The sequence below is a fragment of the Lycorma delicatula genome, chromosome 10, assembly GCF_047948215.1.
Source record: "Lycorma delicatula isolate Av1 chromosome 10, ASM4794821v1, whole genome shotgun sequence".
NCBI lineage: Eukaryota > Metazoa > Arthropoda > Insecta > Hemiptera > Fulgoridae > Lycorma > Lycorma delicatula.
In genome coordinates, this window is record NC_134464.1 from 85518084 (window position 1) to 85662262 (window position 144179).

The following is a 144179-nucleotide window of genomic DNA, read 5'->3' on the forward strand; positions in this document are numbered from 1 at the left end:
AGATACGCGACGTTTTTCTCTCATTGCTGGCTTTACTTTTTTCATCAGCACGTCTGGGTAGTAGACACTGTTTATTGTTTGCTGATTTTCAAAATAATCACAAAAGACGGTCAACCAGTGACCGTCTTTTTCCAGTGATGCTTGCGTTCTAAATTTCTTTCGGACAGGTGAGCTGGTGTGCTTCCAATCCATGTTTTGTCTTTTGTACTCTGGTTCTAAATGGTGAACCCAACTTTCATCACGCGTTAAAATCTTGCTTAGAAAGGGTCATCTTCCTTTTTATAGTGTTATTTCAAGTCTGTGCACATTTTGAGTCTAGAATCCTTGTGTTGTTGCGTTAACTCTTTCGGGACCCACCCTTGTTTTGCTGTACTTGACCTTGTTACTGATAACGTTATGAACTGTGCCAACACTTACTGCAACTGTTTCTGCTATATGTTCAACTGTAATACGTCAGTCTTCACGAATAATGTCGTCAATGCGGGATTCAAGCGAAGGAGCTGACATTCAACTGGCCGGCCAGGACATTGCTCGTCAGTCACTGAGGTTCAACCGTTTTTGAACTGTCTAGCCACTTATAAAAATTTCCGCGGGTCATACAACTTTCACCATACTGCAAAATCATTGGAGAAAATATTTTAGCCGGTTTTTCACCTTCAGAAAGCAAAAAATGTATCACTGAACGTTATTCAATTAACGCGGAAACTTCAAGCGGACACGCCATCGTTAAATTTAATATAGAGGTTATAAACAAAACAATTTTTAACCGTCAGTTGTTCTCAGTTCATCCCAGTGACGCCAACCTAAAGTCATGAAAGTACCAAACTCCTCCTGCAAACTGTTTCATTTCTAAATTAATTTGTCTCTTAATTATTGAATGTCCCTCGTACATGTATTATTCTAAATGTATAAGATTTTTTCGTCTGCTTGACCAATTTTGAGAAAATTTGGTGAGGTAATGTAAATCTACTGAGAATAGAATTCTACTGATTTTAAAGCGAATTGGATCACAAGAAAGAGTTAGAACCAAAAAATCGACTTTTTGTTATAATCATGAAAAATTTGTTATAGTCATGAAAACTACAGCTCCATTAATTTAGACATAAAATATTAAGTTTATTATTTTGAAGTGAATAGTATAATAAACATTATTTTTTAAATTATAACAACAGTAATGACAAAATATTTATTAAAGCTTAGTATTTACAACAAAAAAGTAGCGAAAAATATTTTAGAAAACCTTTGGTAAAATGTATTTTTCAAAAAGTCGATTTTTTTTTGTTCTAAATTCGGTTCCTGTGAACCGATTCGCTTAAAAATCTACACGGCTTTAGTTTAATGCACGATTTAATTCAGGGATGACAGATAACAGAGAGATTCTTTTTTCAACCTTAAATTGAGCATAACGGCAACCAATTATCAGATTTTCACATATACAACCTAAGATACACTACTAGAGCTCGTCTAAATTTTAGTGAAATTGACGTAGTAATTTTGGAGATTTTCGAGCCAAAAAATTTTATACATAGAAATATATATATATTATATATAACTGACTATATAATATATAATTTATATTCAAAATATAAAAGAAAATTCATTTTCACCTCTCCCAACTTCCACCTTGCAACCTAAAGTAATACCATAGTTTTCTAGACAGTACATAGTTTTCTACACAGTACAAACATAATATAAAATGCAAAAAAAAAAAAAACACCAACAGCTAAAAAATACAAAATCATTATTATTTTAAAAAATTATTACAATAGTGCAATATCCTTTCTTTCTTAACGCCAACCACAAATTTACTCTTCTAGTGCACTTACTGTAACAGAGTTAAGGTGCTATCAGCTTCTATGGTACTGTGTTAGGCATCATAACTTCGAGTATATTAGTTGTAGGTAACCTGACCTGTACAACCATCCCAAAGAATAATAAGATGTCCACAACTTACTAAGGTTGTAAAATAAGTAGTTTCACATTGCTTTTACAGAGCCAAATATAATATTGTGTATAAGTAAGTCAAAACCAGCATAGTGCTGCTGATATTCAGCCCTACAAGTGAATCTTCATTCTATGGCCATATAATGAGCATTGAAAGAAAGTATCTGATTAGCGTGACTTAAATCATAGATGCTCTTCATATGTCAATCATAATGAAGATTACTAATAGGTAATATTTTAGCACCAAATTAATTTACCCATTTCTATTGGAAACCATATATTACAGACATTCCAACATTCAGTTAGGAGATATTATTGGCTAATAGCATGCATTGAACTACACCCAGTTTTCTTAACTTTGATGAACTATAGGAACCAGTTTATTAAATGTGGCTTCAGCAATTGATATTTTACTTTACTTCAACTTACACCAAAGTCCAGCATATGCTACTGCCTGAGATACTGCAAGTGTAATTGGGCCATCAGATCATGAAGAATGCAATATATTCAATTTAACAAAGTCAAATAAAGTGTAAAATAATAAAATTTAGTAATAATACTATCAATGGACATAAATAACAATAATACATTATTGCACCAAGAAATGTTATGAAGGTTTTATGAATTAATTAAATGTGAGGTGTAGCAATTTAATTCTCACAATGTACCTGTAAAACATATACATTTGGAACTATATCTAGTACTTAGTACTATTATCATCTTCCAAGTACTTCTCTTGTGGATTACTAGAATATTATATATATAGTATTTTTGTTTCTGGAAATAGGTCTGGAACTGGTTTTCTGGAACATTCTTGAGTTCTTGTATCATATTTATGTTTGTTATCATTAGGGTCAGAAAATCTTCAAACGTTTTTGCATTTTTAATGTTGGAAGTAACAAGAAATCACATTTATTTATCACTGGGAGAATAAAAAAAGTCTTAATTTGATAATTTATTTTTTTGACCAGAAACTCTCTGTCTGTCTCTCTCTCAGTGAGTACATCATAACTTAGGATATTGATAAGATAAATGAACTATTCATTACATCATATTTCAAGTCTTTTCCTGTGAACAGAATCTCATAATCATTTAGTATTATTAATTATTCTGTCTATCATTAATTGTGAAAACGAATCTCAAGTTTTGTTTATATTTGAATCTGTAATTATTGTTTTTGACGCCTACTTCTCATATCTTTACTCACACCATTTTGAAATAACATAATTAAATTTTTATAATTCATCATAATTTATTACATAGATTAAATATTAATCTGAAGTTTGTTACAGTTTCTTTAACTGAATACCTCTGGAATAAGAAATGTAAATAAATGCTTATGAATTTTAAAAGGAAGGAGAAAGAATCGAAAATGGATTAAAAATACTTCAAATTATTTATGAACAACAAAACATTTTAGGACATATGTGTATATCAACTTTTTCCATTATTTTTACGAATAGGATAGGTTATGAAAGTCCGGAAGAACTTCGTGATACATTCTGAATATAATAATATCTGTATTTTAAAAGAAAAATGTTGGCACTTTTCGTATATTTTGAACAATTTTTTAGTTTTTCAGTATAAAGGTTGTACATTTTAAATGACAGTAGTTTTGAAATAGTAGTTCTTGGATTTTTGAAATTCTGAGTTTAAAGGATTAAAATATGAAATTTACTAATTTTTAATTTCTCTGTAGCAACTTGATTTTTTATGTGTATTATCTTCATGTGAATATCTAAAAACTAATCTCTAATTTTTTCAAAATTCAACCTTGAAAGGAGTAAATAAACGCAAAAAAATTTCAAGAATGTTAGTAAATTTTCCACATTTCTGATTATATTACATGAGATATTCAGTATATTTGGGCTAGCAAGTAGATAAATATCTAAAAAGCATTTTCAGTTTTTTTTTTAAATTTTAATCTTTTAATGGGTGCTATAGTGTACAATTTGGTGGCTCAACCAACACAGCCACTGCCACTGTTACTGTGTGTGTGTATACAACTGACTGCATCTGCCTCCAGTTACTTGAATAAATAAAACATAAAATAAAATAAAAATAAATAAATGGTGTTAACCAATAAATAAAGTTATCACAAATTTTTTTGAATTAATTTTTATTTTCATGATTTTTTAATATAGATTACATGAGATAATATAAAAAAAAAAAAAAAAAAAACTAAGACAACGATGTAACTCATACAAAAAATTTTTCAATTTATTTTTAAATCTTTTTTTTTTTTTAAATATTTCTGACGAAGAAATATAATATATGACTGATGCATGTTATCCAATAAAAAGTTTATGTTATCTGTATAACGAAACGTTTTCTTCTAAATTTCACATTGGAATCATATGGCCATATAATTTAGGGTGATTTTAGCATCTCTAAATATCGCTAAACAAAAAGTTACATTGTAAAATACAGTACCAATAATAAATTTCCTGCCAGTTAATGATTTTGTATTTAAAAATTTATGTTTAATTATTTATTTTGACAATTTAAAAAAAAAAAAATCCAATTTACATTGACACAATAATTGAAAAGTTTTTTCAGTAAAAAATAGATTCTTTTGTAAGGCACTTTTATAAATCAAAAAATAAAATTCAGTGTCAAAATAAAAATTGATCTATTTTATAAATTTAATTTACGGGAATTTTTTAATTTATGTCTTATAGAACATGATTATAAATATTATCTATATATTATATTTATGAGTATAAATCATTCTCAGTTTAAACATTACAGCGAACCTGATAATATTGTTTTCTGGATAGATTTACACGTAAAAAAACTTTTGTAAAGTTCAATAAATATATTTAATTAAATTTATATAAAAATTTAATAAATATGTTTATATAAAAAAATAGATTTGTATAAGTTTAAAAATTTTATGATTGTAAGTATCATCAAAATCACACAGACCAGCAATTCTTTGATTTAAGTGAACATTTACAGTAGTATTTTAAAAATATTACAAAAAAAAAAAATGAGTATAAAACAGACATTAATGCAACAAAGAGGAAATATGATGTAATACTGAAATCAAAAGTAAGTTGTTATATAATTATTTATTTTGAAAACAAAAAAAAATAGGTAAATTAGTTTTATCAATATGTCATGTACTCTAACTCTAACAAAAGTAAAAAAAAGTTGATGTATTTTATGACAAGTGAAGGCTGTAATAACTTTAAAAAAATATATTGATAATTCATAAAAATATTCCAGTTTATGTTTGTTTTTAAATATCTTTTATCATTTCTGATTAAAAGGACTTGTGTTACTCACTGCTCATTAGTGTTTAAGAATAGAATATTATTTGATATAAATGATATTGTATGCTAACTCATTATTTAATTTCAGGTAAGCAACAGTTTAAAAATATATTAATTTTTATTATTTTAATATTTTTTTAATGAAAAATATATGCTTGTACTTTTACAGAATCGGTTCACATTTTATTACAATAATGTAATGAAAATGAAAACATTATTTCTTTTTAAAAATATCAAAACAGAAAACTTTTGTTTGTAAATAAACCTAAAACTAGTTGACTCAGAGATTAGTATTCTGACCGCTGTATAAATAAAATGGTTGTTGATTAAATTAAAATCATTCTAAGAAAGTTTTAAAATTAAAAATTTCACCCAGAGGTCCTGGGTTCGAATCCCCCGGTCAGGCATGGCATTTTTCATACACTATAAATTTCCATTTGGCCTAAATGATCACTCAGTCAATGGCTGCACATCTAATAAATAAAAAATAAAAAAAACAATAAAAATTTAAACACCTGGATAGAAAGACTAGAACTAAAAATTTTCAGACTGTGTGAGAAGACTCGGTGAGATGTGTTTTGTTTTGAGTTCATTAAATAGTAGTACACCAATGGGAATGTCACTTGTAGCATCCTGGCTGAGGCGGACTGAAATATGTCAAAAGCCGAGGCTTCGAAGATGACCTCCAGTAAAGCCCAAAAGGACTCGGAACGGTTGGGGTTGAGGTGGTGTCTTCCTCTACGTGGTCAGACTATGTGAGAAAAAATAATTCTTAAAATATTAATATTAATAGATTGAAATATAAACCAATTTTTTACATCAAAACTGAAAGGTATGTATGCAAATCAAATACAAGTGAATTTTTACTATTAAAGAGAATATTGGTAGAATAGTTACAATTAACAAATGTGGAAATCATGTCAAAAGTGGGATGACATGTTTTTTGCAAAATCTTTACATATTGGGGTCCAACGAGTTCATCTAGACAAAAAAAAAAGCATATGTATATATGTATGTTGTACTGCTTTCGGCTTTATATCACACAATTCATAATTTTCTTCAAATTTCGCTGTTTCTATGTATAGGGTATTAATCATATTTATTATTATTTTTTTAAATTTGTTAATGGAGTAAGGTAGGATATCGCAAAAAAAAAAACTAATTCTATTTCTTTCAGAAGCATTTTAGAGAACTCTTTATTAAAGCAAATTTGTACCCAAAAATTCATATTTCATCTTTTCTGAAATATATCTCATTTCGGTTTAAATATCTTTCAAAAATTCTTTGAAGTCTATATATTTCATTTATAGAGCAATCAAAAAATGTGTACAATTTTTTTTTTAAATTACAGACCATAGTGTTCAAGTCCTAGTAAAGCAGATATTTTTACATGGATTTGAATACTAGATCGTGGATACCGGTGTTCTTTGGTGGTTGGGTTTCAATTAACCACACATCTCAGGAATGGTCGAACTGAGAATGTACAAGACTAACACTTCATTTACACTCATACATATCATCCTCATTCATCCTCTGAAGAATTATCTAAACGGTAGTTACCGGAGGCTAAACAGGAAAAAGAAAGGAAAAGACCATAGACTAAAATGCAGAAAAGTTATTTGAAGATTTTCTTTTTCTTATTTTAGCCTTTAAATAATTTAGTTTTTATGTATTTAAATTTAAATAAGCAACAAAGTTTCAACATTATTGTACGACTTGACCAGTGTAGCCAGGAAGTTCATGCAATACTTTGCTACTTTTTTGTCCATGAATTTGGAAAGTCTCTCTGTAATCCGTATCTGACTGTTAATTTAAAAAAAAAATTAATTAATTATTAAACTACATGAAAATAATAGAACATTTTTTTTCAAAGGACTTTGAAAGTAATTGTCCCTGTTAATGGACAGGGACAATTACTTTCCAAGTTCACTCTCCATTGTTCGTCAATGAATAGGGACAATTGTGTTATCAAGTAACATAATTAATGGAAGCTGTGTTAAGGCAATTACTTTTATACAGATTTGAATACTAGATTGTGGATACCAGTGTTCTTTGGTGGTTGGGTTTCAATTAACCACACATCTCAGGAATGGTCGAACTGAAACTGTACAAGACTACACTTCATTTACATTCATACATATAATCCTCATTCATCCTCTGAAAAAATACCTTATGGTGGTTCCAGAGGCTAAACAGAAAAAGAGAGAGCTATCTTAAGAAGGTTAAATATGTATAATCAAATAATTTGTCGAATTTATCTTGTGTTTGTTGATTTAATATGTTGTTAAACATACAGAGTACATGAAATATACAAATTATACTCTAATGATTGTACTAAATACTCTACTGGGAACAGAATGGACATACATTTATACTTAGATACAGGGAACACATACAATTACCACACAACAAAACCAAATTTATATAAAATTTATAAATAAACTAAATTTGATAAAAATAATGCATTAAATGAAAAAAATCTAACATAAATAAGTTACATTATTTAATTAGATACTTAGGGGTTTCCTAACATTTAAAAGATTTTTAAATCCAAATGTGGAAAATCACCAGATTTTCCACAGCCAAAAGAGTGAATAATCAGCTGTAAAATCCTTTGAAAAAATCCCATTATTCTGAAAGTGAGCAGTTAAATAATATACAAAGGTTTCTTTATTTCACCAAAGGTTCAATGAATAATGTTTGTTAAATTAAACTTTAATTATGAGAGCTTTACAGGAATATTAGTAGAATTAATTATGGAGTAAACGAATTGTTTTTTTCTTTATTTCTGTAAACAAACTAAAATTTTTAATTATAAGTATTTGTGGGAGTAAAACTGCCTGCAGGATTTTTTAAGACAACAAAATTTCCTCTCACTAGACCGTGAAATGGATCCAATTAATTAAATGGGATATTAATATGACCATATGAATAAATGAATTTTATTCATACTGTAATATTCTCATCCTCATTGATGTTAGAGTTCTTAAATTCAATGTTAGGTCGCTATGGGTTTTCATATATAATCAACTACACCTACAACCTCTTCCCATTTTGTTTGAGCTATTTAATTACTTATAATTTAATGCCCTATGATATAAATAGACAAATGATTACGTTGCAGGCTAGAGATGAGCTCCTTCAATTTTCTAACTACTTAATTTTACCACAGAATCATTATGTATTGATGAACACTTATGAATAATTAGAAGAAAGTAAGCAAACAGCTTGGGAATTAGGATTGCCTCAACTAAAGCAAACCCAAAATAATTACTTTACTTTACACTAAAGTAAACTCTGTTGAGTTTATTTAAGATAATTGTTCCTGAGAGCATAATTAATTCATAAGATGTTTTATAAATATACAACTAATACAAAATAATTCATCTAGGTTAAAATAAGATTATTTCTATAATTGTATAGTTTGTTTATACACTATATAAAATTCAGATTTGTTGTACTTAATGTATAAAATATGAAAGCAGCAACCTTAGAATTTTAAAGTTTTAAAGGTTGCTGCTAGATGCCTTCACTACTTTAATGCTCTTGATTTATTCAGTCTGTGAGAAAAATATGTGATTGTATTGGTTGAAGCAGACTATAAATAAATCTTAAGAGTTATATTATATTATCCCCCAAGATTTTATGTTATGTGACATTCTTCTTCAACTGAAAAAACATTATGAATGCTACAGTTTCGTCTCCTTTGTCTGCACTTCACACTTACATGACAATGTTAAGAAAAATGCAGATTCATTTTGATATTTACATTGATAAGAAATGAAATGTATCTTTTAATGTTAATTGTTTAACTTACTTCCATGAATTACATTTTTAGTGACTTATTTGCCATTTGCATACGTATATCCAAAAGCAAGGATCATTTTTGTGTGGTCTGAGTTTTATAATTTAGGGTACATTTTTTATTTGCTCATAATTTGTTTAGAACATATCAATGAAAATAAAAATTGAAGTGAAGGGTAGTATTTAAACCAAATAATTTTAATATTCACAAAACATTTAATATATAAAAATTCATTAAATAAATTTTTCACACACCATTTAAGGAAATGATAATATCTTTCATTAAGATATATAATAACAATGAATGTTTAATGTTAAAATAAAACTTAGGCCAGGCTTTAGATTAATCAAATTTTATGCGAAAGGACAATTTTTTATTTCTTTCCAAAAAAAGTACATAAAGGGAAATTTTATGTTCTTTGTTTTTTCGTTCTACTTCTCTTCAGTTTTAATATTTTTCAAAAAATGTTTGAAAGTTTATGTTTCATTCATATAGCTATTAAGAAATGTCTACAACTTTAAAAAAAAATTATAGACAAATTTGTTAAGCCTAACCTATATATGAATATTTTTGAACACTTTTTCTTAAAATGTATTCCCTGTCTTTAAAAAATATGTATTCTGTATTTTTGTTTTTTTCTTTTGGCTCTAACTCTTTTAATTTTTATTATTAATAGTCAGAAAGCCATACAATACTTTGACAGATTGTTTTTTAATTTGATTAAATAAGGGGAAACTTGCACATATCCGTTTTGGTAGATATATTTTTAAGTTGTAATTAATGTTCATGTAAAAGTATTATATCAATATAATGATGATTATATCAATAAATAGTACAGATGATTTTTCCTTGTAATCCTATAAAGATACAGTATACTTAATATTATTAAGGTACAATTTTTTTATATATTCATATATAATAATAATAAGTATGTTTATATTTTATAAAGAAAAAATGTTGGATATTTTAGTACATTTTGAACAATATTTTAATTTTTTAGTTTAGAGGTTGTAAATGGTAGTCATTTACAAATTTACAATTGTAAAGCTGCTATTTCAGAAAGAAATAGCAGTTCTTGCTGATTTTTTACTGAAATTAACTAATTGAGCTCTAAAAAAAATATAAAAATTAATAAAATCAAAATTGTAATGAAGTAAAAAAAAGAAATGTTGATAATAAATATGGAAGGTTTAGTCAAGGCTGAAAATAATCTTACTAAACCAGTATAATAATACTGGTTATGTATTATTTTCAGAGACACCAGTCGTCACTAATTGATGTCTATTGAGAAGGTACAACTACTATATTGCCGAGTTTTTTTTACTTTTGTATTTTTCAGTATTTATTTTTAAATAAAGTAAATGTAAAAAAAAAAGTTAACATTTAAAAATTAATATATACAAGTGCCATGTGCTGACTCATTGATTAAGGGTTAACAGTCAAAGGTCTTCCCAACATCTGTACTATCATTTTGAAATAGAAAATGTGAAAAATCATTAAATCTATGACATTCAGCCTAATAGAAAAGAATTTCATAAAATTTGGAGAATGTATTTGGTAGTAAATTGTTTTGCCAGATCAAATATTATAAGCTTTGATCTTTAAAATTAAATTAATTAGCACTCAGAAGTGACTGGTTTGTTTTGAGAGGGATTGTCAATTCCTTCTTAAAACATTTAAAAAAAATGATTTCTAAAAGATGTACTCTAACAGGGTTTGTATAAGAAAAAGTTCCAGTATTTTGATGGCGGGTAATTTTATATTCAGTAATTTTAAAGTGTTCTCAAATTTCATCATGCCATTTCATGAATATTTCCAAAAAATAATTACCCAAATATATCAGCTCATATTTTTATATATTTTTTTTAGGAAGCACATCCTTGACAAGTAAATAACTGAATAAAAAATTAAAACATCTTTTTCTCATGAGAATAGGATATCCCATAAGTTTTTGAAATTGAGATAATTTTTAATTCAGTATTATAAGGTAAGAAAAAATTATCATTCCAGTTATTGTTTTAAACTGTTTAGATAGATGTAAATCATGATAAACAAGGTATTTTACCCCAATTTTGTGTAAAATGCAAAAATAAGTGTTATAAGGGTATTCTGGTAATCTGTTATTTAAAAATTAAAACTCTAATATAAAGGCAATAGAAATATTACAAATATAATTTAATTATGTTTGAATAAATAAAAATAAATTATAATATTAATTTCATATTTGTTCTGACTGATTCAACTGCCATTTTGTTTATTTTTAATCTTCATAGATGGACAAAATTTGTACGATAATTTCTAACAATGAATAGTTAAAAGATTTATTTTATTATTTATTATTATCTTACAGATTTGTTTCTAGTAATGATGAGGTCAATAAAGTTAAATGTATGTATATACCATGACACATTATGATTTGTATAAATATATATATATATATATATATATATATATATAGTGGTATAAATTTCTACAATAATACAATTTTACTTTTTTTGTGAAATTACGTAATAAATAAAAGTTAGATAATCTTATAAGAGGATTCTTTGAAATTATATCCAAATAAATTCACACTTGTGTATATTTAAAAATGCATGCACAGAAATGTCTTATTCATTTGACCAAACCATTTCAAATGAATAAGATTATCTCAGTAGAATAACTGTAACAATACTAAAAAAAGATTTTACTACAAAATTAATATTGAAATATGTTGTTTTCTCTAAATAATATTGTTAAACAAAACTAAAAGAAAAAAACTATTTATGTAACAATAAGTAATTCAATATATTTTTAAAAATTACTATATTTATTAATCATATTTTATTTTAATCTGAATTAGTAATTCAACAGAGATTTGTAATTTAGTCATAAATAATACAATACTTGAAAAAAAAGCTGGTACTTGTTTTTTATCTTAATCAAATTCATTCTGAGTGTTTTCTATGCAACACACATCATTACAATAGTTGTGTAGCATTTTAAAATAAATAAAAAAATTGTTTATATAATTTTATTGAATCTCAGGAGACCAAAATTTTGCTGTAGTACATAGAATAGTACAAAACATCTCTGAGGACCTATTACGAAAAAATGAATCCAACCAGATAGCTTTCTAAATGGTGTTTGTTGAACAATCCCTTCATGCTTTCTTATACCATTTCACAGATCTCACATAATACATTCAATCTATTAAATTTGAGTCCCAGGTAAATGGTAAATGAAGTTGTATTTTCAACTTGTCATGATTGTAATTCTCCAGAAGTCTTATTATATAATAGCTAGATTCAAAATTATTTTTAATAACTGAAGAAGGATGGTATTGGTCTATAAACATGTACAATGAACACTTGATTTTCTTCTTTTTATATATTACTAAAACTCCACAGCTAAGGTATTCCCTTTTATGTATAATATTAGCATTGAATAAACAGACTTACTTTTTTCTATTTCTATGACAACCCCGTTTCCTGACATCATCTCTTCTCAATGCTGACATGGAAGCAAACCTCACATAACTGCACAATTTAGTCAATTATTCTTCCTTGGATTTCTTTAACTGTCTTTAGCAGAATTCTATTGATGTATAGATTGACGGTCAAGAAATGTATGTAACGTATATTATTATATGAAAGAAATTTGTGACTTCTAACCAGTTACCACTATATAACCTTTCTTTCTTTACAAAATTTCACATTGTATTTTCAAAATGCTGATATATTGAAGTATGATCTCATTCCAGTTTTATCATTACATTTGTGACTTTGGTAAAACTCTTTTTTCTTGGAGAAATGCAGCAGTGCTTAATAACAATATTCATTGTCGTAAAGGATAATGTAATAATCTATCACAAAATGTATGATAAAAATTATCAGTTACTACTTGTGCAGAAAATAAATTAAATGAAAGAGCCTTGTACACTGAAAAACAGGGTGGGAGTTAATACAACAGACAAGCACTAAAAAAAAATCGTTTATTCTAAAAGTCACAAAATCATCTATCTATCTCTGAAAAGTTCACTTGCGTATACCAAAAGTAAAAATGTTTATTTAAAGATTAAAAAAAATTATCAATGAAATACTGCATTCTATACAAATTTCAGAGCTAATTTTTCTTCAACAGTGGAGTTACTTTTATTATTCATGAAACCCATATAGAAGTGGTTTCAAACCACAAAAAAACTAAATGTGTAAAAACTTTGAATGTATAAACTACAGTAAGACAATATTTGATGGCTGAGAACCAGTAGAATATATCTGCAAAATAACATATTGGTTCAAGCGTTTTGTTGTCTTTCAAGAAGCCAAAGATTTTCAGTTATGATTCTCAGGTTGTGGGTGAAAAATTTTACATCATAAATAAAATACGAACTGGATAACATATTATATTATATTTCCTTAACACTTGACTTTATTTTACTTCTTAAGGATCTCAATTTCTTCAACCTGAGAGTAAAAGTATGTGAGTACTACATGATACAGACCTTGAATGCACCAATATACTGCAGAAGGAATTTCACCATAATTAGAGTAATATGACTATTTTAAAAAGTTTATGATAATTTATTTCTATAAAAATTCACATTTTATTCATCAATAAACATAATAATTTATATAGAACTAAATTCTCTCATGACTATTAAATCAATTCTTAATACAACTTTTAACTCATAAATCTTAGGATTTAATCCTAATAATGTGTTTATAACAATTTAGGCAAGTTGAGATGAATAATCATGTCAGTCCTACAAATAAAGGAGCTAATCTCAAAAAATAACTGTATCTCATGCCAGGCTTGCTAGAGAAAGTGAGGAATGAAATGGTTTTTGTTTACTTCTACACTGAGACAAATGTACTGTTGCATATTAGCATGCCAAGTCCAATGAAATGAATGTGATAGTCAGCCCTGTACAAGGCCAGCCCTAGCGTTTTTACTGTCGTAAGCAAACCCAAAAAAATGCTGACCCCAAACTTCAAAAATAACTTAAAAGTTTTCAAAAAATATAAAATTATAAAAGAATCATGTTAACTAGAAAAACGACACATAATTGAATTAAGACAATAATAGCAATACAGATTTACAGAAAATTATTTTATTGAAAAACAAAATTTATATTTTTAACAAGCTAATAACAATGAACTTACAAACTAAAACTAGTACCTACTATTTTCGGAGATAATTTAAATATACTTTTAAAACAATAAACAAAACCAGTACAGTAATAATATTATTGTACTAATAAATAGTAAATAATATTATTTTTTAAATTCAAGTAATTGAAGTTTATTTTTTTTTTTTTTTTTTTGTCTTCAGACATTTGACTGGTTTGATGCAGCTCTTCAAGATTCCCTATCTAGTGCTAGTCGTTTTGTTTCAGTATATCCTCTACATCCTACATCCCTAACAATTTATTTTACATATTCCAAACACGTGGCCTGCCTACACTATATTTTTGTAGGAAATGTTTATTTTATTTTTGCGCTCTAGTTCAGGTGGTTTTGCCATTGCAAAATTTTGTCACCGTAGACAGTTGTCCATCTCAGTTGCCACCTAGGGCCGGTCTTGCCCTGTAACTAATCATTCCACCACTAGATTGGCTGCATTGTGAACTTCATTAATATTAAAGAAAGGAGCTCCGACTGATGCCTTTTTGTACCTCAGGTACTTTAGATGCATCACAGTCATAAAAATAGACTCAGATATATTGCACAAAGCAAAAGATTATTTTTTCTTTTTCTGTTGTGGAACAATGCTTTATATATAAATGTTTTATGAAATCTCTTAAGAGAGAGAATGATTCTTATTTGGTAATCCATGACTTAAATGTCTGAGAATATCTAGATAACATAAAAAAAAAAATTCTTTTCTATGTTTTCCATTAGCCTTCAGTGGATATTTAGTCAAGTGGTTTCTGTTCAATAGGATATTTTACAATAGGACATATTCTTGTGATAAGTGAAAGTGTCCCTTAAGGTTTTTTTTTTTTTATTTTTAGTTGCGAGAAAAAAGATAATTCGTTACAGCAAGTATTTAAACCAGCCAATATAAAATATTTATCAGTACTGTGCTGCTACCATCTTAGATGAAGATACTCTTCACCATTTAAAAGATTTTAAACAGAAAGGGAATTTTTTCCTGTAGGTATATTGAGACATTCTTTGGGTGGGTTTGTTCACTTTTTAGAATACCATGTAGATTTTTATTTTCTATCCCTATCCCTTTCCTATATTCTCTATCTGCTCTTCTCTGAGGTTTTGATAAGCCCCTCTTGATCCAACTCCAGATGCAGTAAACAATAGAATTACTGTATCTATACTTATTATGTAAAGAGGAAGATGGTTTTTGTTTGTTCAGGATAACAAAAAAACTGTTCAATCAATCGCAACCAAATTTTTACCTATGTTTCTTGGTATAACTGAGAAGGTTTTTAAATATATTTCATTTAAAAAAATCTTGAAAAAAAGAATATATATATTTATGTAGGAGTGGAGATTTGTTAGTGGAAGAACAAACCTTAATGAATTGAATTAATGAACTGTGAACTGTGTGAGTCTCTATCACTGTGTGAGCTGTGTCTGAACTGAATGATTTGAATCAATTGAATGAATAATATTACAAAAAATAATAAAATAAAATTTTCTTTAATAAAATAATATTAAATAAATTCAAAAAATTTCTGTTTAATAATAATGGGCTTCCCATCGGGACTGAGTGTGAGACTAGAATGGTGAGGTATCAAGCACAAAGTATATATTTAGGAGATTTGTAGGACAGTCTAGGGAAATATCCAGGGATGGCTGTTTACTATCAGTCATTCTATGAAAAGCCTAAACTAGATCCAGGAGTTTATTGGGTAAAGCCAGACCTTCTGATCTCTTTTATACCAATAGATTTTCTAATTTTCATCATTAGCTAATTAATGGTTAAGAAAAAAATCTGGTGTTACTAACATTTTCTATATTTATTAAAATTAGGTCTCATCTTCACATTAATGAAATTAAACTACAATAAAGAAAATTGAAAATTTTCTTTGTAAAGTTTATTTGAATAAACAGTGTATTTGTGTGTTAGTGTGGTTTGCAATACTTTAACAGGAGGTTGTAAAAGTAATTACAAATATTAACACAAATTCTTTTATCATTAGTGAATTAAAATTATAAAATACACTTAACTAAGTGATATAATTAACTGAACAAAAGTTTTAATATTCTGTTCAGAAACAAAACAGCACTTAATAAAATTAGTAAAATTCAGCAGATTTTAATCTTTAGAAAAGAAAAGTTATGTACTTTAAGAAAAAGTTTCAGTTGTAAATAATTATTGTATTATACTATTAATGCATAGTATGAGCAAATATAATATGAATATCAAATCTATTAAAAATATAGAATACACAAATCTATTTTTAATAAATAGAATCTCTATATGAAAATGGACCAAATGTTTGAGATATGTGGTGAGGTTGCTTATTTAGCTCTAGGATTTGCTTCCAACAAAGTGTTTTAGCGATAAGATATTTAAATTAAATCATCAAAATCGTAATAAAATAATTTCTTTCCCACTACACCCCTGGGTCGGACATACAATGAAGTAAATGAAGTAGTCTGGGCTGAGCTTTACTCAGCCAGGCGAGTGTCCTTCGAATTCAAATAAGCCTCCAGTTCGGCTCATCGGTTGGATCTTTTGTGCCACGACCGACTACGTCGTTCCTGGGCCCAAGGACCGAGACTCGGTCTGTCCATTTTCTCGCCTGCCTTTAACTATTAGGAAGGGGGAACCGGGCCCGTCTATGTCGTTCCCGGGCCCCACTCAGCAGCCAGGATTCGATCTTTCGATTCCCCAGCCTACAGACCCCAGGAGTCCTCGGCTGATCATCAAAACCAATATACCTCAGCATGCCAGTCCTCCCAGCCGGGGCTGTCTGCCCTGCGCTAAACTAGCCGGACCTTTCCGGTGGACCCTCCAAACTCTGTTGAGATTTCGCTGGATGATAATCGTCCTACCCCAGGCCAGCATCGCATACAGAAGAACTGAGGCTACAGCCAACATGATTGTTCTTTGTTTAGCTGAGCCAGGAACAGCCCATGAAGACATAAGTCTATTTAAAGCATACACTGCCTTATTATAGACTTCTGTGATGTGTTCAATGAATTTGCATGTTTTGTATATTATTACGCCAAGGTATTTGACCTTATCCCTCAGTATTTGACCTTATTAACAGTTGGTCACCAATTCTCACTTCTATTGGTCCCATCTTGCATTTCCCAGTTAGGGTTATGAACTCACATTTGTTAACCACAAGTTTCAGCTCATGTGTTTGCATCCATTCATCAATTAAAGATAATGCAGAATTGCCCCTTGCCTGTACTTCCTCATCCATCCTTCCGCTGACAAGGACCGCAAGGTCATCGGTATATGCAATGATCTTTGTCCATGCTGGCAGATGGAGGTTCAACATGCTGTCATAAACCATGTTCCAAAGCAGGGGCCCCAGCACCGACCCCTGCGAAACACCACCAAATACCTGAAACCGATAGCCGCCTTGTTGTGCATCAGCTGTGGCTCACCTATCCTTTAGATAATCTCCAACCTGCCTGCACAGGTAATTACTAATGCCTTTCTCTCTCAATGGCTTCATAATGCATCCCCACGGTATGGAACTGAACGCATTCTTTACCACTAGCAAAATCATCATCTGTATATTCCTCATTCTCCAGGTGCCCTCTCTTTCTCTTGCAGCCCAGTTTATCACTCTTGAGATAGCCTGGGTGGTAGACTTCCCCTTCCAGAAGCCATATTGGTTTGGGTGAATACCTAGCCCAGCTTTTAGTTCATCAATTATTCTTACTGCCAGCATCCTTTCCACTGTTTTAGCCATGTTATTTAACAGGCAAATAGGACGATACTCCGCTGACCAACCAGCTGGTTCACCTAATAAAATAATTGCAATTTAAAAAGTTAACTGAAGCTTATGAACACAAGTAGAGATTTTCATCGCACTTTTCAACCCTGATATATAAGACCAACATGTTTTGGTGAATTAATTTATACAAAATTATTTATTTTAAATTCCATAATATATCTAAAAAAAAGTACACTTTTTTACTTATTATTTTTTGTTTCCCCATACAGTTCAAACATGAATACACACACACACACACACACACACACACACACACACACACACATATATATATATATATATATATATATATATATATATGTGTGTATATTTCATATTATAAATTGAATGGTATATTTTATATACAAGAGCTTATACAGAGATAATTTAATACAACCAAAATGTAAAATTATTAAATTGTTTACCAGTGAAATAGAATAATTGTAAAAATAAAGTTTGTTTCAGAATAGCTATATACATAAAACATAAAAGATTTAATTAAATTTTACTAATTCAACAAAACCCAAACTTTTAATTATTCTCTTCATATTTTTTTTATTAAATATTAGTTTTAATGTACCACAACACTACAACCACCACTATGAGTAGATAACTTTACTGCTGATGCTAGTACTACCATAAGTACTAGTACTTCATTTGAAAACAGTATAATTTAAATAATAGTTTAGTTAATTAACTTAAGTATGTTGTACTTCAACAAAAAATAAAATTATGAAACTACTGGTTAAAAAGTTAGTTATTTTTAATTAACTGTCTATCCGTGTTCAAGAAGTAAACCTTTAATGAAGGAATCAAATTATGAAATTTTTTTTTGTAACAAATATGGATAAAATGATGGTTTTTGTTTTGTTTGAGATAATAGTATCTCTTAATATAACATTAAACTATAATCTTGAATAAGTGGTTAATGTTGTCAATCAACAATAATATATGTTAAATAATATCGTGACATCCTGACCACCTTATGGGAAGACACCCACTTGTGATGATCCCGGTTGCTGCACCATCCCCTCGATTCATAACCCTGATTGGCTTTACTAAGGTTGTCTTTTAGACTCTCTAAACCTGATAACACAACACAGTCAGTTTGGTCTCTGTCAGGATGCTACTGATGCAAATGCCTTGGCAGAAATTTTCATCAGTGTATTTACATAAACTACTATTGCCATTGTATGGCCTCTTCCAACCATGACCACCTACCGTAACTTATAATCCTCAACTATCAAATTAACCGATTTGACTCCTGTGCTTTCCTCTAACACTGAACATTTCACACACTGTCTCTTTCTATATCTAACCTCAATTAGATTATGCACTCAGATCATTACTTTATTTAGTCTCTAAACACCAAAAATATTATTCTTATCAACAACAGCAACAGTTTTATCCTACAATTCAATTTACTCAAAGCCCTCTTGATTTACTTAAAAATCAAGAAACAGGTTCTCAAATTTAATAAGTCTCTAATGAAAATATACCCTGTTTATATCTGCTCTGGTTCTTTTTCAGGAGCAAGGTCATTTCCTAAACCTGCCCACACAGAAGTTGTTAAATAAAATGTTAAATACTTAACTAAAAACAGGTATAAGGGAAAATCTTAAAATTTTTCAAAAAACCAATTTTCTTAGTGTCGGGAAAGTATCCGCAACAATGTTTTTTTGTTTTTTTTTATTCTGCCATAAATATTTTCTAGACCATTTCTATTTATTTTATAATTATTGTTTTTAAAGCAATAATTAATATACAATAATATATTATAAGCTAATAATAATAATAATAATCCAAAAACAAAAAAACAAAAAACAGAATATAAATATTTTTTAAAGGGGAATAAATTAAAAAAAAATAAAAATTCTAAAAATATTCATATATAGGTTAAGCTTAAACAATTTTCTTAAATAAACTTTACATTAAATCTAACACCCCCTCTAATAAAGACTAAAATAAGAAAAATAAAATTAAAAAAAAGGTTTTCTGCATTTTTGGTTCGGGGTCTATGGTTTAAAAAAGTTGTACTCATTTCTTGGTAGGTCTATTTGTGAAGTATAAATTTTCAAAAATCTTTGAAAATATTTTAATGTAAGGGAGATACAGCAAAAGAACAAACAAAATATATTAAAATTTTAATAAGTAGGAGTTGATTTTTTTAACAGTTTTTATTTGAATTATTTATATATGCATTATAGGTAATAAATTTGCTTTAATACACTTTTCTCTAAAATGCCTCCGAAAAAAATCAAAATTAGTTTTTTCACGATATCATTCCTACCCATAATAGATTTTGAAAGAAATTTAATATGATTAATGTCCCATATATAGAAATACATATTAGAGCCAAATTTGAAGAAAATCGGTTCGGTTAATCTTGAGATATAAAGCCAAAAGCAGAGCGACTCACATACATACACACTTTCTTTTTTTTTAGATGAACAAAAATAAATACAATGTGGTTCGGTTTACCCTCAGTAGTGGGTATTTGAGGGAATTTTCAGAGAAACAAAGGAATGTTTTGTGTATGCGATCTCCGATCGAACGAAAGATACGTTATAAAGTAGTGTATCAGACCTGCGACAAACATAATTTCTGATTGTTAGCGAGTGACAATGATGTAGTGTACCTACCTACAATTGTAAAATTTTATATATTAAACTGATAATCACTCTGTTAACTTTCGAAATCCAATTACCGAAGCGCATATAAGAACTGTGGAGAGTTTTCTTGGGAGCAGCGAAAAGACCGAAGCACAAGGAGTGTGGTACATCGAGATCTACACAATATTTCTATTTTTGGCGAGACATGGTGGTTTCAAGGCGTACCTTTTTAGGTTCGCCCTGGACCATTCAGACAGTTGTCCTGTCTATGAAGAGGATGAAACGGCATATCATGTTTTTTCCGATGTCCACGATTTGAGGTTGCACGGAGGCAAATTTTGGACACCTTAGGTCGAGAGGACATGTTTCTGCCCGAAGATGTACAGGAGATTATGTTGCAAGGAGAGGAGCAATGGGCGGCAGTAGCAGGATTTGCTAGGATTTTCATGGAGAAGTTAGGAGTCTTGAAAGAGGAGCTCGAAGAAGACGGAGGGTTCAGAGTCGGGGAACTCGTCGTCGGCGGAGCACCTGAAGGGCTACATACTACAGAGGAGTTTTGCAAGAGAAGGAAACGTCGGAGGGTGCCGGATCGAACAGGCTCGCAGCCGAGCGCCTGGGGGGCCTCCTGAGCATTTAGAGGTCACCTTGGTGCGATGAAACCATGGGCACTCCGTACCGGGGGTCCGATGGCGTTCTCGTGGCTACGGAGGACGGTTGCCGTGGGTAAGTATTGTGTGATAAGTACTGATCGTGAGTTCTGGGTGTTTGTTTGTCTGTGAGTTTGTATGAGTTTTGTCTGTGTGTGATCTGGTTGGCCTGTGTGTTGGTGATTGCCTCTTACGTGTGGTTCTATGGGTGTTCCCAGTCAAGAAAAAAAAAGTTCTATTTATGCAAATTCTGAGGGCTAACGTAACATCGACAGGATCGGTTCTATCAAATTTTGCAGGATGTTGCCTTATTTGGTCTCTACAATACAAAATATACGTAAACCCAATTTTCACTACATTTTTTACATTATAGGAAACCCTATTTTTTACAGTTTAGGAACTGTGATCGCTTTAAAAATAAAATTCTTTTTTAATTTTAATTTTTATGCAATTAAAATTAAGCGCTTATTCAATCAAATCTATTGATTTTTTAAACATTTTTAGCTCTGTATTATATTTCATATGTTTTTTTTTTTAATTTCAGTAAATATATTATAGCATCGACAAAGATATCGTGTTTATTTTCAAAAAATGGCAACATCAAAAAACATAAATCTACCTATGCTGAAAGAATGCTGCTGTGGTTGTACTTTAAGGACTGGAACTATGATTATTGGATTCCTATCTTTGGTAAGTTCATGATTATTTAAATTTAAAAAAAAGAAGAGTTTTATATAATATTAAACCTTGTGTTCTTTTCGGTGTTATTTTTGTGAATTCCAGTTCAATTTAAAGCAACAAAACATCAATAGGAATTAATACAAATTATGAATAAATTATAAATAATTTTTCAAATGATTTTGTGGTGGGTGATTTTACTAATAAATACATTATATAACAATATTAATGTTTAAATACATTTAAGAAAAGAATTTTAACATATAAAAATGTCATTTTAAGTGTTATTTAACATTTTTTTTAAATTGTTCGATTTTTTATAAACTTCAAAATTGCGGTAATTTTACAAAAACTTCTGTTTTGGCTGTCGATGAAAACTGGGCTGTTTTTAACACTCGTTAAGTATTTTAATGATATTTTTAAGTACATTATAACGCCGATCTTCATGATAGAGTGGTAGGTAATATTTCTGCTTTTCTCCTGCAAGTTCTAGGTTCGAATCCAATCAGGCTTGGGAATACATAAGCTATTAAAATTCATCTTTCATCAGCGTCTGATACAAATTAGTCGCATTGAGCTACGTTAATTTGTAGTTAACAGAACTACATTAGTTATCCACAGAGTTGGACTAGTAGTGAACTCTTTATCGCAAATTAGCTGATTTCGGAGTTCAAAACTCGAATGTTCAAGTCCTAGAAAAACTAGTTTTAATGGTTTTATAAAGTACTTTTATATGGATTTGAATGCTAGATAGTGGATACCGGTGGTTTTTCGTGATTGGGGTTCAATTAATACCACTCTCAGGAACGGTCGACTTAAGACTGTATACATATCATCTTCATTCATTCTCTGAAGTAATACCTTACGGTGGTTTCGGAGGCTAAACAGAAACAGAATTACATTTGTTTATGTTAATAAAAAACTTATATTTTTTAAAAAATAAAATGTATTTAGCAAAAGCAGGCAGCCGATAAATTAAAATCTACCAAACTTTATTTGATCCCGTTACAAATACGCGTCTATTTATTTAAAAGAAGAAAAACTTGCAAGAATAGCATCAGCTGATCCTGTTGTGGGAGCAGTAGCACCACCATCCACAATGAAAATGGTGGTAAAGTCGATTGAAAACGTGTTGAAATAAGTTTTTAAAAAGGTTTTATTGCCGGCCTACGTGGCGCGAGTGGTAGCGTCTTGGCCTTTCATCCGAAGGTCTCGGGTTCGAATCCCGGTCAGGCATGGAATTTTCACACACGCTACAAATCATTCATTTTCATCCTCTGAAGAATGCCTAACGGTGGATCCGGAGGTTAAAAAAAAGGTTTTATCATCAAATTTGATTTCATTTGTCATTGTAGATTTGATATTTATAAATTAATATCAACCTTGCCATAATGGTAGAGAATAGCAAAAATTTACTTAATTTGTAAATAGATACTACATTTTATATAACAAGTGGACCCGTGCAAAATTTTCGCGAATTGCCTCTGTTTAGTTTGCATAACATCGAGTCTGATGCGAGAGATAGGTTAAAAATTTTATAAAAGTAAAAATAAATCACGTTAACTGCAGTAATAATTTATTTTTAAACAGAGGAAAAGTAAGTACAATGATTCAAATGTTACAGTAAAAAAATATACAGAACATTATAAAAAATGAAAACTGTAGCTACTGCAAAACAGCTGATTCTGTTCGTAACACAGTGAACGAATGATTGATAGCGCGTCGATGGCGATTGGACGTATCAATGAGCCAGTGAAACAAATTTGTTTTTAACTAATTTTTTTGCACTTTCAACACTTTTTCACTTTGTTTTTCGTCTTAAATCTGATGGCATACCCGGTGGGTAATTCCCAATCTAACACTACCACATTTATGGGAGTTTGTGCTGATGGCGTCTTATAAACGGTGCATAACTGCCGTCTTTAATAAGTTTAATGTATAGAAAGAGATATTACTAAGTTATTTTTTATCTATTTTATATTGTGTAAGCTGTTTAACTAGTGAACAATAAGCAACCCTTCCCGCGGTCCAATGAAATGAAGATGATACGTATGACATGTTAATCAGGTATAGTCTTATACAGACTCAGGCCGACCACCCCTAAGACGTGATTAGTTGAACCCAACCACAAAGTACAATGATATCCACTATCTAGTATTGAAATCTTACAAAAGCAATTAACTTGTATTAGGATTTGAACCTAGATCGTGGATGCCGGTGTTCTTTGGTTGTTGGGTTTCAATTAACCACACATCTCAGGAATGGTCGAACTGAGAATGTACAAGATTACACTTTACTTACACTCATACCTATCATCCTCTGAAGAAATACCTGACGGTGATTCTCGGAGGTTAAACAGGAAAAAGGAAGGATTTGAACCTCAAACCTTTGGCTTGGAAAATCAGCTGTTAACTGATTTGTGACGAAGACTTAACCACTAGACCAGCCAGGTGGGTTAATTATTATTATTAGGCAAAAAACATATTAGACAAAAAAAGATTTATTTTTTTGTAAAATACTCTGTACATAAATTCATAGTGTTTCAGGAAATTTCTACGGTATTTTTATAGAGGTATTTCATTCTGCTCATAAAAATTATGAACAAAGTTCACATAAACATAGATAAAAAAAAACTCTTTGTTTTCGAGGTAAAGTCAGCGAAAGTATCTGCTTTAAAAATTGTTATAAACCCAAAATATTGTAATAAAAAAGCAAGCTCTTTTTAATTTTGAAAAAAAATTACTTTATTAAATATCCAGTAATTAAAAAAAAAAAAATAATAAGTGTAAAAAATTTAATACTAAGAAAATTGATGTAATTAAAGTTATAAAAACTGAATAAAATTTAAAAAGGCCGTTTTGAATGTTAAACAAACATAATTGGTTCCACTTAGCACCTAACATTGTAATATCACTGAATATAAATTAAAATATAAATTAAATAATTTGTTTGATAATTTGGTTTCGCTACAGAATTATTTTGAGAGAAGGACCTTTTAACTAACTGATCATTTGTAGTGAAACAATTTCAGAATTTGTTGTTTGGTTTACAATAAAAATGCAATTTTACAATCATTGCTTTCTAGAGCTATGCTGCAAGAAGGAAGTATGGTTATAAAAAAAGTATGGTCAAGTATGGAAAAGGAAGTATAGTCAAAAAACGGCTTATGGTCCACTGATTTGTTTTACATTTCTGGACTTTTCATGACCCAGGGACTCCTAAAAAATAAAAATGAAGAGTAATGTCCGTACGGTTTGTATGAGCGTTGGCGTGTTTGAAGGTTAATAATTTTTGACTGGATGAACCGATTTGATGAAATTTTATACAAAGAGTCGTATATATGAGGCAATTTGATTAGTAAAATTTTGGAGTTAATATCTTTAGGGGGTGGGTTTTTTTTGGGAGGGTAAATTTTCTCAAAATTTTTAAAATTTAACTCCACTTTATATTAAGCTCAGTACATGCGTGCACGCTAATCTTACCATTTAAAAAATAAATTGGCACAAAATTTCCTCTTCCCAAAAATCGAAAAAGCCACCTTTTTATTAACTGCATATTTTTTAACCAATTTTTAAAAAAATGTCTTCCATGGAACAGTAGTAGTGCAAACAACCAAAAAAAAAAAATTATACTTTGGGCGCAACTACGGAGATGAGCTAGCCAATCAACATTTAAAAATATCCTTTTTTTAACTTTTCAAATCTTTTCTGGTTTATTTAAACTTTTAATGCTAGCAATATAAAAATTTTAAATAAAATTTACTAATATTTTTACAATAAAATTTCATCATCATTCACCCTCTACTCCTAAAAATATTCTTATGAAGGAATGTAGGGTTTTAGATTGATGGATGAAGTAACAATCTGCTATGTACTTCAAGAAAAGAAGAAGAAAAAGATTTTTTTCTTGTACGTGTTTCAATATTTATGATTTACTGATTGTACATATTTTAGTGGATTTTTTTTTTAGTTCCTTCCAATTAACATAGTAAACGTAGAAAAATCAAACACATTTCTTGGAAAGTGAGAACAGAAAAAATAAAAAATACTGATTTTTTTAATTTTCAAAACTTTTTTTTTTGGTTTATTTAAATGTAAAATGATAATTTTACAATAAAACTTCATTATAAATTACCCCTAACCCTAAAAAGAAATTTTAGGAACTTTTCTAATGTACAATTATTTTTCTAGTATATAAGAATAGATAACCAACACCAGAAGGAAAGTATTACAACTTTGTTGTCGGATTTTTAAAAATTTTATTACCTCGGTAATGTTATACCAAGGTGGTATTAAGATGAAAATATGTTCACGTGTTATGAGCCTGCACATATATTCAATATTCTGAATCTTACCAACTTTCTATAATTTAATTTGAAATATTCAACCCTGGACCCTCCTCTCTTAACCAAAAATAAATCTTTATTATTTGTTTGCTCATAAAAAAAATTAACTTATTCTCCTTTTCATAAAAGAAAAATTCAAGGGATGAAAATCAAAAAGATTTTGACAAATTTCATAGAAACTTAAAAAAAAAAAACTTCAAATGTAGGTTCCTTTCCTCATTTTGTGGGGGACTTTTAAAAAGCTTTTTATAAATAATCTGATAAATGATTTTAGGTGAACAAGAATTAATTAGAATAAATATAATTTAAAATAATAATTTTCATAAAAAATATATTTTGTATGTAATTTGGGTAGAGAAATCTGTTCCTGATAATAAATTTGATATCCAGAGGATAATAAGCTAGTTCAGCTTTTAAATGTGACAAATGTAAATCTTTTTATGCTAAATAAAATTATTATTTAAAAAAATTAAACTAAATTAACCTTAATTGGATCAAATATTATCATTTTTCTACGTAATTGAATGCTTAAATTTATATGCTTTGACATACTTGAACAATGAATGACATCATCATTGTATGTGAGTGTGTGATACATCAAAGCTGATGTAAAGGTAGCATTCACTTACGATAGTTTGCTTTGTTTGTTTCCTTTGTGTATTATCATTGTTTATCATGTAAATACTTTAGAATATAATGATGTAGTGGAATCAATAACTCCTCTCTTGTCATAATCACATTGTTGACATGTTTGCTGACAAAGTTAAACTTTCATTAACACCAGTATTAGAGTAATTTCATTATAATTCAGAACATTTCTTGCTTTCACATGTAAATGAGGTAGATAAATGTACACATGATTAATTAATCTACTTCTACCTTTAAATATAAAAAAAAACATATACTTTGAATTAAAGAATATTATCTAGAATATATTTATTTATTATTTTTTTATACTTAAAAATAAGTTAAGACCAGAAATTTTATAAAGTAACATTAGTACCTGGATATTTATTTGGTAATGAAACATGGGCAATGATAGCACTCATAGGTAAAGGCTGGAAACCATAAAGTTTAAGTTTATGAAAGCTGTTGTAGGATGTACAAGCTTGAAGAGAAGGCATAATGAGGATATTAGGTAGGAAGAATTTGAATGTTTTTTTCTCTAAATGCTAAAGTTAATCAATTTTAATAACAACAGCTCAATCATGCTGAAAGAATAAATGCACACTGGATTTCAAAAATTATTAAGAAATATAAAAATAAGAGGGAAGAGAATAATTTAGGTGACCAAAGAAGAGCATTTTAGATTAATAAATCACAAATCATATTTGTGATTTATTATAATAATTATTAAGCAAAATAAATATTTATTAATATTTTAAGAGATACTCTTTAAAACAGGAAACTTACGGGAAAATATTTTTAGGTATCCTTTGTCCCAGTAAATTCCCAATTTCTTATTTATTTTTCAAAAGATGGAGGCTAATAATATAAACTTATAACTACATTTTTATTTAAAATAAAGTAAAAAAAAAATATCTCAAATTTTTTTAGGAGGAAAAAACTGTATAAACCATCTGAATGTAAATACAGGGTTCTATAATGATTTCTATTAAAGAGAAGATGAAAGACGATAGATATAATTGAAAAGATAAAAATCAATAATGTAAGATCAAAAAGGGATTACATATTATTATTTAATTTATGAAAAACTTTTTAAGATCAATCTTATACAGATATTTTGTAGTAATAAATAGTTTAGTGAAAAGGTTTGGTATATTGATTGTAAACAACAAATGGAAAACGTTTTTGAAAAATAAACTGGATTTATACAATTTTCATTCATAATCTTTATAAAATATGTGTGACGGTTTCACAGAACAAACAAACAAACAAACAAATTACAAATTGAAAAATATATCATCCCATTCTGCTCTGATCTAATGAATTTTTAAGTTTGATCAACCCTGTGCCAAACATGAGATGTTTATATAATCATATTTGTGGGGATTTAGAGAATCCTTTCAAAATGTATGATGATAATGCTCTTATAAAATGCTTAAAATGTGATTATTTAAATGCATCACCTTTTAATTATTCACCCTTTTTTTATTCCTTAGTTAAATCCTTAACAGATTTTTGTAAATATCTTATTTATAATAATTTCTTGAAACCTATAAAAAAATTTCATGGTTAGATTTTTCACAGTCGCATTTTTCTAGTTCCAATAACTGAGAAGTTTTTTTTTATTACATTTTCCTACTTCTTCAAAAACTTCTTTAACTTTTTAAAGTTGTTTTTCTTTTACTAAATTTGTGAAACAGTAAAAACATCAAAACTAAAATATATTAATTTTTAGAATTTAAATTACTTGATTGTTTAACATATAAAAAATTTTGGTAATTATTAAAAAAAAAGTCCTTACTGAATACAGGGAATGTGTACTGCATCTTTTTCTGTGTAGAATTTCTCGCATTAACTATCTCTACAATCTGTCTTGTGGCAATTATGTATATAAACCACCTGTTGAACAAAAGAAACTACATGATTGCTTTCTCTAAGAGTAATGATGGCAACTATACATTCATTCCTTGTAGGCAATAAAGTGAAGATATCAATTGAAAACCAAACTTCTGAATTAAACAAAATTGCTACAATATTATATGACAGTATGTACATTTTTTCCATGAAAAAGTTTAAATAAAAATTACATTGTAGGTATCTTAAAATGTGATAATTGTAAATTGATAATTTCTTAAGTACTTATAACATTACTTAAAATTACATTTCTTGAGTAATATAATAACGGAATGAAATAAATAAGCTGATATATAATACTTTGTATAAAAAACTGAGGATAATATCTGATATGTATTAGTCAAAAAAAAGAAAGAAATATGTCAACACTTTGCAACATATAGTAAAAGCAAAATATCGTATAAAAGCTGAATATACATCACTTTTGGTCCAGTCGATTGCAATGAAAAGGGGAGGTGCACAACTAAATGTTACAAGAGTCCTAAATGCAAAATTTCAACATTGTACAGCTAATCGTCTTTGAGTTATGCGAGATACGTACACAGACGACACGCCGAAAATAGTGAAAATGAGATGATCAAAATGGATATTTCCGTTGAAATCTGAAATTTTTCGCTAGTACAATACTTCCTTTACTTCGTACAAGGAAGTAAAAAGTTGCAATGAATTTTTAAAAATAGTGTTACTTATATAGGCTCGATTCGATAGACGTTATTACCGTTGTCGAGGGGCTGGTGTGGTGGCTAAGGCTGCTTCATCAGTACCCTTTTGCTCTTTGCAGTTATGGTTCGAGTCTCGCTACCCTTTTTTTTTCTTCTTTAAACGTTACATTAACCTTTAAATAATATTTTTAGCACAATTATTATACTGAATATTTCTTTGCGCATATATTAATGATGCGATTCTTACAGAAACCGTATATTTATGTCCGTTTCGAATTCTGTACTATTAAAGACTTCTCCTTTCTAATGCTCTTCAAAAAATTGAAAAAAAAAACGACATGAATTTTTATTCGAACCGATGTGCCTTCCAATAGTATGACTCAAATATATTATTAAATAAAATTTCATTTGGCTATAACTGTGGATCCAATGAAAATACGTACAACAGCCTAAATGAAATAGCCTAAATGAAAAAAATTTCAACATCTTACCGAGAATCATTTTTTAGTTATGCGACAATACGCACCTATGTACAGACGTCACGTCGAAACTAGCCAAAATGGATATTTCCGGTGAAATCTGAAAAAAACCGACATTTTTCGCGATCACAATACTTCCTTTACTTAGTACAAGGAAGTGAAAAGGAAATGTATGTAGGTTGAATTCGAAATTTAAGAAGAAAAATAAAAAATACGTTCTATATACAGAATATTATATTAAATGTTAATATCCAAAAAAAATATGTAATTAAAATAAAAAAAATGATTTTTTTAATGAATTTTTATGTTCCTTTGGTCTTAGACCTTTATTCAAAACGATGCCGTTTAAAAAATATCCAAGGGACTGACTGATCCCGATCGGTTGGTAAATATTTATCGTTATTTTTTTTACAAATATTAATACGAAAAATAATTATTTTTGGAAAAATAAATTGAACTCGGATTTTACATCCACGATTGTATATTTATTCAGAAATATGCTAATACGCTCAAATTTTGCACGCCAGAATGTTTTAAGATTTTAATTTGTCGTAACCATCTCTAATAAAAAATTCTAAAAAAATATACGTTCGAAGGAAAGTTTATATGCATGTGTGTTGACCTGTTATTTACTTAATATTTCCACACTGAAAGAACTTTATTTGGATCAAATTTACCACTTGATTTCTGTATACGGGGCATTGATGTCATTTAATTTCGGTCAAGGTGCAGGAAGATCTAGGAGTTATGGGTCTTATAACTCAGAATTTTGCATAAAGAGTAGGTAAACATTTTCACATAATTTAGTGTCACATTATTAGGCGTGATATTTTACTTTCCCGTTCAGATAGCACTATAGCAGAGCTCTTGTTCTAGAAGGGAATATATTACAATCGGTCCAAATTGAGCATATATGCGGTTTTCACCTGAGCTTAAAGTTTTGAAAAGAAACAACCAAAAACACCGGATGGGAATTCTATGCTTCTAAATAATCTTATATTTGCAGAACTACTGCACCGATTTTTCTAACTTGGTCAGATTATTTCTATGTTTGGGGGGGGGGGGGGGCATTGATGCCATTAAATGTTTAACTTAAAAGGTAGAGGTGGCGAGGCTGTAGATCAATGTCACCCACCGTATCTCGAGATTTCACCCAATTAAGGTCATATTTTTCTTAGGCGCATTTGTTAACGATTAAAAGGAAACAATATTAAAAAAAACTGTTTTGCAAATTCGCACCCCTTCATAAAAACTGCTGTTGTAATCGTCTGCTATGTTGTGACATCACAGTGGAACGTTAGTATTAAATAAAAGAAAAATATTTACAGTGTAATAAACTAGATTAGCCCTGGCTCGAACTCGACCGATCGGTCGATTCAGTACCTGATGCGTTAAGCATCGAAGCTACACCGGTCTGCCGACCGTACAGACGAAATTTGTTCTATGTAAGTTGTGAAGTTACATTAGTTTAGTTAGTGCCGATAGTCGCCTTTTGTACCGTCACACTCGCGCGAATTTATTGGTATGCACGCGAGCTTTTTTCAGAACCGTTGAATTAAAGAAACGAAAAAATATTATATTTAAATAAACTGACATATATTTTAAATTAAGTTGTACGTGTATGTGAGTGTAAGCCGTGCATCAGAAACAACACACAATTTTAGCCGTCACGCGGCTAAAGGCGTGTTCCAGGAAAGTCCTACAACCGGGATGTCTGCATTATTTTATGGTGGTTGATCTTAGAGGTAGGAGCAAAATCGTATTTTACGTATTGAAAATATCACTCCTGTATTAATTTCACGGTTCGTTCTGTCGGGTTAATATTTAACTTTAGAAATGAATTCGGGCTATTTAATTCAGATATGCGTTATAACATGCCTACATTTTTTATTAAGTTATCGCTTTACTTAATTTCGTTAAATTGGATTAACCGATTTTATGAAATTTTGTATCATGACTTCTGAATATGGATAATTTTTGTAAGACGTGGAGACAGGGATTTTAAGGTGAGCGATACGGTTACCGTAAATCCCGTACATCAAAATGTTTCTTAAATTGTAGAACTCTCTTCTTTACATTATTCATCGCTTATATCTTAAATTTTCTACCTAATTTTCCTCTTGAGTACCATTCTATCGAAGGCAAAGACGTCGGTAGTCAGCTCTGATTAACCCGCAAAGTTACGCGAGGTCGGCTTTTTTACAATAAAAGTTTCCATCTTTTGATACTTTTACACGACTGTCCTAAAAGAAGTGTAATATGTTTAGGGTGTACGTATGTATTTCTCTTCCACCGTAGCAGCTGAGCGACTGAACCGATTTTTAAATTAGAATCCTTACGTTACCGGGAGTGTCATAGGCTATATATATATATATATATATATATAACTGTTTAAATGTTTAAATAAATATTTAAAAAATGATACTCTATACGAAATTGTCAACCGGACGTCTTTAATTATCCTATATACGAGGGTTATTTTTTTTCAAGGTCCGATCGGTCGCGAAATAAAAACCCGTGGAAAAATCGGATGAACGTTTGCGCATATGTGTTGCGCAGCGTCTCTAGTGTGGCCTTCAATCACGCCGCGTCATTTCGTTTAGTTCTGAACACGCAGCTAGCACGTAAAAATGTCTACAACAATAGCATCTCCCACCAACTGTGAAGTGCGTGCGGTAATTCGATTTCTTCAGGCTGAGGGGTGTAATGCGGTTGAAATTCATCGACGAATAAGTAATGTGTACGGTGAAACTTCAACGAGTGATAGCAAAGTGTGACAATGGTGCAGGAACTTTAAAGCAGGACGCGCAGATGTTCATGATGCAGGCGGTCAGGGAAGGAAGCGAGTGTCAACCGATGATCTCGTTGAGCGAGTGGATGAGGCAATTCGGGAAAATCGTCAGTTCAAAAAAATATCGGTATTGAGTGATTCGTTTCCTGAAATTTGAAGGTCAGCTCTCAACACCATTGTGAGTGAGAGACTTCAGAACCGCACAACTGTGTGCCAGATGGGTTCCCAAGATGCTGTCCGACCGTCACAAAACAATGAGAATGGACGCCTCCCTAACGTTTCTCCGGCGCTACCACAATGAAGTAGAAGATTTTTTGAACAAAATTGTCACAGGGAACGAGACATGGGTCCATTTCGAAACTGAAGAAACAAAACAACAATCCAAACAGTGGATGCATTCTCATTCTCCCAGTAAACCAAAGAAGATCAAGCGAACCTTCTCCAACAGAAAATGTATGGCTACTGTGTTCTGGAACCGGAATGGAGTTCTCTTGGTGGAATTCATGGAACGTGGCACGATTATCACTGCAACCTTATATTGCTTGACTCTTCAACGTTTACGAAGGGCAATTAAGAATAAGCGGAGAGGAATGTTGTCATCAGGCATTGTCTTTCTCCATGATAATGCTCGGTTGCACACCAAAGCTGTAACAAAGAAGCTCCTGCAGCGTTTTCCTTGGGAAGTGTTTGATCAACCACCATATGCCCAGACTTAGCTCCATCCGATTTTCACCTCTTTGCTCACATGAAACGGTGGCTAGGAGGACAACATTTTGGCACAGACATCGAGCTGCAGATCACCGTAGAAACATGGATGAAAACACAGGCGGCTCCGTTCTATGACGGGAGTATTGGAAAGTTGGTACCACGCTACGACAAATAACTAAATCGGAGTGGCGACTATCTAGAGAAGTAGCGTAACTATGTTAGTACTTGTTACAAATAAAAAATGTTTTATTTTCACTGTGGTTTTAATTTCGTGACCGATCGGACCTTGAAAAAAAAATAACTTTCGTATTTCCTTTCGTTCCCCACTATGAATTAGATCTGAAAAATATATCTTCATAAACTTTCAATAGAGATCTTCATTAAAAGATATTTACATATCTGTTTAAAAACAGTGTGTGTGCGCGTGTGCGTGCGTGCGTGTATGTGTGTGTGTGTGTGTGTGTGTGTGTGTGTGTGTGTGTGTGTTGGGGGTGTGTGTGTGTGATATATGAATGTATTACCATCATTATAATCATTAAAATACAGATGAATTCCAAGATAATATAAAAGAAAAAATACTTATCAAGTTCTAGTTGGAGAAGAAAATAACTGGGTCAAGTGCATCTGTCCTAATGACCTTTTTCAGTTTTACATAAAAAAAAAGAAACTACAATGTAATTATAATTACTCTGCTGAAAATGGTAGTATAACATTTCATTACTTCATTCTTTAATGGTTAATTAACAAAAATCAATTATCAGTACCGAGAGTTTACTTGATACTTTTTGATGAAATTTTAAAAATTACTTTTTATTCTCTTCACATCTTATTACCAAATTAACAAAGTTTGAATCCTGTAATATAATTCCTAGCATTTAAAACTTTTTTCAGTTTTAACTATATCTTCTTGTACTTGTGAAAAAAGCTGAATTCAACATTTTTTTCTTTTTTTAATTCAAGGACTGCAATATCAAATGATGTGAAATAAGTAATTTGGCTGAATACCAAATTTAACTTTATATGGTCCAATTAGATTCAGTTTAGACATTCCTGAAATTCTTTTGTTAAATATACAAGCGAACTAGTTTGTTATATTGGTAACTTGAATTAACACATTTTTATGCAGCGACATATTTTAAGAATTCTAAGTTAATAAAAAAATTTTTTTTTAGTATTGATTAGTTTTGCATTAATGACTGACTGCTCTTAGAACTTTTTCCATGAAACTAACATTATGCAAATTTGATTAATTTTGTATAATCTGAATTAGACCATTTTAATCACATATAACTGAAGGATTTTACCTTGTAAAGTATTTTCTTTTATTTTAATTTACAGTTTCTTTTACATTAATTATATTTCTTTTAAATTCTTTAAATATAATTCTTTTAATTTAATTTAAAAGTAATTATAGAAATACTTTTAAAATATTCACAATATAATTAAAAACTGACTGTAGAAAGTTATTCTGAGATTATTCTCAAGTATTTTTCATAAATTTCAATCTTTTAATAGCGATATTCAAAAATGTTTTTTTTTCATATTTTGTGTAGCTCTGTTCTTGCTTATATGTATAATCCACCAAGTTGGTCCAGCGGTGAACAAGTCTATGCAAATCAGCTGATTTTGAAGCCAACAGTTCTAAGGTTCAAATCCTAGTTAAGACAGTTACTTTTATACGGATTTGAATATTAGATTGTGGATACTGGTTTTTTTTGTTGGTTGGGTTTCAATTAACCACACATCTCAGGAATGGTTAACCTATCCCTTTTTTCTGTTTACCCTCTGGAACCACCGTAAGGTAATACTTCAGAGGATGGATGAGGATGATATGTATGAATGTAAATGAAGTGTAGTGTTTTACGTACAATCTCAGGTCGACCATTCCTAAGATGTGTGGTTAATTGAAACCCAACCACCAAAGAACACCGGTATCCATGATCTAGGAATGGTTGACCTGAGACTGTACAAGACTACACTTCATTTACATTCATACATATCATCCTCATTTATCCTCTGAAATAATACCTTATGTTGGTTTCAGAGAAAAACAGAAAAAGAAAGAAAGATGTCCTTACTATGTAATAGAAACTTATTTTTATTTGGTTCTATTATTTATTTAACAGAGTTTGGAATCTGGATACACGGTAGTGAATCACGGATTTGTCCATATTTTGTTTGACATCATTATTAATATGTACATGTATATCACAGTTCCTCTTCAGATAACTGTAAGTTTAATTTACTGGGTTTAGTTGTTAGTAAGCCTTGTCATCTTCTTCTTCCTACTGCTACTGCATATTCACCATCCCTCATGAGACATCTCTTCTCTCAATTTACTCCTTAATAGTATCTCTCCAATTTATTTATAATCTGTTTATTGGTCACCTTTCTTCCATTACATCTCTTACATCAAAGAATCTTACTTCTTCCAACCTAACTCTATCTCTTCTTATTTTGTCTACCATTGATATCAAAACTTCATTTGTCCAACATGTACTCCATTCCTTTGTTGTTAACCTCCCCCCATTTTTTAATGAATGATAAAAATATAACTAATCAGCAATTAACTGTATAATAATACATAAAATTTTAAATAATTATTTTTTTCCAGATTGCAGCAATTATAGTATCCTGCATAACAATTGTATCACTAAATACATTGCAGCATCTAAAACAAGCTCATGTACTTGACATTGGTAAGTATTAATTAAATAATGCTGTCATGACATTAATAGAATCATAACTATATAATTTTTATTCTAAGTTTTTTGAATGTATATAAATTTGAATGTATGATAACTCAATAAATAAGAAACAAATTTTGTAAAACAACTTCCACCAATGAAAATTATCTGTTTGGATTTAAAATATTATAACAACAATTAAAAAATAAAACTTAAAGTACTTAATAAATAAGTATGTCATGAATATTTGTGCACCATTATTAAATTCAGATCCAAAGATAAGTGCATCCTTAATAGCTACATGACAGAGTAGAATAGGTAGTTTAGGAATTAAAATAGGAGGCTAATTGAAAGCCAGCTGGCTTTATGCAGTAAGCACCTTGGTCATTGGTTTGGCTTTGTATGCCATCCTGAAATAGGAATTAAAGTCCTTGAACAATTCCATCGGCACAAAGTTTTACTACTCTATTGAGTTCCAGTATAGAAGTGGTTATCCTGCCGGTTTCCAATAGGTGCCACAAATAAAACCCAGGCTACTTAAATATAATACTTATAAAATAAAGAATGAAGGAAAACTATAAGTCCACAGTGGAGCTATCTCTAATTGATGTTGATTGTGGTAGTTTATCAAAATGATCTAGAACTAATGTAACAGTAAACATGTAGCTGTGTTATCCAAATGGCTCAATATGATTAGGACATGTAAATCAGAATCCAATAAAAAAATAACACGAGGAATACATAACCTAAGAAACAATATTGTTGAAATTTAGATTGAAGTAAATCCTTTATTTTTCAATCTTTCACATAGATATACAGTCACTGTTTGATTCCGGCATTCAATAAAGAAAAAAAAACTTGTTTTTAAATACATGGAAATTGGCTTCCAGGATTTGCTTCTGTTATTACACAGTCCTTAACTTCTGATATGGTTGCAGTTGACTGTAATAATTCAGTTTTTTAAATGAAAGATTAATAATTTCTCTTTGTCTTGATGAATTAATTCACCATAGAAGCTTGTACTTCGTAATATAAGAATGGAAATTTTTTAGTACAGTAAGTATCGTTTATAGTGACATCGGATGTAATGACCAAAAACTTGTCTCTTGGTTGGTTTGGTATGCTGCTATACATAATCATAGTTTGTACATTGTTTATAAAGACATCATTTGTAGTGATATATCGATTATTTATCGACTTATTTTCCCTACTGCAATGCGACATTTATCGCTTATAATGTCGGACCGAAGTGACTCATCAGTAACGTAGTATATCTACATTACAGACAGAAATATTTTGACGGTTAAAATGAGTCACAATTCCTTTTTCCTTATATATATACTATAGTTATAATATACTATATAGTTCATATGTATTATAGTTCTTGTTTTTATATCTTCTTCCTGAACCAGATTATTGTAAACTGAAGAAGCACACATTCAGTTGTTGTTCATCTTTTGCCGTGAGCGTATCATATCATGTACTTTTTAAAATACTTTTCCAGTATTTTATTTACGTATCCTGTGTAATTCATTCATTAGTGATTTAATTATGACTTCGCGAAAAATATTCATGATAGAGGAAAAGGCGCACATTATCTGGCGGTTACAGATTGGCAAAACTAATAAGGAAATTCATTGCCCAAGAATTAGGCGTAGGTAATTTGACAATATCGATGTGGAAGAACCGTGAAAAAGAATAATAAAGTTTTGAAACAATTCTATGAAATCAAAAAAATTACGGGCTAGTCAACATAATGATGTAGATCAAGCACTATTAAAATTGTATAAATACCAGAGGGCTAGTAATATTCCTATTGCAAGCTAAGGGGAAAAGTTTTTCTGAAAAATTCGTTAAATCAGTTGAAATAACTTCAGCTTGGATACAACGGTTCCGTCAGCGTCACGATATTGTGTCGGGGAGAATAAGTGAAAAGGCCGTAGCAGCTCCAGCCGGTGCCAGAAAAATAGCTAGAAACCATTTTAATTTGGTAAAAATTAAAAAAGGACTATTCGGACGAAAAAATTTGTAAAGCTGATAAATCCGTATTTTTTTAAACTGACGCCAGAAAGAACCCTTCAGTTTAAAGGCAAAACGAGTTCTGGTGGAAAATTATCAAAAGAAAGACTAACTATACTAAATGCTACAAATATTTCTGGAATTGAAAAAAAAATTCTGGTTATAGGAAAAAGTGCTAAACCCCCGATATTTAAAAAAAATTAAATCGCTTCCTATTATGTACGAAAGTAACAAGAAAGCTTGGATGACAAGTGATATATCTTCGTCTTGGATACGAAAATGGGACCGTGAATTAAAGATCGTTGACAACTGTCTGGCTCATCCATACGTCGAAAATTTTTCGTGTATAATGTTAAGTGTTCTTAAAATACCCCGGGAATCTACAGCACTGGGTGACTGAACTTCAGCCACAACAGAAGCCACAGAAGACGTTCCAGGCCTTGTGGTACCATTAAGTGAGGTGTCGCCACTTGCTCCAGCACTCGTCACCGCAGACTGAACATCACGACGGCTCCGAAGGGTGTCAGCCCGCAACACCCTACCGCCCCGGTATTTATTCACATCGTTGTACTCCATTAATTTTCAAAACAAATGGGTAACAGGATAAGCTCCTGCGGGCTCCGACACCTCTAGAAACGGCCGTCCCTAACATGGAAAACAGACGCCGCCCAATCTGGAACAGACGCGTTGGATTTAAAGTAGCTGTTATGGTCCGCGGGTGGGCCTTTGAAGAACACCACCTACCCTGTATATCTACAGGGCCTTCCTCTAACCGCCACCTTGAGGACGCGCTCAGTAGGGGGACAGGATCCCCCCTGGGTTATTATTATTATTACTGTATAACAATACCCGTTTAGATGGCATATTAAAGTAGTATCACTAAGCTACCTAAACACAGGTTATTGTGACTATCAGTTATAATGACCTAAAATCGTCGGTCCGCTGGACGTTACTATAAACACTACCTCTATTACACACTACCTCTCTGCCACAGTACAGTTGTAACTTAAAAAAATAAAATTGATGCATCTCACTTTCTAGTTTCCTTTTAAGTTGGGATAATTTTTCAGTTGGAAAATTTTCAGTCCTTATAGAAAAAGAATGCACAAATTCCTTTATTAAATTTGTTTCATTAGGAGGAATAATTTTCATATATATTCATTCTAAAGTATTCAATAATATTAGAAATTACTTTACTTCTGGATTGGAATGGTTTCCCTTTTCCTTTCATAAAGAAAGTTTCAGGTTTGAATTGTGATAAGCTTGACATTTTTCATATGTAACAAAATATTTTGTTCCTTATGAAGAAGCTTTAAGTTTATAAAGTGAATTAATTATTTATTAAAAAAAAAAACAAAGAAAAATATCAAAATGACAAAACATTCACCATTAATCAACTTGATGTTCAAGCTTATATTTAGATTTTTCCGTATAGTGTCTCGCTGATTAATTTTTTCCAGTTTTCTCTAGGAACAAATTTCAGATGCTTCCAACTTATCTTTCAACATTTCTTCATAAGTGTTGGAAGTCATGCTAAATCCATGTGGTGTGGATTTAACATCAGTGTTTCACACCTATACAGAAATATACACAAAATATTACATTTCACAAGACACTTCATCAAGTTTAACATCATTTTATTATCATAAAAGACAGTTTCTTTGGATAAAATCACTTTTAAACCAATTGAAATATAGTTTTCATTTCCTTTTCACTTTTGCAACCTCTGTTAATGTTCAAACTATAAGCAGACTCTATTTATTTGTTCAATTTTATATATATATATATTTTTTTTTGTAGACATTTATCATTATTTTCTATTCTTATTACTTAACACCATTATTTTTATATTTTATTAATATTTTCACAAAACCATATGCCCAAGTAATAGAATATTTTTTTTTTTTAATGTGGATAATCAGATATGAAAAACAAAGTACTCACTGTGAACCAATATCAAATCCAGAGTGAGATTCATAAAAGTATATGGGCTGCATTTCATACGGAAGGATTTATCTTTTAATTTTCGCCATTGAATGAATCTGATATTTTGTACTGATGGTTCTCAGATCAGTCAAAATTGTTAAAACAAACTGTTTGTCACAGAACATGTTACAAATCTCTGATGGTTCACATAAAACATGTAAACAGAAATTTATTATACATATCTGATCTGCACACTACTCTAAAATCTTTAATATCCTATTTAACCTATAACCATACTTTTTTATTTACTTTAATTCTATTGTGATTATTTTGTACGTTTTTATGAATATTATTTTTGTAAGTAAAACAAAAAAAGTTATGAAATGCATAATATAAAATTTTAATGTTTTCAACATTTAAAAAATTTTACTTTAATTAATGTATGGTAAATAAATGTCTATTTAATTGAAATAAAAGTACAAGAAGGGTAAATACTACAACTACTGAAAAAAAAAAACAATTTTATTTCAGTGCAAAGGGATCTTAATTAATTAGCTTCATGTTTTCTAATAATCTACCTTTTTCTTAATTGATGATCGTCAATAAATCACAAATTAGGATAAAACTCAAAGCATTACATTAGTTTACAAAGAAACGATTAATTAATAACGTTATTTTAAGCGATTAATTTTCTCTCATAAATAATTTTCTCTTTTTTCCAGAGTGATCTCTTTTTCATTGACTTGTATAGAATTCATATAATCCTTTACTATTAATTTATAATATTAACAGTTCCTTCTACTTCTATCTAAATGAATCTTTTAAAATGTTTTTCATTCAATCTTTATTTCAAATTTAACACTTTTAAGTTTTTTGAATAATTTAAATTTTTCCACTTCAGCAACATAAGATTAGTTTGTACTAATTATTAGAGGAACTTGAAGATTAAATTATCATAGCACAGCTTACTTAGGAAAAATATTTATTTTTGTCTAGTGAAATATGTAAACGTAAATTTAAATATTAATTGTGCATAGTATTAAAGCAAAGCATGTTATGAAAAATTGAAGAGTGTTCAATATTTAAATATTTTTATTGCAATTTAATAAATTTTTAAATTTAGACAGTTTGTAAATATTAATATATATTTATATATTACCTCTTTGATATTACTTTTATATATATATTTTTACTATTTTTTTTTATGTTTATGTTTATAATGAGATGAAAAAATGGTTTTTGTTTTAAGATTGGAAATTATTGTAAATAAACATAAAAATACAATAATTTTTAATACTGTTTTTCTTTATAGTAAAGATGAAAAACAAAATGTTTTCTTTTGGAAGAAATTAAAAAGATAAAAAAGTAATTTTTTAAAACTTTTCAATGCTTTATAAGAAAAACACTTTTAATGGAAACCACTTTTTTAATATGCTCTCTTTATGAAGCAAAGAAAAACAAATTTTAATAACAATCAAATGAAATCAGCAGCTGGATAAAATGAAAATACTACTGTATTTATAATATTATTCTATTTTCAGTATTCAGTAATTTGTGTGTTTATAGGAAAGCTTAAAATTACTTTAATGTTTGTCCTTTGTATTTATCTGCATTATCATGGACTTGCTAATTAATTTCTGTCCTAAATATATATTTCTGTCTTTCATACCTATACATGTAACAAATATTGTTTTTATTAATAGAAAGTACCCTTTGATATTTTATATATTCATGTGGTAAAATAATTTGTATTTTTCTTGACATATATCATTTGACATTTTCAATTCAGATTTTAATTTATCCTTACACAGGAACATGAATTATTATTAATACAAATTATTATTATTAATTATTATTAAAAATAATTATTATTGTTAATTATTGTTATTATGAGAATAAAACCATACCATTGTCAATATTTTTGAAAATGGTTTATAACAAATGTAGTAGAATATCTTATCAGAGTTAATTTACTTATATGCAGATAACTCAAATAAAATTTTATCAAAGAAATATATAAACAATAGAAATGTAATATAATTTTATAAAGGGGTAAATCCTTTGAAAATCTTTCACAGGGAGATCGGTAAACTTAGTGATTATGAAATGCTTTGTTTGCATATGAATTCATTTAAACAAATAAAATGGGGTATTTTCAAATAAACAGAATGTCGGTAAATCTTCTTTTAGAATTAACAAATAGTACATTATGGATATCAATTTATGTTTGTTTTACTTTGAAAAGTCTGTATCAGTCACTTTGTATCATTATTAAATATACTTGTACGAATATTTATGTAAAAAGTGATATTATATTTTTACGATTTTTAAAAAAGGAAGAATTAGATTCCATGTTAAAAAAAATGGATAATCAGTTAGTTCTTTGTTTGATCTCATTGAATATGAATCATGAAGATTGATTTTTCAATAAATTAAAATCTTTATTTTGTACAGGTTCATGAACATAAGCCGTTCTTAGATAAATAATCATTTACTGATATAACATAAAAATATTCACTTACATTAAACCAGATGTCAAAACTACTTTTACACTATGTAACAAACATGGATTGTGAGAAAGGACCTTATTTTTTATGTCTTTTATAGTTTTAATTAATTACCTAATAATGTAATAGATATTTTTGTTGATTTAAAAAAAATATAAAATCAAAAAAATTATTTTTATAGCAACAATATTACACTATTGATGAGTATTTTTTTGTATTAATTGAACTTACTGCATATATGTTTAACGTGTATTTTAATATTATTAAAATATTTAGCAATTAATTCCTTTTTTAATTGTTATTTTAACCATCACTTCTATTTATTTAATATCTTAACACACTTCCATCACTATTAATTTACATAATTATTTTCATGAATTAATGTCTCATAAATAATTCCTCTATTTTGCTCATTAATTTTCTACTTGTGATACTGCTCTGGATCAAGGTTTTTTCTACTAACAGTTTCCTTGATTATTCTAGATAAATGCTTGAGCAGGTCTTTTTGTTATCCTAGAATATCTCACAGTAATATGATCAATATACTGAGTGGGCCAGAAGTCGCTATCCATTGTAAACATTAAAATTCTCTTGTTTGTGATCTTCCCATTGATTGTAAATTACTATCTTTGTTTTCGCCAAATAGTTATTGGCACAAACACCAGAGTTCACTGCTATTCAATCAAACATCTGTTGTATACAGCAGTTATTATGTTCATTGGACATTGTTGATTCTAACTAGTCGTGAAGATGTTTACTAATGAAGAAAAGGTTTTTTCTTTAAAAACTTGGTACAAAGATAGTTACATTTAATAATAAATGAGTGGAATAATCATTTCAACACTGTTCCACCGACATGGTAGGCTGTCTACAATTTACGAAAATGTTTTGACAGAAGTGCATCTGCAGCAGACTGCCCTAGTTCAGTTAGGCCATCATTAAGTGTTGAAATTAAGCTTAAAGTTTTAAAAACAGTTATCCAGAACCCCTAAAAAGTTTATTCATAGGCTATCCTTGAACAAAATATTTCTAGAACTTCTGTTTGCAGAATTTTACATAAGGCTAAATTCAAACATTACATACCTTGTCTCATACATGGTTTATGGGAAAATGATCCTCACAACATCAATTTTGCAAGACAATGTTAAATGAAGTTAGACAAGGTGATAATGAGTTATTTTCTAAGATGATTTGAAGTGATGAGGAAACTTTCAAATTAACAGGCCAGTCAATGATGGAATAGTAACTGGAGAGAAGTACCTCGAAATGTTGGCAACCTATGCCATTCCAGGGCTACAAATGAACAATGACAACTTCAATTTAGTTTACTTTCAACATGATGGAACCCACCCTATTATTCAACAGCTGTGAAAAATTATATTGATGAGTTATCGGAAGGCGAGGGGCAATAAAAATGCCACTCAGATCTCCAGACCTCACACCCATGGATTTTTTCGTTTTGGGAACTGTTATAAATAAATTCTACGCTACAAAACCACAAATAATTGAGGACTTGAAAAATGCTATTTAGAACATTTTTTGAAGAAATAGATTCCAATACACGACTGTGCAAAGAAGTATGCTTAAGGATCCCAGGTTGTTTTAGAATTGTATTGACAAAGATGGAAAATAATTTGAGAAATAATTTAAGAAATAATCATGTAGCTCAATAAAGTGTTAGTTATGAATTCAATTTGTTTTTGTTTTGTATTTAAATAATGACCTTTAGGAAGGGTAGTGATTTTTTAGTCCTCCCAGTATATATAATTATCTATTACTTAAATAAAATATTTATTGATCTAAGTAAAAATTTATAAGTGGTTTAATAAATTTGCGTCTAATGTACTTTGTCTGGTATACCGTAACAGGGATAAATATTCTACTTTTGATACAAATGCAATCTTGTTATTATGATGAAAGAAAAAGTGAAAATATTTAGTTAATATTTTTATTTTTTTTAGCTCTGGAAATGATTGTTTTAGCAGTACGTTTTGTTCAAATAATTTTAAGTCTACTGCTTATCGTAGGAACTCATAAGGTAAGTAAAATTTACTACTTTATTATTTTTTTTGTCAATTAATATTCTTGTTAAATCCGTTATAATACTTCTTTTCTATTTTAGTATTTTTGTTGTCATCATCATAATATGGTTATTTACCTTTGGGAAGATGCATTCCCACTTAAAATGTTGAGACCTTATAACTTTTTTTTACTTTTAGATTGTCTCTAAGATTTACTCTTTTCAAACCTCTTTTTTCTCCCTCTACTTCCAATTAGATTTTCTATTCTAAATTATTCTAATTAAATTATATTCTTGTTAACTTTCTTAATTACTTTTTTATTTTTCACTTTGTACATTTAATTTTCTACACTCTTCCAAAACCACATTTTCAATAGACTTCTTTCTTTCATTTTTTAGAATCTATTTTACATCCATATGATTATTATACATCCCCATGGTCTATTTTTCCATTTAACAAACTCAATCAAGATTTTGGGTTGTTATATTTTTGAATGAATTTGAAAGTGATTGGTGCAAAATTACGGCAGTCATCATGCCCACAAGAAAGTAAAATATATATATATACATAAACTTTTGAACTGAGGGTGGTTTGGGATGTAAAACGCGAAAACATGTTGAAATTTTCCAGAAGTCGAATCATGGCATCCATTACAATAGGTAGCTTTCTTATGAAATCTACCTAATACAAAAATGTGGGATGCACTTACTTTACTTTACTTTACTTTTTCATGTCCGAGTGACGAGACATTAAAAACTTTGCGACCAGTATTGTGCCACCGAAACACCAGAAACATTTCCTTGCCACAGATCTTCTAGTGTGCATTTGGTTGGGCAGAGGGTGCACTTTAGAAGATGTTCAGAGTCCTGAATCTCACCGCACTTGCAGTTCAAGTCGTTAGGCTCCATTTGACACCATCTAGCATGATTAACTCTGGTTGGTGCAACCTCAGTTCAAAGCCGGTTTAATGTCACCCACGTTTGCCAGTCCAGGAGGTGTTGGGGCTCTTTTTGGGAACCATGGAGGGGGCTCGATAGATGTAGATTTCAAAATTCCCTTTCTGAATTTCAGTCTCAGAGGGAGTGGTCGCTCCATCTGGTACATTGTATGTTGTGTATCGAAAGATTGTCTGAACCGTTCAATGTACTTGGGTTCAGCTTGACATACAGTGGGATGCACTAATTTTCTATGAGAAGCAGTACTTTTAAAACTAAGAAAATAAATATAATTAGGAAACTTACAATCACTCTTAGTTTTGAGAATGATAAAAAAACAGGTTTCTTATGAAACCTGTTGGGTAACCAACCTGTGGGTAAGATTCTATACTAGATAAATGATTAAATGGAATCATAGATCCATAGACAGTTCAAAAAAGACTGCACAAGATGTGAATAGTAAATATTTCTTGTAAATATAAATATTTAAATATGAGATAAATATTTCATACGTGATTTCATTATCTGAAAAAGGAAAAAACTTCTTGCATAGACATACTGAATTATTAATGTAATAAATTCAGAGTAAATACCATTGTCTTGGAACTGTAAAAATTATACTAAACTCAATGTGCTTTTTTTTTAATTTTTTATCAATAAAAATAATTTGTTCCTCATTTAGGATCAAAGACCCCCTCTACAAGGACATAATTTTTATTATGGATTTCTAAGTAATTAAGATGTTACAAATTAAATTTATTATAAATCAAACATAACAAAGTAGTACAATAAAAATAGACTAGTAAAAGGATGCAATAGGAAAATAATTAGGGGTTGTGTGCTATTTGCTTCAAATGTCTAGTTATGGAGAATCCTAAAGAATGTGCTGTCTACAGTGTTTGTGGAACAGGATGAAATGATGTAAAATATACTTTTTTTTTTAAATAAATTCAAAAACCATTTATGTTTAGTAAAAAATTACTAAGATCATTTTTTATACTTCAAGATTCCCAAAATTTTGGTCTTTATAATCTTTAGATGAAATACAAGTATATTCAAATTATGATGGTTATTAAAAATTGCAACATGCAACGTGAGAGAATGTTTTCTATGTCTGTTTTTCGTGATTGATTTGAAAACTAAAGTATGTAAAAAAAAATGCATTATAAAAGTTATTATTAAATAATTAATTTAATCTTTGTTAACTGTGCCTTAAATATAGAGAAATTATGATCAAAATATAGAAGTATCATGTCGTAAAATCGTTTTTGGTTTTTTTTAGAATAAAACAATTATGGTGTTTAATAATAATAGAAATATATTATATATATAACTTTCTTTAATATAGTAATAAAGGAATAAATTGACTTATTCCTTAATTAACTGACTTACTAATAAAAATCATGATTTCTTTTTAATATGTCAAAATTTGACTATTTATAAATTTATAGTTAAAAAAAACACCATGGCAAAAAGAGTACTATAAAAAATATTTGAAAATTTCAACAGAAAATAAAATACTCTAGATACACAGATGAATATACAGTACACTTTAATGCAAATAAAAAAAAAAAAAAAAAACAAGAATATAAATCGTACATAAACAAATACCTTTTTTTATTTCTGTTACCTTTATATACAATTTATATTTGCATAATAATATTTCATCTTTTATTATATTTAAATAGCATCTGAATGATAAATCAAATAAAATCCTCTCTCATGTCTTTGTTTGCATAAAACGAATATGGAAGGAACTGTCTCAAATATCAACACACACAACATAGTAATAGTGTTCAGCTGTTGCAGTATCCGTTTTATTATTTAAATAACATTTAATTTTAATCAACTTTTTTTTATGTTAATATTTTATTATTTACTTAAGGTAAATATATTAAAAATATTATATTAACCAAATATGTATGAATTTAATGAAGAAGCGAATGAATTCTTCAATATTAGAGGATTAGAATAATAGCATTCTTTCATAAAAATGATTTTTATTGACTAGAACAAAGCTGTCATTAATATGATTATATATATATATATATATATATATATATATATATATATATAATCATATTAATATTTGATAGTCTTAGCATGCTGACATGCCAATCCTCTATAGGAATAGAATACCTGGCATGAAATTCTTGTTCTTGAATATGGTTAAACGACTTCCTGGAATTATTTGTGTTTTACATCAGATTAACTATATAATTGTTCTGTTATGATTAAGATGGAATATTTATATTTATAATTATAATTGATTTAGATATTTTAAAAGTAAACAAATTCATTTTTTTAACTACCCACTAAATGTCATTGTTATAATTTATCTTTTATTTTTGACCACTTAAGTTAATTTTTTTTTTTCATTTTTACAGGGGCGAGCCAGTTACATTTGTCCGTGGCTTGTTTTATCATTGTTTTTGGTCCTTATAGAATCATTTTATCTTCTATTAATGGCATGTGAACTAATTGTTGGAACATTAAATAGTCAAATATTTTCACTCTGTACACATATTTGTAAGTATTAAATGAAAAAAAAGAAAACGAGAACTCAATAAACTTTGTAATCAACACTTAATTTGCTTAGGCAGTATTTTTTATGAAGTTTTCACACACACATACACACACACACACACACACACACACACACACACACACACACACACACACACACACACACACACACACACACACACACACACACACACACACACACACAGAGAGAGAGAGAGAGAGAGAGAGAGAGAGAGAGAGAGAGAGAGAGAGAGAGAGAGAGAGAGAGAGAGAGAGAGAGAGAGAGAGAGAGAGAGAGTGAGAGACAGGGAGAAAGAGAGTGGAGAGAAATTTGAAATTGCTCAGTAATCATTAGGGAAATGATTTTACAATCAAAAATAAGAAATATTTATGTAAAAACATAGTTCAGAAAAACTCATCATAAGGTTAAAATTGCGCGGCAATCTCTCGGGAGATGGTTCTACAGTCAATAATAAGAAAAAAGTACATATACGAGGTGCGACAATAAAGTAATGAGACTGATTTTTCTTTGCAAGATGTGGCAACCCTGCAGCTTGCGTAGGCACACCAACTTTGACCTTGGTCTATAAGCTACTTCTAGTCCAAGCGGCACATTGATGCAACTGCTCAGTCGTGATTTGTGCTGTAATAAGTGAACACGTGTTTGTGTCTCTCGTCACAGAAATGAAACCGCAAAATATTGCGCAACGGTATGCCATTTCTTTTTGCGTTAAATCGGGTGAAAACGCGACGACAACTTATGGTAAGCTTCAGAAGCCTTTTGGAGAGGAGGTTATGTCAAGTGCTCAAGTTTTTCGGTGGCGTATAATTTTTAGTGAAGGCAGAACGAATGTTGAAGATGAAGACCGTAGTGGACGACCATCAACCTCACGGACAGATGTCAACTTGACCAGGGTGCGTGAAATCGTACGATCTGATTGAAAATATCCGTGAAAATGATTGCAGAAGAACTCAACATCGATCGAGAAACGGTTCGTCTAATATTAACTGAAGATCTTTGTATGAGAAAGATTTGTGCAAAAATGGTCCCCAAAAATCTCACAACAACAGCGAGAAACACGGAAAAATGTGGCAGCCGATCTGTTAGAGCAAACGGAAATCAATCCAGATTTGTTGAGCCGTGTTATCACTGGTGATGAAGGTTGGTTTTTCAATACGATCCAGAGACAAAACGCCAAAGTTCGTAATGGTGCTCAAAGGGATCCCTCAGACCAAAAAAAGCTCGCATGTCAAAGTCAAAAGTGAAATGCATGCTTGTGTGGTTCTTCGATTCCAAGGGAATTGTTCATAAAGAGCGGGTGCCTCCTGGACAAACAGTTAACCGATATTTCTACAAAGAAATTTTAGAAAGGCTTCGTAAAAGAGTTCTTCGTGTCTGTGCCAAAATTGCTGATAATTGGATTTTGCATCACGATAATGCGCCATCCCATACTGCTCTGTTAGTACAGCAATTTTTAACCTCAAAACAATACTACCACAGCCATCTTATTCACCAGATATCGCTCCGTGCGACTTTTTTCTATTTCCAAGAGTCAAAATGGCGGTCAAGGAACACCATTTTGAAACAACAAAAGATGCCAAAAAAAAACTGTGACGAGGGTCTTGGAGGATATTACAGAAGATGAGTTCCAGAAATGTTACCATCAATGGCAGAAGCGCTAGAATAAGTATGTGCAATCAGAGGGGAACTACTTTGAAGGAGACAACACTAAACATGACTAAAACGGTAAGCAACATTTTTTTTCACATCACTCATTACTTTATTGTCGCACCTCGTAAACCTAGATCATAAAACGGTTCGTTAGCGAGCTTCGGTTAGCGGAACATTTAGCCCTACTTTCTGCTTCTTCTGTGAAATTAAACCGTACTAAAATTCTTGAGGTACAAATCGAGGGGTAAATTTGGTGGTTCCTTATGGTTTTTGATCTAAGAAATCGAATAAACGTGGTTCCAGACCTCAATCTCACTTAGGTTTTAAAAAAACGGGTTATAAAATACAATTTTTTAGGTTTGGAATAAAATATTTTTTGTAAATTTATTAATAAACAAATAAAAATTTCTAGTTACCTTTGAAGAGAATTTAATTCTGAAAAGATTGATGTAAATAAAGCGTATTAAAATTAAACATAAATTTAAAAAGACAACTTTAATTAGAAACAAAACACACAAACTGGATCGGAAAAATGATACGATATTAAACAGAACAATTTACGTACAAATGCTAAAAATTATAAAAATAAATTTGAAAGACATCTTTCTAAAACATATTAAAAAGTTTTATTTTTTCATGCGTTGGTCAACAATTTTTTCAGCTGATCAACAATTAAGTTTAGTGTCTAGGATTTGAGCGGTGTTTGTGCTATTATTGTTCTGTCAGTCGTTTATAAAGGATGATACCACAAATTTGTTTTCATTTGGAGAGTTGACGGATATATTGTTAATTTATGATAAAGTATATAAAAATGTATTTGCTGCTGTGCGTGAACACCGGGAAAATTATCCAGATCGAAGAATATCGGATCGTAAAATATTTGAGACTTTGAAGAGGCGAGTTCAAGAAACAGAATGTTTAAACTACAAGTATTAGATGCTTGTCGTGAACGTTTTGTGAGAGTGCCAAAGCTGAAAAAGGAATATTGAATACGGTAAAATTATCCCACCTAAAGCACCAGAGGTCACATAGTCACATCGCTTTCATGTTTCGCAATCAAGTGTGTGGCGAGCGGCGTTACGGGAGCAACAGTTACACCCATTCATTGCAACATGTGTACAAAGGTTATTACCACCTGATCTTGATAAACGGATGAAATTATGTCGATAGGTAATTAGAAAATGTGAATATAATTCCGATTTCCTAAGTAATATTCTAATTACTGTTAAATCCATTTTTTCATGAAGTGTCATTGTAAATTATCGAAACAATCATACTTAGCAGAAGGAAATCCCCATGAGACTGCTACAAGTCATTTCCAACGCATTTTTTCGTTTACTGTGTGGTACGATCTTGGTGGTAATCTCATAGGCCCTATTTTCTTATCGTTAAGGCTCAATGGAGAACGATACTTGCATTTTTTGTAAACAAATCTGTTGAAAATCTTAGAAGATATTCCACTTACAAATAGATTGCAGGTGTGGTTTTTCAATGATGGCGCACCTTCTCACTACTATCATGATGTGATGAATCGTTTAAATAACAAATTTATCCTTTTATCCTAGATTTGTGTTTGGATAAAAGATGCTTAGGAAGTTTTTCCACGGAATTAGTAAGGAAAAGTTTAAAAAATGAGGAATATCTAATGAGCTTAATGATAGTTGGCAGAGCACCTTTGGCAGAGCGACGTGGAGACTACCAGTAACTCTTCTACAGACATTGACAGTGATTAATTAAAAATAAAATCCCATTTTAAACAGTGTATTGAAATGATAATTTTCAAAATGATACTTTCTTTTCGTTTTACTGGCCTACTGATTCTGAATTAAACTAGTACCTACTGTAATTAATTATTAATGTAATATTAATATTCTAATTTAAATGAACGAATTAAACGCTTTACTTTCTGAATATTTTCGTATTTACGAATTTTTTTATCATATCTCTTGCCCATTAAAATACCGGTATATACTAGATTTTTTTTAAAAATAATTTTCGGCCCGGAAAATCGTGGTGCGGGGCTTATTCGGTGGCGGGGGTACTTGAATAACTACGGTAGGTTTATCTATTTTTCATTATAACATTAAATTAAGCAATAGAGTTAAATACAATTTTATAAATCCATAGTATATTGTTATATTATTTACATAATATAAATCTACGTATATATCTATAAATGTTTATTAAGCTTATCAAAATATTAGGTAATTTATAATCATAACTAATTGAAATTCATTTTCCAAAATGGTAATAAATTATATGCGAAGATATGACGTATAAATTAATTGCAAAGTGAGTTCAAAACTACCCTAGTTTACAATCTAAACAACCCGATTATTACAATCTAAGTTAGTTAAATAAAACTTTTAAGCGTAATAATAATCATAATATTGGTAAAATGTAACAATTTTCATAGTTTAGTCGTTAAAACTTACACATTTCAATAAATTATAAATGTACATAGAATATAATTAATGTAAAAGTAAAACAGTCTTAAAATAAAGGATCGAAACAAAAAATAAAATATGAATATGAGTATAAATAATAAACTAACTTATTTGTTAAAAGTTATAATTTAAAAAAAAAAAGTTGTTCAATTAATTATTGAATAATTATTTTTTTGTACATAGATGCCTGTATAACTTCGTTTTTCAGAGTTGAATGTCGATTGGTAGGGAAGATATTTTTGTTTGTATTTGCCGGACTGAGTATATGTTTAAACAACCGGGTTGGTCTCGTAGTGAACGCGTCTTCCCAAATCAACTGATTTCGAAGTCGAGAGTTCCAGCGTTCAAGTCCTAATAAAGTCAGTTATTTTTATACGGATTTGAATACTAGATCGTGTATACAGGTGTTCTTTGGTGGTTCGGTTTCAATTAATCACACATCTCAGGAATGGTCAGACTGAGACTGTACAAGACTACACTTCATTTACACTCATACATATCATCCTCTGAAGTAATACCTGAACCGTAATTCCCTGCGGCTAAACAGGAAAAAGAAAGGTCTGAGTATATGCAATATTAAATACCGTGAGAGCAACATGTTTTATTTATACTGGCAAGCAATGATGACGCATGCGCGAAGATTTTTCAATGTTACACCCGGTTATGAGATTAAATCAATCAAAAGAGGATTAATAGAAGGTGCAAATAGCTGAGACAATAGAGACTCAAAAAGGCCTTAACCTCGAAAAAATTCAATACAGCAAATAAATTATTGGGATGAGTTCGGGAACATATGTAGAATAAAAGTTTGCCCAGCGGATATGAGCGAAAAATTATTAATTTGTTTATTAAAAAATTAAGAGAAAATCTTTCGTTTTTCGCCAATAGGGCTTTATTATTAATCGCATGTAAAAATAAAGAGCACCAATGATTAGCTGAGGAAATTCTGCATAAAAAAATTTCCGGGTACTTTTTTCTTCGAGCTAAACTAAGGGCGATAGCGAATTTTAGAATAAGCACCAAAATCGAGATATGGTAAAGCAGATTGGAAACTTGGTACCTTCTCGTATACAGTAGGTCTAATTGGATAAATTAATCTATCCATAATTTCTTAATTTTGCTCATAGAAAAAAGCGTGCGAGAGCTTTTTATGCAAAACTGTCTTCGTTTTCTACTGGTGATATTTATTTTTTCATAAGATTAAAAATAAAAATAAAAAATATTGACATAAATTAGATACTTTGTCAAAAAAAGAAGTTTTTTCCCACAAACAGCAAAAAATATGCAAAATCAGTCAAATCTAAAGCTAAATATTGATAAATGACGTCATTTTACATTAATCTACGAAGCTAGATAAAAATATCTGTTTTCGTTAATTTTTTTTATAAAAATTTGTTTATAGCGTCACTTTCATTTGTTTGTTTCCGAAGTATACTAACATTTACTTCCTAAAACTCATTGACAAATTAAAAGTTTTTGAAAAACCACCTCTGCCATCTTAAACTTTACCTTACATGTTTTATCTTACAAATAAGAATTAAAATATTTTCGTATTTGAAAAAACTGAATTAATAATGATTGGTTTTAAGCGTTAACAAAAGTACGAAAAGACGCTTTTTCTAAAAAATGCAATTTTCAAATAAACAATTAAATAAGATGTAGAGATATCTCTTACGGAACGAGTAGGTAGTAAGCTCAAGAACAGAATGCTATATTTTTATATTTTGACATTTTTTTATAAGCGTTTTATTAACAACTTTCAAATTTTCACAGTAGATCCGTATTAACGGGCAATCAGAAATTAAAAATACTTCGAAAATTTAACTAATTTATAACTTTTATTATTATTTTTTGTTTAACTTCCGGGACTACCGGTAGGTATTGCTTCAGAGGATGAGATGAATGATTTGTAGCGACTGTGAAAATACCATGATTAACCGGGATTCTAACCCTGGACCTCCGAATGAAAGGCCGAAACGCTACCACTTGCACCACGGAGGCCGGTAACAAATTTATAGCTTGGATCTTATGAATCCCCACGTTTTTGAATTTTTATTCTACTTACTTTTCCGAACACATTCCAATAATTTATTTGCTGTAGTAAATTTTTTCGAGGTTAAATTCTCTATTGGTTTAGCTTTGAAGAGAGATTGGAAGTGATAAAAGATTATTAAAAACCTAAAGAGAAATGGGAACTGTCAAGATCACAAAAGTTTACCTGGAAATGAAGAAGAAGAAGAATGGATGTGGACATGGTGGAAGCGTTCTGCCTCAGTTAAGATCCTCTCTCTACCTCATCAAAATATATAGTCTTCAACTCTGAAAAATAATACGAGGGTTAGCATTATGTAATGTGTAATAACTGCAACAAGCTAATAATGTGAAGAGAAGAGAATTACGTAGTTGTTACAAACAGTTAATATTTATAATTGTAACCTTGATGGAAAAAATAGTAACTGATATTAAATACAAAATCATGTAAAACTTTTAAATATAGAAAAATAATTAGCTATTCAAATTGGTACACACAACACACATACACACACACACACACACATATATACACTCGGTTGATAGTAAACACATGGAATGAAAATTAGTAAATTCAGCTTTTGCTGTAATGGAAAAGTAAGATATATAAAAACGATTTTTAAATTACAAATTTCTGAATCTAACGTTGTTTGTACTTTAATCAAACCTGTTAATTACAATAAAAATTATACAATCCCCTCCTATATGAAAGGAAATTTGTTAATTTGGGAAATAAAGGTAATATATACTGGCGGTTGTGAACTGAAGGCGTTTTATGAATCTGACGATTCAAGTACAATATTTTTTTAATGATAAATAGACCTCTATTTTCTTTTCGTATGCGATGTCTTACAAGATTTTTCAGTATATTATAATACTCGTATTTAATTTATTGTTCAATAATACATAATATTGATTCTTTCTTTTTACTGACTTTTCTTTGAAAAGTCAGTAAAAAGAATATTCGAGGTCAGTAAAAAAGACTTTCGCTCGATGGTGGGAAGGGATTGAAAATGCAATTTCTTTACGTTTTGAGGTATGAAAAGTAGGAAAATACTGTTAACTTAAAATGGGTTTTCTTTATATATTTAAATATGTTGGCCTCGAACGTAACGTAATGGTTCAACTCTGAAACACTGCGTTTTACTGCGAAATAATGAGGGCATCTGAAACAAAGTCTGTTTTCTAGCGCAGAACTGTGTAAGAATTTTTTTTGACTGGTAAAGTTGGAATTAGTGGCTAATTTCGCTTTTAAGGTTCGTTAATTGATTGGAATGTCAATTTTTTGATTGATATAATTATTTTAATTTTATCGATTTACTTTGTCATTTGATTGTATTCTCCTTACTTTTCTTGTATTAAGTTTATTTTTATGTTATCTTTGCGTTTGTTACAAAACTAAAATAAAATGATTTCAATAAGATTTGTTATTTTCTATTTGTGTTCATTATCTTGATTTTCGAAGCTTGTACGTAGGAATATGGAAATTTAAATTATGCACCGTATGAGAAATATAATGACAGGAAAAATGCCATGTCTCATCGGGATTCAAACTCGGGACCTACGATGAAAGACCGAGAAGCTAACACTCCACTATAGAATCGGCTATTTGTTTACTGTTTATTATGTAGTTCATTCTTGAATGGTTTATTTTAAACAAAGAATAAACTTATTTAAGGCAATTTATACGATTGAAAATTTAACAATGTCTGCTTATTCATCCATTTAAATATTTACTAGTAGCTTGATCTCTTTTCTAACCAAAATAAATTTTGATATTTATTTCATGTTTAAAAAAAAAGTAAAAATAAAAAAAAAAATTAAATCCAGTTTCCTTTTGTAAAAAAAATAAATATTTATACGTTCAGTAAGTATTTTAACCAAAAGGTTTTCAGAGACACAAATCAAATTTAAATAATATATTCCTAAGAAATTTTGGAATTTCTAAAGAGGGTTCCTTCCACTTGCTCTGGACATTAATTTATTCACATGGATGAATTTTGATAAAAGATTTTAAGGAAGAAGAATTAAAACTATAATTTTTTTAAAATGTTCCTAGAAAGTACTTATTAATTATGACTTTGGTTCAATTCCAGATAATAAAACATATCTGGTACACTAAGAAATACTAAATAGTTCAACGAGTTTTAACATTTTTTTTTATATATTAAAATTCAACAAAATTATGTTTTGATGGTACAACAATTTTTTTTTAGCTTGATACACATCACATTCGATAATATGTATTAAGAATGCAATATACATACAGAAATGATTGTCTCTTTCAATTTATTTTGTTGTCACAAAAAGAGGGTAGGTTTTAATGCTGATTTTACAAATTCTGAAAGGCATAAATAAAACTTAAGATTCTTTTAAATTTACTATTTGCTCTATTTCATTCGACCTTATACAGCCTACTTGTATCTTTATAAAACCAAATTCATATTTTATTACTGTCAGCTTATAAGAAGTTTCTCTTACATATGTATACTTCTCACTATCTTTATCCGTTTGATTAATAAAAAAACATTTCGTCCAGTAATGTTTTACTTATAAAAATATTTAAATCTTTATTTCTTGGTATAAAAATAAATATATTTTTAATTAAATATTCAAATGTATAATAATAATTATTATTATTATTATAATGAATAATTATATGTACAACTATTCCTAGCAATGTGTAATCATTAAAAACCTTAAGAGTGTTAAAAAAAAATTACAATGTAGTTTTTGTTTGTTTTATTTTTCAGCAGTTACAATCTATTTTTTACTGGTTGTGTTCAGCCATTATAGAGAAATTCAACACAGAAGAGCAACAGCTGAACAACAAAATAATGTATATTATAATAATGAAACTAAAGAAGTAGCAAATATATAACAAAAAAATAAATAAATAAAATAACAAATGATAAACTATTTTACTCTTACTAGATCTCAACTGGTCTACAATTTGCATGTACATCTTACTATTGAATTCAGTTACATGTCTATTGTATTGTTGAAGTATGTATATTGTAAAGAGTGCAAGATGAGAAAAAAATTATGTAAAAGTATAAATAGATAAACCTAACAAACAATTCTTTTAAAGATATAAAAACTTGATCTTTTTTTTAATTGTATTCTTTTTTGAAGATGTTTTATAGCTTAATTACTGTTATTAATATTTATCAAAATAATTTAATTATAATTCAATGTATGTTGTATCTGTACCGATTAGTTTGAAGCCATATAACTTACTTCATAATAACCATAAAAAAATCGAGGATGATCTAATTATACACCCAATCACTTTTCTGTTGAATAATGATAATCTCATTTTATTACTTTAATATAGCGTTGAAAAAAAATGAAATAAATTTTTTATTTTTATTTTTTAACCTAACAGCACGTTTTTTTTGAGTGCATCATTTCTTATATCCCTCGAGGAGGTGGACATACAACTAACCCTTAACACAGCTCCAGGGGCTGCCTTCACCTCAAACTGCCTCGTCAGAACTAATATTCCCTCCAGGCAACTGGGTCTCAGTCTTTTAGTCATATGCCTCATTAGAGGCACAACACTCCGGTCTTTACGCCTTGCCTCTAGTGAGGAACCACCGGAGGGATTCCCCACCGGGACTACGGTCTTTTTTTACCTCCCAAAATCCGAAGCCAGAAGCGAGTCCCCGCTCAATCATCGAAGGAGGGACACCTAAGCGGCCCACCTCTCCTCGAGGGGGCTGTACCAACCCTAAATTCATTCCAAGAGTGAAGACGACAGGATTCATTTCCAGGTGCCAGCCCTGCAGCCACAAAGTCTAGGATCTGCGGCTAACACTAACCTGGCGGATTCCACGATACGTAAGACCAACCGCTCCTCACCGTCAGAAGAATCAACTGCTACCACGATGTTCATTCCAGCCACTGGTACCGCCCCACCAGCCAGGTCCTCGGCCCGAGAACTACCAGCGACTACCTGGCCCGCCCAGGAGCCCGACAGGAGCATCGGCCCCGCCCAGGGCAACTCCTCCAACATTTTTGAATCAGTCCAAGATTCTGCTCCCTGGGCCAAGGCCACCACCCAGGCCAGTCCATCAGCACCAGCAACGCTCTCAAGAATTTCAGTAGCTACAAAAAAAAAAAGTAACAAAAACTCGAACACATAACACAAAACAATCAATAAAACAACTAATAATGTAAACCAATAACAAAAATGGAAAACGAAAGCACAGTCGTATGACAAAAATGGAGCTCGAACTAAACGTCTGCACTCTCTCAGATATCCGACAAATCTCCTCCTCATTCTATGACCGCAATTTATGATGATGTAAAATATTTTCCATAAATATGTCTTATTTATTAAATAAATAAGTTAGAAAATAATCAGGTTAGGATAAGTTAATAAATAATCCTTTCTTATTGGGCTCATGAAACCTGGGTCTGCAACGATTTTATAGTTAATGTTTTTACACTAACTATTTCTCTTTATAAGTTTTTATTTTCTTAATATAAAAGTATTTAAATTAACAAAATATTGTTATTTTTATTAATATAAATTGATAATGAAAATATTTTATTTTTTGTTCAACAATCAGTATATTTACAATTGGATCCTTTAGCGGATCCATAAGTAAATCGTTTGATAATAAACACATGATAAGGGGTTCTTAAGGAACACTCATAATAAGTTAATTCATAATAATAGTTATCAGTAATCAGTAATTTTAAAGTTCATTAGAAAAAATATTTCTGCCCACACTTAATAGTCCATAAAAACAAAATATTAACAAATAAATAGTCAATAAAAAAAACACACAAATAATGAAGCGATAGCTTCTCGAACAAACAGCAAAACTTGTAGAAATAAACAAAAAAAAAAAGAAAGTAAACAAAAATAATATCACTAGATTTGGCGATAGTAACTGCAAACTGTCATTCAGTAACCCCTAAGTCAAGCACATGGAGACGTTTCAATTTTTGGATGTCCCTGCTGTTATTAAGCAGATTGATCGTTAAGTGGTTGACGTGATTTTCTAGTCGGTGTTTGTATTTACCAATGCTCTATCTCGCAACCTCACGAACCGTCGGAAGCTCCAGATATTCATGAATTTCATCATTCCGTGTGAACCGTGGTACCTTTCCAATTGTTCCCACTACCGTCTTTTGGAAGCGTTGTGTAAAATCTACGTTACAATTACTTGCTGTTCCCCACATAAGTTCCACGCCATAAGTTCAGATTGGTCGTATAATAACTTTGTAATTCAGATCTTTACTGGACAACGTGAGGTGTGAGTTTCTCCATAGCAGCCAATGCAGTTCCCAATACTTTGCGTTCAGTTTTCTTTTCATCCTCACGTGACGTTTCCAAGACAAACTAGGACTTCACCTAGGTGAAGTCCTAGGTACGCACACTTTCTGTTTGTGGGATCAAGACACCATCCATGTACACACTGGGACAGTACCCTTAATCATGGAGAATGTACCGTGCTTTGATTTATCCAGATCAAAGTTAATCTTCCATTTTTTTTTTGCCATGCGCAGACAAGGTTTAATGCCATTTGCAGCTCGCGAGGCTAGTTCAGGGTCTTCGTTAACGGCAAGAATAGCAATGTCATCAGCAAATGTGGCGACGATGCAACCTTCCAGGGTTGGAAGGTCCTCAGTGAATATTGAATATAACATAGGACCTAGTTCAGAGCTCTGAGGGACACCCGACCTAATGTCAAAGAATTTCGGTAACTCATCATTAACGTGTTACCTGAAAGAAATGTCCCTCAAGATAAATTCGTAAGACAAGGTAGTAGGGTTTTTTTGGTTAGCTGGCATCTCTCCCGCCACCACCCCATTCGGTCGCCCTAGAGCATAGACCAAATGTTCCGTGCCAAAAAACGGCTACTGTGCCTCAAAACAGATTTGGGACCTCGTTATTCCTAATGCTCCTAGTGAACTCCTATCTTGCGTGAGCGGTTAAGCTGGGTGCCGTATAGCACCCGCTTATGTGTCCCTACCGCTCACTTGTCAAATTAAAACTAGATCGGGGAGGCGCACCCCTTGTTACAAATTAAAACTAAAAACGTTACAAGTTAAAAAGACGGCAATTTAAGCCGCCACGCCTCGGTCGCTGTCAGCCAGCTAGTGCCTGTCCACCATTTAAAGCGCTTGGAGCTTTTACTGTCTGGTGGCCAGCCATTATTTCGGATAAGGACTTCCCACAGCTCCGCTAAAGGAATCAATAAATCCCATTTAAATTTAAAATCTAACGATGACGGTTGAACATCGGAACCTCATCGAGGAACCCTCACACGGTCCGACAATGCGGCTCTCGCCACATCGACTCGCCGTTTATGAGCGGCCAGTTTTCCCCCTGACCTCTAAGTTCCAGGGTGGCCCGGTCTCTGACCCCTCCAAGAGCAGGGCAGTCGAACATAAGATGTTCGTTCGACTGGACCTCCCCGCAGACACACAACTCATCAGCCGCTAGGCGAAACCTAAACAGATATTGCATCAAATTCACATGGTTGGTGAGCACTTGGGAACCCAACGCCCTTAAAAATGAATTCGAGGCATACCATCCCCCCAGATCCTGTATAAATCTATACAGGGATCTTCCCTTATTCGTGGTGTGCCATTCATGCTGTCATGCATCCATCGCGAGGCTCCATAGCCTCTTCCGCAGGCGGGAAATGGGCAACTGAACGAAATTTGGACCCGGTGCATTGTGATAGTCGTTCCGCTCCGGTTCTAGCCCGGCTCGAAACCGCATCCCAAATACCTCGGTTTCCCGACCTCTTCGCAACTTCCACATGGCTGCTCGAACTTTTACCACTAAATCGATTGGGAGAGCCTTTCCCAATACGGTGGTAGCCTCGTAGGAGGTTGTTTTAAAAACACCAGTGCATAGTATTAAGGCTCTGCGCTGGGCACTCCTTAAATTTTGAAGCAGTGCTCTATTTTTATCCAACCTATGCGCCCAGACTGGCGCCGCGTGTGCGATCATACTCTCGAAGACACCTCGGTACACCAAGTACATTTGGTGACCCGACAGCCCGTAGTCTTTCCGAGCAATCCTTCTAAGTTTGTGCATTACAGAGACAGCGTCCGCCGCAACTTGCTTAATGTGGTTGCTAAAAAGCAACTTATCATCAAACAAAACACCTAGGTACTTATGAACCCTTACTCGGCTGATTACACAGCCTTTATATTTAATGTGGGGGTTTCGACTGCTTGATAATTTGTCTGCACCCTTCAGTAGCATTAACTTCGTCTTGGGCACAGAAATCTTTAAATTTTGCATGTCCATCCAGCCCTCGGCGGTTGACAAAGCTGCCTGCGCTCTACTTTCTAGCTGCGATCGTGAATTACCACGAACTAAAAGGAGACAGTCATCGGCGAAAGCCTGGGCCGTGACCCCTTCTGGGAATGTCAACCCCAGAAATCCATCAAACACCAGGTTCCACAGCAGGGGACCGAGAACGGAACCCTGCGGGCTTCCCCTGGTGACGGATTTTTCCACAACTAGGTGCGCATCTTTAAACAGTGCCGTACAGTTAGACAAATAGTCTCTTACCACGGCCTGCAGGGCTCTGGGAACATTGCGGCGTTCTAAAGCATAGAGGACAGAACTCCAACACAAGGAAGGAAATGCTGCCTCTATATCAATAAAAATAGCCAAAACATATTTGCAGTCGGCGCTTTCCACCTCGGTAAGAGCATTTAAGATGCAATCCTCGGTGCCAACCCCTTTCATGAAGCCATATTGGCCTCGATTTAGAATACAGCTCATATCAATGCTTTCCTCGAGCCGTTCCACAACCAGCCTTTCAAGCAACTTGCCGAGAACCGGCAAGAGGCTGCTGGGTCGATAACTGCCGACCTCACCAGGATCCTTTCCAGGTTTCAGGAGTACCCTTACGAAGGCCACCTTCCAGCAAGTCGGAAAGCAGCCCCAGCTTAGGCATCCCGTGAACAGTCTGCCAAGCGGCTCTCTTATGACAGGCAGCAGATGGTAAAAAATATCCGGTTCAAGTCGGTCAATCCCCGGTGCCTTCTTCAGTGCCATTCGAGAAACCACTCGGTCTATATCAACGGGTTCCACGGTCCGAACGCCAGGGGATGGTGTTTCACCCACCCTAACGCCGATTTCCGCTTCAACCTCCGGAGCATCTGGAAACAGAGTATCCAGGAACGCCCGGTAAGTCGCCACAGATGTTAAAGTGTGGTCACGACCACCTAACCCGCACCGGACGCTGGACAACACGTACAATGGCCTTGGCTTGTAACAAGTCTTTGCGAGCTGCCAGGGATCGCGTTGCAACTCGCGCATGGATTCTTTCCAAAACTTGATTTTGGCTTCCTTGATGGCGTGAACATATGTATTACGGGCACGTCGGTAGATCCGAAGACGCTCAGCGCGCACGTGGTTAACGATATTCCCCGTTAGGGGGCAGCGCTGGTACCTTATCCGCGCGGACCTCACTCTTGTGCGCAGCACGCTAAGGTCAGAGGACCACCATTTCTTGCCGGGCCTCCGTCTGCCTTCCACAGACGACCCCCCGGAAAATGGGGTCATGACGGCTCCAGGCACGCTCAGATCAGCGGACTGGCTGCTTATGACGGGTCCGTCCATTGGCCTAGGCCGGCGTAGGACCTCGTCACAGCCAGTCTTGATGGCCCGGCCGATTAGCTCCGCCATCAATTCCACCTCCTCCCTACACTCCATGCGCCACTGCAATCCCTGCAGAGCAGCATCGCACACACGCCTCAGCCTGCGCTGATCCAGGCCCCTTGGGTTGTAGCGACCTGGATTTGGTGCCCTATGACCGCCTCCGTAAGCAATATCATAGGTTATAAGCCTATGATCGCTCACGCTGGCCTCGGGCCAGACAGTCCATCTACCTGTATCCCGAAGCAAGTCACCCGTCACCAAAGTGACGTCTATATAACTCTCTCCCAGTTCGCTGGAGAAAGTTGGCGGCTGCTCCCCATCATTAATCAGGTAGAGGTTCCTGGCTTCTGCGAACTGTTCGAGACCAGCGAATCTGGGGTTTGTGAGTGGTGAACCCCAGGCGGTAGACTTGCCGTTTGCGTCCAGCGCAACCAACACTCTGGTGCCCGGGAGACCGTCCAGAATCCTCCCCAACTTCGCCAGCAAGTCATCGATACTCCATCCACGCTGGAAGTATCCCGACACAAGTACGACATCGAGCGTACCCCTCGTGATCCGCATGACGGTGAATTGCTCATCAGACCACTGAGGCATCCAGAAGACACCCAAAGAGTCAGAGCTCACCACGACCGCAGAGAGCGGCCGTCCCCCACGAGTATTAATAACTTTCACCTCGTGGAAGCCGACCACCCTATCCGCGACCGCGTACGGCTCCTGGACCAAGAGGCTCTCGAGGTTGTACTCCTCAAAGAGCCTCATGGCCTCACTCGTGGCCGCCCGGGAATGGTGCAGATTAATCTGCCCCAGGCGCAGGCGTTCGAACTGGTGAAAGATGTCCCCAAGGGCTTCTGACCGTTCAGGCGTCGCCATAAGCTGTGTTGTTAACAGCTCTCGCCCGGGCTATATCGTACGCCTTACATTGCCTACCCCCTACCCTGTGTCCAGTATTGCTACCTTTCACCTGGCAGCAGGCGGCACACTTTGGTGGCGACGACTTGGCAGGGCAGTTGGTTGCCCTGTGCCCCGGAGCGGCACAGTGGCCACACATCTCCTTCTGCGCTCTGCATCGGAGAGCGGTGTGCCCAAAGCCCTGACATTTAAAGCACCGGGCTACCTGAATATGGTCGACAACCCTACAGGCCGTCCATCCAAAGAACAATCTTCCCCCGGCCACTAAGACCTGCCGGATCTTTGGCGAGGTCTCGAGAACCCAGTGACTCTTTAGGGATTCCTTCCTCCCCAAATGTCGAATCACCTTAGTTTCCCTAAGGAAGTCCTCGACGGCCATATCCAACACAGGATTTTGGCCGTGGATCGCTTTGAGGATTTCGGACTCCTCTACCCGCGTTGCCCTCGGCATATCATAAACCAATATCTGAGGCTTACGCTCGGCTAGCAGCTGTGCCTTCAGGCCGTTCTTCGCCAGAACATCGGCCTCCAGCAGTTGTCTTGCCTGCTGCTCGTTAACGACCTCCAGTACAATGCCATGATCCCTGGTTTTAGTGACCCGGGAAACTTGGAACCTTTCTTTCCGCGGGTCCAGGATCTTCTTTAGGGTTAGCTCCGTCATAGCAGACGAAGCCCCCTGACCAGGCTTAACAGGGACCACTTTTACAGTGACCCGCTTACTTTTGGCCGGCGCCTGTGCTGGCGGCGGCGGACCTACCCGCTTAGGCGCAGGCGCGGCAGTTATAGAGGCAAAGGAGACAGGTTTCTTAACCTTCTCCTCCACTCTCTTAATTGATTTGTGGAGCTGGCCCAAAGCTTCACCCGTTACGGGTTTGACGCCCCGAACTCCCTCCACTACCTGGTCTACCTTGCTTGATAGTCGAGTTACGACCGAGTCAAGCGCAAGGTTTGCACCCTGGAGGCCTTCACATTTTAAAGCCAGCCCGGAAACCATCAAACTACATTGGCTCAGATATGAGTCCACCAATTGGCGCAACTCTAGAGCCACTCTAGATTCCTTCTTTGAGAAAATTTTGGCCCATTTGGCCCTCATCTCCTCAATCCGCCCCAATCTATCGCCTAGGGTACGCCTATCGCCCCAAGCTAAGGTAGTAGGGTTGAGGAAGTTTTAATTTAAATTTATATATCAAGCCAGGCAACCATACCTTATCAAAGGCCTGCTGGATATCTATGAATGCCGTCCAGCAGAAATTTCTTTCCTCCAGACATCCCCTGATGACCTTGACTCTATGGGATTGTTCGATGGTAAAGTGACCGTACCTAGACAGAGTAAAATTTAATGTTTTCCCATTTTAATCCTTTTAACTCGGTTTTTAAACCGTTCCTAGTGTACACTTACACCATAAGAAAGGTACAAATGTAATCTTGTCTAATAGATACAATTTTTTTTGTAATAATTATTATTTATTTTCTTATTATAATGAAGAAAAAAAATGATGTATTGGTACTGACAGTTATTATTGGTACCAATACACCAGCTTTTTAAGATTAAAAATAACAATTCCTGACTGGACTACCTAACACTGAATAATAACTGGAAAAATCGATGGTCGGAAAACTAAAGTTTTTAAAAATTTATAGAATTAAGAAATTGGTAACTAATGTATTACTTTATCTTTGTATTTAACTTTTCCTTGTGCGGCGACCGCAGTAATGGGAACTTTCATTTGTTGCTGTCTGTATGGAGGTCCATTTTTCTTTATATACTGTAGTATTATTTGTATTTTTATTCAAAGAATATATAAAATACAAATTTTAATGTATAAGAAATTTAAGAAAAATCTTTTTTCCCATAAGTTATTATTTAAACTATTTATAAAATGTAATGACGCTTTATATTTTTCTTCTTCTAAGATGTTATGAACAATGGTCAAGTAACATCTTTTATGATTAAAATATTAATAAATCATTATCTATGGTAAAATATATTTTGGTAATATTTTGAAACTAGGAAGGTAATTTGACTTTAAAATTTTGATCATCTAAGCTAAAAAAATTGCTATTAAAAACAAATAAAAATTAAATAAAGCCTTGAAAAATTATAAATGTGTTGAAGATGATTTTTAAAAATCAACAATCTAGTTATAAGAATTTATTAATGTAAAATATACTTCGAGGAAAATTCCACTGGATGCAGTTGACAGCAAAAGAAGTCATTTAGAGTCCTATAAAATTAATCTGTTTAATTCAATTAAATATGTTACGTTTGTTATAAAAGTTTTTTTTTCTGATTAATAGACATTTGTAAAAAATTTCTCTGTTCCTTAAGAGATAAGGAAAATTAAATTAAATATTCTAATTTTTCTGTTTTTACTTCTCCTGCTGCCATGCTCGTCTTCTTCTTCGTTACAAAGAAGTATGTTGATTGAAAAAGAGTGGAAATCGATTTTAAATAACAGTGAAATGCCGTAGCACACGAAATGAATTACTGCTCTTCAAGTAAGACATCTGAAACTGATTATTTTAACTATTTTATTGTTAAATAATACAGTTTTTTACTGCATTTTCTTTTTTTCTTGCTTTTAGAAAATAAACGACTGGTTAATAAATTAACAATTAAAGAAAATAAATTATTTGAATGAATTAAAATATATATTATTGGGTCTATTATATAGGTCTATATATATAGAATACTAGGTCTATTTCTTTTTTTAAAATCTGATGTGGATACCAAATGATGCCTACTAAATTATTATATTAATTTTTTTTTAAATGCAAAGTACAAAAAAAAATTATTTCATTAATAACTTCTGATATTTTATATATATATATATATTGTTATTATTGAATTATTATCAGAATTTAATAATTATTTAAGTTAAAAAAAAGTTAAAAAATGGAGCTGAAGTCGGATTTGAACCGATGTACCTTCCTACTGTAAGATCCAAATATTTCATTAATTAAAATTTTATTTGGCTATAACTCTGGAACCAATGAAAATAATTATTCCATGATATTTTTTTTTGTCTTCAGTCATTTGACTGGTTTGATGCAGCTCTCCAAGATTCCCTATCTAGTGCTACTCGTTTCATTTCAGTATACCCTCTACATCCTACATCCCTAACAATTTGTTTTACATATTCCAAACGTGGCCTGCCTACACAATTTTTCCCTTCTACCTGTCCTTCCAATATCAAAGCGACTATTCCAGGATGCCTTAGTATGTGGCCTATAAGTCTGTCTCTTTTTTTAACTATATTTTTCCACATGCTTCTTTCTTCATCTATTTGCCGCAATACCTCTTCATTTGTCACTTTATCCACCCATCTGATTTTTAACATTCTCTTATAGCACCACATTTCAAAAGCTTCTAATCTTTTCTTCTCAGATACTCCGATTGTCCAAGTTTCACTTCCATATAAAGCGACACTCCAAACATACACATTCAAAAATCTTTTTCTGACATTTAAATTAATTTTTGATGTAAAAAAATTATATTTCTTACTGAAGGCTCGTTGAGCTTGTGCTATTCGGTATTTTATATCGCTCCTGCTTCGTCCATCTTTAGTAATTCTACTTCCCAAATAACAAAATTCTTCTACCTCCATAATCTTTTCTCCTCCTATTTTCACATTCAGTGGTCCATCTTTGTTATTTCTACTACATTTCATTACTTTTGTTTTGTTCTTGTTTATTTTCATGCGATAGTTCTTGTGTAGGACTTCATCTATGCCGTTCATTGTTTCTTCTAAATCCTTTTTACTCTCGGCTAGAATTACTATATCATCAGCAAATCGTAGCATCCATGATATATCGTTGAAAAGTTGTCAATGAGGGCTTATTACTGCAGTTAAGAAAAAGTCCAAAATCCAATTTTTTTTTGGATTTTGGGCTTTTCTGGACACTTTTGGTCCAGTTGATTGTAATCAAAAGGGAGGTGCAGAATTAAATTTTACAACAGTGTGAAATCCAAAATTTCAAAATCCTACAGCTAATCGTTTTTGAGTTATACGAGATACATACGTACGTACGTACGTACGCCGAAACTAGTCAAAATGAATTCAGGAACGGTCAAAATGGATATTTCCGTTGAAATCTGAAAACCGAAATTTTTCGCGATCACAATACTTCCTTTGCTTTGTACAAGGAAGTAAAAAGCTGTTCATATATAACAAATAGGGAAACAGGCAAGTCGAATTAATAATAAGTATTGTTTGAATTATTAAGTCCGTTTTATGAAGGCGATTCTTTCTCTTGATATAGAATGTGTTTTTCCTTACGCTTTATAAAGTGATATGACTTAATATTTTTATTTCCAACGATACGATAAATTATGATTCTGAACACTTATTTTTTTCTAGTATACCTTTTACCTTTTATAACTGGTTATTTGAATAAATAAAATTACAGTTTTTAAACGGTAGTTGTTAAATGTAAACTTTCCTGACTTTAGAGTACATATACTATTCTAATTGAAATATCACGGCATTTATTAATTTTTTTCCTCAAATATGAATAACCAATTAATCTCTGCTTCACTGAAACACTACAATATTCTTATGATTTCTTGGTTTATATTTTGCTCCTGCAGCATTATTCTTGTTTAAATAATTTATAGTGCTGTCTATTTTCCTATCTTAGCATATAATTTCCTCTGAGATAAAAATAAGAATAAGAAACTCTTACTTCAATAATTTTAGAATTCCTAATTTATATTGTGTTGCTATGCCTTACATCATCATTTCTTTGGAGGAATTTTATATCGATATCTCTCTGATTGTTTTTTTTTGCAATTAATCTTAGTATTACATTTACCTTTCAGCAATTTTTTTAGCTTTCAAAATTAATTCATAACTGGTCTGGAGCACTTAGATGTTTTTCCATAAGCATATGGTATGATTGTCTCTTTAAGTCATGTGTATTTTGACACTTCCTTATGTAATTGGGTTGATTGACAGCGGGTAGAAGTATAACAGCATGGAGAATCAACATGAAGGGTTGGCTATATAACTTGCTGCCACTAATGAACTTTCTAGATACAAATATTACCTGTGTATCATTGGTGTTTATTCATTTTTCACCTCCCTTCAATTTTTTGATTAAAATATTTGCGGTTATTTCTAATCCGTTAAGCTATTTCTCCAGTATATTTTGCATACTCCATAGAAATACTAAATCTGCTTCCTTGGTAGACATTAAGTGCTGCTAAATTGATAGAATACATATAGATATTACATTGATATAAAATCCATTGAAATATTATAACTTATTTGCTAATGCTTTGGATATAGACATTATGAGTTGAAATCGAAATTTGTTTGTGGCAACTGCCATGTAAAATTTGTAACAAACAAAGTGTTTCCCTATTAATGTATAAAAGTACATTATCAACTTTTTTACTATTCTTTTTGTTTATGATATAATGTAAAGGATTTTTGATATATGTCTGCATTTATTAGCTAAATAGTAAATGCACAAAATGAGAATGGTTATGAAACAAATGACAATAGCTAAACAGGATAGATTCTCTAAAACTTCTGTTCCAGTGATCATTCAAAAAAAGTATCAATAATATAGCATAGAAGCATTTCATTTTTCATAAGCCCAAAATGAGTACAACATGATCTGCCTGAGTACGATAAACCTGATCTGGTAAGCTATATTTGGGTATGGGATCTAAAGTTTTAAATAATTTTTTTTTACTCATAATTATATTGTTAATCTATACTCTTTTTGATATTTACAGATGCTAGAAATGTACAATAATGAGGAAATACAATCTCTTTTACAAAGTTGAATTCTTTGCTTAGATAATTCATCCGTTTGTTATACTGCTTACATATTTAAATATAGTGTGGGTATGAGCAGATACTGCTGATTCATCATTTCATCTTCCTCCTTCAAAACTGTCTAATCAAATCGATTTAGCCTCTACTAGATAGGTTAGTTCATTGTGTATGTTCCTTATGATATTAAAATATCTTTTTTAAATACTTAGTCATTTATTGTAAATTCTTTATTACATTTTTATTTTTAGATTTGTCTTATTCTAGTTAGTTCATTCATGCTGTGTGCTCTTATGATGTAATTTTGAATGTTATACATTTATTTTTGTTTTTAAATAGGATCTGAATTTTAGATAAAGTTCATTCATGTCTTTAAATTTTAGTAAAAAACCTCAAGGTTCAATTTATTTATATTTTAATTATAGGTTACAATCAAAGATGAACTATTTATTATAGATTCTAATTACACTATATATTATTTCCATTATTGAAAGATTATATATATGGTTAAGATTTGTGAATGTGTAAAATAGTTTATCTTGTAAAGTATAAATATGATTATTGTTATAAGTATAAAAAACATCCCATATTTTTCTGAATTTTACATAAAAAAAATAATTTATAAAAAAACAAAAGTTGACAAAATATGCCAAAGTATTGTAATGATGGTACTTGTGATTCTATAAAATATTATTTCTACACTTAAATGAAACAAATTTTTTACTAATTAAAAATGTTGAAAAAGATATTTTTTAAATATTAATGACATTTTTTTAAATAGTTTTAGGAAATTATTTTTCTCTTTATTTGATGCAACTTTTAAATACATGGATGAACATACATGGACAGAACATCAAATTTTTTACTTACTTCCAAGGCAGATAGAATTTCTTTATGTTGATTATTTCCATAACCATTTTAAATGTTGGAAATTGCACAAGAGATCTACTCTTCAAGATGAGGGGTAACTAATACATTACATATATTTCAATAATTTTTTTTAAATCCCTTTCTTTTACGTTTTATCCCTTTCATGTCTGTGGAAAGGGTTTTTCACAATACTATGGTTGCACTAAAACATAAATATAGGAATCCTCTTTTATCACTTGAAAATAATTTCCTTTTTTTTCCTCACAAAATGATTCCATTATTGTTTACGTTCAGAGTTGTAAGCCTAATTTCGCCACCCCCTCCTACTTTCATATCAGTGTGATCCCCAAGGTGATCACAGTGATTCCCGTGGTGATCACTCTTCAGTGCTTTGAAAAAGGAGTTACTGCAGGCAGACTGTTTTGTGGTATTATGAACTTACCTAGACCTGTAGAAAAATGTAATAAATATGGTAATATATTAGGCCTCGCAGTAAACTGTGTTACTGAAGATGCAGTAATAGAAAACAGTTTTAGAATGTGACATAGAAAACAGATTTATGATGGGACATGGCAGAAATGAGGCCACCAATGAATGACGTTTCTGCCATCGATGTTGATTCTGGTAAAGTTATTGATGAATGTTTTTTGTCCAAAGATAATTACAATGAAAGTAATGGAGGCATGGAGGTAGCTGATGTGTCAAAATTTCAGACTTTCAGTACAAAAACACGACGTTCACTATGTCAGTTATTTAGGTGGTGGGATGCAGCAACTCATAAATCTTACAGTAAATAAATCTTGATAGTAAACTTTACGGTGATGTAACTGTCAAAAGGCTGAAGAGGGCTGTGCCATATCCAGAAGAGTATGGGAGCTAGGATTATGAAGGAAAAAAATTACAATATAAAGGACATTTACAGAGGGATAATTTACCTACAAGAGGAAAAGTGGCTTGATTGATGCTGAAATGACAAGTTGCAACATTTAAATTTTTCCAGCACTACACGTGAAAGAATTAGGATTCTAACTAATGGGATCTGTTGGATTTTTTTAGGCATCAAATCTGATTTTGTTTGGTGAATATCATCTTCAGCTTAACAGCATAATATGGAAATAAAGTGTTTGTATGCCAACGGATGACCTTCACTATCTTCCAAATGTCTGCTGTAGTATTATTTCTATTAATGTACCATAAGTATTGTTATCAGGATCACTTTTTAAGTCTTATAAATCAGAGTTAAATAAAACATTGGTTAAAGCATCAACATCATTATCAATAACTTCAGTTGTTTCAGGGAGTGAAGCTCATCCAATCTGCCTTATCAAACAGTTGCCTTTGGAGATGGAATACACTTTCATTGATTCTGTTTAAATTTTCACGGCAAAATGGTCACATCCGTGGAAATTTCTAAAAACCTTGAAAGTATATTTCAGTACCATTGATGCAGTTATAAATTTTATATTGTATGTGTAACATGTATATTGTAATACATGTTATGTTGTATTAAATAATGGCTTTGAACTTATTTAAATTCCAGATATGAATTGATGTCCGGTTAAATATAACATTTATAACTGCATCAATGGTACTGTAATATACTTTCAAGGTTTTTTTAGAAATTTCCACGGATGTGACCATTTTGCAATCCATATCTGGAATTTAAATAAGTTCAAAGCCATTATTTAATACAACAAAGTCAGATTTTAAAAGGAACCATTCCAATACCAATACAAATAAGGTTGTGTGCATTTCAGCCACCCATTAGTAGTATGTGTGGGGGGAAGCTGGTTAATTAATTGCATTATGTCATCCTCCTAATCAAAATTGGGCAGATATGCTGCACATAGTAATCTGTAGCATTTAATCATACGTTAACGTAAAAATCTATAACGTAAAATCTATAGTGATCGGATTAATGATGCCCCTGATGTATTAAGCGAATGTTTGTCTTCTTTGTAAAGATTTATGTGGAATTGGCAGCACCCTATATCTGGAATGGATATTTGTGATAGTAGGTGTCAGATTGAAATACTCAAATTCTTTCAAACAACCACTATCTTGTCCTGGTGAGGGTACAAACTGAATGAGACTGCATCATTTCAATACAGCTAATTGAGTTGCACTATCTTGATTCATTATATCTAATCATTTGATTCGATATAACAAATTGTATTATGTTCACGCAAAATTTAATCACATTCTATCAGTAAATCTCAATGATGGCTGGATATAAGATATTGTTTAAATTTATGTATTTTGAATTTATTTAGTCTTTTAATTGTAAAATAAATAATCGAATGAGTATATATATAAATATAGCCTTTTTAATTATAAAATAACACTTAATAAACAATTCTAGGCAGTATTAACAGTAATACATTTATTGACAGTTACATTTATAAAATTACAGTTAATTTCTAATATTCTCTACAATAAACTACAAAACAGAATATTAGTCACATTTAAACAAATAACATTTTATACAGTATTAGATCAATTTACACATCGGTACTTCCCACTGCAAGAAGAGTTCCAAATCTCTGTGGTTTATAGCAAATAAGGCACCGCCAAGTGCACCACCATCAATTTTTTAAACAAATAGTATAATCCTTTGATCTTTAATAGTTTTCTCATTCATGAAATTATATTGCGTATTGTATCACTAGCGCACTTCGTTTCAAGGTGTAAACTATCGGGAACATTGAACAATCTGTAGAGCATGGTATATCCAACAAAATGTTTCTCAATAGGAGTGTGAACGAAGCTTTGTCTAAAGACAATTTTTTTCAACAAGATAAGAACCTCATTTTGCTCTACCATTGACCGCGTTGAAAGAATGAATGTATAAACGGTGCAATCTCTTCACTGGTTATATATCGAATACTGAAGGTTGTAGATGAAAAGTATCTACCAATCTCTCCCCTCTAAACTCTAATGTTGGATAGACTATAACTTGGAACAAAATTGTTGGGTTGTCTCAAGATGATGTATCACCGCCACCCAAAGTGAATGTTGTCTTTCCTGCTGACCCTTGGCACCGTCGAAGCAGTTTCTGTTATTAAAAAAATAGAGCATCTCATTAAAACAGACCACCTCCTCCACATCTGCAGATATTCTGGAAAACAGGTGATAGGCAAAATCTATCCTGGCCATCGCTAAGGTGCATTTGTCTGACCATCACTAAGGTGCATTTGTCTATCTCAGATTCGTAGTTCTCGTTTTAATTGAACTAGTCTTCCCAATGACATGCTCACAACCCGTTGATAATTGAACTAGTCTTCCTGATGACATGCTCACAACTCGTTATTACAGGATTGAGCGATATTCTCGTTTGCCCATGAACATCATGATGTCTCCATTGGACCGATGGCACAGCATACCTGCTTCCGAACAAGCAATGGATTAACTTCTACTGGTCGGTAATCACCAGTGGTCTGTTTTTGGTAACTTGTTTTTCATCGATGTTGTTGATCATTCACAACAGTTTCTTGTAGATGACGTAGTTTCCCGTTGACCAGCAGATAATGGAACTTACCACCCTCTTACTAGATTAGTATCATCAGGGATTTGGCAATAATATAAAATGTTATTAATTCTCATACGTTTATCAGTATGCACCATAAGCAGTTTTTGAATCGAACAGTTGGTTTCTATCAATGTATATGTTTTTATTTCAAGCCAACATCTCTGAGTGTAGAGTGTAGAGTGTAGAGTGTACAGTGTACAGCGTACAGAACATGTGTCAACACATTTTCACTATTATGATAAGTCTTATTTATTAGGTTACCAAAACTGTACAATATAGTGCAAAAAAATTTCAAATACGAAGACAAAATTGCAGTGATAAATTATTATAGTCAGCGAAAAATACCTAATTTTATTATATTGGAAGTTAACTACTCCTAAGCTTCTAATATTCTCTTTTCAGGTACTCCGATCGCCCAAGTTTCACTTCCATGTAAAAGCTACGCTCCAAACATATACTTTCAAAATTGCTTTCCTTGTGTTTAAATTAATTTATGATGTAAGCAAATTATATTTCTGACAAACTCATTTCACCTGTGCTATTCAGCATTTTATATCTCTTGTGCGTCGTCCATCTTTAGTAATTCTACTTCCCAAATAACAAAATTCTTCTACCTCCATAATCTTTTCTCATCCTATTTTTATATTAAGTGCTTCATCTACTTTATTTCTACTAGATTTCATTACTTTTGTTTTGTTCTTGTTTTTTTTCCATAATTCTTGTGAAGGACTTCATCCTTGCCATTCATTGTTTCTTCAAAATTTTTTTTACTCTCGGCTATAATTACTATATCACTAGTAAATTGTTACTATATCATCAGCAAATCTTAGCAACTATCTTTTCTTCTTGCACTGTTACTTCGGATCTAAATTGTTCTTTAATATCATTAACAGCTAATTCTATGTAAAGATGAAAAAGTAATGGGACAAGGAACATCTTATATTCTTTTATTATTACTGTTGCAGTTTGGTTCCTGTAAATGTTAGCAATTGTTCTTCTATCTCTATACATGAACCCTAAATTTTTTTATTCCAGTCTACATTATGAAATGCCTTTTCTAAGTCTATAAATTCCATTTATTTGTTTTTCTAATCTTCCTTCTACTATTAATCTGAGCTCTAAAATTGTTTTCCTTGTCCTTATACGTTTCCTGAAACCAAATTGGTCTTCTCCTAACACTTCTTCCACTCTCCTGTCAATTCTTCTGTACAGATTTTTGATACGTGAGTAGTCAAGCTAATTGTTCTGTATTCTTCATATTTTTCTGCTTCTGTTTTCTGTGGTATCATGACAATAACACTCATTTTGAAGCCTTACAGTACTTCCCTTTTTCATAAATATAGCACCAGTTTGTATAATTTATCTATCGCTTCCTTGCCTGCACTGCTCAGTAATTCTGCAGGTATCTCAACTATCCTAGGAGCCTTTCTACCATTCAAATTCCTTAATGCTCTATTAAATTCAAATCTCAATATTGTATCTCCCTTTTCATCCTCTTTAACACCAGTTTCTAATCCATTTCCTCCGTATAACTCTTCAACATATTACATCCAACTATTAACCTTTTCTTTCGTATTATAAATTGGTTTACCAACTTTATTTAATACATTACTCAATTTTAATTTATGTACCTTTTAACTTGTGTATTCTTAATATTCCTTATGCTTAGTCTATTCTACTAATGATCATTTCTCTTTCCACTTCTGAACATTTTCTTCATGCCAATTTCCTTTTGCTAATTTGCACTTCCTGTTTATAGTATTTCTTAACTGTTGGTAGTTCCTTTTACCATCTTCATCACTAGCAATCTTATACTTTCTACGTTCATCGATCAGTTGCAATATATCCTCTGATGTCCAAGGTTTTCTACCAGTTCTCTTTGTTCTGCCTAAGTTCACTTCTTACACATTTTCTTTAGGTTTTTAAACCCCAATCTACATTTCATTATCATTAAATTATGGACGCTATCAATATCTGCTCCTGGATATGCTATGCAGTCAATGTGTTGATTTCTAATCTTTTGCTTAACCATGATATAATCTTTCTGATACGTTGTAGTATCGCCTGGCTTTTTACAAGAATATATTCGTCTATTATGATTTTTAAAGTAGAAGTTGGCAATTACTAAATTATACTTTGTGCAAAACTCAATAAGTCGGTCCCCTCTTTCATTCCTTTTACCCAGCCCATTTATATCCACAATATTTCCTTCCTTGACTTTCCAGTGCTTGCATTCCAATCTCCAACTATTATTAAATTTTCATCCTCTTTTATGTGTTTAATTTTTTCATCAATTTCTTCGTATACACACTACCTCATCATCATCACCATGGGCACTTGTAGGCATGTAGACATGAACAATCGTCAGCTTAGGTTTTGATTTTATCCTGATTACAATGATCTAAGCTTTTTGAAATACTCTACTCTCTTCCCTGTCTTCTTGTTCATTACAAAACCTACTCCTGCCTGCCCTTTATTTGACACCAAGTTATTCATGTTATTGATGTTATTATTCATCATCAATCATTGATGATTCATCATCATGTAATTCATGTTATTGACATACACCATGTTATTCTAAAATTACCTGACAAAAAGTCATTTTTCTCTTCACACCAAGTCAATAAATATAAATATAGATATATTTACAAAATTTGAAAAGGGAAATATTACAGCAAACCACTATTGACAAGCAAACAAATGCTTGTTTGCATTTGAATACTCAAAACTTGATACCATCAAAGTTTAAATAAACGAATTACATTTTAATTTTTAAATATTTAAATAAATATTAATATAATTTTTTATTTTGCTTTGAATCCCGATCAAGCATGGCATTTTTCATATGCTACCAGATTTTCAACGGACAAATGACCATAAAAATATGTTAATACCCGCTCTTTCATAAAAAAAAATATGTAAACTATTATAATTAAATCAATTTTTAATAATAGGAATATTTTAACTATTTATATTATTTTTATAACAATTAATAATGGTAATTATTTCTATATTAACATATTCAAATTATTTTCATTCAGCATGTTTTCGTTGAAATTTTAATAATTTTTTTTTAAATTTCACTTTTTTCAGGCTATAATTAAAAATTCAAGTGTAAACTACATTTTATATATTGAGATTTTCATCGAAAATAAAATGAGAAGAGAGTACACTTTACAATGAAATGAATTTATTTTTAGATTTGATTATGTTTATTCAGAAAATTAAATACTATTTTTTAACTTAATCTTCTAATAAAAGAATTTATTGTAATGTGATTTAAGTAATAATTTTCTTAAAACTACTTGTTTAGTTTAAAAATGAGATATTATAATCATGATTTTTCACACTTCATATGAAATTATTTACTACATACATACAAAACGTACATAATGATAAAATGTTTAACGTTTAACTTTTCATTAAAATTTTTCCTTTTGTTCATGAAAAATTAAAAAAAAAAATTATTATTATTCTACATTCCAGCATACTACTTTTTAGAGGTAATTAGGCTTTTTCCATTATTTAAAATTTACATATGTAGAGTACCTTTAGTACGAGAAAAAACTAAAAGAAATGATTTAGGAAAATAGGACATCAGCATTATTATCCCAGGTTTTAAAAATGTAGCAACATCTTTAAAATAGAAATATTTTTTGAAGAGATGAAATTAAAATATATAATCAATATTCTAATATAATCTTTTCTAGTCTAGATATAATAGATGCATATATTGGAAAAAAGTGTTACGTACTTTGAATTTTGAGATCCTCGTAGGCTCAGTTTGATGACCTGGACTGAACAGTTTCGACTCCAATCTGTGACCAGAATGAACGGATCCCACGAAACGCCATCCACTCAGCGGCCCTCTTGGCGCCCGACGGATGTGTACATCTCAACGACCTGGCTATCCCGTTCAGTGGTGTACTCTTCCTCCTACCACACATCAAGCACACTTTGGATGAGCCGCTCCCCCACCCAACACGCTCCGACCAATACCCCACGTAACGTCATCCACTAAGCGGCCCTCATGGCGCCCGACGGAAATGTTCATCTCAACGACCTGGCTATCCCGCTCGGTGGCGTTCCCTTCCTCCTACCGCACATCTAGCACACTTTGGATGAGCCGCTTTCCCTACCCAACGTGCTCCGGCCAATACCACACCCAACGCCTACCACCCAGCGGCCCTCCTAACGCCCGTCGGATGTGCATATACAAACGACCGTCTATCGCGTTCGATGGCGTTCTCCCCCCGCCTTCCGAACATCTAGCACACTTTGGATGAGCCGCTTCCCCCACCCAACGCGTTCCGACCAATACCCCATCCAACGCGATCCGACCAATACCACGCCCAACGCGTTCCGACCAATACCCCTCCAACGCGATCCGACCAATACCACGCCCAACGCGTTCCAACCAATACCCCGTCCAACGCGATCCGACCAATACCATGCCCAACGCGTTCCGACCAATACCCCGTCCAACGCGATCCCACCAATACCACGCCCAACGCGTTCCGACCAATACCCCATCCAACGCGATCGGACCAATACCACGCCCAACGCGCTCCGACCAATACCCCATCCAACGCGATCCGACCAATACCACGCCCAACGCGTTCCGACCAATACCCCATCCAACACGATCCGACCAATACCATACCCAACGCCTTCCACCCAGCGGCCCTCCTGGCACCCGTCGGATGTGTACATCCCAACGACCCTCTATCGCGTTCCCGTCCCCCTACCGCACATCTAGCACACTTTGGATGAGCCGCTTCCCCCACCCAACGCGATCCGACCAATACCACGCCCAACGCGCTCCGACCAATACCACGCCCAACGCGCTCCGACCAATACCTCACCCAACGCACTCCGACCAATACCCCACCCAACACGCTCCGACCAATACCATACCCAACGCCTTCCACCCAGCGGCCCTCCTGGCGCCCGTCGGATGTGTACATCCCAACGACCCTCTATCGCGTTCGATGGCGATCCCGTCCCCCTTCCGCACATCTAGCACACTTTGGATGAGCCGCTTCCCCCACCCAACGCGATCCGACCAATACCACGCCCAACGCGCTCCGACCAATACCCCATCCAACGCGATCCGACCAATACCACGCCCAACGCGTTCCGACCAATACCCCATCCAACACGATCCGACCAATACCATACCCAACGCCTTCCACCCAGCGGCCCTCCTGGCGCCCGTCGGATGTGTACATCCCAACGACCCTCTATCGCGTTCCCGTCCCCCTACCGCACATCTAGCACACTTTGGATGAGCCGCTTCCCCCACCCAACGCGATCCGACCAATACCACGCCCAACGCGCTCCGACCAATACCTCACCCAACGCACTCCGACCAATACCCCACCCAACACGCTCCGACCAATACCATACCCAACGCCTTCCACCCAGCGGCCCTCCTGGCGCCCGTCGGATGTGTACATCCCAACGACCCTCTATCGCGTTCGATGGCGATCCCGTCCCCCTACCGCACATCTAGCACACTTTGGATGAGCCGCTTCCCCCACCCAACGCGATCCGACCAATACCACGCCCAACGCGCTCCGACCAATACCCCGTCCAACGCGATCCGACCAATACCACGCCCAACGCGCTCCGATCAATACCCCACCCAACACCCTCCGACCCATACCACGCCCAACGCGCTCCGACCAATACCTCACCCAACGCGCTCCGACCAATACCCCACCCAACACGCTCCGACCAATACCATACCCAACGCCATCCACCCAGCGGCCCTCCTGGCGCCCGTCGGATGTGTACATCCCAACGACCCTCTATCGCGTTCGATGGCGATCCCGTCCCCCTACCGCACATCTAGCACACTTTGGATGAGCCGCTTCCCCCACCCAACGCGATCCGACCAATACCTCACCCAACGCACTCCGACCAATACCCCACCCAACACGCTCCGACCAATACCATACCCAACGCCTTCCACCCAGCGGCCCTCCTGGCGCCCGTCGGATGTGTACATCCCAACGACCCTCTATCGCGTTCGATGGCCATCCCGTCCCCCTACCGCACATCTAGCACACTTTGGATGGGCCGCTTCCCCCACCCAACGCGATCCGACCAATACCACGCCCAACGCGCTCCGATCAATACCCCACCCAACACGCTCCGACCAATACCACGCCCAACGCGCTCCGACCAATACCTCACCCAACGCGCTCCGACCAATACCCCACCCAACACGCTCCGACCAATACCACGCCCAACGCGCTCCGACCAATTCCACGCCCAACGCGCTCCGACCAATACCCTATCCAACGCGATCCGACCAATACCCCATCCAACGGTATCCGACCAATACCACGCCCAACGCGCTCCGACCAATGCCCCATCCAACGCGATCCGACAAATACCACGCCCAACGCGATCCGACAAATACCACGCCCAACGCGATCCGACCAATACCCCACCCAACGCGCTCCGACCAATACCACGTCCAACGCGCTCCGACCAATACCCCATCCAACGCGATCAAACCAATACTACGACCAACGCGATCCGACCAATACCACGACCAACGCGTTCCGAACAATACCACGACCAACGCGTTCCGACCAATACCCCATCCAACGCGATCCGACCAATACCACGCCCAACGCGTTCCGACCAATAACCCATCCAACGCGATCCGACCAATACCAAGCCCAACGCGCTCCGACCAATACCCCATCCAACGGGATCCGACCAATACCACGCCCAACGCGCTCCGACGAATACTCCATCCAACGCGATCCGACCAATACCACGCCCAACGCGCTCCGACCAATACCCTATCCAACGCGATCCGACCAATACCCCATCCAACGCGATCCGACCAATACCACGACCAACGCGATCCGACCAATACCACGACCAACGCGTTCCGACCAATACCACGACCAACGCGTTCCGACCAATACCACGCCCAACGCGTTCCGACCAATACCCCATCCAACGCGATCCGACCAATACCACGCCCAACGCGTTCCGACCAATACCCCATCCAACGCGATCCGACCAATACCACGCCCAACGCGCTCCGACGAATACTCCATCCAACGCGATCCGACCAATACCACGCCCAACGCGCTCCGACCAATACCCCATCCTACGCGATCCGACCAATACCACGCCCAACGCGCTCCGACCAATACCCCATCCAACGCGATCCGACCAATACCACGCCCAACGCGCTCCGACCAATACCCCATCCAACGCGATCCGACCAATACCACGCCCAACGCGTTCCGACCAATACACCATCCAACGCGATCCGACCAATACCACGCCCAACGCGTTCCGACCAATACCCCATCCAACGCGATCCGACCAATACCACGCCCAACGCGTTCCGACCAATACCCCATCCAACGCGATCCGACCAATACCACGCCCAACGCGCTCCAACCAATACCCCATTCAACGCGATCCGACCAATACCACGCCCAACGCGCTCCGACCAATACCCCGTCCAACGCGATCCGACCAATACCACGCCCAACGCGCTCCGACCAATACCCTATCCAACGCGATCCGACCAATACCACGCCCAACGCGTTCCGACCAATACCTCATCCAACGCGATCCGACCAATACCACGCCCAACGCGCTCTGACCAATACCCCATCCAACGCGATCCGACCAATACCACGCCCAACGCGTTCCGACTAATACCCCATCCAACGCGATCCGATCAATACCACGCCCAACGCGTTCCGACCAACACCCCATGCAACGCGATCCGACCAATACCACGCCCAACGCGCTCCGACCAATACCCCACCCAACACGCTCCAACCAATAACCCACCCAACACGCTCCTACCAATACCACACTCAACGCCTTCCACCCAGCAGCCCTCCTGGCCCCTGTCGGATGTGTACATCCCAACGACCCTCTATCCCGTTCCGTGACGTTCCTTCCCCCTACCACACATTGGATGAGTTGCTTCCTCCACCCAACACGCTCCGACCAATACCACAACCAACGTTTTCCCTCCCCCTGCTGGAAGCTTCACAAGACGGGTGTCTTCCCCTAGGATGGTAGAACTTGCTGAATTTCCTTCTGCGGTGTTTCCTCTCTTCTGTTACAACTCCCTGAAAATAAATAAAAAATACATGAAAGCTTAATATTCCGTTATAGGTACAAAAATGTTGTCATATATTTTATTTCATTTTTATCGTAATATAAAAAATTATATTATTTTATATAAAATTATAAAATTTTATCGGATATAAAAAATGCCTTTGTATTTTAAAATTTCATACTGCATCTTAATTAGATTTTATTACACATATGCATATAACTGTTTGAAAAATGTAACTAAAATTAGGTTTAAGAAAATGAATATAATAAAAATAAATATTCCTGTAAATTATTAAAAATCGATTTAATTTATTACTATTTTTAGAAATACGTTGTGATTAACAATCAATTTATTACACTTAAAGATTATATAATGTAAATAATACTAATTCGTTTATTTAACTTTTCAATACATCATGAGATATGAAGTTTTAAGTATTCAACCAATTGGTTGCTAATAACCAATTGTTATATGACAAGGTTTTGCTGTAATATTTCCCCATTTTAACTATTATTAATATTACAATATATGTACACTGAAAATATATATTATTAACAAATGGGAAAGAATATATAATAAATATGATTTTACAATATAACATCATTAAAACAAGAAAAATTAATAACCATTAATTCAGGTCCAACAAAGTCAGCAAAAGAAAAATTATGACAATTTTTTTTAAAGTTTCAATTCAATATATAGTTATTGATTTCTTTAACTAATGTTTATTCAAAATATTTAGCACCTAAACGGGACCTACTGAAAGAAAAATTTATAAATTATAAAATAGGGACAATATCTTTTACAGAAGGGAAAATATATTTATAATTTTTTCAAATAATAAATACTTTTCTATTCAATTTTTATGGGTCACATTCATTTTTCATTGGTTATTTCACAGAAATTTCTACAATCAACATTTATTTTTATAAAAAGATTGAGAATAAATTTTAAGTTTTAGATAATTCGAAGTATTATTTATATCCTGTAAGTACACCTTAAAAACGCTCAAGAAATACTTTATTTGAATTACTAGTAACTTCATTTTTATTACGCAGAGTGATGCAGGTGAAAAGTGAAATAATTTGGAAACTAACTCTAGAGCTTGAAGGAAAAAGTTTTATACAAACATACGTTAGAAAATTGTTTATCAAGTTAAGGCTAGCGAAAAATTTCAACCGGATTTTGTGCACAGTGAAATGAGGTGAGACTGAATGAATTTTATGGTGTTACATCTGAAAAAAAAATCGAATAAACCACCAGGTCCAAGAACTTGACCAAAGACACTTTTTTCGGTTTAAGTACAGCTTTGTTAAATGACTAATAAATGAGTAAATTCTGTTACCAAAACTTGTAGCGAATTAAATTCTGAGAAACTGTTGTAATAAACCTGTGAAAAACAAAAAAAAAAAACAAAACTTAGCAGAAAAATGTTACGAATCTAAAAATTAATAACAGTTAGAAAAATTAAAATACTTTTAATCTACTGCTCTTTTAAAAAATACACATTGTGGTTTATACTGTATTAATTAACAATAAATGTTCAAAGATTTCATCACTGACATTGATGAACTTTTCAACGCGTTTCCTTCGCCAACTAAATTGATGAGGGCACCGCCTTAATCGCCTTGATGAGGACAGCGGCACTGAGAATGCGAGCGGTCAGTTCACTGTGTGTGTCTACTTTTTGCTTGCATACCTAAGATTTAATCCATCCCCATAAACAATAACCTAAGGGAGTAAGGTCCGGTGATCTAGGTGGCTAATTTACCAGCCCTCTACGTCCAATCCATTTACCAGTAAATTTTCCATCTACAATTGTCTTACTTCATTCCTGAAATGTTTTGTTGGTGCTCAATGAGGTTGATAGTACATTTCAATTCGTTTCACCAATGGGAAATTTTCAAGCACTACACGAAATTGTTCTAGTATCAAAGTCTTAGTTATCGATTATGCCACACCAAACGTTCCAAAAATAGATACTGAAAATTCAATTAGATTACAGCATGTGGGTTTTCTGCAGACCAACGATAAATATTCCTTTATTGTTTATGCCAAAGTAGCTTCGTCCAAAAACAGAATGAATGGAATTAACGTAATTAATGTTTACCCGATGACAAAACTGCAGTCGTCTGATATGGTCACCAAGAGGAGATGTTGAACTTTCTGAACATAAGGATGCAGTCCATAATAGTGTAATGTCCTTCATACAACATTTTATGGAATATGGAGTCGTGTAGAAATTCTTCACGTGCTCATTATAGGATTAAGCTGTTAGCTGGTTTTAGCAATTGAAGAATGTGTTTTCTCTTGCCATCAACGTATACCGGTGGATGTTCAGATGAAACATGTGCACTGGAAACTTATTTTCACGGAGATTATTAAAAATTCTTCAAAAATACTTTATGGTTTGGAAATACTCGTCCAGGATTCCTATGTTAGTATTCTTCCACCGCAGCTGCACTATCTCCATCGCAAAAGCCGTACACAAAAATCATGTCGGTGTATTCTGCATGAATGGAGATGCAGTATTTCTTCAAAACAAAGAATTCTAAACAGAATTTCACTTTTTTAAATTCAGTTTCAACTGGAGAAATGTAGGTACAGTTTATAGTGCAACAAACAAAAAATAATTCTACATAACTTTATTCTCAATACCAATTTAACGTAATCAAATTTTTGTGAACAGCAACTAAACCGCTATCATTTAATATTAAGTAATCATAATTTATAACTATGAATAATATTCAAATTAATTTCAAAGCATACAATTATGTATGTATAAAGTATATTTTTAAGCACATAAAACACACACACACACACACACACACACACACACGCGCGCGCGCGCGCGCGCGTTAGAATAAATTAATTAACAAATACAAGCATTATTACAGGTAAGTATTTCTGGATTAGTAGTAATTCTAAACGGCTAATTGATCAAGAGTGGGCAGGATACATGGACACACTCTAGAGTAGGGGATTAGACCAGGCGACTAATCCCCAACATAAATATGTGGACTAGTAATAGAATAGGTAATGTAGATTTTTATACGACAACTGTTGACGGGGCATGGCTCGTTCGGCCATTATCTGTTTAGAATTGGAAAAAGACCTACCCCACAATGTGTGTACTGCCCAGAGACTGATGATGCGGAACACACTGTGTTTGTATGCCCAAGATGGGCTCCAAATAGAAGAGAAATTTCGGACAACGGACTTACACCTGAAAACCTCTTAAATTGGATGGTCTATAGTGACGATAACTGGGATTGGTTCCGTAGGTTTGCCGGGGAAATCTTACGCACCAAGGAAGAAGAGGACAGAAGAAGGGGTTTATGAAATTAGGGTAGGGAGGACAGTCCCTCCGTGGACGGCCCGTACGCCGTGGTGTGCGGGTTCCTGAGAAGGGGGGAACTCCTGGGGAGTGTGGGACAAATAAAAGACCGAGTCCCGGTTGGCGGTGCCGCTCCTGTGGGTGCCTCGGCGCTTAGTGGGGGCGGTACCGCTGATTAGAGGCAAAGACATAATGACCGAGACCTGGTTCCCTGCTGAGGGGATGGGAGGTGGCGTAGCCATACCCCGTCTCCGAGGCGGGGGATTAGAGGCAGGCGAATAAAATAAAATTAAAGATCCGAGACCGGGGGAGCTAACCTGCCGTGCCGGGTGTACAACCGGTGGGCGGGGGACACTCCCTTAGAGTAAAAGGACACTCTCCCCGACTGAGTATACTTAAATGGATATCCGGTCGGGGAGAGTAGGGGAAGAAAAAAAAATCTAAAAAAATATCATGCTGAAATCTTTGTTATGCATATTATTTTATTCAGTTTAAAACGTACTCTGTTAGCTTGTACACCTAACATAGTTCATTAGAGTCTTGTATTTGGAAGGTGTATCTAATTATAACACAGATTCATCGCAAAGAAATAACTTAACTGACTGCGTCAGTTAAGTTAAGGACGTCTCCAAGGAGTTAATGGACAGAATTCTTCATTACTAGCCATAGTTCGTGAAGACAACAAACACAACGAGAATAAAAGCATATTATTCTAAGGAATGTAATGAATAAGTGTATATTACTGAAAATAATTTTGTTTTTTTGTATGTGTGTACTTTATATAAAGTAAATTTATTAGTCTAAAAGGTGAAGAAAAAATTAAATCGGTGCGAATCAGTAAAAATTAAAGTAGTAAAAAATAGTGCACGATCACAAAATAATTTTGTGGTAAGTAGAAAAATATTAATAATATCAAATTTAAATTCTATTAATAATCACTTTTAATTAGTGTAATTTCTGTACGAAAGAAATCTTACTCAGACAAAATGATAAGAACAGTATCGAGAAAGCCAATATTTTGATGCGATCCCTGAATTCTAAAGTGATCCGACTTTATTAAATCGATTTTTTTTTCTTGCTACAAATCTGTAACAAGATTTTATGTAAACAGCAACCCAGATTTTCAGAATGGACATCTGTTTTCAACAAATTTGTCCAAAATACAATCGCCTGTTTTTGACTTAGTTGAAGTAGTTACAAACGGGCCGATGTTAGAGACAAGTGATATTGAATGGTTATTTGGGTAAACATGACTGTTTCAGATTAAATTTAGAAATGACAAAATGAAAACAAGAAACAAATAAAACACCTTTTAATTTTTATGAAAAGATCCAAAAATGATTAAATTTTCAAACACAGAACCTCTAATAGCAAATGTTTAATGAGAATAGAAAGTTAGCTATAAGAGTCTTCAAGGATTTGCAGAACCGGTAGGTTCACTTATATGTATTGAAAATCGCAGTTCACTTGATGTTTTAAGCATGTTAACGAATGATTTTCAATTTAAAATAAGTAAATGTAATTCTAATAGCAATAATAATAATTAATTTGTACGAAAACGTACTCCAGTCAAAAACCAAAATAATTTTAGATTTAACCGATACCGAATCCCGCAACATTTTAATTCAAACCAAATTACCTTCCAAAAAATTCAATACACAGAAATTATCTTATAGAAATTCCAATTCCTTTGTAAGATCGCAGTTAAAAAAAATACAACCAAATTTCAACGGATGACTACTCTTTCAAAATACAACCCGAACCAGAAACCTCAGTTTATAAGGACTCAAGAAATACCCATGCGTATTACAAGAAATTCAGTAGAACTCCAAACAAATAACTTAAATTACATCAAAAGTCAGGAAATAAACACTCGAGCGACGAATCTGTATCAAACAGCGGAACATTATGGTGATCTTTCCCGAAAAGTACTGAATCTCAATATACAAAATAAAATTAGTTTAAAAAATAATAAAACAGTAGAAGAATTTGAATTTTGAGTAAATGAACTCAGGAACCGTTTTTCAATTATGAATTTACATTCGGCTGTCTATTGGCTTCAAGATGTCTAGGTAAAAGACCCTTTCGAAGTAACCACAGCTATGGTATGTTGTAAGAAGAATTTTTTACTCTAATATCATTATTAAGAGGTAGGCAATGAATATAAATTTATAAATAAGTAATGAATAAATATTTTTATTTGATTTTCATAAAAATTTTGATTTGCTGTTAGGACTAGATGATTTGAAGGAAATGAAAATCAGTTTAGATTTTGTAAATAATAAATTAACGTATAGAAATGTAGTACTACCTGTATATTATTTTAATATAAGTGAAGAAATGCAAATACAACACATCTCTTAAAAAAATAAGTTCTATAGTGCAGGCAGGCACGACGCGAAATATTGGGTTTCATGGAGGAAACGGAAAAAAACAGTGATGTATCGTCTTATCGAAATACAAATGGATTTGAAATACCACAATCTATAATTACGATCAAGGACAACGTAGCCTATTGTACAATAATAATAAATTCCACGATAATAGTAATAAAATTATAAATATTAGGCTAATAATAAAAGGAGTAGTAATTTTAATAACATTTGTTCCGGAACGAAAAAATTTAATTTATCCACGATTAGAATTGATCATATGAATTCTTAAGAGAAAAAAGCAATATTAATTTTATAAAAAAATTTGCGGATATATTTCACGTTGAAGGAAACGATTTAACGTTTACGAGCCAAATAAAACAAAATGCACAACAGATGAAAAGATACCATTTTACACGCAAAATTATCGCTATCCCGAAAAATTTAGAAATGAAGTCGAAAACCAAATTCAAGATATGTCAAAAAATTATTCGATCCTCATATTCGCCCAGGAACTCTCAGTTTGGATAGTACTGAAAAAACCTAACGTCTTGTGAAAACAAAAATTCAGATTAGTGATTGATTCTACAGAATTAAATTCATAAACAATAGATGATAAATTTCCGCTTCCAAATATAACAAACATTTTGGACGAGCTAGCTGTAGGAAAAACCCAATATTTTAGTACGTTGGATCTCGCCACAGGATTTCATTAGCTGGAGATGGATCCCAGTAGCATAGAGAAAACAGCGTTCTCCACAGAAACAGGACAATATGAATTTTTAAGGATGCCTTTTAGATTAAAAAAAATAGCTCATCAACCTTCCAACGAATTATGAATAATGTACTACGCGGAATTCAAAATGAAATTTGCCTTGTTTATCTTGATGATATTATTTATTCAAATAGTTCAAAGGAACATATATTAAGACTTAAAAAAAGGTTTTTGATTTAGATCGGCTAATTTCAAAATTCAATTAGATAAAACATAATTTTACGAAAAGAGGCTCCTATTTAGGACATCTTGTGACATTAGATGGTGTTATATCAAATCCAGATCAGGTTAATTTAATTAAATGTTATCCGATACCAAGGACCGCTAAAGAAATTAAAAGATTTTTAAATTTAATAGGATACTATAGAAAATTTATAAAAAAATTCTGCTAATATAATAAAATCACTTACTAAATGTTTAAAAAAGAAATCGAAATATGTATTGAGAATCCAAATGATATAAAATGTTTTGAAATGTGTAAAAATATTTTGTCAAATGAGCCGATACGTCAATGTATTTTATTAACCTCACAACAGATGCCAGCAATTTTGCTATCGGAACTGTATTAAGCCATAAAAACGGCACAGATTTATCTACCCATCGCATATGCAAGTCGGATCCTAAGTGATACTAAAATAAATATTCCACAATAGAAAAGGAATTACTTACTGTACTTTGGTCAACCAAATATTTTCCTCCATTTCTTTACGGAAGAAAATTTTAAATATTCACCTATTATAAACCTTTGCAATGTCTATTTTCTGTTAAGAAATCAAACTCCAAACTTTTAAGGTGACGATTAAAATTAGAAGAATTTGACCACAAGATAGTTTACAAAAAAAGGAAAGAAAAATCAAAATGTGGATTTATAAAGAATACAATTAAATATAAATGAAAAAACAAATAAAAGTTTTGAAACCATGCCAGGAAATACAAATGAAATAGAAAATTATTAATGAACTGTTAGTTTATATTTTCCAGAACTATGAGTAGATGACGGTCGACGATTGTAAATACAGATGACGGCGAAAATCACAGAAATTCAACCAACTGAAAATATTCAGAAGAATAAGGTCAAGTCGAGGAAGATAATGACCAGACAATGCCTTCAAATTACTAAGGTAACACGTGTGAAAATACCAATAATTAACTGATGAACCAGTCAATTTTGGAAAAAATCAAGTAACATTAAAATACAAAATAACCCGCATAAAATTAAAAACAAAAATTGTTTGATAATAGTTTTTAACAGTGGAAATATCCGAAAATAATTTTGTTGGCGATATTAATTTTATAGAAGAATAATTAGTTCCTAATATAAAATATAGTTTGTATTTTGAAAATGATTTTTATGAAAGATTTGCACCAGTTTTCGCTGAAAATCTTAAGTTTCCAATATTACAATTAAGATGTACAAATAAATTTTAGATACGTGTAATGAAGAAGAATTATAGGGAATAAATTATGTGGGTAAAACTAATCACAGATGAATACAAGAAACTTATCAACAAATTAAACGAAAATATTATACCTCGAATTTAAAAATATATATCCAAAAATATATAAATGTGAAATTAGTTTAAAACCAAAATATGAAAGAATTCCGTTAAATTTGGAAATTAATTTGATCCTACACAATCTAAACTACTGCAAATAGTTCATATCAACAGTGGTTTTTTTTTTTTAAACAAAAATATTTGTCAATTGTAGATAGTTTTTCTACGTATGCACAAGTATATTGGATGCAGGACGACAAGCAATCGAAGTAGCTGATAAATTATTAAATTAATTTACATATCACAGAATCCTTGATACCGAATTTAATAATAGTATAATTAAAGAATTAATGCAGACATACAAAATTAAAATACATTTTACAAGCGTACAACATCCATCGTCTAATGAAATATGTGAAACATTTCATTCTACACAAATAGAACCTATTAAAATTTGTAACAACCGACCAGAATTTAAAAAGACGATTGTAAACAATAAAATAAAATATGCAGTTATCAGGTAGAAACAGCAGCATTCATTCCATTATCAAAAATTAACACTGAGTTTTTTATTTTATTTTTTTGTCTTCAGTCATTTGACTGGTTTGATGCAGCTCTCCAAGATTCCCTATCTAGTGCTACTCGTTTCATTTCAGTATACCCTCTACATCCTACATCCCTAACAATTTGTTTTACATATTCCAAACGTGGCCTGCCTACACAATTTTTTCCTTCTACCTGTCCTTCCAATATTAAAGCGACTATTCCAGGATGCCTTAGTATGTGGCCTATAAGTCTGTCTCTTCTTTTAACTATATTTTTCCAAATGCTTCTTTCTTCATCTATTTGCCGCAATACCTCTTCATTTGTCACTTTATCCACCCATCTGAATTTTAACATTCTCCTATAGCACCACATTTCAAAAGCTTCTAATCTTTTCTTCTCAGATACTCCGATCGTCCAAGTTTCACTTCCATATAAAGCGACACTCCAAACATATACTTTCAAAAATCTTTTCCTGACATTTAAATTAATTTTTGATGTAAACAAATTATATTTCTTACTGAAGGCTCGTTTTGCTTGTGCTATTCGGCATTTTATATCGCTCCTGCTTCGTCCATCTTTAGTAATTCTACTTCCCAAATAACAAAATTCTTCTACCTCCATAATCTTTTCTCCTCCTATTTTCACATTCAGTGGTCCATCTTTGTTATTTCTACTACATTTCATTACTTTTGTTTTGTTCTTGTTTATTTTCATGCGATAGTTCTTGTTTAGGACTTCATCTATGCCGTTCATTGTTTCTTCTAAATCCTTTTTATTCTCGGCTAGATTTACTATATCATCAGCAAATCGTAGCATCTTTATCTTTTCACCTTGTACTGTTACTCCGAATCTAAATTGTTCTTTAACATCAATAACTGAGTTTTTTATATGGTCATATAACCCCAAATTCATTATTAGAAATAGATATGGTAATATATGAACATGTAAAGGAAACTAATGAAAAATTAAAAATTCAAGAAAAAATAAAGAAGATTTACTGGAAATACCACCCAGATGCTTACTATCAAGACTGTTCATCAACAAAGTAAATAAAAAAATAAACATGATAAAAAAAAGTCAGTTCAGTAAATAAAAAATGAAAAAACAGCGGAAATAGAAGCAAGACATAATACAAAAAGTAAAACATTTGTCAAAATTTAAACGACCTCGAAAGATTAAACAGATATAAAGTAAAAAACTTTCCTCCACTACAGAAACTAATCCTTATTTAAATTTTGTTGCACATCTTTCCTGTTCCTAAAAGGAATTCATCCTGGAGCAGCTAAAATATAACTATTCATTTGGAAATAGTCCCGATAGAATTATGTTCTACCTAATTGGAAGCCTCTTAAATCGTTTTAATAATCATAATTATACGACTATATATAGTAAGTGAAATAGAAGATTTTGTGACTGATGTCCTAACTTGAGATGTAAGTAATTATTTGAAATTTATTAATCAAAAAAATGTTAATAAATGAAAAGTTAGAAGAAATAGTCTTGTTAAGTAATATAGTAAAAAATAAAAGAGTAATTGTTAATGGCCTCGGTTCAGTTGTTAAATTCTTTATTAGTAATTTATATACATACGATGGAGAGAAATAGGAAAAATTATTAGAACAAAACAAACCAAACAAAAAGATATTGTAAATCAGATAAATGATTTAAATTTGTACTCTGTTAGTACAAATATTATACATGAGTTTCATAAAACAGTTAATATAAATGAAGATAATCTTAAGAAATTACACAATAAGTTGTTAATAATGAATTAGAAAAATTAAGAGATTTCTTTAATGAGTTATTTATTTTGTTAATATTAATTCTAAGGATGTAGTGTAATTTAACTTGTCAATTGTAGTACGATTATAGTTTGTATAAAATGATTTCTGTTCAAACTAAAAACGAAATCACATATGACAATAATACTAAAAGTAGAAATTTGTTACAACAAAAATTAAAATTAGAAAAATAAAAAAATTATGGGTTTAGATAGTAAATGTGGCGATAAAATGTACTCTTAAATATTTACGTTCATTTGAAATAATATCACATCAAGAAATAAATTGTGCAAACCTATTATTCAATCTTGTAATAAAAATAATTCTAAACGTTTCTTTAGAAGTTAATGACAATTTTAATTAAATGAATATCAGAGATGCAATATTTTTTGGCAATACTAAAGCAAAAAGAAAAAATAAAATTGAAAATTCTAAGGAAAAAATAATTAAAACAGTTCAAGGAATACACCTATTAATCTTATAACAGAAAAATTATATATACGAGTAGAAATAACCCTCTATAGTATTCAAGTGAAAGTTGTAGGCATCCAAAATTTTTGGATAATAATGAATTAAATTTTGATGGGGCTCAACACAGAATTTTCTGTGAACATTAGATTTAGATGAAAATAATTTGTCATCTGTTAGAAAACAAACAATTTTAGTAATTATTGTTTATGTAATGTATTGTAAAATATTTAAACAAAGACAATCTAAGCCCGCTAATCAGCAGCCTCCAGAAGTTTTATTTGGGGAAGGCAGAGTTAGAATGTAATAGTTAGTATGTATGTAATAGCAGTTATTCAAATAAATATTTTGTCGAAGCCTTTGATTTTATGTAATTTTTCTTTAGTCTTGGACTCACTTCGATAGAATGAAAATCTAATATTGTATTAAAGTTTTTAACTAACTGTTAGAATGCACATCTAACATTAGTTACAATAAAATCTTGAACTTGGTTGATTGGAAGGTATATCTAATTCAAGTCTTGTACTCATTTTATTATATAAAGAATATCTATATGTAAAATAATAATATATACATCATATCATATTCAAAATTTTTAATTTTAACACCAGATACCAGTGTTCTTTGGTTGTAGGTTTTCAATTAACCAAACACCTCAGGAATGGTCGGTCTGAGGTTGATCAGTTACACTAAGTTGCTAATGACTGGTGATTGTTAATGCGACTATAAATAAAAGTATTAAAAAAAAGTCTATTTAACATGAAAATATTATCTGAAAAAACAACTTAAAATATTTAAACAACAATTTATAAAATAAAATTAAGGAAATTTTAATATATATATATATATATATATATATATATATATATATATATATATATATTTTTATAATATTTTTATTTTTTTATAATATTTTATAAATATTATTTTAATAAATTTAAATAAAAATATAAAGACAATCAAGTCAAACGTAGAATTGTTTTATAAATTTATAAAGACAACTACTAGATTATCAAATTTACCTTATTTTACATCCAGTATCCAAAATATAAAATGTTGAAAAATATAAAACAAATATATATCCCTAACCACTTTTAACTCATTGTGTTTATTTTCAATTGTTCTCCAAATTATGTCCTCATGTCTTCTACTTTCAAAATTGTATAATGAATATGAATGTTCATTTTTTAATCATAGTTTTTGAATGGTTGCTATGAAATCGAAATTATTATAAATAGTTTTATTATTACTTTAATTTTTAACACTGTATACTTCTTAATTACTTGCTTTTTATAATTTCTAATGATGCACTTTATCCAAAAACTTTGAACTAGATCAGTACCCAAAGAAGTTTATAGAAAAACATTTAAAAATAGTTATTTTTTATATAAAAAAAATTTAAACATTGATTTGGATACATTTTTCAGATAAAGTAAATCATAGGAAATATCAAATTAATCTGTCATTACAGAAGAGTAGATGACTGTAAGCGATTATCTCTTATCTTTCATACAAAAAAGATTTTTTATTAAATCTATCCATAATGATACCTACTTTTAACAAATTCACTTGTATACATTGGTTATACAATCAATGAATATACTATTAGCTTTTTTTTTTAGCTAAAGCACATTAAACTCTGCTATATTAATTTTTACTAAAAAATGTTAAAATTAAGTATTTAATATTTTGAACTATATTTAGTGTGATGCATATTTAATTGGATTTATTTTCCCAAAAGTAGAGAAGAAATAAATGAAGCACAAGAAAAGTGATTAACTCATTTTAAAATCCCTACCCTTATAAGGAGAATGTGAGTTCATAAAAATTTACAAAATTTGTTGAATGGTCGGTGTAGTGGTTAGCATGCTGGCTTTTAAATCAGCCAGTCTTAGGTTTAGTTCCTGGCCAGGGTCTGATATTTTTTCACCTATCATTTCAAACACCTTATTTTTCTTCTTATAATATATGCATTGCTTGTCTTAAGTCATAATACGTAGGTATGTCATATACGTAGGTATATTTCCTTTTAAAAATTTTTCAAAAATATTAATGTGTTTTCTATAAAATATATGCTTGTCAGATAACTTAGCTAGTTTTAGCTATAATATTTGACAATCAATCCCAGGAAAGTATTACAAATTTGTTAGCTTTTTTCCTCCCTCAAAACCCTCTGTCATATCAATTAGGTAGGAAGGTTTCTTCTTTCTAATTATCTTTGATTATATTCTTTTACTTCATGTGTAATTGATTTATGGCATTTCAGTAATTAGTCATATTGTGATACCACTAAATATTACAGTTTACATTACCTTTATTTATCTAAGTTTAAGATTAAATTTTGTTTTTTTGGGTGAGATTCTTTTACACTAAAAAACAATTTTTTTTCAAAAAAAAAACATTTGTTTTTTCGCTCAAAAAAATTTTCAGTGTAAAAGTGTTAGTGAATCTTCTTATCAACCCCCCAAAAAAAAAAAAAAAAATAGTTGAAAGTTGAAAAGAGGTCTAAAAAACAATTGCTTGAATATCAACAAAAACACAATGATATAGAAAAAATAGTGAACAATACAAACCCCTGCCAAACACTTACAGTGTGAAAGTATCTCTCAAAAAAAATTGGTGCCCCATTTTTTTTCTTGAGGGGTTTCATTAAAGATGTACCACCTTTGCCTGCTAACCTTGTTGAGCTAAGCCTTCGAATTAAAGCCACAGTTGCAGAAGTAACGCCTGACTTCCAGGCCATAGCCTGGAATGAAATCGACTTCAAGTGGGATGTATATTGCATTACAAATGTAAGCCATATCAAATGAAAGTGAATGTTGGGTGACAAACGTGATGTGCATTTCTATGAAATGAGACCTCAACCGAATCTGTAAGTTATCTCAATAAACTTTTACATGCTTTTAAAGTTGTGAATCCTGTTTGAATCACCCGATATTTTAAAAATTCTTTTGACGTGGCACAAATGTAATTAAATGTGCGCTTGTCATTGTTTAAATGTTGATACAGACAGTACGATATTCAGGGGTGTACAGGTACTGGAACACAGTTCTGGTACTGCTTTTTCACTTCTTCTTTATAAATCGCTGAGAAATAAAAAAGCATCCTTTCACATAAAACTTTTTTTTTCACTTAAAGCGGATAAAAAATATAACCTAAATTACAAAAATCAGAGAGCAAGAAAATGGACCTTGGTTCTGGATATTCGTAGGTAAACAGGGACAAAATAAGTTGTTAGAAATTTCATTCACAAAAAAAAAAATTAAACATTTACCATGAAAATGATATGTTTTTCTTCTCATCAAAGTAAAAATCAAAATGAATGTGCATCTTCTTAACATTCTCATGTAGCAACAAGCTGCCTGTGGTTGTAGAACATGTTGTTGTGGTCTGCTATAATACAAAATGAAACGTTCTGGTATTAGATAATTTACGAATGCCCCCTGATGGTCATCACAATTTGGTTTAATACAAGTACTTCACTGCAGATATACTGATGTGTTAGAATAGTGGGCTAAATTATCAGTTACTGTGAGACATGTCACTATGAGGGTACAGGTTTAAATAGATAATAACTAAATAAAAATGCTGATGATGACACGGAGGTGGGGCAGTGACTCTCAAGACATCTGGGAAACAGAGGTTACGTCTCCCCCCTAGAGAAGAAGAATCCAAAGGTAGTAGTCGGCGTTCCTTATCTCCCAGTGGTTTCTTGAATGGAGGAGGGGGAGCAGAGAGTTGGTGATGGTAAGGATCTTAAGAGGTGGGTGAAATGTCTGGCAAATAATACGGCAATTCTTTTACATTACGTTAAAGAGTTGAGTTCTCTTGTTGAATATAACATGACCACAATTTTGGTAATTAAAGCGTGTTATCGTAACATGGATGGCATCAGTTAAATGGTAGATATGTTCCAAAATGTTCTTGATGACATTGATGTGGAGTCCCAGGAGAAGCACTAAATGCAGCCGGAAATGGTGGATGAGAGTATCCAAACGTACTTTATCATTACGGATGTAGCTTGGCAGACCCCAGATGTGAGAATGGACCAGTCTGTATCCTGGTCTGGTGTGGAGCTTTGTCATATAATTGACGACAGTGTCGCTGATGGAGACCTTGAGAAGCTGGTCCTTTGGGGCTGATTTGAGCATGTTTTCCAATCCTCAGTTCTGGTGGAGGAAACCGCTGACGTCGAAGAAGACACGGGTTTTGCTTGGATGATTGACTTGGCGGCAGGGGCTGATCACCCGGCTCATGTCCCGGTTTTTCGAAAAGCGCCGTGGATCAGAGACCTGGCTTGTTTGGGTAAATTGACGTTGGGCCAAGTCCTTGTAGTTCAATCCTTTGCTTGGAACTTGTCCGGGGACGGTATTGGACTTTTTCAGCTAGGAATGTCGGTCTTAGTGGATGAGATTGTCAATTGCTTAATTTGTTTTTATTTTTTTATGTTCTTTGTGTTTATAACGTGTCTGGGAACAGCTGAGCCACAACAATAAGAACCATAATATAACTGATTTATTTACAGTTCACTAAAAAATTTGTTAAAAAAACCAGTGCAAAAATATTGTCAAATCAATCAACATTCATCCAGTCGGTGTTAAAATCTTATTTGACAAACACAAGGGAATAGTCTATGATCCAACAAGTTAAGTATATTACAACGGAAAAGAAATACGGATAATCACAATTAATGATTAAAAGGTGAGTGGACTGATGAAAAATAATCCTTTACCTTACATTGAATGTGAAATACGAAAGGTATATATTCTGAATTTTAAGGCTGTTTTCTTATTAAAAAAAAAGAAATTCTTTATTTTACGTGTAGAAACTTTTTTTTAATTTTTTCAAAAAATTACATTAGCGATTCATTTGTCTTGGAAGCGTATTTAAAATTTTAATATTAAAATAAACCGCAAAATAAAAAAATATTAGTTATCCAATTTATGTGGGTACCGATATCAAGAGAGAATTGAAAGAAGTATATACAAAAGTTTTAAACAATAAGACCCCCTTATCTATGTATGTTTTTCTTTCCGTTATAAAATTTTATAATAGTGCTTTTTAATTTGAACTCAGGCTTTGTAACATCACTATATTAAAAGCTAACTAACGTGTCTGGTAATAATTAATTAACAATCCTTACTAACTATCCTAACTAATAATCCTTAACCAACTACTAATAATGATTACCTAACTACTAATCTAAAATAAATTACCTATTTCACGAAGAAACAAAGTTGATCCCAGAAACAGGGGTTTAAAAAGGTAGAAAATTGAATTTAATTAAAATTATAGAGAATATTGAAGCATTAATATTTTGAATTTTATTTTATGTGATTTATAACAGATAAAAAATTCTATACTGAGAATTTAAGATTAAACGGTGAAATATTAATAATACGCTTAGACAAGTTTTGATATACCAGTATTTTATCTTTGAAAGAGGAGAGAATGATTATTATTTTGACTAGAAATATTAATTAAAAACTAAATATTAATATTAAAAACTAAACTATTAATCCTTTGTAATTAAATTCTTTCACTATCCTTTCTATTTATTTATATTAAAACTCATACATTTCCGTTTGTTAGCAGCGTTTTTATTTATCAGTAATCTTATGGTATTGAATTGATTAAAAAAAATATATATTTAAAAAGAAAAAAAAATTAACGAAGTATTATTAAAATAAATTCAATCATGAAAAGAAAAAAACGAGTAACCAAAAAGTATAAACGATATTTTGTTTTTTGTTAAAATTTTTATTTATTAATTACGTTGAGTTGAAAATTCATCATTACTTCCGTTTAATCACCATACTAGTTTTCCAATTGAAAAATTAACAAGAAAAATAATTAAAAGGAAAGCAAAACATATCCTCCCTAGATTACAAAATTGTAAAAAAAATGCTGAAAACACAAAAATTGTAATAACTCAAAACCTTATTGATCTACTTGGACGGGAAATGGCTAAAAACATTAAGCGAATCAAGTCACAACTAATAAGGTCTCACCCAAATGTTTCTTCAAACTCTGAGTCGAGATACGAGTGAACTATAGGAGTTCTCCTATATTACTGCAAATACTGAGATTAAAATAGAACAGTCAACAAACCAATGCTGTCGAAATTTTAGTGTGGCCAGCTACTTTTGAGTGATAAGCTGTAATCGTTCGTAAAAAGAAGCACGGTGCGTTGGTTTGTTTGCTGTAATTACATTATTATTTTCAATGAAGCGCTTCTTACACGGTAGCGGAGAAAACTGAACTAACAAGTGTATAATAAATTGTGTTGCGTACTATTAACAGTACGTTGCTTAAACTAACATTTATTATACTTATTTTTTACATTTAAAAAAGCTATTGTAGGCATAAATGTTTTTAAATTTTATAAAAATAAATTAGCATAAATTAAATGTTAATGTAAATAATGTACTGTTATAGACAATACAATTTATTAAACAGTTAATTAAATTTTTTGTCATTATTAATCTTAATTTAATATTTTTGGTATTGTAAAGATTTTATTATTTAATTTTTGTTTATAAATATTTATTTGTGTTTTGGGAAACATTAGAAAAAAGGAAAATATTGGGATTAGAAGAGCTGTGTTAAAAAATCACAACTCAAGAAACAACTAAAAATGTTCAGGATTTTTGTTATAAAAGTATTTGTTGCTGTTAGTTCACTAAATTCATGAACATTATTTAGTTACATTTGGCAAAAACTATGTGTAATGAAACATAAACCATGTAAAATTTTCGCGTCGGGCTCTAGGTCTGCCTTTTTTCAGGTAGTATAATAATAAGTTATCCGCATGTACAAAAAGTATAAGTAATGATTTAAATCTTTAATAATATTATTTTCCTACCAAAAACGTTAATGGTATTGTTTTTACTTTTTGCCCTACTGTAGCGGGTTTGGGCTCAGAAGCGGCCAAGAAGCGTAGCTCCCTAGTGTAATCTATATTGCTAATTTATGGTATAAAATAATAAATATTAATAAAAAAAATATTTAATCTATATTGCTAATTTTTGGTATAAAATAAAAAAAATATTTGTTGTATAAAAAACAAAACAAAAAAAAAACTATCATACGTAAATGAATAAATAAATATCTTACACGATCTTTAAACTATAGGACAATTAAGGAAGGTATTGTGGAACATCGTGAACAAGATAAAGGAGCTGCTCTTGTATATGTCCAAAAATGAAAACTACGATCGGTACAGCGTTAACAAAAAATTAATTTAATAAATGGCAGTTATCATATCATATATCGTTTTTTAAATCGTATCTGTAAAAATAAGTGAAATTACTCTCACTAAACCCTCATCACTGATTCTCTAACTTCCTGAATAATTAGAAATTTCATACAGGAACTTATGATTTATATATTGAACGTTTTTTTCCAATTAGGCCTCTAGGGACCACTTACACATTAAGTCAAACAGAATTATTTTTTTTTCTTTTCCACTACTTTCTCCTTCTGCTACTTAGTTCTCGTTTTCTTTCTTCAGTCCATTTTATGCCTGGTCTTTTGGTTCTCTCTGGGAGTCTACCGTTTTTTATAAGTTTTCTAAATTGATGTCGGTTTTGTGCTGTGTTTTCATTTATGTTTAATTTTTTAATATCTTTATCAACATCCGAAAACCGTGTGAGTTTAGTTTTTGCTGCAATAAATCTATCAAAGATCTGTTTTCTAAGTCTTTATGGATCCATTCTGTACAAGTGGCCGTAAAATTGTAACCTTCACTTTCTTATTGTATCGTAGATCTTATTTATGTTTTAATCTTTCCTGATTCATACCCTGGATTCTTTAACTAAAATAAAATTTTTGTAACAAAAATATTTTTAGTTATTTTTCATCAATATTTTTTTTTATCGTTAAAAAAAAATCTTGCGCAGTTCTACGCTAGAAGAACGATTATTCTTTAATTTAATTTGGTTTTAATATTTTAGTATTGTTATTCAGTTTTGTTTAATTTTGATAAACAATAGATACCGCAGATCAAGAAACGTCAATGTAATAACTTGCAGCATTATAAAGAACCACGCTTCTAATTTGTCCCGCTCAAATGTTTTTGATCTTAAATAGAACATAATTGGAGAACGACTTAAACAATATTCGGTACTTAGGTATTAACGCCACCGCAGCTACAGCTTTATTTAAAATTGAGTATTTATTTTATTGAGTCTCTTTATTAATTTTAAGAAATGGTTATATTTATTTATTTTATAAATATAATTTAACCAAACTTAACCTACGCTCGCTTCGCTCGCTAACCTTGACTAATTAACACCGTAATTTTTTGAGTATTTATTTATTTTATTATTTATTATGTAAATAACAATAATTACTGAATTTATTAAATAAATACTCAAAAAATTACGGTGTTAATTAGTCAAGGTTAGCGAGCGAAGCGGGCCTAGATTAGGTTAAATTATATTTATAAAATAAATAATTTTTATTTATTTTAATCTATGTTAAACTCTATATCGGCCCATTTTCCACCGAAATCCGATTGACTACTTTGTTTTTAAATAAAGCTATAGCTGCGGTGGCTTTAATACGTAAGTACCCAATTTTCTTAAAATTCTAATATGCACAACTTCAGATACACTAGTACAACATAACTCAATTTCAATGAAATTAATCCCGTAGTATGGGAGATTTTCAAACCACAATATTTTATTCATAAACCTAAATATATATATGAGTGTGTGTGTGCAATAGGAAATCCCAATCTAACTGAATTGCATTTTCATACTCATTATACCTCAAAACGTAAAGATATTTCATTTTCACGACACTCCTCCCACCAAGAGACTGAAAGTAATACCGTACTGTTTATCTAAAAGTCGACAAAAAACTAGTCCGTTGAGGTTTATAGGTACTTTTTGTTTTCAGTATAGATCCAATTTTATAAATGTTTTTAAAACGTTTATTATACACAATTATATATTTAAAAAAAATTACTAAACATAAAAAAACACTCTTAAAAAAGAGTGCTTATAAGCACTCTTTCAAAAAGGGGAAAACCCTTTATTTTTTTGTCACAAATCGATTATATTGATCTAATTTAAGCAGAAGAAGAAATTTTGAAAAATCAGTTTAAACAAATTACTATTAAATCCAAATTCAAATTATAATCAAAATACAAAATCAGGTATGATTACATGTAAGTACATATTTCAACCTAAAACAAATCACTGATTTTTTTAAAATAGAGACGAAATGGTCGTTATATTTAAGGGAAATATGTTTGTTGTTATCTATCATTAATATGTCATTAAAGTTTTCAGGTACGAATGATCATAATGATGATAGTAAGACAACATTTTTTTTTCATTATACCTTCTCGTAAGAATAATACAAAAGTAAATAAAATCAGTTGTCTAAATTTTATTTCAAATTTATTATGATGCTAACAACTGCCCACGACGGGGAGGCTTTGGATCCTACGAATTAGTCTAGCTTAATTTTTCTGAAGACGCAGAAATCAGGGCGAAATCTTTTTCTAACCGACACTCGCTAACGAAGTTTTTCCAAATATATGTGTAAATTCTTCTTATTTTCACCAGTAGAATGTGCCCTGAAAGTTTATTTCAATGTTCGGGAATCATTATGTATTTCTTTAATAATAGAAATTAATAAGATCGTATGGATATAGACATTTTATTAAATTTTATACTCGTAAAAGAGTTAAATTTTTAAGCTCTACCAAATCCTAGAAAGATTTAAAAATATCATTGCCTTTTTTTTTGGATGGGAAGGAAAACAAATCTATGGTTTTTAAGCGAAGATAACACTTTCGTAAACATATAAATTAAAGCTAAATTTATATTTAAGTATTAGATTACTACTAATAGATTTAATCAATTTTTTCCCATAGTAAACAAGCCTTTATTGAGAAAAAAAAATTGGTAAACAAAATAATGATTTTATAACAACCAATTGTGATATAATAAAGTAATTTAGATAATGTATTTAATACGTATTTTCATATTTATTTCATTTAAAAAAATTTAAATAATAATATCTAGAACATTCAGGCTAAATATAACTGGCAAAAATCCAGTAAGTAATGGCATTTTGCCAGATCGACGTAGGCATTTAATACACTAGGCTGTCAAAAACAGGAAATTTAATCGAATCTTTATATTAGAATTAGATAGGGGAACTAAGTTAAATAAAGGTGTTCTTCTTAAACAGATATTCTCTTTAAAATCCCTTATAATCCATATAAGATCTTAAGCAAGTACTTAAATTACTTCAAGGTACAATAAATGAATGTAAAAAAACTAAAGGAAAAATGCTTTGTAATATTCAATAACGAAAAAGTAAATTTCTGTGTACAAATTAATAAAATATCAGTCAAATATTAAAAATCGAATTATGCATGGTGAATTTTAACGGCATTCACAATGAGGTGATAAAACAATGTGTTTATATATGAGCTTATAAAAATGAGCTTCTCCCAGAAATAAATTTGAAAGTAATTGCAATATTATGAAATTATTTATCTATTTAAGTGGAAAATTTTTATAAAATGACAATTAATGTAATTAATTGTATAAATTATCGTATAAATTAATTAAAAATTTTTGAAATCGTATTACTTTGCGATTAATTTATCAGAAATTAATATCTAAATGACCTCCTCTCAAATAAGTTGAAAAATTTTCAAGTATACATCAACCATCATAACATCTCATTTAAAAAAAAAATGAAAATGAAGAGTCGCAAGAAAAAACAATTGATTAATTTCTATCTGAAACACTAAAATTTGGAACAAAAATTTGAAAAAAATTGTTTTCCATTTTAAAACACTTCATGTTATCGAATAATATATCGTAAAAGTTAAATGAAGGGAATTTATTCATTAAACTTTAGTGTTTTGGTATCATGAATGATATAAGTAAAAAAAAAAAAAAAAAATTAAAGTTATAATACATATTTGTCATCTTTTGCTCGATTTGTTTTATTTAATTATCTATTATAAAATATATAATTTATTTTTTACTTGTTGTCCAGTTACATTTAATGTGAAAGAGAGAAGTGAATTGATGAAAAACTCGACTGGAAGGAATTTCAACGAACAGCACTTTCAAGATGATGGACAAAACATTAAAAATATTATTGGATAGACAGGAGGTCCGGTTTAGGTAAAGAAACCGATAAATTTAATTTTGCTCAACGATAGAAGTTTGCTAGCGTTATGTTATCACATCCAATATTTATCTGTGAGTTGGTTATGTGGCAGGCCAGCCCAATTTGGCTGACAATTTGTGTCTGTATTTTTACATTAAAAAAGTCTAGAATTTTAAATGAAATCCTAAAAAGCTAATTTTTTTCTTTTTTATTTAGCTTTAATAATAAGTTTGATATAATACCATTATATATATATTTTATATTATATTTTACTTTTTAATAATATTGTATAGTTGATAACCAAAAAAATGAAAGTTGACAATAAAAGCTTATATTTGACTTTTATTTTTATACAGTTGATTCATAAAGAGTGCGACAAACTTTCAGGATATGTTCTACTAGTGAAAATAAAGAAGAATAAAGTAAAGGAAAGGTTCGATAATGCTTCGTTTGTGAATCTCAGTTGGTGAAATATATCGCGTCCTGATTTCTGTGCCCTCGGTAAAATAAAGCAAGAATAACTCTACGAACCCAAATTAAGGGGATAAATTTTATAGTTTTAAATGAATTCTGACCTGAAAAAGTGAAAAAAATATATCCCAGTAACACAATAGGAGGAGAAACGTTTATGGAGGTAGAAGAATTTTGTTATTTAGGAAGTAGAATTACTAAAAATGGACGAAGCAGGAGCGATATAAAATACCGAATAGCACAAGCTAAACGAGCCTTCAGTAAGAAATATAATTTGTTTACATCAAAAATTAATTTAAATGTCAGGAAAATATTTTTGAAAGTGTATGTTTGGAGTGTCGCTTTATATGGAAGTGAAACTTGGACGATCGGAGTATCTGAGAAGAAAAGATTAGAAGCTTTTGAAATGTGGTGGTATAGGAGAATGTTAAAAATCAGACGGGTGGAAAAAGTGACAAATGAAGAGGTATTGCGGCAAATAGATGAAGAAAGAAGCATTTGGAAAAATATAGTTAAAAGAAGAGACAGACTTATAGGCCACATACTAAGGCAAGGCATCCTGGAATAGTCGCTTTGATATTGGAAGGACAGGTAGAAGGGAAAAATTGTGTAGGCAGGCCACGTTTGGAATATGTAAAACAAATTGTTAGGGATGTAGGATGTAGAGGGTATACTGAAATGAAACGACTAGCACTAGATAGGGGATCTTGGAGAGCTGCATCAAACCAGTCAAATGACTGAAGACAAAAAAAAACACAATTTTTGAGAAATCTAGGGTAAAGATCAAAGACCCTGAATGATGTTTTGAATGTTTTCAGATCCAAATTTTTGTCTCATATTTGTAAAAAAAACTATTAAAAATATAGTTCTAAGAATAATTTTATTTAAATTTCTCATAGCAGATTTCATACAAAAGCTTTAAATTTACCCTTTTCTTAGAGTCGTCTCTCTTTTTCTGTTTAGCCTCCAGAACCACCGTAAGGTATTACTTCAGTGGATGAATGAGGATGATATGTATGCATGTGAATGAAGTGTAATTTTGTACAGCCAGGTTGAACATTCCTGGGACGTATGGTTAATTAATACCCAACAACCAATGAACTTTCGGCTCACCCAGTTCCTGACCAGGTACAGCGGTTTTAGGTCAAACCTTTACCGTAGAAGACGAGCAAACAATGCTGAGTGTCCTTACTGTAGCGATCACGATACGCCTGAACAGGTGGTCTCCATTTGTGGAAGGTGGATCCAGGAAAGACCTGGTTGAGAGGAATGTGCAGGGCCGATTAACACTGAAAATGTTACACAGAAGATGCTCTCGTGGGAGCGAGAATTTAATGCAATATCAAAGTACTTAGAGATACTACAATGAATGGAGCGGGAGGTTAAAGGGCAGCCTTGCGTGGAATTGTTGTTTGTCCTTGCTTGCGTGGATGATTGGCGAGGAACTGTGGGGACTGAGGATTCCCTAAGTCAGTTCTTAGTTCAACATCCCATGACAGTCCGGGGGCTGTGTTATGTATCAAGACTGGTCCGGCTCTCGGATAGGGATTATGCGCATTTTTTGGTTTCATGGGTTCGACTCCCTCATACCCATGGGCGACAACAACATCTGTTGCCATGGAGCGACGATCATATTTGTCACTCTACCGCTTCGGGATGGGCGGCGGTGGTTCCTCGACTGCACACATTACCAAAGAACACCGGTATCCACGATCTAGTATTCAAATCCGTATAAAAGTAAATGCCTTTACTAGAAATTGAACCTTAGCATTCTCGACTTCGAAATCAGCTGATTTGCGATGACAAGTTCACCACTAGTCCAACCCGGTGGGTTAAGAATTATAGACTGGCTTAATTTTACCGAAGACGCAGAAATCAGGGTGAAATCTTTCGTCAACCAACACTAAACTAACGTTTATATGAATTTTCTTATTTATGTTTTTCAGAAGAACACATCCTGAAAGTTTGTTACATATTTTGTGAATCACTTAGTATAAATAATAATTTCTTGTTAACAGTAGCGTATTAAAAAAAATAATTAAGTTTATGTATAATAATAATTTAACTCAACCCCTTAAAATTTCCGACAACAAAGAAACAACAAAGTAGAGTTAATTCATTTAAATATTTGGGAGAAATCGAAGCACCAAATATAACTGAAAAATAAAAAAGAAATTTACAAACATACAGAAAAAGGAGGGGACTTAATCCGGTAGATTGACAAAACAAATATTTAATTTTTACGTAAAGACGCACAAAGACAACTGGTTTAAAAAAATACAAATAGATCTAAAAACATTAAAAATTTCTAAAAAGCTATGTAAAGACAGAGGTAAATCTAGAAAAGTGATTCAAGAATCTAAGTTTCCAGGGGGAAGAAAAAGAAGGATATAAACTTGGATAGATTGACGGAAGAAAGGCGACAACAACAAATCAATAAAATATTTTAGAAAAAGAAGTCAAAACTATGTAAACATGATCCGTAGTGGTCGGAAAAAAAAACAATTTATCTACTCGAATCATTAATTAAAAGCAAAGATATATAAATCTTTTCGATGATCTTGACAGAATCATAAAGAAGAGCAGTAAGAATACTTTAGTTGTGTTCTCTAATAATCGAACGAACAGATTTACTGTCATATATATGCAGAGGCTTACGTCAGAATATTTTAGAGAAAAAAGTTTTAAAAAGAAATGTTGAAATGACATACTAACCTAATGGAAATGGATGTAACAAAACTATAATTCTATATTGTAATGTTACTTCCATGGTTGTATACATAATGTAAATAATGCTGTATCTCAAAATATGACCGTGAAAATTGTTGTTTTTATATGATGAGATTTTTTTTGAGAAATTATTCTTCGTTCGTTTGTTCCTTCAATTTGTTGAAAATTAATTTGTTTTAATAATAAATTCAATAAATTTTGTAATTTGTCTCTTTTTCAAGGAAAAGTATTTTGGTGCAAAGTAAAACTGTCAAACACATCTATTTTACGTAATATTTTTCAAGGGAAAATATTTTAGTGCAAAATAAAACTGTCAAACACATCGAGTTTAAATATATATTTTTTTTAAATACAACGAATTCATATCATCGGCAGTTTTTGTAGTGAGGTAAAAAAAAAATTGATGTTACAAACATCTTAAAAAAAAGGGTTTCACACTAAAAAGAAAAAAACTTGTGAAAGATTAAAAAATTTCATTATAACCCTGTTTTTAAAAAACGAATTTATACGTTTTATTTCCAGAATTCACTAAAAATAAAGTCTGAGACACGTAGAAAATATCAATATAATAAAGTTAAGAGATTTTTTAATAAATTTGAATTTTTATAAGTAAATTTTAAAAAAATATAAAAAAAAAACAAAAATAATAATTGAATTACGTTTCACCAAATAGAAAAACAGTTTTTACGAATAAATTAAAAAGTTTTGAGCTGCTGGCCTAGGAGTCCTTCTAGATGGCTCAATTCAGTTTCTTATATTAATCCTAGGAATTTTACGCCAGTCTCTAAGATAGCAGTAATATTAATAATCGATCTATCAGCAACACCTAAAAAGAGTAAAAACTTTCTACACTTTGATTATTAGAGCCATAAACAATACAAAAAAAAAAAAACTGAAAAAAATGTAATTATTAAATGAAATACATAACCGCTGAAAATGGTTATACAATAAAATACATAAATAAATGTCAATTTCATTCATACTGTTCTGCCATTACGGCAGGTCCTGTCACGGCTGCTGCCCTCCAGCGTATTCTATCCTTTGATAATCTCTTGGTTTCAGCATATTTTCCCTTTCCCATAATCCATTTCATTATTTAAAATTTCTTTCCATTCGCCAACCCTTCTATCGCATCCACTAATAAACACCTTCTTATAACTTAGCCAGTTCCTTTTCCTATATTCAATCGCATTTAGCATTTTCCTGTTCTCTTCGATTCTCCTTAATAATACTTCTTCATTCGTTACATGGTCTTGCCATCTGACATTTATCATTCTACGCCATACCCACATCTCAAACGCCTCAATTCGTTTTCTCATCGACTACGTTTCAGCTCCAAAGAGATCCCATTCCAAATAAAACATTCCATTATCTCTTCCTTAACGCTACTTTCCACACAGAAGTCTTCCCTTCTTATTAAATGCCTACTTACTTCTTAATTATTTTTGTTTCAGTTTCTATTGTACCCTAGCTTCCTGGAAAGATAAAATATTAAAAATATTCATTATTCCTTCAAGGATGGTGAAGTTGTAAGTTTAAATAATTAAAGATATTCATTAAGGAAAAAGATATTAATCCTTTTACGTCATTATTATAATTCTGCCTCCATGGAAAAGAAATAGGTTATGAACTTTTCGCCGTAAAGGTGTATGTACGTAGTTACCATAGCAACTATTATTCTGTCTTTCGTAATTTAGCTTCATTTTGAGGTATCTATAAGTCTGAATACTTTATTATTTATCAGTATATACATTTATTATTCTCACAATCATGAGGATCATGAACAGTGCTGGGGTCCAGGAAGCGAAGCTCTCTAAATAGACGGGGGGAATGGTGAGCGAAGCGAGCTCTTGAGGTAGGCCCCGAGGAGCCCCTAAATTGGCTTCGGGGCTCGTCTGGGCCAACCTGGGACCTGAGGGTCCAGGATCTGGCTAGACGGGCCGGTTAGTGTATATGTATATATACACACACACACACACACACATACATGAGTACAAATATATATTTATATGATTATGTCTAAAAATTGTGGCTCGAAAATTTCAAAAACTACTTCATCAGTTTCATTGAGATTTATATGTGCTGTAGTAGTTGTTGTAGTAGTAGTAGTAGTAGTATGTGAAATTGTGCATATGAAAATTTGATGAAAATTAGTTGAGTCATTCTTCAGTTGCACTAATTTAAGGTCGACTACAGATAACATTTTTCAGTGAGGTTATGTTGACTGTAATGTATTTTTCATATGAGCTTACGGAATAAGTCACAGTGGTGAGTGAATTTAAACTCGATTCTTGTGTATAGAGTGCTCTCATTAATCACTTGAATCACTTGAATTAATCACTTGAACTCTAAAATTCAGTCCGTTTCTGTTTACGAAATAGTTAGGGTTTCGGAAACGAAAAGTCTGTTTTCTTAACTAGAACTCGCAAGAGTTTTTTAAATTATGAAAAAGTTTATTTCATTGCTAGGAAATTAGTCTTATATTTAATAGGAAGATTATTGATTATTTGATCGTATAAATAATAAATTGGTTTTCCCTTTAGTTGGTTTGTATACACAGTTTAAAAGATTCCCTAACCTAAATACAACGTTAAGATTACCGTCTCGTAAAATACCGTTTAATGTTAAACTCTTAAACGACCGGCCGTAATGCTTCACTGCCATGCAATCCTTTCTCTTCTTATTAAGATAAAGATCTAATTCTAGTTGAATTGAAAAAGAAGAAGAAATAAAGGAAAATATTATATATCATTATGAAATAAAACGAACAATAATTTTTTTTATTTAAGATTACATGAAACAGTCGAAATGATAAAATGTAACATACTTGACAACGAAAATTCTAAGATAAATAATTCTTATAAAAACAGAACTAAGATTATCATAAAAAGACCCTGTCGCAGTAATAAAACTTCTTATTTAAATATTTTTATTTAACTAACTAAAAGATAAATTTACTACGTAAAGTACTCGTACATTCAAAAAAAAAGTAATAAAATCTTATGTTATTAGTGTAAAATAAATCTATTATCAAATTTTGTAGTACTTTTAAGATACATCAGCTTTTGCAGATTGTCTCTCGTTGCCTGTTGAAAATTATTACTGTAACATAATTGTGTTGTAAAATATTTCTAACATTGCGTTAGATATAAAACGAAAAAAAAACTTGAAATAATTACATCTAAAGAATTTTAGAACTTACAAGGATTTATAGAAGTAAAATTTATTTAAAATAATTTGGAGATAGTTAATTTTAGTAATAATAATGTAATACTATTATATAACAACTAATGTGGAAGTATCTATTATCTCAGCTATCCCATTATGAAATAATGGAATAATAATCAGCAACATATTCTAGCATCTCATTTTGTCCGGTCTTTCTGTTTTAATCATTTTTAATTTTTATTTTAATCTTATTTCAATAATATTTTAACTCATTTTAAAAAGTACAAAGTTAATTTTATATTCTTCAATAAAATTAAGTCAAATAATTCTTTGTTTCTATAAATATTACAAGAGATTTATAACTTCTTGATAGATTTTCAAAATTCAAGCTAAACGTTTTAAATTAAAAAAAAAAATTATTTTGGAAATAATTTAACCGTTTCCTTTCATGCGCTACTGCTAATTTTTTTAATTCCTTGACAGTATGCATACAAGTCGGTTCTATACCTGATGAAAATTTCTATGGCTGTTCTTGGTAAAATAATGTGTTTAATGATGTTACGCTAGGGTGAGCTAGTTTAGATGGTTGAAAGAGACATCTGCGAACAAATAAGCCCTCGATGTAGGCACGATTATACCGAACATGCTATCTGGAGTCGACAAATTTAGGGCTGTGTCAGAATTTACAACAACGATACTACAGCGGAAAGGTAGGGATGACGAGGTAGCGAGGGGGCGATGGATAGCCTCCTGTGGAGTCATCGTCGTCCGGGCTTGCCGGGATAAGCGACGATGATGAGACACGAGGACTCCGTCATAGCCGTTAAGACCGAGATCCGGCTGGGACCCTCTTTGGGGACCCGGTTAGAGGCAGGCAACTGTTACGACCAAGACCCGGGTGGGTCTTGGTTAGGTTGAGTTGGCGACGGGTACCTCCCGGAGCTGTTATGCTTAATTATGGGTCCGGCTCCAGGAGGAATGTATATAAAACCAAAGAAAAAAACAAAGCTACTTTAGATTCCGAAGAATTTAATTTCGTATTGTTCTGATGTTTCTGTCACTTTTACTTTCGAGTAATACTATATTACGTTCTAATCTATCGTTACGTTAAGATTTGAATTTAAAGCTACTCTTTCTGATAAACATTGTCTGGAATGTTTTAATCTACTGTAGCGTTGTTTACTTAATTCCCGTCTCTTTTTGTTTTTTTATTCTTTTTTTATCCTTAAAATCTTTCATTATTAATGAAATTATTTTCATTAAGTACCTATTATTGTTTTATATATATAGAAGAAAGGTCTGTTTATATATTTGTCTGTTTCGTAAATATCTCGACACCGGCGCCACCTAGCGGGTATAGGTTTTGCAAAAATATTTTAATAAATAAATAAAATTTTTCGAAATATCTTAACCGTAGCGCCACCTAGCGGGTCCAACTAATTCAGAAACCGTCACTGCCGTGAGCAAAACAATACACCAAAGCTTCATCGCAATCGGATGTTTAGTATAAGAACACATAAGAGACAAACAAACAAAATTCATTATATATATATATATATATATATAAGATAACGATTATAGGTACAGTTCGTAAAGCGAAAGAACACTTGCTTATATTTTTGTATAGCACTTAACAGAACTTACAGCTTCATCATCAGCAAACTTTTACAATTTACAAATTACACATATGAAATTAAAGTATGTACGTATATAAGAATACACGAACATTTTTAATAATTTGATTATAATGAAATTTTAATAACTTATTTTATTTTATAAGTTCATATTTTAATATTTGAATATTAATTTTGTAATAATAATTCACAAAATTTTATAAATAATATTCAAATTTCATATTAGGTGCAATTTTGCAATTTACAGATCGTAAAAAGTCTGTTGATGATGGACCTGTAAACCCTAACCCACCGGGTTGATCTAGTGGTGAACGCGTCTTCCCAAATCAGCTGATTTGGAAGTCGAGAGTTCCAGCGTTCAAGTCCTAGTAAAGTCAGTTATTTTTACACGGATTTGAATACTAGATCGTGGATACGGTGTTCTTTGGTGGTTAGGTTTTTCAATTAACCATACATTTCAGGAATGGTCAAACTGAGACTGTAAAAGACTACACTCGTACATCATCCTCTGAAGTATTATCTGGAATGGTAATTACCGGGGGCTAAACAGGAAAAAGAAATAAAGGACCTGTAAACCATGAAAGAGCCCTAGGTAAGTAAGTATTCTTCCTGTTTATGAACTGAATCTGCTGGTATAATTTTTCATTATAATTTTTATTGTTAATAATAATAATGAATATATAAAAATAGTTATAGTTATATGCCTTGATAAATAATTTCGGTGATAATGGAAAGGGAAAGCGTAAATGAAAATCATGACTCATTAAGAGGTGCAAGAATTTTTAAGAAGTATTACGGTTAATAATCCTTTTAAAAATGTATAAATATTCTTTTGTGACTTAAATAAAGTAAATAGTAACCGACACATTTATAAATACCAATAAATTAATAATACAAATACTTTATTGGATAAGATTTGCAAAAGGTTTACTCAAAATATTAAAGACGCATAAAACTTATTCTGATAGTCAAATACAAATATTTTCAAATGCTTAAAACCTCTAAATATACATAAATTTTTATATAGATATTTAGATGAAAAATAAAGGCTTTTTTTTTAACGCTTGAATAATGTTTAATTACAGACGGTTTTACGAGAAAATTAAAAAATAAATATAAAATTTCCAATACATTTGTTTCCAATTAATACACTATTCATTTTATTGCCCGTTTTTATTATTTTGTTTTTGTTATGTTGTTGTAATAAAAATATTTAATTTATATTCAATAAATAACGAATTTCTGTTTAATTTGCATAAATAAATAAATAGTTTGAATAAAATCATTTTTAAGAAAGGTTTTTTTTTAACGACTTTGTGAAGATAAGTACGGAATTACTTTCTGTTGGACGGTGGGATTTGGTGAGAAATTTAATTTTCTTTACGTTTGAGGTATGATGAGTATCTAAAACGTAAATATACTTTATTTACGAAGTACGAAAGTACAACTTCATTCACTTAAGTGAATTGTATTTTCGTACAAATCATACAATAGTAAAGAACAATTTCACCACCGAATCCCAACGCGCGATCGAAAGAATTAACGTAATTTTCTTCAAAAAGTCGATAAAAAAGCAATCTTTCTTAAAGATGAATTTATTCAAACGATCTATTTATTTAAATTAAAGAATTATTTAATAAATATAAATTAAATATTTTTATTACAACATATATATCTATTTAGAGGTATGGATAATATTTATGGCTCAAAAATCTCCAAAAATACTTGATCAATTTCAGTGAGATTTAGATATGCTGTAGTTTTTCTTTTTTTTGTCTTCAGTTATTTGACTGGTTTGATGAAGCGCTCCAAGATTCCCTATCTAGTGCCAGTCGTTTCATTTCGGTATACATGCTACATCCCTAAAAATTTGTTTTACATATTCCAAATGTTACCTGCCTGCACAATTTTTTCCTTCTACCTGATCCTCTAATATTAAAACGACTATTCCAGGATGCCTTAATATGTAGCCTATAAGTCTGTCTCTTCTTTTAACTATATTTTTCCAAATGCTTCTTTCTTCATCGATTTGCCGCAACACCTGTTCATTTGTCACTTTATCCACCCATCTGGTTTTTAACATTCTCCTATAGCATCGCATTTCAAAAGCTTCTAATCTTTTCTTCTCAAGTACTCCGATCGTTCAAGTTTCATTTCCATTTAAAGCTACGCTCCAAACATATACTTTCAAAAATGACTTTAAATTAATTTTTGATGTAAACAAATTATATTTCTGATTAAAGGCTCATTTCGCCTTTGCTATTCGGCATTTTATATCGCTCCTGCTTCGTCCATCTTTAGTAAGACTACTTCCCAAATAACAAAATTCTTCTATCTCCATAATCTTTTCTATTCCTATTTTTACATTCAGTGGACCATCTTCGTTACTTTTACTATATTTCATTACTTTCGTTTTGTTCTTGTTTATTTCCATGCGGTATTTCTTGCGTAGGACTTCATCCATGCCGTTCATTGTTCCTTCTAAATCTTTTTTACTCTCAGCTAGGATTACTATGTCATTGCTGTAGTAGTGTACCTTAACACTTATGACCTCCGGAAGGTTTACCACATAGTTCAAACTTCACCAATCTCATTACTATACCAATCATAAATAAAAAAACGTTATAAATAAATAAACTATTATTTCTTTTACTAAAGTAATTTTCGTTGTCTATATCGATAGATATTTTCTTTATGAATGTCAGCTGCTTCTTCATGCAGTTGTACGTGACTTACTTAATTTAATGCCATTTTTTATAACAGATCAGTTTGTATTAATATCATGATACACTTAAAAAACAAATAAGTTTGTGAATAAAATTAAACAGAATTACGACTATTAACAAATTAACAAAATTTAATGACAGAATTTCGATATTGATATCGGCTTCACAATATCATGTGTCAATAAATTTGATGTCATTGTGTAATATGGCGGTGGCCCAAAAGATCTATAGTCACGCAAGTAAAACAGCACTTTAGATTTTTATATCCTGAAGTAAGAAGATCCATCAAGTTAAACTATACACATTATCGGCACAGATGCAACTTTCAATTTGGTATTAATATTTTCGTAAATGCCTAGGCCAGCGAGGTCACAGACTACGGCTACGGCTATTATAATTTATGATAGTAGATAACTGAAATCTACTCTAAACTGTTTTTAAAGACGTAAAAAGTAACGTTATACACTTGGCTCAAAATCGAGCTCAAAGGTTGACCTTTGATAAATAAGTTAAAGGTCAAATCAGCTTTTAATTACAACCCTGAAACTGACTATCTGAATTTGAAACACATTCAGAAGGATAACTTAATTAAATCTGTAATGACTGTAGTACAAAAAATGGATTGATGATACTCCTGGACTTTGCTGTGCAGGGGAAAAGTAGATATTGAACAACTTCAATATCCTTCTTATTTCACTGAAAATTTGTTTTCGGAAACAAATACTTTATCTAAAAATTTCTTAGATAATTCTAGATAGTGCAATTACTTCCTTACAATATTATTTCATTACAATACGCAGAAATATTGTTTTCAGAAGTTTTTGTAGCACTCTTAATTTAACTAGTTTTATTAAATCTATTTATATTTTCAATGTTTTTATAGTTAGACCAATATATATTAAACATTAACTGTAATAATATACTAGTATTATAAAATTCAAATGTTAAATTAATTAATGCCCAGATCTATTTTAAAACCACAATTGTGTTAGTCTTCATACTGAAAGTACTATATTCAGAAGATAGTTAAATTATGTTAGTTTTAGATTAATAAATTATATAATTAATTAAATTTTTTCTGTTTTAAACTTAATTTTAATGAGTTATTTACAACGAAAAAAGTGAGTATTAAGATCTGGGGAAAATTTTTATCATCCTTAACTTTCTTCAGTAATTGAATTAAATAAAATTGATTACATTTAATAAAAATTCATTAAATTTTTAATATATATTGAATTTTTATTAATTGTAATGTATTAAAATACGGCGGAAGAGTTTAATTATAAGATGTAATAGTGTTGAATTTATTCATCAGTTTTTTTAACACTTGTCAGATATTTATAAATAAAATAAGGAAAAAGAAAGTAAAAAAACCGGGGAGCTAGTGAAAAAAATATGGTCGCCAGGAGGTTGAAGCGTGGAACCGTGTAGGAACAGGGAGGGAGTCTTGGCTCAGCCACTCTTGCGAGTGGCTGGGTCAGGGCGTCTCGATGACGCATTAAGGATCCTCGAGATGTGCGGAGTGGGCGCGCTGGTTGGGGTAGAGATATGCGTGGGGTGCATACCCGGACCCCAAGTAGGGTAGGAACGGGAAGGATAGCCAGAAGAGGAGGTCGGGATACTCTTATGATTCAGGAGGGGACCCGGAGGGCCCTAAGCTAGGCGGGGTGAGTCTAAGCCACGACACATGGGTGTAGCCGAGGCAACGTCTTTTAGGCGGTTACCGGCCCCCTCAATGTGTTTAAAAAGTTAAAAAAAAAGAAGATATTTATAGATAGTTATCCAGTTATTGAATTGTATTTCATTTCGCATTTAACAACTGATTAGTCTGAAATACGAACATTTTTATCATATTTGTAATACTGCTTATCATTTTCAACAGCATACAAGATTTTTTTTATACTATGTCGATAAAACTTTGTATATTAATAAATCAAAGTATACAGAGTGAATTAGAAAGAAAAGGAAATAACTTGGGAAATGATTCTACAGCGTTAAATAAGAAAAAAAGTTCATACAAATATATGTCCGAAAAATCTTTGTTTTTGAGTTATAGCTAGCGAAACATTTCATCCGGATTTCAGTTACCTCGGTGAAATAAGGTCATACTGAAATTTTTAAGGCGTTATATAAGGGATAAACGTTTCTAAGGTTTTTCTTATGTTTTGTGACCTGAAAAATCGGATAAAACAGGTCCTAGTATCTCCCGTTCGTATTACTAATAAATGCATAAATTATTTTATCAAAACTTATAGAGAATACGATACTGAGACAACTGACGTAGTAATGTATATGAAGAAAAAAAAATAGATTTTTATTTTAAAAACAAAACAGATCAAAACTTAATAGAAAAACTTTATGAATTTGTAAAAATTAATAAAAATTGTTTTTAGTAAAATAAATCCAGACCGTACTACATCAATTTTCACAGAATTAATTTTCTACAATTTTTTATTAAAAAAAATACACATTTATTAGTCATTTACAACATTATTGTACTTTAATCTAAAAAAAATTCTCACCTTCTGTTTTAGGTTGGTTATCATGAAAACTACGGGATATACAGTTCCCGGAACTATTTTATTAGATTTCTTATGTCAATAAACATAAGAAAATATTAAGTTTACTCCTTCTATAAAGCCTTAAAAATTTCATTACGACTTCATTTCACCGGGGAAATTGAAATCCGGGTGAAATTTTTCGCTAGCTGTAACTCAATAACAAAGCGATTTCGGACATATGTTTGTATGAACTTCTTTACTTATTTCAAGCTCTAGAATCAGTTCTCGAATCAATGCCCCTTTCCTCCTGAATCACCTGTATTATAAAAATTAAATTACGTATAATGTAACAAATTACATGAATTTACTTCTGGCATAATAGATAATAAAATAAAATAATAAATAAATAAAATTTCACGAACAGTTTATTGTCATTTTATAAATGATTTATTTTCTTGTACCTGTAATATTTACCATTTTCAGCTTTAATATTTATGATAAATAATTTATCCATCTATTTATTAGTGTATTTTTATGAATATAGACAACATTGCTACAAATTAGATTTAACTTTTTTTTTCTATAAAGTTACCCAAGTTTTGTTATTTGAATAATAACATATAAAAACTTACAAAACCATTTTGTAATAAAAACATTAGCTGGTTGTTAATAGTTAATTTACTTGTGTTATATGAAACATAAATAAATTTCATACGTAAACAGTTTGTGAAAAGAACATCGATGTAAAACATGAAATGGATAAAGTTCGAAAATTCTCTTTGATATATTATTATTTTGAGGTTTATTACAACAAAAAAAAATGTGTAATTTTAATCAAGATAATCAGCTGTTTTTTTTTTTAATTTTTTTATTAAGGTTCAATGATTTTTGGGTAGATTTCATATGAAAGCTACCTATCGTAATGGGTACCACGATTGGACTTCCGGAAAATTTTGACATATCTTCGCATTTCACATCCCCCAGACCCCAAAACCACCGTCAGTTCAAAAATTTATATATATATTTCACTTTCTTTTGGACACGTTAACTGCCGTAATCTTGTGCCAATCACTTTCAAATGGTTCCTTAAAAACAAGTCTCCCAAAATCTCAGTCGATATCGTTAACAGGCAAAATCGGATCATGGTAATGGGGGGGGGGGGCTTTTTAAAAAAAAATCATTATATCTTTCTTATTAAGTAAAATATCGAATTCGTTAAAGGTTCCTACCATTCTTTGGATAAGGGAATGAAACTTATATAAGTAAACTTTTTTTTATATCACCAACCATTGGCCCAAGGGGTTGAAAAAATGGGGTTTCGAAGACAAAAAAAATCATATCTCCCTTAGTAGACACACTATCGAATCGGTTTAAAGAGATCTTTAGTCCTATAAACATTACCTAAAACGTTTGTCTGCAACAATTTTTGATATGACCAACCCTCACGGCAAGGGATAACCAAAATGTTGTTGGAATTATAAGAAGAAGGGGCTTGCCGTATGCGAAACATGTGAAACTCTTTTTCATATGCAACCATTGTCGTATTGAGTAAATTACACATTTACTCAAATGTAATTAAAATTTTATTCAAATGTAGCGAAGATTTTCTTAACTTTAATGTGGAAATCTTTTTTATCCTCTACTTAGCACCGGTGAAATCTACTTCCGCTTTCCGGCACACCGAATGGATTTTATATTTGTAAGGGTGAAATTAAAAAAAATACTGAATATATGTAAGCACAATTACGCCTTTGCTATGTTCAAACACATTCTGTTGACATCTTTGATAGTGTTCTAAACATCAAACTGAATTAAATTACGATCGTTAAATAAATATAAATTTATGAGAACAAAGCTGTTCTTTTGAAATTTTGTAGAGAGAGATAACAAAATTATTTAAAATAAATTAATATAATCGTGTCTTATTTGATAATTAATTAACAAATTTATTGAGGTGGGAGGTTTTACTTGATGTTATTTAGCAAGTTTGAATATGGAAATGCTTGCGTCATTCTATAGATCAGTTATAGAAATGAATCTGTTTAAAGGTATTTAATATAATAATTAAAATACAATTTGACGTCAGAACCAATGAAATTAATTATTAATATCGAATAAATTTATAAAACAATATTTCATTGTATTGTAGTCAGTCATGAATTACACGGAATTCATTTATTATTAAATAGCTTCCTTTTGTAAATATTTGAAAGATTTATTTAATAATACAATTTTTAAATAAATTTCTTTAAAGAGAAAGAATATATTAATTATTATTAATTTCCTGGAATAGCTCTATAACTATGACGCCTTAAAATAATTAAGATATTAAAGACAGTTTGTTTACTTGAAAAAAAAATTTCTATAGCTCTACAGTTATGCTGCAAGAATAAAAGTATAGTAATTACTCAAAAAATGGACCGTGGGTTACTTTTTGCATTTCTTAAAATTTCATGACCCAGTATCCCCAAAAAAAGTGGGGGTAATGATTGTACGTACGTACGATGGCGTGTTTGAAAATTAAAAAAAATTTTGACAGGATAAACCGATTTTGATAAAGTTTTATACAGAGACTAAGGTATATAGAGCAATTTGCTGGTAAAAGTTTCGGGTCAACATCTTTAGGGAGTGGGGGTAGATATTTACGTTGTAGTTGATTTTCTCAAAATTTTGCAAACATACATAACCCCGTTTAATATTAAGCCCAGTAAATATGTGCATGCTTATCTTAACATTTAAAAAAAAAAAAATTGTTGCCACTAAATTATCCCCCTTCCCCAAAAATAGAAAAAAAAAATTTTATTTACTGCACATTTTTTAACCTATTTTTTTATGTCTTTCTAGATATAATAGTAGAGCAAGCGACATAAATAATATTTTGGGAGCAATATATATATATATTTGCTGGTGGGGAAGCCGATAAAGATTAAAATTTCGATTTTTTTAATTTTTCAAAAACTTTTCCGGTTTATTTAAAATTGTAATAAATATTATTGAAAGCTTAAGTAATAAACTCTTAGTAATAATATTTCAGTAAAATTTCTTAACGATTCACCTTTCCCTCAAGAAAAACATTTTAGGTAACTTTTTATTGATTATACATTTTTTTAGTGGATTTTTTTACGTTTTTCCATTTAACATAGTAAACGTAGAAAAATCAAAGAATTTTCTTGGAAATTATTTCCTGGGAGAGTATAAGAAAAAAAAAATACAGATTTTTAAAATTTTTTAAAATTTAAACATATAATGAAAATTTAAAAATATAGCTTTATCATAAGTTAACCCCACCACAAAAAAAAAAGAAATCTTAGGTAACTTTTACCATGTATAATTATTTTTCCACTGTATAAGAATAAATAGTCAGAAAAATATTACAACTTAGTCAATTTTTTTTTTTGCAATACGCATATTTTACGAAGTTTGTAGTGTACATTTCTACCTGAGATGTTTATCTGTATCCAGTCTTATTTATTCATAAAAATTTTCGTTAATATATAGAATTTTTTTAAAATTATTAATTCTAATAATATATATATATATATATATATATATATATATATATATATATATATATATATTATTATTATTATTATTATAATAATTATTATTATTATTATTTTGCGATTCTTATTAAATACGGTTGTTGAAAAGATTAATTTAAAAGATTATAACAAGCAAAATAAAGGGAAGAACGTTTAAGAATACGAAGTTTTAAACCAATTTATAGTTTTTTTTAATCTTATATTTCTTTCAACAGACACAACCAATATTCCATAAAGAAATAAATGAAAGTTTTGCACTTTTTCTTTTTAAATTCAAAAAGAAAATTCTTGTTCAAAGAAACGAGAAGTTACAAATCCACACAGAATCCGAGTAATTGCAAATATTCTTACTCACCAACCTATGTTGACGGTTGCATCTAAAAATAGCGTAAAAAATGTAATACTTAATCTATAAAATGATACACTGCGATTAAATTCAGTCGAAAAGTTGAATTAAAAAAAAAATATATATATATATTAGCCATACATGGGAGATGGTATGCCACGCTATTATAGAATATCAGACTTATACGAAATCCATTTTATAGTTTTTCCTACCTCAGTATTTTATAGATCCTAGAAATTAAATTACTTTTGACTGAATATAGAAGTTGCACTCCAAAGATTTATAATTTTTGCTTTAATGGTTTCAACAAATATGGCGTGTTTCAGTTAACAATAGTCTCACTTTGTATTATAAGCATTTGTGTATGTGGGTGTGAATGAGTGAGAGAGAGAGAGTGAGAGATTTAAAGAGGAGAATAACTACGGTCATTTATAATGAAGTTCTAATTTCAGGGAACAATATTACGTTTACAATGTTTTTAGCGATGAATTGCTGTATTATGTAAAACGGGATGTAAAATAAAATTTATCTTGTGTACTAAGGATATTTAGTTTCAGAGCAAATTTTATACATACATCCTTTTTTTATGTAGCAATATTACTAAACAGCCTAAGATTTTAAGCAATGAAATATATTGCTACTTTAATATTAAAAGTCCGGGAAATAAATTTTTTTTATTATCAAAATTTTTAATATTTAAAAAGAAAATACTGAAAAATAAACAAAATTAATTTATTACTTTTATTTTTAATGAAAAAAATATATTTTGGAAAATTTATCTATAAATTATTTATGAAGTAGAAGGTTTTATATGGGAAAAAACTTTCTATATGATGATAATTATAATACAGTGTCCCATAAATTTCCAAACATTGAAAAACAAAGATTTATATAAATAATATACTCTTCATAACCACTATTATTTTGAAAACGCATTTCAATACGTGTCCTTCACAGCTGAAGAACACGTATAAGTACATAACTATTAAAAGTTATGCATGTAATAACAAAGATAAATAAAAATGGTTTTCATAAAAAAAATGTTTATTTTCTCAATGTATGGAAACTTATGAGACACTTTGTAGATAAGAAATAAAAAATTATTGCTCATAATTATTACCTTGCATTTAAATAAAAATAGAATTTCATAGATAACACTCTTTTCGATCTGTCCATCTTTAAACAAATTTTTTAAGAAACTTGAATATTTTTATCTCATAATGTTAACGATTTTCGAGTGCCAAATGATATGCATGCATCTTGGGAATTAGAGAACTGGTAGCTATACCACACATATGACCTTTTACGGCTCAATAATAAGGTGTGTGGTGGGCGGTGAGTGGAAAATTGGTTCACAAAAATACAAAATATAATTTAATAAACGTGATAATCTCTTAACGAATTTTTTCTTTGAGTTCTTCAAGATTTCGTGTTTAACTGTATAATGTAATAACTGAGTTGCCTTAAATGAGGAAAAATCTCATTCTTTGAGATCCAACAGTCATCAGGGCCAAAGAATATTCCAGTAGTCTGAAAATAATTTAGTGATCGCCTGGCTTTGGGATCTGTCGTTCCAGCCTATTGAAATCAGAAATCTACTGATTTATTTTTCATGTCTACATCGCTCTGTCATAGCATTCATTACTTTCCCCAAGGATCATACCATACGATGGCTTTATAACTGGAGTATTTCATTAGAGTTTGCTGCTCGATACCGGAAGTTTTATTTATTAATATATTTATATACATGAAAATACCATTCATTACTCATTAGAATATTGACAATGAGGTCTTCATTTATGTTTATAAGATTAAAAAATTGAAGGAAAAAATCATACTTGATCAGCGTATAATTCTTCGATTATACATCGATGAATTTATGAATCTATGAATCGATGAATTTATGAATTTATGAATCGATGTATTTGTAAATCCTACTGAAAAATCCTTGACACACCAGTTATTCACCAATTTTTTGTTACTCACTAACAGAGTATCTTATAAAGGAATAATCCAATAAGAATATAAACAGGATTTGTATCGAGCGAAGTATATATATATATATATATATATATATATATATATATAGTGCCCAACTAAGAAACGGAGAAACTCTCAGGACATGTTCCACTGGTTAAAATAATGAAAAAGGTTTGTATAAACTGTCGCCAAATGGCTTCGACGGCATGTGGCATCTTGTAATAGCCCTGAAAATGGGGGCTTATGTCGTCAATTGGCTTCGACGGCTCGTTGTAATTAATAACCTTGTTATAACTCTGAAAAGGGCCGTTTTTGTCGTCGACTGGTTTCGATGGCTTGTTCTAATTTATATATAACTTTGTGGTAGCCTTGAAAAGGGCCTTCTTTTGCGTTAGATCTGAGAAGAATTGTTGGGTCCGGAAGCTCTTGGTAGGGAAGTTCGGTCCGGCGAAGTCGACTTGGCTGTAGTCGGGAAGTTGCGGCTCGTCCATTGAAATCAGACCGAGCTTCCCCTCAGCGGCAGTTGGGTCACCACTACAGCGTGGCAGTGGTGGCCTCCAGAGCCCTGCAGTGTCGAGTCGGTGTCGGTCGTCTTTCGTTGGCGCGGCCGTGGCGGTTCTCCCCGAGCGATCTCACGCTGGGCTGGGTCCTGCTGCTGAGTCCGCCGGCCAGGACGATTGAAGCCCGACAAGCTGGAGCGGGAAGGTACCGCCCGCTTCCAGCAGCTCCCTCAGCGGGCCGGCCAGACCTGCTGCTCCAGCGGGGATGTTGGCATCCACCGGGAGGTCCCATTTTGAGGCGGTCAGGGAATTTCTTATGTCTTCTTTCATCTTCTTCTTCTTGGTTTTCTCCAGGTAGTGGTCGACGATGAATTAAAAATTCACTCTCGTGCACGCTCTTATATTGGAGCCTGCGGGTGGTGGGACCGCACCGCCGCTATAGTTGGATAACTACACGGTCATCTGCGCGGCGGGAGTGATGCTGTACCGCGTACGTGTACTGTGCTCTCGCTGACATCTGATCTGCTACCGTTGCCGTCTGCAGATATTAAGTTAGGCATATATGTGGTAAAAAAACATAGACCTGGAAACCCTTTGTTTTCGAGTTACGGCTAGCAACAGATTTCTTCCGGCTTTCAGCTCTTTTAATTAAGTTGGTGGTTGCTTATGTAATTTTAGTTGAGAAATAGAATAAAATACGTTCAAGAACTTTAGCAGTTTTTAAGAAATCTGACGTAAACCACAAAATTCTATGTCGAAGAACAGCCCTTTTTAGTTTTTAGTACAATAATTTTGTTAAATGACTAATAAATGCGGAAGATTTAGTAAGAATACTTGTTGAGAATTTAATTTTGAGAAAATTAATGTAATTACAGTCAATAAAAACTTTAAAAAATTGTTTTTTTTTAAGCAAAACAGACGAAAAATAGACTTTCTCTACCTAATAAACAGTCTTTTTGAAAACAAAAACGGTAATTCTGAACATAATATTAAAAGAAATAAAAATTTATAACCCAATATTTTACTTGTGTATATTCAATAATTTACACAGGTAAAATGAAATAATTACGTAAAAACAAAATTGAAATATATGTTTCTTTAGAAATATTTAAAAAAACACTTTATTGAATAGGTTGGTTATATCAACAGCTGGTTAACAATGAAAAATATGCATTTCGTTTGAGTCTGTTGTCATAAATTATCATACAAATAAAGGAAGAATTAAATCATATTAATAAAGTGTAGAATTATCATATCGTATTGTAAAAATGCCGTTTCAATTTTCTAACAAGGAAAATGCAGATATAATTTTTGTTTATGGATTTTGTAACGGAAAATCTGAAGTTGCCCGACGTAAATATAAGGAGAGATTCCCTGGAAGGCGGATTCGAAATACGAAAATGTTTTCTTCGTTGTATCAGCATCTACGAACAAAAGAGTCATTTCCAATGTGTTCGTTTTCTGTTGAACGCTAAATAAATCATCATTTTATTCAGCATATTCAGTGAAGCCTAGGCGCTAGTACAAAGCGAATTTCATTTCGCACTAGCATGTCAAAAACAAAGTGTGGCGCATCCTACGGAACGAAAACCTTTATCCTTTCCGTTGGTAGAAGGTTCAAAATTTGCAGCCAACAGATTTCTGTCAGTGGTTAAACTTCTGTCACTGTCTTCTACACTACGTTGATAAGGTGAATTCAATTTTATTTGCGGATGAAACCACTTTTCCGTGAAACGGAGTCTTCAATTCTAAAAACAGTCATTTATGGAGCGTAGAAATCTACGTAGTACTGTGGAAAATAGTTTTCAAGATAGATTTCACAGTAATGTTTGGTGTGACATTTTTTATAAAAAAAATTCCGAGATCATTTGTTTTGAATGAAAACCTTACGGGAGATGCATACATTTATTTCTTGAAAAATAATTTGAGGGCTCTTTTGGAGGATGAACTTTTACAAACTAGATTATAAATGATTTTCCAGCACGATGGTGCAACGCCACAGTTTTCTTTAGTAGCTAGAAATCAGTTGAATGCTAATTTCTTAAACTAGGCTGAACGAGGTGAACCAATCAATTGGCCACCACGATCACCTTACTTAAAGCCACTAAATTAGTTCATTTGGGATCATATGAAAACGATAGTGTACCAACAAAAAGTTAATAGTAAAGAACACTTACTCATTAAAATACGAAATGATACTGAATTTATACGAAATGATGAGGTGATGCAGAAAGCCACCGGAAATACGAGATATGTGAGAAAAGTAATGAGACTGACTTTTTACTTACCAAAGTTTTTATTTTTTTTAAACAACAGTAATATCCCCTTCAATGTATTATCCCTTGGGAAGTTATACACTGGAGGAATCGTTTTTTCCACTCCTGTTAGCAGCACTGGAAGGCTTCAACTGGTAGGGCTTTTAACTGGTCGGTCACAGTCTTTTGAATGTTCTCTAGAGTTCTAAAATGACGTCCTTTTAAGCCACGTTTCAATTTCGGGAAAAGGAAAAAGTCACAAGGACTCAAATCAGGTGAATAGTGAGGTTGAAGATTGCTAGGAATGCGTTTTGAGGTCAAAATTCCGTGATGGAAATGGCCGGGTGACACGAGGCATTGTCATGATGAAGCATCCACTTGTCTGCAGTGTCTGGTCTCCCGCGAATCACTCTTTTCCTGAGCCTTTCAAGGAAACCTTGGTAAAACACTTGCTTTGTCCTGGAGGAACAAATTATTTATGCACGATACCCCTACTGTCAAAAAAGCAAATCAGCATGGTTTTGATCTTTGATTTGCTCATTCGACATTTCTTCGGTCGAGGAGATAATGGAGTGTGCCACTCTTCGCTTTGCCGCTTTGTTTCAGGGTCGTACTCGAATATCCAGGATTCATCATCTGTGATCACACGATTAAAGAATTCTTGGTCATTGTCAATCCTCTCAAGATAAACGCACACGTTTCTTCGATTGTCCTTCTGTTCCGTTGTGAGGTTTTTCGGCAACAATTTCGCACAAACCTTTCGCATGTCCAAATCGTTTGTCAAAATTTGATTTACGGTGAAAGTGTTTAAATTTAACTGTTCACTCATCATCCTTATTGTTAAACGACTGATCTCACAAGAACCCTCACACGCTCAACGTTTTCGTCAAATTTTGAAGTTGAAGTTCTCCCTGAACGAGGTTGATCTTCAACATGTTCTCGGCCTTCCAAAAATGATTTTTGCCAGCGGAAAACTTGTGCTCTTGATATACAATGTTCCCTGTAGGCCTGTTTCAACTTTTCAAAGGTCACACTCGTGCATTCCCTAAGTTTAACACAAAACTTGATTGCACAACTTTGCTCTAAATTCCGAAGCTCCATTTTCGTAACGCACAACAAAAAAACAACTTCACTGATGGCGCTGTCAAAAATAATATGTTAGCTGAACGGAGTTGAAACTAGTACCGAGCATGTGGAAGGGATGAACAAACCGGTCTAGCACAGACCGGTAGACAGACCGTTGCCAGATCGCTCGCAGTGTTACCAATCTCATTACTTTTCTCACACACCTCGTGTTTTATGTCGGGCAGAATGCTGTCTACATTGTGAAGGAGGGAATTTTAAAAAGTTAATGTAACTGAGATTTGTTATTTTGTTACCATTTATCTTTTGTTGTATTTTTTGTTTTGTTAAATTAAAAATATTGTTTATTAGGTACAGAAAGTATAATACGATTTTATCTCTATTTTTCGTCTGTTTTGATCTTATTAACTTATTGGTTATGTTATTTTTACTAATTGAAAATATAATTTATTGCTTCGCTACAGATTATTTTACAGCAGATAGACAGGGGGTAAATAATTTTTTTTTATACTCTCTGTACCAGTATTTTTTATAGTATGAAGCATATTCAAGACTTGACGTATAAGAGACACTTGTCAGAGTTACTTTTCCTGAGAGTAATATGTTCACCGACACATTTAATCGGTGTTCGTCAGTGAAGATGTCGTTTATTTAGTTTAATGTAGATGTAGTTTATTTAAATATTACCTACATTTTAAGGGTCACAGCATGCTGGTACGAGGCAGCATATTTAGATCAGTAAAGAGGACAATGGGAAAACAATTTACTATTAAATTTTGAGTTAACTTTATTATGAACTAACTTTATTCTTCGAGAATAGCTATATCACTTTTATTAATATTGGTCATGTTGCGGTGATGGAACCAAATAAGCGTACAATTCAATTTCTCTAACTATAAATTAAATATTGATTTACTTTATTGATAGTTTTAATTGAAATACTACAAATGGAGGAGTGAATCAGCAAATTTAATTACCAGAGTACACTGCTGCGACTAGATTGTTTAAAATCGGATCGATTTACAAATTAACGGAGATTTAAAAGTTAGCCTACAGTAAATGATTGTTGGTAGTAAACGAGTATACATAGTTACATTGTTGATAAAAGGATTTTAATTAGGATTCCATCAAGTATATCTAACTAGAACAATTGTTTTTCAATTAGATTAATGTAACTAATATTAAATCTCAGTCTACGATATAACAAATCTATTTCAGATATTCTCCCAAAAAATATAGACATTAGAAAAAAAGCATTATGTATTTAATTTATTTTTTAAATAAATTTATGTAACCCTTAACATAATGTAAATTTATTTAAAAATAATTCATTAAAAGCAAAGCACATTTTGGAGACGATATTGTCTGATAATGAAAATTAAAGAATTATTAATAAATAATATCGTCTTATCAAGCTTTAAAATTACTGTACTATATAATAAGGGTGTTTACATTTGAATCACTTATGTTAACTTTTTATTTTTTTAGAAGAAAAGAAATTAAAAATTTTTGGATAAAATTTTGCTACTAGTAGAAACCAAAAGTAAATAAGAAAAAAATAATGAATGAATATGTAGATTTATTAATAGGAAATACATATATATATATATATGCAATAAACAGGAAAAAAGTAAATGAATTGTGATAAAACAGTCTGAAATAAAATAATAAGCAATGGAGAAAGCAACGATAAAACACAAAGTAGTATAAAGAGAATTTTAATTTAAAAAATCTGAAAAAAAGTTGTTAAAATATTCTGCATTATTTATTTATTTTATATCCTGGAAAAATAATGATGCATAAAAAATAAAATAAAAAATCTATAATTTTAAACTTTAATAGGCTCCCAGACCCACCAATATTGCCCCTAACTATTTTTTTTTCAGACTAACTGCACTACTACCTTGCTTAGAAAGACAAACAAAAAATATGCAACAATTAAACCTTTTTTCAATTTTTTGGGGAAGGGGAGAATTTTGGGGCAACTTCTTTTTAAGTAGTTAAATATGCACGCGTGTACTGAGCTTAATAAAAAATTACGGTTACGTTTGCAAAATTTTGAGAAAAATGACCCCAAATAAACTACCTACCAAGATTGTAGAGGGTCGGTGACAAGGGGCGGTGTCTTGTCCTTGTGGAGATCAGTGAGGGAATCCTTGACCTGAAAAAGTTGTGACGTCACGGGGTCAAAGATCAAGGTTACGCTACAACATACATTTCTGTAAGGGGTACCATTAAGTTTCTTTCCCCTTAATAGAAGAACCATTCCCACCAAAACACAGAGTATAAGCTATCAAATTTCGTAATTTTATTTCAAACTATTTCTAAGATATAAAACTAATTACACATTAGCATAAATATATGCTCGTGTGCACAAACACAAAGTGTTCATATATAAAGATATTTTAAATCAATATTGCAGTTGAACAAATTTAAAAAAAAGAAAATAATTACATTACAAATTTCAAATGAATATAAATTTTCTTTTTCTTTGAAGTAAAATTCAAATTGTTAATCAAATTATTCTGTATAATAATAATAATAATCAAAATAATAGAGAATTAAAAAAAGTTTTCGATTTTGAAAAGGGTAAAAACTACTGAAACTTTATACTTCGTTCTATCCTCAACTTACGTTGTAATATAATTTGCTTAAAAGTTTTTATATAACTCACCACAAAATATTATATTAACTGATCTATTAGATTTTAAAAGTTTTTCTAAAAAAATTATCATTTCTAGATTTTTCAAGACACAATTATTTCTTTGCTTGAATTAGGACGTATTTTGGAGAATGAAGGATTTCATTCTTCAAAATACCAAAAAAAAAATCTGATGTGGACACTACATGACTTCCTTGTACGCCTATTAAATTACATACACACATTTTTTAAAATGTAAAGTATAGAAAATGTAATTTCATTAATAACTTCTGATATTTTTTTTATTTTTTTATTATTATTGAATTATTATTTATCGTAAAACTTTTTCTACAATCAGAGGTTAATAATTATTAATAAATCAATATAATAACATTAAAAAGAAAATTTAAAAAAAGAAAGTAAATGAACCGATCCGCCTTCTCCTTGTAAGATCCAAATATTTCATTAATTATCCTTTTATTTGGCTACAACTCTGAAACCGATTAAAATAAGTACCACTTATATATATCGTTGAAATGCTCTCAATGAGGGCTTACTACTGCAGTTACGAAAAAGTCCAAAATCTATTTTTTTGGATTTTGGGCTTTTTTGGACACGTTTGATTGCAATCAAAAGGGGAAGTGCACAAAGGGTGTCTCGCGTGGCATTACCAAGTCACGATCAGGACCGCCACCGACGGAAGAAAGCCACACCCCGTTCGCACGGGTTACCATACCCCGGCGGCGCGGCCACCCCCACCAGCGGAAGCCCCAAAGCGAATTACAAACAATACTAATATAACCGTGACACGATACCAATGCACCTACCTCCAACAAATCCAATGCCTAAGCCGGAACCCTATCCACCCGGGATCCTACCACGATCGAGTACATCGATTAAACTCCCTCTACAGACCTACACGTTGCAAGGACGCGAAGAAAACCAGCCACTATAGACCACTCCTCGCAGATCACCCAGTTAATACGGAGATCTAGAAAGGAATGCATTCTCTCAAGTTCCCTAACAATTCGTGAACGTTCGACCTCGTATCGTAGATAGACGTAGAGGACGTGGTCCACTGTATCATCATTACCACAATCCGGGCGGGCATTAGCTCGATTCCATCAAACGAAACTAGCCGAACTCGCCCGAAAGGCACCATACCCGTAGAGAAACTGTGTGATATACCGATTGGGGGAGACCCAACCAATCGCACCTAAATCAGACACTACAGGAAATATACCATGCGTGTAGCGACCTGAGGGGGATTCGTTCCACCTGACCTGCCAAGATACAAGGCCCCAGTCTTCAATCTACTGCTTTCGTTTTGAATTCAATAGGTTGTTTACGTTGGTAATGTAGCGTTCCTTACACTCATTAGCCAAGATATCTATTGCTTTGAGTCCGGCTATAACACAGACTGCCTACCGTGAGACTGTTCTATAAGCGCCTATAACAGCCAGCAAAGGGAGCCAGCCAGTCGCTGGGCTCGCAGCAAAATGTCTGCGTAATACCTCAAAGCCATGCGGTGAGCCCAGACAGACACAGCATACAGCATAATAGCTTCGCTGACACCTCTGTAAAAGATACGCGTGGTACGGTATTTCAACCCCCAATCGGGATGAATGACCCTACGGATTCCATAAAAAGCATCAGTGGCCTATTTTGCTGCATACTATAGATGTTCCTCGAACCGAAGATTCTCATCAAGGATAACACCCAGGTATTTTTGAGCCGTAACTTACCGAATAGGGAGACCAGCTATCCGAGCCCGGATTCGTCGGGAAGCAGCCAATCGGCTCTTAAGCAACATCATTGTGGTTTTCTCTGGGTTGAAAATCATCTTATGTTGGAGAATCCACAGTCGGAGTGTCTCACAAGCAGGAGCAGCTCGGAACTCTACCTCGTTACGCGAATCCCCTTCAATCAGTAGCAGCACCTCGTCAGCATAAATGACGACACAAAAACCAAATGGACCTTAAACGCAACATCGAACCGAATTCTATGATCCAAAGAAAGGGACTCAGAACACTTCCCTGAGGCAATCCTTTAGTTACGAGGTCTTACGAACCTCCGAGCCGTCATCATGCAGGGAAACGATCCGATGGCTGAAATAACTTGAGAGCACTTTTAATTCATTTCGTGTACATTTACGCTTCTTCATCTGAAACAGGGCAGAGAGCCAATAGATTTGGCTCCGTGTGACTTCCACTTCTTCACTATCTCAAGAGGGATGTCAAAGGTAATTATTACACCAACGACCATGAGGTGAAGGAGATGCGGCCACTTGGATCCGAGAAAGACCGTCAGGCGTTTTCAGTGTCGGAATCCAAAATTTTGCCACGCGTTGTGAAAAGTGTATCAGTGTAAACGAGGATTATATTGAAAAATAAATACTGCATTTTGTAGCTAAGGTATATTTTTTCTTTCATTCCAATATCTATTTTCATACGGATTATGTGCAAAATCTATCAGCTGAGTCTCGTGTAATTTGTCCCTAATATCTGCTGATGATTATATCTCCTATATAAGATAAAACTGTTTCCTTTTTGTCCCCCTTATTATAACTAAACAGATTAATATAAAATAGATGGTGCCATAAAACGGGCAAGACCCTTGTAGACACCTAATCTTTCATCTTTTACAAAAGTCACTTCCGATTATAAATCATATAAGTTAAGTTAAGTAATAAATATTAAATTGCATTATAAAACAATGTTAATATTGGTTCTAGACTATGAATAGATAACTTTAGATTACAATTATAATTAGTATTAAGATTACTCCATTAATTATTGTAAAAGTGAAAGAAATAAAAAATTTGAATTTTGAATTTTTCTTTTGACGATGGTTTTTTTTTAAACTTGAAATACCCATCTAGAGTTAGATTTTAATTAAATATTTGTGTAAACTGTATTTAGAGCGTAATCTTCTTTTCTAGTATTTCGAAAAAGGTTTATCATAGCTATTTATTTGTATTTATTATTCCCTTTTTTGTTTCGTAACTATTAGACCACACTGTATATGAATATTTCAGGATACATTTTTATAACCATTAGAGATACAAGGTTTTAATTAGTTCAGCTGAAAATATGAGCTTAGACAAGATCTACTTATTAATTTAGCTTATACATTTTCATAGCGTTTTATAATCTTAAAAAAAAGAAAAAAGTTAATATAAAATTTATCAGACGGAATATCATCTCGTAAGATTGTACCGCGTAGGAAACTTACAAGCAATAAAATTTGCATGTATTTTCTATATACAAGCTTCAATTGCTAGAGTTACAACCCTATAATTAACGTATACGTTTGGGAGCTGTTTGGTAAAACTGTTCTAGTTATGAATAAATTTAAGAACACCTAAAAACAAACACTAGAGGGAATTAATAGGGATATGTTTGTGAAGTCTGTAAATTCATATTAAGCTGCTTACACATACAGATGGTCTATTGGCATACTTAAATGAATAACGTAAAGTAATACATCATTATAAATGATGTTACGTTATAGATATATTCATAATTCAACAAGTTGAGATGTTTTATAAAATTTCAATAATGTTTTCGAAGAATGAATAATTCAAAGTTAACGTTAAATAATAATTAAATGATAAGTTCAGAAAAACTATCTTAAAGATATTCTATTATATTTCGGTTGAAATAAGTAAATAAATTTAAAAAAATAAATAACACTTCACTAATTCTACTTCCTAAACACTTAAAAGCTGAAATATGCCACAGTTTTTTATGACAGTGTTTATAGGAAAATTAAGCATGTGTCCTGATTTTTAACAAGTTAAAAGTTAGAAAGGGGTAAAGTGCTGAATGACATTATTTATATAAATATTTTTTTTAAATTTTGCTTAATGAATTAATTCATTCATTAATTCACCATCATTTTTGAATGTTGTACACGGATGAAGATGAATACTTTACATGGGAAAATTGGAAATGGAATTATGTAGCGTATGAAAAATTACTATGCCTGACTGGGATTTGAATCTGGGATCTCCAGGTTAAAAGGCCGAGAAATTACCACTTGACAGTGGTTTAAAATTATTGAAATTATTGTCTCATTATTTAAAATTGAAATATCGATTTAAAATTTTATCATTTTGAATTGTATATCATTGTAGGTATTTCCAGATTGTTTTTTTTTTTACGTAGTTATATTAAGTAAAAATCATCTCAGTCTAACCCTTAAGAAGCAAATAGATAACGATGGGGGTGATCTATAAATTTTCTCATTACCATTATTTTCTAATCATTGGCTTTAAAAAACATATCCCTACATAAAATTGAACGGCTTCAAAATTTGTACATTTGTACATCCTCGGATAAATCAATACTACTATATAAAGAGGAAGAGGATTTTAGTTTGTTCTGCATAAACAAAAAAACTACTCGATCAATCAAAACCAAATTTTACCCATGTTTCTTGCCGTAACTGAGAAAGCTTTTAGATATATTTCTTCTTCTTTTTTTTTTTTTTTAACCTCCGGGACCACCGTTAGGTATTACTTCAGAGGATGAGACGAATGACAATTTTTGTATCGTGTGAAAATGCCATTCCTGATGAAAAACCGGTTAACGATTACTCTCAAATTACAAAAAAATACAAAAAAAGTTGTATAAACCGGAGAAATTTTTACAAGAAAAATTTAAAACGGACGAACTCCAGTGATTGACGAGTACCGTTCTGGACGTCCGATTGAACTTGTAATTCTAGCGCTTGAAACTCGCATAGTCTCTCTTATCCAAGAACGCCGACGAATTACAGTTGAGATTTTAGCTGGAAAATTACAACTATGTGTTGGTTTAGTTCATAACATTATCACCGACTAGCTGGAGTACCGTAAAACAAGCGCAAGATGGGTTGAAAAATCCATAAGGAGAATAGACTTCGCATGAACTCAGAGCTGTAACGGTATTAGCAGGATGGTGGTGCTTTTTTGTACAGTATTATAACCTGTAGTAAGACATAGATTAAATATTATGAACCACAATCAAAAAGTCAGAGTATGAAGTGAAAGCTCACGAGTTAATCTGTCAAGAAATCCAACCATGAACAAGAAAAATTATGATATCAGCGCAAAGGCACAGTATCAGCGAATCCTAGCACTAAAACAACAAAACCATGATGTCAATGAACCTTGGATCTCAGCTCAAATGCTGAATCTGTTTCAACTGTCTTACACAGCTCAAGTAACTCGAAAAACCATCAATAAATTGCACTGGAAAGGACTACCTCACACCGTATACACAATCTTGACTTGGTCCTGTCAAATTTTCATTTTCTTTGTCATTTCTAGGAGGTGCTACGTGGTTAGAAGGTTATTGGCAATAACGTCAAAGTTAAATGTGTTAAATTAACTTCGATATCATGATGTCTTTTGTCCTTATTTTTTGATAAGGATAAAACTTCTTTTAAGTATCTTTTAAAACATCGAATGCAAAACTCCGATCCAATTAGAAAGACCAGATGTACTGACACCTAGTAAGTATATGAAGTATAGTCAGTGCATCGATAATAATTTCATCAATAGCATCGTCGTTTTAGACAGATCGTTCGTAGCTGGTACGAATACTAGGTAGTGAACCAGTTTCCCGAAGATTGTGAAAAGTGGCGAAATTGTTTTGGATTCAGGAATCCTGCGATTCGGAAAAAGTATTCCATACTTTACTGCAGAAGCTGCAGCATTACCAAATACACACCCAAAATGAATACCATAATCAACGTATTCCTCTGTTGTAATTACTTCAATGGCAAACCGATCACGTTCAAACTAATTCACAGAAAACATTCGCTAACGACAGCACAGTTCACAGTACCCGATATATTTAATGTATCATACAAATTGATTTAAACACTAATACTGCATTGCGCATTGTTGATAAGTTATTGCTATTTTATTGCCAACTTTGAAACTTCCAAATCTTCCAAATAACTTATTGTATTTAACATTAATAAAAAAAATTATGTAATTCTTATTTATTTATTTTTATTTTACAATTATTTTATCATTTCCAGTTTTTTTAACGTTTTTAACCGTAAATTTTGTTTTTACCAATTTTTCACTTCACTAAAAATTAATTTGGTTTTCGTTCACGTTAAATGAGTACTTTTCTGGCAAATGTAGTAATGTACTTTTTCTAAATAAAACTTTTCTTTGTTTCACCCAATTTATCTTACACCATTTTTTTTTTAATTTAAATTTCCTACAAGGTTTGTTTAAAAGTTTTATGTGTTTATTACCCATTTAACAAAGTTATATACGTCAAATGTAAAAAAACAAAAAAACAGATTTTTACCCTAAATTCACTGATTTTTCACCCCAGATTTCTCTAAACCTACTGCAGAAACGGTTCTGTGTGTGTGTGTGTGTGTGTGTATGTATGTATGTGTGTATCTTACTTAATTTTTCAGGTCAAATTCATAAGAAATAACTTATTTTGTCCCTTAATTAATATCTTAAAAATTTTAGTACGACCTCATTTCACCAGGGTAGATAAAATCCGAGCAAAATCTTTAATTATCCTTAATTCGCAAACGAACTATTTTAGAACACATGTTTATATGAACTTTTTCCATTATTTTCCTAAGTATAATGGTTTGTAAAAGTCCCGGGAGAACGTTGTTATAAACTCTGTATATACCAGTAAAAACATAAATAACAAAAGCCTAGTTTTATAAAAAATCCTTTAGTTAAATTTAAAAATATAATAATGTGCAAAATAAATATAGTCAGGACTTCTTAAAAAAGATAATGTACTGTACAAACATATAAAAAACAAAATATAGAGCACTGGTTTGTGTTAGTATATCGTGCATACCTTTAATGCTGAAAGAAAGTTCCATATTAGGAAAAGTAATAAAAATAGCAATAACTCTCTCAGATTGAACATAAAACGTTTTGCAATTTTACCTAGAATACTTTATTTTTCACACAGTCAATATTAAGTTTTTTTTCATTTAGGAAAAAACAGAGAAATTAATTATATAAAATTTTAATTTATGAGTGATAATAACCCATCTTTAGATGACCAAACATTGCGAAGTCTTGTTGAAGTTAGATATTTTTTTTTAAATTTCGCCTGTTGTAACTTTATGATTCAGTTATAGTCGAAGACGTTTCAGTCTATAAATTTTATTCCTTATTTTTTGGAAAAACGATATATATGTAATGATTTTTCATAAAATTTTCCATTTCAAAATTACAACCTTTACAGCTATTTAGAACAACGCCGACTGTTAACTCTTCCTGATGGTTTTTCTTTGTACAAATTATTTTATTAATGTTAACATCATGTTATATTTTATTGTATAAGGTATGTACAGATTGTTTCATTCTAATCACGCCAGGCGATTTTCTCGTAAAATATACGCAATAGATAAAAAATACCTAAATAAAATTTATTCAGATTGGAGGGAGACCTTCAACTTGATCTTGACCTTATTTCAAGGTGAACACGATTTTTTTTTAATGGAATGACCTATTTTTGATCTCATAAATGAAACGATCAGAAAATTTTACATTGGAATATATGGTCCCCCATAAGTACTTGAACTTTTTTGAAGGTCACACGGCGTGCCATCAGAGATAATAATATACAGGATAGTGTTATATGAGTCACACGTTTTTGAAGGTAATACAATATTCCTGGAATATTTATATTCGAGGCCATTTATCTCGCAAATTATGGGAAAAAGCATAAAAATTACTATTACCCGTTTAACATTATCTCTGATGCTTAGCCGTATGACCTTTATTAAAAGATCCAAAATCATGTGTGGCCACATATTCCAACGTAAAATTTTCTACTCTATTCATTGGTGGGGGGGAAAAATAGGCCATCCAATTGAAAAAATCGTATTAACCTTGAAAAAGTTAAAGGTCAGGTTCACAAGTTAAAAATTTAACAGGTTCACAGTTCACAAATTGAAAAAGTTAAAGGTCAAATACAAGGTCACAATAAGGTGACCCCCTCCAATCTGAGTAATTTTTGTTTAGGTAATCGTTTTTTTTTTGGCGTAAAAAAATCGTTTTTTTTTTACGAGAAAATCGCCTGGGACGATTAAAATTAGACTCTCTCTCTCTCTACATATATATATATAGTAATAGTAGTAGTAAAAACGTTTTACTACAAACCTACCAGGTTGGTCTAGTGGTAAACTCACCGTAAATAAGATGATTTCGAAGTAGAGAGTTCTAAGGTTCACAAATCTAGTAAAGTTAGTTGATTTTATTCAGATTTGGATACTAGATCGTGGACACCACTGTACTTTGGTGGTTAGAGTTCAATAAACCATACATATCAGGAATATTTGGCCACAGTCTGTTCAAGACTATCATTTACTGGTAAATTTACACTACTAAATGTAATATTCATGAGTTGTTAATGACTTTAATTGTTGATGCAGCTATTAATAAAATCTTTTTTAAAAATAATAAAAAACAAAAAAAAAATCAATGAAAATCAATTATTAATTCATTTCTAACAAACTTATTATCTCTAACTTTTACTTACGCTATATACAATAATTTATTTACCTCATGTTTTGGTGATTTTATGGCATTTTTTTCTATTATTAAAAAATTAGTTTTTTCGCCATTTTCAGGTTTTACATCTAATTTAAAAAATTTATATTTATATATTTTATGTATTCTAATAAAATTTACATCCGTGCGTGCGCTTGAACCCACTTGATAACTTAGACGTTTTTGCAAAACTATTAAAAAATTTTAATTTTGACGGCCATTTTTAAGTGAACCCGTCGGCATCACGGCCATTCGTATATTTTTGTAATACTCTAATGATGCTTAATCCGAATCCAAAATAAAAATCCGAGACAAAAAGTATTCACACACATATTGAATTCAATAACGAACTATTTGTTCGTTGGTAAGTGGAGGTATTTGAGAAACTACCTCCTTGATAATCATCCAATGTTGAGTATTCTTGGAAACAATAAATACTACATTTATAACATATTAAATTAATAAATTTATCTCTAAAACAGAATAGAATTAATGAAGTTAAAATTTAAATAATGTAAGAAAAAACAACGGGATTGCCGGTCGTAATTCATTTGAATAACCAATGCCAAACATAATCTAAAACATGAAATTATATTGTAATTACCAATATTGGAAGTATTATTTTTCTAAATATCATATATCAATGAGAGATGACTGGTTAGGAGGTATCCCCACAACATTCCACCAATTTTTATCATATTTATTTATTTCTATTTGTTGAATTTTTAAAAATAACAAAAAATTTATTTTAGTATAAATAAAATCACTAAAGATTAAAGATAACATTTAGAAAGTAGAGTGTAAAAAAACACACTCTCTTTTCCCTTTTTTTTGTCTCTTTTCTCATTTTGCCGGTTACGTATTGGAATTACCATATAAGTGTAGTAGTTAAGAATAACTTGTAACTGTTTATTTTAGGCAGTAAATAGAGTTAAAAATTTGATCAAATAAATTTTTTTAGTCATATTGCCCAATAAAAGGGATGATATTAAAACATTTTATGATAATTTGTAGATATACAGAGTGGCGCACGAAATGATTCAACATTACCAATAATTGTTTAAGGTAATAAATTTTTAATTTGTTTATGTTGGCAAACGTTCAGCACTTAATTTACATTCATGTATATCATCCTCTGAAGTAAGACTTTACGGTGGTTCCGGAGGCTAAATAGAAAAAAAAAGAATTCATGAATATTAGTTTCTTTTCTTTCCAAGTACGCTGTTAGTGTATCGTTCCAAGATAGCTGAAAAAGGAAGACTGACTGTTGAACAGTACGTATAGACTGTTGTTTTTTAATGAAACAAAAAATGTATTGCTTGCAAAAGGATTATTTCGTGTATATTTTCAAACTCGGTGATCGCTCTCATTTAAAAAAAAAATACGTAGAATTTACGAAAAATTTAATAGTGACGATTCAGTATTTGAGAGTAAGCGCGAACGGCTTGCCAATATTCATTCTCCACAGAATGTCAGAGCAGCGTTTCTGAGAAGCCCGGGAAAATCAACAAGAAAAAAGCAGTAAAACTTTGGATTCCTAGACGTTCTGTGCAGTATATTTTAAAAACCGATTTTCATTTGTATCAGTACAAAATAACAACGTTGCCTAATTTAATAGTTGACAAAAAACATAAAAAAATGGCATTCTCTGAACGAGCTGTGAACCGTGACTACGTATTGTTGAACAAAGTTTGGTTTTCAGATGAGGCACATTTTCACATAAGCGAGGTTGTTAATAAACGAAATGTACGTTTTTGGGCTTCTGAAAATCCACACGTGCTTTGTGAAAAGGTGCATCACGCTCCAAGAATTACGTTATGGGCCGCTATGTCAAGTCATGGGGTAATAGAGTCATTCTTTTTTGAACAGTGAATGTTATCTGAACGTGGTGCGTGCTAATCTTGTTCCTCAGTTTCTTGCAACGGGGTTTCAACTAGAAAACGAGTGGTTCATGCAGGATGGAGCCAGAACAGATTGACACACATACAGAGAGAGAGAGAGAGAGAGAGTGTGTGAGAGAGAGAGAGAGAGAGAGACATACACACACACACACACAGATAAAGCTAATGTTGTTTTAGACTTTCTGCATGAAACATTTTATGCAAATTTCATTTAAAACCGATTTCCTAATCGTTTTGCGTGTGGACAGAATTGGCCCTCCAACAGTGCTGATTTGAACCCGTGCGATTATTTTCTTCGGGGATTTCTAAAGGAAAACAGTTTCCCTAAACATCCTCCTACAGTGATGGAACTGTGAGTGCTGATCATTAAGGCGTGCAACGAGATAATCGAGAATATGTGTCGTCGAGTTATTAACAACATAGGAGTTCGTGTTGAAGAAGTTGCTAGACGTGATGGTGGTCATATTGAACATATGATACGCAGAATATAATCTCCAGGTATGTAGTAAACACATTGTATTTTAGTTTTCTTTAATTAATTACAAATTAATTAATTACAAATTAATTACTAATTACAAATATAAAGAGAGAATACAAAAATATCGAGTTAAAACAGGACCTTGCTTTAAATTATTTTTGATAACAATCAATTATTAAAATGATTATCTTCGTTATCAAAGCTCCATTTTGTTTGATAACTTATATTTTTATTTCATTAATTTCATTGTTTTGTTCGATGAGTTCAATTTTTTTTCTATTGTAAACAGAATTACTAGTAGGTTTTTTAAAGTAGATATTTTTAATTAAAAAACGCTACGGAGGCTTCTAGGAAAGATTATCCCTAAATAACGAAGAGATTACATATAAATCAGTTATATACATTTCTTTTTTATCCAATGAGATCACCTATTATCAGGTACTATGCATTAAAATTAAAACTGATTAAAAATATGTATTTAAATTTACAGATTAAATCAAAAGATATTCTTTTTTGTTTATAAAAAAGAAATTCATAAATACTTTTGCTTTTAATTATAAATTTTAATTAATAAAAAGTGAAAATAGATAAATAATAATAATAAAAATATATATGCTGATATGGAGTTATGTAAAGTGTTAGCTGGTGTACTGAAAACTGCGCCAGCGCTGAACTTCATATGGTATAAAGGATTAATCCATTTCAAGAGCGTCTCAGTTGCCGTACGACATCGTACAGGATACAAACGCAACTAAAATCGGGTACAACGATTCAAACTTTATACTATTATTTCGTATTTTCTTAACATAAATAATTCTTAAAAAGTAAATTTGTAGTATATTATAATGTAATTTAAAAAAAAAAAACAAATTATGTAAATTGTGTTAAGTGTTTCGTTAGATTTCTATATAAAAATTTTTAAACTATCAACATGGTTTTCTATACAAACACGTGCACACCACGATAATTGAAGATAAAATGGCAAGTTCAACTCAACAAGTTATATTTTCTAATTATTTCTGTTTTGTATTAGATTTATAAACTAAGTATGTATAACTTAGATAAATTAATCATACCGAGTATTAAGAGATTTCATTTCTTCATTAAAGAAACTAAAGCGTATATTTATATATTTTAGCAAAAGATAATAGATATTTTTTTTTATTAATTTTTAATAGTTTGATTTTTATAGTGTTATCTTTCGTACGTTCAAGGTTTTGTAGGGCCATCAAATTTTAAATAAAAATAAAATTAAAAAATATAAAAAAGAAAAACTAAAAATTAGAACATACAATTTTTTAACTCTTTTTTACATTTCGATATTTTGAGTTCGGCGCTAAATTCGATTTATATCTCGATCCGATTTTTAAAGATCGAAATTTAAAGAACTGAAAGATTTGTATTTCCTAATTTTAGGATAGATTATTATTTTACTTTTTTAATTTATTTGATATCTTGTAAATTATTTTTTTTTCCCACCCGTTAATAATAATGGTATTTTATTCTCGTGAATTTTTTTAGGTTATCCTTTGAATTTAAACAGCTTTCTGATTGTTTGTGTACAGGCATCAGGGGTCAGAAATAAAATAAGGTTGTATACGCTACTTCTCGAAAACAAGACAACAAATTAACCCACCGGGATGGTATACTGGTAAACTCGTCGTAGTAAATCAGTTAATTTCGAAGTCGAAGTACTCAGGTTCAAATCCTGATAAAGGTTTTCAAAGGTTTATTCGGATTTAAAAACTAAATCGTGAATACTGGTGTTCTTTGGTGGTTTCAATTAACTACACGTCTCAGGAGTAGTCGACCTGATTTTGTTCAAGACTACAAATTTACCGGTACAGTTACATTACTTTACCGGTTTTTGACTGATTTACATTACCGATTTTGACAAATAAGTCGATAATGACTTTTATTGTTGATATGACTATAAATAAAAGTATTAAAAATAAAAACAAATTCGAATGAATTTTGAAAAAAATTTTTCAAAAAGAAAAAAAAAACTAAAAAAAGTTTAAATTTTGTCTATTGCATCGATAAAATCCTATAAACTATATAATATATAAAAACTTTGTACAATATTACATCAAAAAATTATTTCAACAGAATTAAATTTCTTAATTACGCGTTGTTTATCGGTCAACCGATGTATTTCAAGGCTAAGAAACTGAAGTATTTACTTTTTTTTTTAAAGTTGTAATAACTCAGACTAATCTAAAAGTTTTAGATATCCAAGAGTAAAAAAAAAAAAAAAAAAAAAAATAATTCTATATTTATTGGATTCTGCAAAAATTACTTTTCTTTAATTTAAATAATTTTCGTTTCCTGTAATAAGAGTTAATAAATATATAGTAGACATTTTTTCTAAATGTATATCTCTGTCCAATAAACATTATATTTATAAAAATAAAAAAATGCTAAACAAAAATTTAAGCGAATATTGTAAAAAAAATTAAACATAAAATTTGCAATTACGTTTAAGACCATTCCGTATATTTATCTTCAGAAATCATCACATGACCAACATCCATCCAAAGATACTTTGTTATCTTCTTTAAAAATATAACTTTAAATAATTTTAATGCAAATTAAAATTGCTGATCTCCATGGCAGAGTGGTAGTGTTTCAGCCTTTCATCCGGAGATCCCAGATTCGAATCTCGGTCAGGCATGGTATTTTTCATACGCTAAAAAAATCCATTTCCATTTCCTACGCTCAAGCTTTTTAAGCTTATGCCGCGAAATCATCATACCACTAAAAACAAATATGTAGATATTTGATAAAATAATTTTCTTTAAAATTTTCATCTTATATTCTTATACAGTTTAAATTTTTAAATTACGTTGTCTTTAATATGCTGTAACCTCAATTATAACAAACCAGCATTTTAATTTCAGGCTGTCCATTTCTCGGTATTTAAACTCAATTAACCAAATTAAATCAGTCGTTTTAATTACTTGTATGCTAAATTAAATTAATTGGTCGTCTTTTGAAGTTTATTTCATGTACAACGTAGACAGAGTAAATTTGTTTCTATGTTCGGTATTTAAATAGAATTTACACGTCACTATATTTCAGTAGGTAAATTAAATAGGTGTATAGAGTTGATTAATAACATATTTCGTATGGATTTGTCGTGTAGAAGATATTCTAGGTTCAAGATTACAGATATTATTTTCAGTCTTCTGGGCTGTATGGATTTTAATTAGCAATATAATCTGGAAAACCAGAATTATAAAAAACTACAGGCATACGTATTCCATGAAAATAAAGTGCATCTTTCTCCAAAACTTAATTCAGAAAAGTTGTATAAAATATTTGGAGTTTTCTTAAGATATTATAAGAATGAAGGTAAAAATGCTTACACAAGTTTACCGAAGTTTTAAATGACAAATTTCCGTAAAAAAAAGTTATGTTTTCTTTAAAAGAAAAGAACGATAAATTATTTAATTTAAAAAAGGAAGACTTGATAGTAGTGCTGTGCAAAACTTTTACGATGCTAAAAAGTTCAGAAAATTGTTATTCTTGGAATTAAACAAACGAGTTTACAAAGATATTTAGCATTTTTTGATGTTATTGAACAAACAAGTTGGAAAATACTGACTTTATTTTTACAGAAAGAACGTCATCAGTTCTATATATAAACATATATTGTTAAAAAAATATAAGGCATGTGAGAAAACGGGACATTTTTCACGGAAATGTATACTTAATCTTTATATTGTATACGTTACT

The 144179-nt window shown here is 31.7% G+C and overlaps 1 protein-coding gene across 1 annotated transcript; it reads left to right on the plus strand.

The window, feature by feature from the left end:
• Nucleotides 1-4817: 4817 nt before the first annotated feature.
• Nucleotides 4818-57219, plus strand: LOC142331568 (uncharacterized). Its single transcript, XM_075377565.1, has 6 exons — nucleotides 4818-5310; nucleotides 21733-21878; nucleotides 36007-36091; nucleotides 44493-44569; nucleotides 47875-48016; nucleotides 56917-57219. Exons 2-6 carry the CDS (start codon nucleotides 21780-21782, stop codon nucleotides 57042-57044), a joined length of 531 nt encoding a protein of 176 aa, XP_075233680.1. The 5' UTR covers nucleotides 4818-5310; nucleotides 21733-21779; the 3' UTR covers nucleotides 57045-57219.
• The last annotated feature ends 86960 nt before the right edge of the window (nucleotides 57220-144179 follow it).

Excerpts from the sequence above, each read along its gene's own strand:
- LOC142331568 (XM_075377565.1), top strand. The coding sequence starts at position 21,780 with ATGGCAACATCAAAAAACATAAATCTACCTATGCTGAAAGAATGCTGC. Across the intron at positions 21,879-36,006 it reads TTATTGGATTCCTATCTTTG|ATTGCAGCAATTATAGTATC; the intron begins GTAAGTTCATGA and ends ATTTTTTTCCAG. Across the intron at positions 44,570-47,874 it reads TTATCGTAGGAACTCATAAG|GGGCGAGCCAGTTACATTTG; the intron begins GTAAGTAAAATT and ends TCATTTTTACAG.